The sequence below is a fragment of the Phocoena sinus genome, chromosome 19 (genome assembly GCF_008692025.1).
Source record: "Phocoena sinus isolate mPhoSin1 chromosome 19, mPhoSin1.pri, whole genome shotgun sequence".
Lineage (NCBI taxonomy): Eukaryota > Metazoa > Chordata > Mammalia > Artiodactyla > Phocoenidae > Phocoena > Phocoena sinus.
The window spans coordinates 22,251,344-22,359,902 of record NC_045781.1 but is presented as its reverse complement, the minus strand read 5'-3'; the positions used below and the strand labels follow the sequence as shown (position 1 = coordinate 22,359,902).

Sequence of the window (108,559 nt, the reverse complement as noted above, 5' to 3'; positions counted from 1 at the left end):
GCTTACTCTGATTAAAGAACCCAGTGGACTATCACGCAGGGCATGTTAGTATTACCTCCTCCAGTGCAAAGAATTCCTAGCATTTTGACTTGCTCAGGTGTGAGCTGACATTTTGTACTACATTTGTTGCTCTAGTGTGAAGCAATGTGGATTTAGGGCAGAGATCCTCAAACTTGTTTTAACGTGTGCTCCCTTTTGAGAATCAAAACATGCATCCTTTAATATTCTTTGAAATTTCAAAATGTACTGACTGTCATGGCGGTATCAGAGCAATGATAGCTTTGAATATGCTTTTAAAATCTGTACATACTTCTACCCTCTCCTAATTCTGCCCTGTCCTGACATTGGCAGTCTCCCTCCTGATCTCTCTTCCACAGTTATGAATCTATGGTCTAGTAAGTCTGGGAACTGATATGTAATATGTGAAAGAGAGATAAGAATGTAATGATGTTCAGCTTTCTGAGAGAAACACAGAAATGATGCATCAAGAGAAAACAAATGAAAACTGCTCTCCTACTGTTTTATCAGGTATATACCCATCACTTAACTAACTTCAAGAAATTATTAACAAGGAGTACTTTATTATTCAAAAGGAAACAATCCTTTTAATTTCCTTAGTTGTAAGGAAGTTTTTGTGCTATTCTCATGACCTTCCTGGGCCAGAAGTTTTTAGTTACTTTTAATTTTTAATTAGCCATGCAACAGTTTCACAGCCTTTCAGGACTTTTGTCCCATAATAAAGACTTTTTTTATTGTGGGGAGAGAGGCAGAAGATGGAGATATTAATCCTCCTGCTGCATTTCTTCGGTTATAACTTTCCTCTGGAACACTAACCCCTGTTGGGAAGCTAAGATTTTCAGTATCAGCACATCTAGGCCTGCTCCAAGCTTGTCAGCTTGTGGATGAATATCAGAAGAGATGGCTGCTGGAAACCTCCCTTTCATGGGCCAGTAACAGTGATTTGGTAAAATGCTTTATTTTTAAGGTGTTCTGAAGGCAGCCTCCAGAAGGAGCTATAGAGGATATCTATAGTTCTATCTATAGTATGGTGATTCTTCCCTTCCATGGGACTTCACATTCTTGGGGGAATGCTATAAATCTTCTCCCCAGAAAAATGTAGTTAGTTATCCTGATCTAGAGCACCACTCCCTCATAGAAATATAATATGAGCCATATACATAATTTAAAATTTTCTGATAGCTTCTCTAAAAATACCCTGGTAAAATTAATTTTAATAATTTATTTAACATATCAAAACCTATTTTAATATGTAATCAATATAAAAATTATTGATTTTTTTTCATACTAAGTCTCCAAAATCTGGTGTGTATTTTACACTTAAAATACATGCCAGTTCAGATTCTAGATTTTTATCAGACATACAATTTGTATTTATATTTCATAAAATTTACTGTGGAAAAATATAGTCACATATTCAAGTTGTTCAAGCATCTTAAATATTTTCTAGTATTTTTATGATTAATTAAAATGAAATAAAATTAGAAATACAGTTGCATTAGCCACATTTTAAGTGCTTAATAGCCACATATGGTTAGTGGCTTCTATATAAGACAGGGCAGATCCAGAGAAAATCCGATAGCTATCAAATTTTAATTTTTCCCCCTATATGCTGTTATTCTCTACCTAGAGAAACTTTTCAACAAAGTTCCTTTGAGGGATTTGTTTAGGCCAGGCCCACACAAGTGAGAGGTACTGCAGAAGTTAGCTTCCCTTATTTGAAAGGCGAGGGAGCTTTTACGAAACTTTAATTTTCTGGATATTTTTAGTTCTCTGCTGGTGTGTACTTGAAAATTTTTTAGATTGCAACTTTGCTAGCATTAACTATTTCAAATGGGACTTTTTAATTTGAATGAACAGTCATTGAAAACTTCTGGGAAATCAATGATACTCCAATATAAAATAAAAATTAAATTTAAAAAAATGAAAGAAAACTGCTGGGCAGAGGACCTCTGAAAGGTAGTCAGGACCCACTTTTTTCACCTAGCAGATTTGGTGAGGGTGTGGGGAAAATGGAATTTTTCACTTTTGATGAATATGTATCCAAATAAAAGTCATGCCCATACTTTCACCCGGCAATTACATTTCTAGAAATTTATCCCTCAGCAATACTTGAACAAGCGGGCAGAGATGTATGCAAAGTGACCTTTACTGTAGCAAAATGGCCCATATAGGTTGAAAACAACCTATATGTGCCTATCAGCAAGGGTTTAAATTTTGCCACATACATATGGGAGGTTACCTTGTAGCCAGTAAAGATAGATCTTGATGTACTGAGTTTTATTATGAAAAAAATTATAGAACATATATATGGTATTATCCCATTTATAGAGAGACATGCTTATATGTGCATTAAACTTTTCTAGGTTATGCAAGAAAGTTAACAGTGTGGTGTAGAAAGTGGGTGATGGGGAGAGAGGGAATTCTACTTTTCACTTTATTACTTTCTAAATCATTTGAATTTTTTTTTAACAATGAGCATGTATTGCTTTTAAAATTAAAAATTAGCAACCACTGTCAAGTGCGGACCTTGTCTTGACCCTGATTTGAGCAAATAAACGATAAAAAGATATTTCAGAGACATCCAGGGAAATTTAATTCTAAATTGCATATTTGGGCTTCCTTGGTGGTGCAGTGGTTAAGAATCTGCCTGCCAATGCAGGGGACACGGGTTCGAGCCCTGGTCTGGGAAGATCCCACATGCCGCGGAGCAACTAAGCCCGTGCGCCACAACTACTGAAGCCCATATGCCTAGAGCCTGTGCTCCGCAACAAGAGAAGCCACCGCGATCAGAAGCCCATGCACTGCAATGACAAGTAGCCCCCACTCACCTCAACTAAAGAAAGCCCGCGCGCAGCAACGAAGACCCGATGCAGCCAAAACTAACTAAATAAATTTTTTTAAAATTGCATATCTGATGATAGAATTTCTATTAATATTGTGACGTATGATAATGGTAATGTGGCCATAATGTGGGTTAAATGACTTCAGGAAAAAGGGAGATACAGTTAAGCAAGTGTGGCAAAATCTTAACTGTTGGGTTTGGGTAGTCAGTATGGGGTAGCATAATATTGTCTTCTAGTAAAGAGGTATATATTTGTTGTATACATTTGAAAACTTTCATGATAAAACATTTTTTAATCAGTTAAATAAGCCAAGAGGAGCTGTTAAAGAAATCAGCTTCCAGAAAGTCTTTACAACAGTACTGAAGTATGGACCCACTAAGTAGTAAGCTTCCATAGCTGGAGTATGAATGTGTTGGAAAATCATGAAGGATTCCTGCCCTAGGAGGGCATTTGGACAAGATTGCTTTAAGGCAATTCCCCTACCCCACAACTAGTTTAAAAAATAACGAAGTACCTACTACATTCCAGATAATCAAGATTATTACCATCACCTGCTTTCAGGGCATAGAAGAAAAAGTCACAAACAGTACTTATTTATTCTCATGAAATCACCAGTGAAAAGGCAATCTTAAGAATGCGAGAAAATATTTGCAATAATTTTTTAATAGGGGGTTAATATTTACACTATATAAAGAACAACTCAACAACAAAAAACCCATTAAAAAAATGGGTGAAGGACTTGAACTGACATTTTCCCAAATGGCAAACAAGCACATGAAAAAGTGCTCACTAATCATTAGAGGAATGCAAATCAAAACCACAATGAGATACCACCTCACACCCATTTAGGATGGCTACTAACAAAAAAACCCAGAAAATACGTGTTGGCCAGGATGTGGAGAAATTGGAACCCTTGTGCACTGTTGGTGGGAATGTAATATGATGCAGTTATTATGGAAAACAGTATGGTGGTTCCTCAAAATTTAAAAACAGAATTATCAAATGTCACTTCCAGGTAAATGCCCAAAATAATAGAAAGCAGGATCTCCAAGAGACACATAACTATACACGTCTATAGCAGCACTATTCACAATAGCCAAGAGGTAAAAGCAACCTAAATGTTCATTGACAGATATGGATAAAGTGTGGTATATCCACACAATGGAAAATTATTCAGACTTAAAAAGGAAAGAAATTCTGACACATTCCACAATATAGATGAACCTCAAGGACATTATGCCAAGTGAAAAAAAGTAAAAACAAATACCATATGATTCCACTTAGATGAAGTATCTAGCTAGAATAGTTAAAATTCAGACGGAGGTAGAATGGTGGCTGCCAGAGGCTGGGGGAGGGAGGAATGGGAGTTGTTTAATGGGTTTCATGGGTAGAGTCAGCTTTGCAAGATGAAGGGTTCTGGAGATCACATAACAATGTGAATGTACTTAACACTAGTGAACCGTACTCTTAAAAATTGTTAAGATAGTGAATTTTATATTTACCACACTTTTTAAAAAAAGTGAATGTGCTTTAATTTTACCTGGTGATGAATAGATTGCTTTGACCCAAAAGTAGAATCTGAATCTTGGTACCCAAATCAAATAATATACCTTCTTAAAATAAATGAGGAAAAGACTCACATCCATTTTAGATCAAAGTAATAATAGAAGCACTATTTAGTGAATGTCTTCTAAGTGTCACACACTTTACAAATATTACCTTTAATTCTCACAAGGTAGATAATATTTCCATTTTATAAACAAGGAAACTGAAGCTCATTAAGGTTGTAATATTTCCTCAGGGTATAAGTGGCAGAGTCAGAGTTTAAATGCAAGTGCATGTGGTTCCAAAGCTCACGTTCATTCCCCTCTACCACATGGCTGTGGGACATTATGCATGTGTGGGATCATTTGATTACAGCATTTCTCTAACCTTAGCTTGCTAAATGTCTAGAATTAAAAGGGGCAGGGAAAGAAAATCACTCCCTTAGTTACTCCTGTTCTATGCAGCAGGTATTATACCTTATTTACCGCAGATAGAAGGCAACCACTATTATTGATTCCATTTTGATTAGGCTTTAAAAATTTGTATGCAATCACTTTATTGCATTCTTCATGGAAATATTTAATTAGATCATGTATTCTTTATTTTTGAAAGTTAATAAACTTTATTTTTTAGAGTTTTTAGGTTCATAGCAAAATTGAGCAGGAAGGACAGAGATTTCCGCTATGCCCTCTGTACCTGCCCATACCGCCTCATCCACAACCTCCTCCACTATTGACATCACCCGCTACAGTGGGTGTATTTACTACGGCTGATGAAACTACAATGACACATTGTTATCACCCAAAGTCCATTGCTAACATTAGGGTTCACTCTTGGTATTGCACATTCTGTGGGTTTTGATGAATGTATAATGATATATATCCACCATTGTAATATCATACAGAATAGTTTCACTGCCCTAAAAATCCTTTATGCTCTGCCTATTCAGCTCTGCCCCCACCCCAACCCCTGGAGATCACTGATCTTTTTACTGTCTCCATAGTTTTTTCCTTTTTCATAGTGTCATATACTTGGAGCCATAAGGCCTTTTCATATTGGCTTCTTTCACTTAGAAGTACGCATTTAAATGTCCTCCATGTCTTTTCATGATGTGATAGCTCATTTCCTTTTAGTGCTGAATAATATTCCATGGTCTGGATGTACTACAGTTTATCCATTCACCTACTGAAAGACATCTTGGTTGCTTCTAAATTTTGGCAATTATGAATAAAGGTGCAATAAGTATCAATGTGTAGGTTTTTGCAGACATAAGTTTTCAACTCATTTAAGCAAGTACCAAGGAGCGTGATTACTGGATTACATGGTAAGAGTATGTTTAGTTTCGTAAGAAGCTCCCAAACTGTCTTCCAAGTCGCTGTAACATTATGCCTTCCCACAAGCAACGAATGAGAGTTCCTGTTGTTCCACATCCTCGCCAACATTGTTCTTCTCCTTCAATATCGACTTGTTGTTCTGGGTCTTTTAATTTTCATATAAACTTTAGTCTGTTGATGTCCACAAAATGCTGGGACTTTGATTGGAATTGTGTTGAATCTATACATCAAGTTGGGAAGAACTAACATCTCAACAATATTGAGACTTTCTATCCATGAACATGCAATCTCTCCATGCATTTTATTCTCCTTAGATATGTTGATATCTTATTGGAGTTCTGAAGTTAGCTTTGTAGTAGATCATGTATTCTTAATTTTGGTTAAAATCATGTCTGACATGATGCCTCAGAGCCCCTAGCAACTTATCTTTCCAGGCCCTTTTCCATAGTTTTAAAGTAAGTATTTAGTAAGGTTACATTTTTCAGTATGTGGATATCAAAGAAAATAAACCTTGGGCTCTTTTTTAAAGTATAATTGACTTACAATATTATATAAATTTCAGGTGTACAATATAGTGATTTGATATTTCTACACATTATGATCACCAGTCTAGCTATCATATCACAGTGACTACATATTATTGACCATATTCCCTATGCTGTACATTACATCCCCATGATATTTATTTTATAACTGGTAGTTTGTACTCCTTAATCTCCCTCACCTATTTCACTCATCCCCCCTACCCACCTCCCCTCTGGCAACCACCAATTTGTTGTTTGTTTTGTCCATTCGTGTTTTGTTTTTAGATTCCACATGAGATCATACGGTATTTGTATTTCTGTCTGACTTATTTCACTTAGCTTAATACCCTCTAGGTCTATCCATGTTGTCACACTTTAGTCTGTTTCTTAATTTTTTAATATGATGCTAATATATAATTATATTAGCATGAGACCTCTATGTGTTTCTTTCTGTATTTTAATACTTACTAAATACTTATACCAGGAGCTGTACTAAATGCTTTACATGTAATAGCTCAGATACTCCTCCAAATTATTCTATGAGGTAGACATTATTTTTATTCCTACCAATTGATTTGGCATAAAGAAGCTAATTAATTTGCTCAAGGTTTCACAGGTGGTAAATGGCTGAGCAGTGTTTTAAACCCAGAAAGTCTGATTCAAGAGTTTGTGCTCTGGGGAGCAGTATGGTTCAGTGTTCAGCAACCTGGGCTTTTTTCCTGCTAGAGTAGATGGCTTTTGGCATACCACAGATTCTCCCAAACTGATAACAACTGCACCTTGAATGCATATAAAAATAATATTTATTAACTTAGGTTGTACTATATATTTAGTCAAACCAAGAGATCAACACAAAAACTTAAAATCTTTAGACTCCATTCAGCTTGAATTTCATATTCTGGATAGGACAGGAGACTGTCTTTGCTTAAAACAAAACAAGAAGGCAAAATGGTTTCAATGACATTTTGTAGGAGAGAGCAGACCTGTGGAGAGCCAAGGCTGAGCCAACCAGGCACTGTGGCTTATCTAATGAATTTGCTGCCCATGTGAGAGCCACCCTGCTCAGCCCCAATGCTGGTTTCTTTGCTATTAAGGATAGGATTCTTGTTATAAAAGTTCAAACAAATTTCCAAAGCCCTCACATCTTCCTTGAGGTGGCAGATGCACTGCTGGTTTGCAGTACAGGTGGTCCGGAAGCTGAAATCACTCTGTTGTAGCCTTTTGTGCTTTGGCAGCATTTTCCAAAATTTTCCTTTTCCACTGTTCATAATCCTCTGTCAGATCTTCATCTTTTTGCGGTTTATGTGGGATCTCTACTACATTCTCTATTTCTATGAGAGAAAAAAAAATTTTGTTTCAAAATCCTTATGTTTACAAATCAGTAAGAAAGAAGCTTGTTTACTTTAAAACGTCTATCTTAATTAAGGTAATAGGGAATAAGATACCAAAATGAGAAGTGGAAACAGAAGTTAACACATCAGTTTTTCGCTCTCCCTTACACTCCAAGCATTCCAAGACATCTTGATGATAGCTAACATTTATCAAGCCCTGAATCCAGCACTTTTTAGTTGTATTATCTCATTCAACCCTCACCACAATTATGTGAAATGGGTGCTAATATTAATCACATTTTATAGATTAGGAAGTTGAGGCTCACAGAAATTGTCACTTTCCTAAAAATCACAGAACCACTCGGTGGTAAAGCAGGATTTGAACCTCAGCAGTTTGCCTTCAGATGTATTCTTAATTACATGATACTTCTGTAAACTACTGCTTGGAAAACTGGTCTTATCAAATGATTAACTTCCAGGATTTAGTTAAAATCTGATTTTTTTTTAAATTGAAGTATAGTTGATTTACAATGTTGTGTTAGTTTCTGGTGTACAGCAAAGTGATTCAGTTATACATATATGTATATTCTTTTTCATACTCTTTTCCATTATGGTTTATCACAGGATACTGAATATAGTTCCCTGTGCTACAGTAGGACCTTGCTGTTTATCCTTCGTATATATAATAGTTTGTATCTGATAGTCCCAAACTCCCAATCGAACCCTCCTCCTTGGCAACAAGTCTGTTCTCTATGTCTGTGAGTCTGTTTCTGTTTCGTAGATAAGTTCATTTGTGTCATATTTTAGATTCCACATACAAGTGATATCATATGGTATTTGTCTTTCTATTTCTGACTTATTTCACTTAGTATGATAATCTCTAGATCCATCCATGTTGCTGCAAATATAAAATCTGACTCTTGTCAAGGCAAGCTGCTAAAGCAGCAAAGGGCTGTTCACTGCATTAAACCCACTGTACACTAATCCCATTGTACTAATTTCAATGTTCATCCGGTGTTAATAATGCTTCACCCGTTGCTGAAGGTTCAACCACTGTCTTCTTTTTCTTCCATGGTGGAGTAGCTGAATCTCCAGGCTCTCCTTTAGGGGAAAAAAAAAGTATTATCAGAGTTAATTTTTCTCCTATTTTCAATTTTAGTTTTGGGGCTTATTTTGGATCACAAATAAAAACCAGATACCTTGATTGACCAAATACTAAGATAAGGAGAAGGCAAATGATCTTGCCTTTCTCTTTTCTTTGGCTTTTCCTGTCAGATTTCAGAACAGAGAATCTATTTTCTAGGTATGAATTTACAGAATCACAGGGTTGGTTTTTTTTGTTTTTGTTTTTTAGTTATTAAGCTATTTTATTTGAAAAATAGAAAAGAACAGTAATTTTCTCAGTAAAAACCGATCTTGTCTACAGATAGACATGAATATGTATTTCAGAGACGTTCTTTCAAATGACACGTTCTTGCAACATGGAATGAATACTCACTGTCGATCTGCTGCCCAATCTTCTCTAACTGTTTACAGAGTCGATCAAACATGGCTTTTTTTACACCGGATGTGGCTGCCATTTTATTTCTGTCCACCTTTAGCTTTAGAATCCTACAAAAGAATTTGATAACTTACTGTTCTTAAGATCAGTATTGTTATCTTCTTTGGCCAACCAGTTATCAACTTATTTCCTTTCCACTAAGGCTTTATGAAGAGCCCCCAACTGTTTAATTTTCCCTTTATTTCAAACATATATCATTAGCTAAAACCATGCAAACTTACCTTTTAAAGCTATTTATTTAGTTATTTATTGTGCTGCGAGAGTTAAAATGCACACGGGGTCTGTTACATAACAAATAGGGCACATAAAAACATTTGCTATAGTACTTCATGCTTTATAGAACTCTTTCTTATACATCTCAGATGTTAACTTGTTAAATGGCAATTACAGCATTTTAAAGTGTTTAACTCACTTTAAACGCTTATGATGCTTATATTTATATGACTACAAGAATATAAACCACCCTCCCCTCCAAAAACCCCCTCCCTAATAACACTTCACAACAACCACTAATGAAAAATACAAAACAAACTTATTTAAAATAACAGACCCATTCAAACCTTTCTTTGTTCAGTGAAATGTGCTTTCAAAAGTGAGGTTGTCAATACTGCTTTCTACCATAACAGCCATACTCCCTCCACACATACATATACCTTTGTTGAAATAAAGGGACTATTTCTATTCACTAATAGTAGCTAAGGGAGCCAAACACACCAAAATTAGTGGTTCAATAGTAAGAAACCTATTCTTTAAGCACCAGCTACAATTTGTTTTCTAATGAGTTTTCCAGTAAGATAAAACAAGACAACTTTAGACACAGATAACAATTACTAATATTTCCAGGGTAAAATTTCAGTATACACACAGATAACCCCAAAGATTCAAATTAAGAATTTATCATTGAAAAGTTTTATAAATTACTTGAAAAAGAGTTGCAATCAGTACTTAAAAAAATGTGACTGTAAAATCACAACTAAGCACTGTTTTAATGATAGGTTTCATGTCTTAGCGTACATATACATATATGTGGCTGTCACTTGGCAAGTGGGCTTTGGGCAACACTAGTTCCTAGTTGTCAGGTCCATCGTGGGATAAATTGAGAATCGGGTCACTTGGCCACTATTAAGGTTATTTAGGAAAATATGCTCTGAGTTGAAATCAACTAAATTAGAAGTATTCTTTGGCAACGAGAAATTTATTTATAAATTATAGACTTTTCTGAATGTTCAAAGGACACTTACTTGCATGCTGAAAGTAGTGCAGCAGTGGTGAAAAGTGGCCTGGATAAGTCAAGATCCACTTGCTGTGTTTGTGGAAGACTGGACTCATAGCTAAGTGAAAGCAGTGTTTGCAGAGTTATTTGTTAGAAAATATTATTTCAAAGAAACTGAAAATGCAAATCAGAACTTACAAACTATTTAAATGTATAAGATACGTATTCTGTCACTTCAGCATATTAGTTATTTTTTAAGATGGAAATTTACCATGACATTGGATATTTCTGCTTTATGTACCAGTATCGATTTTCAGTTATATGCCTCATACCTTTGCAGCATCTTTGAAGCCATGTTCACCGCTTCTGTACAGCTAAACTGTACAGCTAGGTCTCTTATTCCAATATTCGAGTTCAGGCCCAGTAAACACTCAAAAGATTTAAGACAACTCTGATACATCTTCTTGTTCAAACCAGAAAGTTTAATTAAATATTCCTTTGAAAGGAAAAACAGATGAATCATAAAAATCGTAAGTGCTGTATATTAGTGCCTTTAACACTTGTTTAATAAGTCAACTTTTCAATATTAATTAATTCTGTGGCAAGTCACTCTACCTAAAGGTTTAGCTTCACTTAGTCAAAAATCAGTAATCATATCAGGCAAGTTAAGTACCGCTGGCAAGAAGCTCATACTATAGAAAGGCAGTCATGCATGTGTGCAGATAATTTAAAATACAACATAGTGTTACCACAGCCAAGCTGTGAATTAAAAAACACAGGAGATGCATATATGGTTATTTACTTTAACAAAGGTGCCAATGTGCAATTCACTGGAAAAACAAAGGAGGGAAGTAGTGGGAGTGAGGTGGGGAGGGAGAGTGTGTGTGAAAGGGAGATAAGAGGGAAACTGGGAGAGAAACAGGAGGATCAACCACTGAGGGACACCAACTCTGCTTGGGAAAGGAAAGCTTAATAAAGGATGTAACAGCAAGGCAGGGTCATTTTAAGACAAACAGGAGCTTGCTAGAAAAGCATTCCAGGTTAAAAAAAAAAAGGCATTGCATTTACAAAGTCAGTCATTAAGATGCATGGTCTGTTAAGTGAATAGTGTAGCTTGAGGTTAGTAGGGTTCAAGAAGGGCTGGAGAGTTTGATGGTAATGGGGAGCCAACCCATGGGGAGCCAATGGTGTTTTTAATGCCACCATTTTTATCAGTGTACCATTATGTGACAGGCACTGTGTTAACAGTGTTACATATAGTACATTGTTTCCTCCTTACAATTATCCAGTGAAATGGATACCTTTATCCCCATTTGATGGATGAGGAAACTAGAGACTCACAGAGTTAGTAACCGGAGGTGTTGAGATTTGGTCTCAACATGTGAGTCTTGCCATAGCTTGGCTCTCAACCACTGTGACACTGGAAGAAAAATAATACATGGGTTTTAAAGTATGTGATTTAGGAGAATGATGCTAGTGGCAGTGTGGAAGACAGCCTTGTGTAAAGAAAGAGGTGCTCAGGAAAACTAGGTAGTAAAGAATAGAGAGAATGTTGCAAAAAATTTTTTTTCTCAAACTCTACAAAATGATTCTAAAGTTCATCTAGAATAACATACGAGAATAGCCAGTAAAATTCTAAAACACGGAGTTTTGATGGGGGCTAGTCCAACCAGAGATGAAAACATGGTTAAACTTCAGTGTTGCACCAGATTATTCAGACATTCAGTGGGACCTACTTACCCTGTCCAAGGGGCACTTCATGCAGGAAGCTGCAAGGTCCAGGCACATGACTGCATTGCTGGTTTCTGTGGTTCGTGCCGCCAGGCCAATACACTTCACGTGGGACAGTCGCAAGTACTCCTCTGCTTTCCTGAGCAACACATTCACTAAAACTCTTTCCCAGAAGTTTGCCCAATACTTTGGTAAACAATGAATTCAGCCTGGCGGACTTCACTCCAACCCTAATTCCTATGCAAGTTTATTTGGGGCTGGGAATGAAACTCACATCTTTTGGGGGAGGACAGGGTTCTACAAAACAGAACAAACCCTCTGACTCCAGACATCACTGTGCTCAAGTACTTTCAAGCAAAAGTAAGTTCCTGAAATCCTCCCAAAAAGGCCAACCCTTCTTTCAGCCTTCCATTACTGGAACAAGCATGAACTGTGACACAGGCAGGCAAGTGAGACCAGGGTTCCTGCTTCCTCTAAATCTGTGGTTCTTGGGACTTCCCTGGTGGTGCAGTGATTAAGAATCCACCTGCCAATGCAGGGTACACGGGTCCGATATCTGGTCCAGGAATATCCCACATGCCGCGGAGCAACTAAGGCCCTGCGTCACAGCTACTGAGCCTGCGCTCTAGAGCCCACGCGCCGAGAGGCCATGCTCTTCAACAAGAGAAGCCACTGCAATGAGAAGCCCGCGCACCGCAACTATGAGTAGCCCCCACTCGCCGAAACTAGAGGAAGCCGGCGCACAGCAACGAAGACCCAACGCAGCCATACGTACATACATACATAAATAAATAAAAATAAATCTGTGGTTCTCAAACTTTAGTGTACATGACAGTCACCTTGGGGCTTGTGAAAAGATTGCTGGTCCCAGCCCGAGTTTCTGATCAGTAGGCCTACAGTGGGGCCTAAAAATGTGCACTTCTACCAAGTTCCAAGGAGATACTGATACTGCTGGTCCAGGAACCACACTTTGAGAACCACTGTTCTAAATGATTACGAGTCCAGGAGGTGTTCCTTTCCTTCCCTTCCATCACCTGACAGTCCAAGCACCCAGGCTAGCCCTGCCCTCCCAGTTTAACTACAATACTTTCTTTCTTTCTTTCTTTTTTTTAACATTTATTTACTTATCGGCTGTGTTGGGTCGTCGTTGCTAAACGCGGGCTTTCTCTTGCGGCGAGCGGGGGCTACTCTTCGTTGCAGTGCGCAGGCTTCTCATTGCGGTGGTTTCTCTTGTTGCGGAGCACAGGCTCTAGGCACACGGGCTTCAGTAGTTGTGGCACGCGGGCTCTGTAGTTGTGGCTCACGGGCTCTAGAGTGCAGGCTCAGTAATTGCGGTGTACAGGCTTAGCTGCTCCGCGGCATGTGGGATCTTCCCGGACCAGGGCTCGACCTGTGTCCCCTGCATTGGCAGACGGATTCTTCACCACTGCACCACCAGGGAAGCCCCAATACTTTATTTCTAACCCTGGATCATGCAAAAGTCCTTCCCATCTCCGGGGTTTTGCACAGGCTGCTGTCCCTGCTTGGGCCCTCTTCGCACATCTTCCCGTGGCTGGCACCTCCTATAAATCGGGTCTCAGCGCCAGTGGCACCCCCCATCCGAGGCTTTCTCGCAAGTTTCTTTTAAACTAAAGGCTGCAGAGAAGCTGCGCTCCGCTCCATCCCCAGCGGCTCCGCACACCACCCCATTCCACTTCCTGCGTAGTCGTTGCCACCATAGACATTGCCCTCCATGAGGTCTCCACCTCGTCTGTCTGCCTCTGCCGTAAACGCACTCTCAATAAGTTTCAGGGAAACGACCCAAGCTCTCCGCTTCTCTCCCTTTCCCACCACCGTGCATCCCACAGTGCTAGCTGTTCCCAGGGGCGTCTACACTCGCCCCTCCGGCCTGCTCACAAAGCCCACTGTCGGGAGGTTTTTCTTAAGGTAGGGCCTAAATCCCTTCTGAGGGCGCAGGGCCGCTGGGATGCGCCCGACCGAACTCACCTCAGCACCTCCGGCTCGGCGATGCCCAGGCGCGGGGCTAAACGCCGGATCAGACCAGGTTCCATGGCGCGGACAAAGACTACACCCGCAAACAGAGGCAACGCGACGAAACCCGCGCGCGGACGTCTCGCCAGCCAGTGAGGGCCGGGACCCACCCCCCCGCTGCATCTAGATTGGTTGGGACAAGAAGTTGCGACTACCCCGTAAACCAATCCTGGTCTTCCTCTTGAGCGTGCGCTCTGCGAGTACACGCGCCAAGGCATAAAGTGAATGTGCTCCGGCAGCTCCCACTCCTTTTATTCCTCCCTTTTAGGCAGACTTAAACGCTGCCTTAGGCTCTTGCTGTCTCCTTCCTGCAGCCGAGGGATTTCCCCCTACTCCGCACTGTCCCGCCACACACTATGGCGAGATTGGCTGGCGCCTAGGTTCCTCAGTCCAGCGTGAAGTGACAAGGACCAATAAATACGCGAGACTTGGAGGGCCAATCTAGGAGCTGCCTGCAGCGTCCGAAGGCGGAGCTAGAGGGGGCGGGGCTTGGAGGGGCTGCAGAGTCACCTGACCGCGGGAGGCTCCGCGCGGGGTGGGTGCTGTTAGCTGCAGGCTTAGGGGAATCGCCATGGTGAGTGCTGAGGGGCCGCGGGCCCCGGGCCAACCCTTCTCCCAGCACCTGCTCACTCCCACCGCCTTGGAGCCTTGCAGGAGGAGTCGGGGCCCCGCAGCCGGGTCGGGGCTAATACCAGCCCGGCTTGGCCTGCGGGGTGGGCGACAGGCCGGGGAAGGCCGCAGGCGGGGCGATCCGGGCTCGGGTGGGCGGGGGTGTTTGGCCGCGGCCGTTACTCTTTGAGGAGGTGTCTCCGCCCATTAGCTCTGGGGGTCCGTGAGGGCCTGCGGCCCCTCTGAGTGGAGTCGGCCACCGCCCGCCTTGATGGGATCCAGAGTGCCGGGTCTGGGCGTCTGGCTGGAACGGGAGCGTGCGGAGGGCCTGAGGCTCAGAGGTGGCGTTGGGATCCGCCCAGAGGCTGCTCCCTTGCTGGCGGTTCCACCTTTGTGCCTGGTAGTGCTTTCTTATCCCTTCCTTGTGCAAGAAATACCTTCCGGAGGGGCCTTAATGGTGCCCGGGCCTTCTTCGGCCTCATAGCCCCCTTCGATTGCAGTGTGTGTCAGAATTCTAGGGACTCGCTTACGTGAATTTCCTGGAAGGACTCATGCTCTCTGATATCTACTAATTCTGAGAGACGGAAAGGAGACTGCTTGTTTCCTTTAACACTTGTTCGTTGGGCGTCCTGGCTCTCTTACTGACCTCCCCATTGATGAAATCCAAGTGTTTTACTTCCTGGAAGTAGGCATACTCCTTAGCGCCTCTCCGTGCTGGCAGCAAATCGTGGTGTGGCTGTTGGCTGGTGAACTTGAACTTCCTCAAAATGTGAATCCTTGTGTCTAGTTTCCACAAAGGCAAGTTGTCACTTGCATTTTATTAGCGTTTGACATAGTCTGCACAGTATGAATAATGTTTTTGGATGTTGGTGTACAGTATGTCAGTTTTATCTCACTATTTACTTTACGTAGACAGGCTTCTGAAAACCTGTAAGCCTGGTAACAGGGGTCGCTTTAAATGTGTTAATGCCAGAAAGCAGAATGTTTGACATATATTACTTTCATATAATATGATGCCATACAAGGTGATTTTGCTTATTTCTCAGAATTTTTAGTTGGGAATTGATATGAGAACGGTACAAAAATTAAACTAGGATATCTCTGTTTCTCAACATTTATGGATTGACATTTATAGTGTTTTGTAATCAAAGCAGTTACTTGAGGATCTACTATACATCCAGATTCTGTGCTTGATGAACCAGTTTGGAGCAGTGAGTCAGACACACAGTCCTGTTCTCATGAATTTTATTGGGAAAGAAAACTTGAGTAGCAGTCTTGTCACAGCCACTGTCTCTGTGACTTGGGCAAGTCACTCATTCTTCTTTGAGTCTCCTTTTTGCATCTGAAAACAAATGTTGCCTCTTTGGCCCTTCCCAATCCTAAAATTCTAGGATCCAGTTCAATTCATCATGCATCTTGTGTGCCTTCTATGTCATGGACTGTGCTGGGCACTGGGAACATAGTCCTTGCTTTCAAAGAACTTAAGGGTCTAGCAGGGAAGACTTGCTTGTGGCACTTAATGGAATACAGTCTGAGGATCGCTTTGCTAGCACTGTCAACTCAGTGTTGTGGGGCCCTGGAGGGAGAGACAGTTCTGCCTGAGGAGCTTGGGAAAGACTACAGGAAGTAAATGTTAATTTTGATTCTGAGGAAGGTGAACAGAAATTCCCCAGGTGGAGAAGAAAGTGTATTGCTAGTAGATAAAGCTGGGAGAAGTGAATGCTCATGGTGTGTGCCATCATAGGATTCCTGGGGAAATTTATTGGTAAATTAAGGTGGAGACACTTTGGTATTAAAATACATGTTTGGACGTTCCCATCCCTTCATCATCCTTAGTTCTCCCTACTTCAATTGCTATTTTGTGTCTTATCATCATTTTTAAAATAGTACTTTCATTAACATAATGAAATTCTGTATCTTTGTGAGACTGGTTATTTTCACTTTACAGTTGCTTTGCATCGCGTTGTTAGATTACATCTGTAGCATGAGTGGAGAGATTGACAAATAAGTTTCTAGGATCGTTGGAGATAATTGCTGATATCTAAGGGGGATATAATAATAATGGTAACACTTATGTGAAGTGCTTATTACTAAGTGCTAAGCACTTTTCAAGCTTTATCTGTGTCACTTCACTTATTACTCATAACGGTGATGTAAGTACTCTTATTAACCTTGTTTGCTACAAGACGAAGTGAAAGCACATTGTTTGAATGGAGAATAGTTTTATAAGTGATATGTTCATAGTGACCTTTGTTTTCTCTGCACCTTTTAAAAAAATAAATTTATTTATTTAATTTTGGCTGCGTTGGGTCTTCATTGCTGCCCACGGGCTTTTTCTAGTTACGGTGAGCGGGGGCTACTCTTTGTTGTGGTGCATGGGCTTCTCATTACGTGGCTTCTCTTGTTGCAGAGCATGGGCTCTAGGCGCGCGGGCTTCAGTAGTTTGTGGCCCATGGGCTTAGTTGCTCCGCGGCATGTGGGATCTTCCTGGACCAGGGCTCGAACCGTCCCCTGCATTGGCAGGCAGCTTCTTAACCACTGCACCACCTCTCTGCACCTTTTAACTGTGTAGACTTGGGAGGGCTGTTTGGCTTGAGTCTCAAGCTAAAATGGGCCTGATCACAAATGTTAATTTGATCTTGACTCTGTAGTGTTTCCATTTTTCTCTGATGCATGTAGCTGCTATGTACAGAGTCATCTGTAAACAGAGAACCACTTTCATGAGTGAGGAATCATTGGTTACCTGGCTTGTGTTCAATGAGAGCGTGTTCACGTTATACCTGACACTACTCGCAATGTGACACTTCCCAGGAAGGGCATCTAGATGCTCCTTTAGAATAGCCATTTGGGGACTTCCCTGGTGGTGCAGTGGTGAAGAATCCGCCTGCCAATGCAGGGGACACGGGTTCAAGCCCTGGTACGGGAAGATCCCACATGCCGCAGAGCAACTAAACCCGTGTGGCACAACTACTGAGCCCATGTGCCACAACTAGTGAAACCCGCGCACGTAGAGCCCGTGCTCCGCAACAAGAGAAGCCACCGCAATGAGAAGCCCGTGCACTGCAACGAAGAGTAGCCCCTGCTCGTCACAACTAGAGAAAGCCCACACACAGCAATGAAGACCCAATGAAGCCAAATAAATAAATAAGTACAATAGAATAGCCGTTTGTATAATAACTACATTGTCTTACAAGTAATATGTAAAAATACATTAATATAGCTTTATCTCTTCATTTGTAGCCTACTAATAAGTCTGTAATTTTCTACATTGTGTATATATATGTTTCTATTAATTTTAAACCCCATTGATACAAAATAGAAAAATTTTGCCAATTTGTTTACAGATTACTGAATCTGGTCATTTCTATACAAGTATTTTTGAATTGCTTGTAATCTCTTTTTTTTTTTTAAGTGAAATCACCCTTTATTCTTATATTCTGCACTTGATGCACTTGGTGCTCAGTAGGTTGAATCAAAAATGATTTTTTTTTTTAACATCTTTATTGGGGTATAATTGCTTTACAATGGTGTGTTAGTTAATGTTTTATAACAAAGTGAATCAGTTATACATATACATATGTTCCCATATCTCTTCCCTCTTGCGTCTCCCTCCCTCCCACCCTCCCTATCCCAACCCTCCAGGCGGTCAGAAAGCACCTAGCTGATATCCCTGTGCCATGCAGCTACTTCCCACTAGCTATCTACCTTACGTTTGTTAGTGTATATATGTCCACGCCTCTCAATCGCCCTGTCACAGCTCACCCTTCCCCCTCCCCATATCCTCAAGTCCGTTCTCCAGTAGGTCTGTGTCTTTATTCCTGTCTTACCCCTAGGTTCTTCGTGACATTTTTTTTTTTCTTAAATTCCATATATATGTGTTAGCATACGGTATTTGTCTTTGTCTTTCTGACTTACTTCACTCTGTATGACAGACTCTAGGTCTATCCACCTCATTACAAGTAGCTCAATTTCGTTTCTTTTTATGGCTGAGTAATATTCCATTGTATATATCTGCTATATCTTCTTTATCCATTCATCCGATGATGGGCATTTAGGTTGTTTCCATGTCCTGGCTATTGTAAATAGAGCTGCAATGAACATTTTGGTACATGACTCTTTTTGAATTTTAGTTTTCTCAGGGTATATGCCCAGTAGTGGGATTGCTGGGTCATATGGCAGTTCTATTTGTAGTTTTTTAAGGAACCTCCATACTGTTCTCCATAGTGGCTGAACCAATTCACATTCCCACCAGCAGTGCAAGAGTGTTCCCTTTTCTCCACACCCTCTCCAGCATTTATTGTTTCTAGACTTTTTGATGATGGCCATTCTGACTGGTGTGAGATGATATCTCATTGTAGTTTTGATTTGCATTTCTCTAATGATTAATGATGTTGAGCATTCTTTCATGTGTTTGTTGGCAGTCTGTATATCTTCTTTGGAGAAATGTCTATTTAGGTCTTCTGCCCATTTTTGGATTGGGTTGTTTGTTTTTTTGTTATTGACCTGCATGAGCTCCTTGTAAATTTTGGAAATTAATCCTTTGTCAGTTGCTTCATTTGCAAATATTTTCTCCCATTCTGAGGGTTGTCTTTTGGTTTTGTTTATGGTTTCCTTTGTTGTGCAAAAGCTTTGAAGTTTCATTAGGACCCAATTGTTTATTTTTGTTTTTATTTCCATTTCTCTAGGAGGTGGGTCAAAAAGGATCTTGCTGTGATTTATGTCATAGAGTGTTCTGCCTATGTTTTTCTCTAAGAGCTTGATAGTTTCTGGCCTTACATTTAGGTCTTTAATCCATTTTGAGCTTATTTTTGTGTATGGTGTTAGGGAGTGATCTAATCTCATACTTTTACATGTACCTGTCCAGTTCTCCCAGCACACTTATTGAAGAGGCTGTCCGTTCTCCACTGTACATTCCTGCTATCTTTATCAAAGATAAGGTGTCCATATGTGCATGGGTTCATCTCTGGGCTTTCTATCCTGTTCCATTGATCTATCTTTCTGTTTTTATGCCAGTACCATACTGTCTTGATTACTGTAGCTTTGTAGTATAGTCTGAAGTCAGGGAGCCTGATTCCTCCAGCTCCGTATTTCATTCTCAAGATTGCTTTGGCTATTGGGGTCTTTTGTGTTTCCATACAAATTGTGAAATTTTTTGTTCTTGTTCTGTGAAAAAATGCCAGTGGTAGTTTGATAGGGATTGCATTGAATCTGTAGATTGCTTTGGGTAGTAGAGTCATTTTCACAATGTTCATTCTTCCAATCCAAGAACATGGTATATCTCTCCATCTAGTTGTATCATCTTTAATTTCTTTCATCAGTGTCTTATAATTTTCTGCATACAGGTCTTTTGTCTCCTTAGGTAGGTTTATTCCTAGATATTTTATTCTTTTTGTTGCAGTGGTAAATGGGAGTGTTTTCTGGATTTCACTTTCAGATTTTTCATCATTAGTATATAGGAATGCCAGAGATTTCTGTGCATTAATTTTGTATCCTGCTACTTTACCAAATTCACTGATTAGCTCTAGTAGTTTTCTGGTAGCATCTTTAGGATTCTCTATGTATAGTATTATGTCATCTGCAAACAGTGACAGCTTTACTTCTTTTCTGATTTAGATTCCTTTTATTTCCTTTTCTTCTCTGATTGCTGTGTCTAAAATTTCCAAAACTATGTTGAATAAGAGTGGTGAGAGTGGGCAACCTTCCTGATCTTAGTGGAAATGCTTTCAGTTTTTCACCACTGAGGATGATGTTGGCTGTGGGCTTGTCATATATGTCCTTTATTATGTTGAGGAAAGTTCCCTCTATGCCTACTTTCTGCAGGGTTTTTATCATAAATGGGTGTTGAATTTTGTCAAAAGCTTTCTCTGCATCTATTGAGATGATATATGGTTTTTCTCCTTCAATTTGTTAATATGGTTTATCACATTGATAGATTTGCGTATATTGAAGAATCCTTGCATTCCTGGAATAAACCCCACCTGATCATGGTGTATGATCCTTTTAATATGCTGTTGGATTCTGTTTGCTACTATTTTGTTGAGGATTTTTGCATCTATGTTCATCAGTGATATTGGCCTGTAGTTTTCTTTCTTTGTGACATCCTTGTCTGGTTTTGGTATCAAGGTGATGGTGGCCCCGTAGAAGGAATTTGGGAGTGTTCCTCCCTCTGCTATATTTAGGAAGAGTTTGAGAAGGATAGGTGTTAGCTCTTCTCTAAATGTTTGATAGAATTCGGCTGTGAAGCCATCTGGTCCTGGGCTTTTGTTTGTTGGAAGATTTTTAATCACAGTTTCAATTTCAGTGCTTGTGATTGGTCTGTTCATATTTTCTATTTCTTCCTGATTCAGTCTCGGCAGGTTGTGCATTTCTAAGAATTTGTCTATTTCTTCCAGGTTTTCCATTTTATTGGCATAGAGTTGCTTGTAGTAATCTCTCATGATCTTTTGTATTTCTGCAGTGTCAGTTATTACTTCTCTTTTTCATTTCTAATTCTATTGATTTGAGTCTTCTCCCTTTTTTTCTTGATGAGTCTGGCTAATGGTTTATCTATTTTGTTAATCTTCTCAATGAACCAGCTTTTAGTTTTATTGATCTTTGCTATTGTTTCGTTCATTTCTTTTTCATTTATTTCTGATATGATTTTTATGATTTCTTTCCTTCTGCTAACTTTGGGGTTTTTTGTTTTTCTTTCTCTAATTGCTTAGGTGCAAGGTTTGGTTGTTTATTTTAGATGTTTCCTGCTTCTTAAGGTGGGTTGTATTGCTATAAACTTCCCTCTTAGAACTGCTTTTGCTGCATCCCATAGGTTTTGGGTCGTTGTGTCTCCATTGTCATTTGTTTCTAGGTATTCTTTTATTTCCTCTTTGATTTCTTCAGTGATCACTTCGTTATTAAGTAGTGTATTGTTTAGCCTCCATGTTTTTGTATTTTTTACAGATCTTTTCCTGTAATTGATATCTAGTCTCATGGCGTTGTGGTCGGAAAAGATACTTGATACAATTTCAATTTTCTTAAATTTACCAGTGCTTGATTTGTGACCCAAGATATGATGTATCCTGGAGAATGTTCCATGAGCACTTGAGAAAAATGTGTATTCTGTTGTTTTTGGATGGAGTGTCCTATAAATATCAATTAAGTCCATCTTGTTTAATGTGTCATTTAAAGCTTGTGTTTCCTTACTTATTTTCATTTTGGATGATCTGTCCATTGGTGAAAGTGGGATGTTGAAGTCCTGTACTATGAATGTGTTACTGTCGATTTCCCCATTTATGGCAGTTATTTTTTGCCTTATGTATTGAGGTGCTCCTATGTTGGGTGCATAAATATTTACAATTGTTATATCTTCTTCTTGGATCGATCCCTTGATCATTATGTAATATCCTTCTTTGTCTCTTCTAATAGTCTTTATTTTAAAGTCTATTTTGTCTGATATGAGAATTGCTACTCCAGCTTTCTTTTGGTTTCCATTTGCATGAAATATCTTTTTCCATCCCCTTACTTTCAGTCTGTATGTGTCTCTAGGTCTGAAGTGGGTCTCTTGTAGACAGCATATATATGGGTCTTGTTTTTGTATCCATTCAGCCAATCTGTGTCTTTTGGTGGGAGCATTTAGTCCATTTACATTTAAGGTAATTATCGATATTTATGTTCCTATTCCCATTTTCTAAATTGTTTTGGGTGCGTTATTATAGGTCTTTTCCTTCTCTTGTGTTTCTTGTCTAGAGAAGTTCCTTTAGCATTTGTTGTAAAGCTGGTTTGGTGGTGCTGAACTCTCTCAGCTTTTTGCTTGTCTGTAAAGGTTTTAATTTCTCCATCGAATCTGAATGAGATCCTTGCTGGGTAGAGTAATCTTGGTTGCAGGTTTTTCTTCTTCATCACTTTCAGTATGTCCTGCCGCTCCCTTCTGGCTTGCAGAATTTCTGCTGAAAGATCAGCTGTTAACCTTATGGGGATTCCCTTGTGTGTTATTTGTTGTTTTTCCCTTGCTGCTTTTAATATGCTTTCTTTGTATTTAATTTTTGACAGTTTGATTAATATGTGTCTTGGCATATTTCTCCTTAGATTTATCCTGTATGGGACTGTCTGTGCTTCCTGGACTGAACTATTTCCTTTCCCATATTAGGGAAGTTTTCAACTATAATCTCTTCAAATATTTTCTCAGTCCCTTTCTTTTTCTCTTCTTCTTCTGGAACCCCTATAATTCGAATGTTGGTGCGTTTAATGTTGTCCCAGAGGTCTCTGAGACTGTCCTCAGTTCTTTTCATTCTTTTTTCTTTATTCTGCTCTGCAGTAGTTATTTCCACTATTTTATCTTCCAGGTCACTTATCCGTTCTTCTGCCTCAATTATTCTGCTATTGATCCCATCTAGAGTATTTTTCATTTCACCTATTGTGTTGTTCATCGTTGCTTGTTTCATCTTTATTTCTTCTAGGTCCTTGTTAAATGTTTCTTGCATTTTGTCCATCCTATTTCCAAGATTTTGGATCATCTCTACTATCATTATTCTGAATTCTTTTTCAGGTAGACTGCCTATTTCCTCTTCATTTGTTAGGTCTGCTGCATTTTTATCTTGCTCCTTCATCTGCTGTGTGTTTTTCTGTCTTCTCTTTTTGCTTATCTTACTGTGTTTGGGTTCTTTTTTCAGGCTGCAGTTTCGTAGTTCCTGTTGTTTTTTTTTTTTTTTTTTTGCGGTACGCGGGCGTCTCACTGCTGTGGCCTCTCCCGGTGTGGAGCACAGGCTCTGGACGCGCAGGCTCAGCAGCCATGGCTCACGGGCCCAGCCGCTCCACGGCATGTGGGATCCTCCCGGACTGGGGCACGAACGCGTGTCCCCTGCATCGGCAGGCAGACTCTCAACCACTGCGCCACCAGGGAAGCCTGTTCCTGTTGTTTTTGATGTCTGTCTCCAGTGGCTAAGGTTGGTTCAGTGGGTTGTGTAGGCTTCCTGGTGGAGGGGATTAGTGCCTGTGTTGTGGTGGATAAGGTTGGATCTTGTCTCTCTAGTGGGCAGGTCCACATCTGGTGGTGTGTTTTGGGGTGTCTGTGGACTTATTATGATTTTAGGCAGCCTCTCTGGTAATGGGTGGGGTTGTGTTCCTGTTTTGCTAGTTGTTTGGCATAGGTTGTCCAGCACTGTAGCTTGCTGGTCGTTGAGTGAAGCTGGGTGCTGGTGTTAAGATGGAGGTCTCTTGGAGATTTTCGCTGTTTGATATTATGTGGTGCTGGGAGGTCTCTTGTTGACCAGTGTCCTGAAGTTGGCTCTCCCACTTCAGAGGCAGAGCCCTGACTCCTGGCAGGAGCAGCAAGAGCCTTTCATCCACACGGCTCAGAATAAAAGGGAGAAAAAGTAGAGAGAATTAGTAGAAGTAGGAAGAAAGAAAGAAAGAAAGGAGGGAAGGAAGGAAGGAAGAAAGAAGAAAAGAAGGAAAGAAATGGAGGGAGGGAGGGAGGGAGGAGGGAAGGAAGGAAGGAAGGAAGGAAAAAAGACAGAAAGAAGATACAGTAAAGTAAAATAAAGTATAATAAAGTTATTGAGTTAAAAAATAATTATTTAGAAAAAAAAGGGGGGACGGATAGAATCTTAGGACAAATGGTGGAACCAAAGCTATACAGACAAAATCTTACACAGAAGCATACACATACACCCTCACAAAAAGAGGTAAAGGGGAAAAAGTCATGAATCTTGCTCTCAAAGTCCACCTCCTCAATTTGGGATGATTCGTTGTCTAAAGGAGGGAAGGAAGGAAGGAAGGAAGGAAGGAAAGAAAGAAGGTAAAGTATAATAGAGTTATTAAAATTAATTATTAAGAAAAAAATAAAAAAAAACCAAAACAATGGATGGATAGAACCCTAGGACAAATGGTGGAAGCAAAGCTATACAGACAAGATTTCACAAAGAAGCATACACATACACATTCACAAAAAGAGGAAAAGGGGAAAAAATCATAGATCTTGCTTCGAAGTCCACCTCCTCAATTTGGGATGATTTGTTGTCTATTCATGTATTCCACAGATGCAGGGTACATCACGTTTATTGTGGAGCTTTAATCCGCTGTTTCTGAGGCTGCTGGGAGAGATTTCCCTTTCTCTTTGTTCTCACAGCTCACAGGGGCTCAGCTTTGGATTTGGCCCCGCCTCTGCGTGTAGGTCGCTGGAGGGCGTCTGTTTTTTGCTGAGACAGGACGGGGTTAAAGGAGCCGCTGATTCGTGGGCTCTGGCGCACTCAGGCTGGAGGGAGGGAGGGGCACAGCGTGCGGGGCGGGCCTGCGGTGGCAGAGGCCGGTGTGACGTTGCACCAGCCTGAGGCCCGCTGTGCGTTCTCCCTGGGAAGTTGTCCCTGGATCCCGGGAACCTGGCAGTGACGGGCTGCACAGGCTCCCCGGAAGAGTGGTGTGGACAGTGACCTGTGCTCACACACAGGCCCCTTGGTGGCGGCAGCAGCAGCCTTAGCGTCTCCCGCCCGTCTCTGGGGTCCGTGCTTTTAGCTGCAGCTTGCGCCCGTCTCTGGGGTCCGCGCTTTTAGCCGTGGCTCGCGCCCGTCTCTGGGGTCTGCGCTTTTAGCCGCGGCTCACGCCCATCTCTGGGGTCCACGCTTTTAGCTGCGGCTCGCCGTCTCTGGGGTTCGTGCTTTTAGCCGCGGCTCGCGCCTGTCTCTGGAGTTCCTTTAAGCAGCGCTCTTAAACCCTTCTCCTCGCGCACCAGGAAACAAAGAGGGAAGAAAAAGTCTCTTGCCTCTTCGGCAGGTGCAGACTTTTCCCCGGACTCCCTCCCGGCTAGCCGTGGTGCACTAACCCCTTCAGGCTGTGTTCAAGCCGCCAACCCCAGTCCTCTCCCTGCGCTCCGACCGAAGCCCGAGCCTCAGCTTGCAGGCCTGCTTTCCCCGGCGGGTGAGCAGACAAGCCTCTCGGGCTGGTGAGTGCTGGTTGGCACCGATCCTCTGTGCGGGAATCTCTCTGCTTTGCCCTCCGCACCCCTGTTGCTATGCTCTCCTCCGCGGCCCCGAAGCTTTCCCCCTCCACCACCCGCAGTCTCTGCCCATGAAGGGGCTTCCTAGTGTGTGGAAACCTTTCCTCCTTCACAGCTCCCTCCCACTGGTGCAGGTGCCATTCCTATTCTTTTGTCTCTGCTTTTTCTTATTTTTCTTTCGCCCTACCCAGGTACTTGGGGAGTTTCTTGCCTTTTGGGAGGTCTGAGGTCTTCTGCCAGCATTCAGTAGGTGTTCTGTAGGAGTTGTTCCACTTGTAGATGTATTTCTGGTGTATCTGTGGGGAGGAAGGTAATCTCCGCGTCTTACTCTTCTGCCATCTTCCCAGCACCCCACTGCTTGTAATCTGTTTATAACCACAGTTTTATTTGCTATATAATTATACACAATAGCCAAAAGGTAGAAGCAACCCAAATATCTATCAACAGACGAACAGATAAACAGAATGGTATATACACATGATGAAGTATTTAGCCTTAAAAAGAAGGAAATTTTGACATATGCTACAGCATGGATGAGCCTTGAAGATATTATGCCAAGTGAAATAAGCTGGACGCAAAAGGGCAATATTGTATTATTCCACTTATATGAGATTAAACTCCTAGAGAGAAGTCAAACTCCTAGAGAAAAAAAGTTAAGTGGTGGTTGCCTGGAGTGCAAGTCGGCGGATGGGGAGTTACTATTTAATGGGCACAGAATTTCCTTTTGGAAAGGTGAAAAAGTTCTGGAAATAGATGGTGGCAGTTGCTGTAAAACGATGTAAATGTGCTTAATGCTACCGAACCGCACACTTAAAAATGGTTAAAATGGCAAATTTTATGTTATATATGTTTTAACCACACTAAAAATTATAAAAATTTCCTGATTTATCTCTAAGTTGGCCATCTGAATCTAGTGAAATCCATTGATTCTAATAATTGTTAAATCTATTGCATCCAGAGTTTAGAGCCAGAAAACCCAAACCATAGCTTGGTCTTCCTGAAGTTTTCAGATGGCTAGACCGTGATGAACAGTGAATTTCATGAAGTCAGAATCCTTAAATGCTGATGTTCTCCTTGCCAGCATTTTACACTAATAGTTCTGTTGTATAAATTAGTGTTCAGTTTAAAAGATACATAACTTTTTCTCTGAAATTTATATATGTTTATGAAGAAGTATGGTCACAGGGAAACTCAGTTTACTAGAGTTTGCCACAGGAAAAGATAGAGAGATGCTTGGCATTGCTTATTATTTAATTAATTTCTTTCCTCTTTCCAAAATTAGACCAAGAAAGTATTCTATTTTTATGAATGATTCTAGTTCAGAAGTGGGTTTTATGTGCTTTTTGTTAATCTCGAAATTAAGTGTTGTTTTGATTGTCTTTGATAATGGAGCAGACCAGATTTAACTTTCATGTTTATAAGTAAGTGCTTGCCTTCCATCTTCCTAGTTCATTGTGTAAGAGGCATTCTATCTCTAGTCATTTTTCTTTTTTATTAAGGTAGAATTTACATAAAATTGACCATTTTAAAGCAAACAATTCAGTGACATTTCGTACATTAACAGTGTTGTATGACTACCATCTCTGTCTAGTTTCAAAGCATTTTTATCACCCGAAAAGGAAACCCTGTACTCATTAAGCAGTTACTCATCCACTCTCCCTCCTGGTAACCACCAGTCTGCTTTTTGTTTCTGTGGATGATTTACCTATTCTGGATGCAAGCTTACTTCGTTTTATTGTGCTTTTGCTTTACTGCATTTTTTTTTTTTTTTTTAACAAATTGAAGGTTTGTGGCAACCCTGCAGCTAGAAGGTCTTTTGGCGCCATTTCTCCAACAGCATTTGCTTACTTTGTGTCACATTTTGGTAATTCTTGGAATATTTCAAACTTTTTCATTATTATATTTGTTCTGGTGATTAGTGATCTTTGATATTACAATTGTAATTGTTGTGGGGTGACACAAACTGTGCCTATATGAATGGGCAAACTTAATTGATAAATGTGTGTATTCTGACTGCCCCCCGACTGGCTGTTCCCCGTTACTCTCCCTCTCCTTGAGCCTCCCTATTCCCTGAGATATAACAATATTGAAATTAGGCCAATTAATAGCCCTACAGTGGCCTCTAAGTGTTCAAGTGAAAGGAAGGGTTGCACGTTCTCACTGTAAATCAAAAGCTAGAAATGATTAAGCTCTGTGAGGAAGGCATGTCAAAAGCTCAGCCTCTTGCACCAGTTAGCCAAGCTGGGAATGGAAAGGAAAAGTTCTTGAAGGAAATTAAAAGTCCTACTCCAGTGAACACATGAATGATAAGAAGGCACAACAGCCTTATGGTTGATACGCAGAAAGTTTTAGTGGTCTGGATAGATGATCAGACCAGCCACCACATTTCCTTAAGCCAAAGCCTAATCCATAGCAAGGCCCTCTCTTCAGTTCTTTGAAGGCTTAGAGAGGTTAAGGAAGCTGCAGAAGAAAAGTTTGAAGCTCGCAGAGGTTGGTTCATGGAAAGAAGCCATTTCTGTACCATAAAAATGCAAGGTGAAGCTGCAAATGGTGATGTAGAAGCTGTAATAAGTTATCCAGAAGGTCTAGATAAGACAATGAATGATGGTGGCTACACTAAACAACAGATTTTCAATGTAGACAAAACTCTCACAGCTAGAGAGGAGAAGTCAACGTCTGGCTTCAAGAACAGGCTGACCCTCTTGTTAGGGGCTAATGCAGCTGATGGCTTTAAGTTGAAGCTGATGCTCATTTACCGTTCCTAAAATCCTAGGGTCCTTGTGAATTATGGGCCTGTGCCCATAAATGGAAAAACAAAGCTTGGATGACAGCACATCAGTTTACAACATAATTTACTTAATGTTTTAAGCTCACTGTTGAGACCTAGTGCTCAGGAAAAAAGGATTCCTTCCAAAATATTAATGCTCATTGACAATGCACCTGGTCACCCAAGAGCTCTGATGGAGATGTACAGTGAGATTAATACTGTTTTCATGCCAGCTAACACAACATCCATTCTGTAGCCGACAGATCAAGGAGTTATTTTGAATTTCAAGTCTTGTTATTTAAGAAATATATTTCATAAGGCTATAGCTGCCATAGTTAGTGATTCCTTTGATGGATCTGGATAAAGTAAAGCCATTAAGAATATTTGTGATTCATGGGAAGAGGTCAAAATATCAACATACACAGGAGTTTGGAGGAAGTTGATTCTAATCCTCATGGATGACCTTGACTGGTTTAAGACTTCAGTGGAGGAAGTAACTGAAGATGTGGTAGAAATAGCAAGAAAACTAGAATTAGAAGTAGAGCCTGAAGATGTGCCTGAATTGCTGTAATATCATGATCAAACTAACAGATGAGGAGATGAATAAAGAAAGTGGTTTCTGGAGATGGAATCTACTCCTGGCGAAGATACTGTGAAGATTGTTGAAATGACAATAAAGGAATTAGAATATTACATAAACTTAGTTGATAAAGCAGGGCAGGGTTTGAAAGAACTAACTCCAATTTTGAAAGAAGTTCTACTATGGGTAAAATGGTATCAAACAGCATTACATGCTACCGAGAAATCATTCATGAAAGGAAGAGCCAGTCGCTGAGGCAGACTTCATTGTTGTCTTATTTTAAGCAGTTGCCACGGCCACCCCAGCCTTCACCCTGATCAGTCAGTAGCATCAACATCAATGTAAGACCCTCCACCAGCATAAAGAAAATGACTGAAGGCTCAGATGATGGGTAGCAGTTTTTAGCAATAAGTTTTTGTTTTTCGGTGTGTGGGCCTCTCACTGTTGTGGCCTCTCCTGTTGCGGAGCACAGGCTCCAGGTGTGCAGGCTCAGCGGCCATGGCTCACAGGCCTAGCCGCTCCGTGGCATGTGGGATCTTCCCGGACCGGGGCATGAACCCGTGTCCCCTGCATCGGCAGGCAGACTCTCAACCACTGCGCCACCAGGGAAGCCCCAATAAGTTATTTTTAAATTAAGGTATATACATTGTTTACTTAGACATAATGCTATTGCACACTTAATAGACTACAGTACAGTGTAAACATAACTTTTGTACACGCTATGAAACCAAAAAGTTTGTGTGACTCACTTTATTGCAATATTTGCTTTATTGCTGTGGTCTGGAACTGAACATGCAGTATCTCTGAGGTATGCCTGTATTTCGTATCAGTGGAGTCATATAATATGTGGTCTTCCGTGTCTGGTTTCTTTCACTTAGCATAATGTTTTCTAGGTTAGTTCACGTAGCATGTATCAATACTTCACTCCTTATGATTGAGTAATATTCCTTATATGTATATAACACAATTTGTTTATCCACTCATCTGTTGGTCTTTTAGTCATTTTTTATTAAAAACATAATCTAAAACCAGCTTATTCATTCATACAGTGAACATTTATGAAGCATCCATTATGTGTCAGGCAATGTGTTGGGTCCCAAGGATGTAAAAATGGCCATCATTTATAATTATAATGTGATACCTGCTGTAGTAGAGGTGTAACACAGTGTTTATACAACATAAGGGGTGGAGTGGTTAACACTGCTTGACAGGTGGATCTAATTCATCTTGCAAGCAGATTTTTCTGATGGCAAAGAGAAGACTATATAGATGTATTTCGTTCATTATAACTGTAGATCTCCATATTTGAAATGATAAGGTAGGTTCTTGAGGAGAGTACTCTTTATGGTGTTCTACTGCAGCTCACTGACAATAATTTTAGCTATTTTATTTCTAAGCTGTTTAGTCCCTCGTTATATATTACCTAAGGGGATAAGTGTTCTCATGAACTAGTTCCTTGGTCTGCCTAAGAATAGACTAAGATGCAGATGAGAGGCTTTTAGAGATTTGGGTTAGACTATACTTACCACCACAGATTGGTTATGTTCCAGTTGAATTCAGAGTGTATTAGCAGAACATAGGCAGATAAACATAGATAAACTACCACCTTATATTTCTTTGAAGCCAACCTGCTACAGGAATGTTGAGTCAGTTTCTGAGAAGAAGAAATTCTCTGTACATATTACTTTTCTCCTTCAGCAGTCTTACGCTGTTAACTTCAGTGATGGCACAGCTCTCTGTTCAGTTGTCAAAAATTGATAAATTAGTTTGACATGTAGAACTGGAATGAGTCTTATATGAAAGCCTTGGAAATATAAAGTATGGTGGGAAATATAGAAAGAACAGATTTACTAGAAGAGAGTGCTAATGAGACATTAATGGGAGGTTTCTAAAAAAATTTTTCAGCCTACAACACAGCAGTCACCTCAGGATGAGCAGGAAAAGCTCTTGGATGAAGCCATACAGGCTGTGAAGGTCCAGTCATTCCAGATGAAGAGATGCCTGGTAAGAAGGACAATTGCAGTCTGTGTATTCCTAAGAACACATATGCAGTGTTCTCTAAAGTTGTATAGCACTACTGCTTCTGGTAAATCTAATCTTCAGTCCCACTTCCCTCAAGCACTGCTTGGAGCAGTTTCAACAGATAGCCCTATTGAAATATTTACTTACCATTATATTTATGTTTTGAGATTGTCTGTCTTCCCTACCAGAATGTAAGCTCCATGAGGACAAGAGATCCTGACTCCTATTTACATGTCACTATATTATCACCATACCCTATCTCACCTGAATTACTAGCCTCATTAGTTCTGTACCTCAGAACTGAGGAGTACTTGACAGTACTTGACAGTACTTGCTTGATAAATATTGGTTGAACAAGTGGATTTAAATGCTTTCAACTTGAATTATTCAGCTTTCCCCCCCTATCTTGAAGGATTTTATTTCTGTCCTGAATAGATACATTTTTTTCAGGAACTACCTTAAAAATCAGACCTATTTATATATTTTCATATTCTGAAAGGGTAGGAGATTATCTGTGTAGAAACTATAAATTCTCTGGATTAAAATTTAAGAAATGGAACCAAAAAGGCTGGTACTTCAAGTTGTAAGTTGCTGTGTTGATGATGATAATAATATCTTGCCTTTGTAAAGTGTCTTAGAGTTTCTAAAGCTTAGTAATATGCTCTTTTAACCAATTGTATCTACTGTATTGCTTTTCTCTCAAACCAATTTGTAAAAACAAAACTCTTGGAATGGAGAAAATGGGTGAGCATGGAGCTTGCTATTGCTTGCTTCTGTCTCTTTCTGTGTATGAATAGTGTTTCCTGTATCTAAAGGAATTGTCTGCATTTATGTGTTAAGTGGGCCACATGGACATTGTGAGGAGGAAAGCATAATTAAAGGAGTAGTCATTCCAGACATCTCTGAAGAGTATTTAACCTATGACCAAACCATTGTCAGAATAGTATCTTGCTTCAAAAGGATCAGTATGCCAGTTTTCTTTATTGCAGGTAAAATATGAATTGGTGGAGTTACAGTTTCAGTGTTGCTAGGGGTTGTAAAGACGAGTTATTGCCAGGAAGCTTGCAGCCCTAGATAAATTAGATTTGCTAAGCTTTGCAGCCCTGGTGAGGAGCTATGTTTCTTATTCTTTTCAGTAAACAGAAGGCAGGGTGAAACTAAACTTGATTTTTATGCGATTAAAATACTTTAGGTGCTGTATACTTATAAAACCGTGTAACAGATCCTTGGTGAAAGAGTTTATATAACCAAGTTAAATGTTTATTTAAATTAAGCATTCTCACCAATTCTCTTGGTATTTCTGTAGGACAAAAACAAGCTTATGGATGCTCTGAAACATGCTTCTAATATGCTTGGTGAACTTCGGACTTCTATGTTATCACCAAAGAGCTACTATGAACTTTGTATCTTTTGAATGTTGAAGAATGAACATTTTGATCATACTTTTTTCTCGATAAGGCCATATTTTGTTTGTTCCTTAAGTTTTTCTGAAGTTGTGTTATTGTCTTAACCAAATAGTACTCCTCCATGCAAATGTGCTCAGTGAGAAAAAGAAAAACTTAGTATCAGAAACCCTTTTTCTATGCGTAAATTTCAAGTGGGTTGTTGTTACATCTCAATTTTCAGACTCTCATGAAGGTTATTGAAAGTATTAGACAATTAGTTCTTTTTGCTTGTTTGTTTTTTAATTTGTTTTGGGCCGTGCTGGGTCTTCGTTGCTGTGCGCGGACTTTATTTGCGGTGAGCGGGGGCTACTCTTCGTTGCGGTGCGCAGGCTTCTCATTGCAGTGGCTTCTCTTGTTGCATAGCACAGGCTCTAGGCTTGCGGGCTTCAGTAGTTGTAGCACACTGGCTCAGTAGTTGTGGCTCGCAGGCTCTAGAGCACAGGCTCAGTAGTTGTGGCACACAGGCTTAGTTCCTCCGCGGCATGTGGGATCTTCCCGGACCAGGGCTCAAACCTGTGTCCCCTGTTTTGGCAGGTGGATTCTTAACTACTGCGCCACCAGAGAAGTCCCTAGGCAGTTGGTTCTTTAATGCTAAGATTTTGTAATGCAGGACTCTGATATGGAAAGGAAATCAATGCTTTGCCATTTCAAAACCCTTTAGTAGTCTGACAGGCAATCTTGTTTTTGTTGCCTTGCTTTACCAGACATCTTTTAAAACCCTCATTTTAAAGTAGGGAAAGCCCAGAAGAATTCTCTCTTTACTTAATTTAAAAATGCTCTCATACATGACTAACATTTAAGAAATTTGCCCAATACAGTAGTTCCCTGGTGGCCTAGTGATTACGATTCTAGTTTTTCACTGCCATGGCCCAGTTTCAGTCCCTTGTTGGGGAACTAAGATCCCACAAGCTGCATGGTGTGGCCAAAAAATAAAAAAATAAATTAAATAAAGAAATGGCAATATCAAAAAAAAGAAAAACAGAAATTTGCCCAATAATTTAATGACTCCAACAAGTTGCAGAGTATTGCTTAGGTTGACTTAGCTTTGAATCCTTAATGATAATTAAAAGATATGGCTATTTCTGATGAACTGCACTACTTGGAAGTTTACCTGACAGATGAGTTTGCTAAAGGAAGAAAAGTGGCAGATCTCTATGAACTTGTACAGTATGCTGGAAACATTATCCCAAGGCTGTAAGTTATTAAGACTGTGAGGGCTTTTATATCTGCATTTCCCACTTTATGTTATATCCTTTAAAATCAGCAGCTTTTTTAAACCAAGTTTAAGGTTATTTAATTTCTTAACGAATAGAGGTTAACATTCCGACAGTGATTAAGGTTTTAGAGTATAATTAGTTTTACTTTTTATAGATTATTGAGGAACTTTGGAAATAGGAAAAATGGACATATTTTGTTTAATTTCTTGACTACTAGAAAAATTAATATAATGACAATTATAAGAGACCTAATATGTTTAAAGGTGATGATATATATATAAAAATGGAGGGGTGTCAGTAAACAGTTATATTTTAAATCAAACGATATTTTCTTCATTGTGCAGGAGAAAACCTGCTCCCTGTCTTGTTTTTTTAATGTTTGTATATGCTATGTTTGAATATAATCAAATTCTTGACTTGAGTATTTTATATTTCTAATCTAATGTTGCCTCATAATTCTTCTAGTTATCTGTTGATCACAGTTGGAGTTGTATATGTCAAGTCATTTCCTCAATCCAGGAAAGATATTCTGAAAGATTTGGTAGAAATGTGCCGAGGTGTGCAGCACCCCTTGAGAGGTCTATTTCTTCGAAATTATCTACTTCAGTGTACCAGAAACATCTTACCTGATGAAGGAGAGCCAACAGAGTAAGTGCTTTTCTTTCGTGATTTAATTGTAGTATTTTTTTGTTGTAAAACATACAAAAAGTATAGAAGAGTATATAGAAGAAAATAAATATCAATAATTTTCCTGCCCAGAGTCAGCCACTGGTAGCATTTTTTTTCTTCTTTTTTTTTTTGTGGTACGCGGGCTTCTCACTGTTGTGGCCTCTCCCGTTGCGGAGCACAGGCTCTGGACGCACAGGCTCAGCAGCCATGGCTCACGGGCCCAGCCGCTCCGCGGCATGTGGGACCGGGCCACGAACCCATGTCCCCTGCATCGGCAGGCGGACTCTCAACCACTGTGCCACCAGGGAATCCCCACTGGTAGCATTTTGTGTATAGATTTCCTTTGAGACACAGAACTCCTCAGTATATGTGATGTGATACAAAATGTACTGTTATGAAAATTATGTGTGGATTATTAGTACCTGCTTTTTTCATGTAACATAATTGAGAGCATTTTTTTCATTCCATCAGATATTCTTTGAAAATGTGACTTTTTAAATGAGTTACATTTTGAAAATGGTATTTGTGATAAAATAATGAAATATGCTTAACTTTTTCTATGAGCTAGCCAGTTTTCATATTGTTTCTTGAATGTCTGTCAGTTTTTATAATTTGTCAACTTCTAGTTACCCCAGAGTATTAGTGATTTCAATTATCTGTGCACACAAATTAGATACTAACTCCAAAACAGAAAGCAAAAAGCCATTCAGAGAGAGCCCTATCTCTTATGTGAGCAGTATTCCAGCATCCGAGTCCATTGTGCTTTTATCCCACAAAAAGGGTAGATGGTCAGCCTGCTGTGGTCTCATCCAACTGGGTGAACTATTCATGAGACACGTTCCCTTGATTGAGGAACTTAATTCCCTTTTTCTAAAGTTTATTCATTTATTTCTAATGTGTATATTTTAGTGGTTTTTAGTATATCTGCATCATTTCCTTTTCAAAAGAAAAACTTTAATAAAAATTTAACCAATGCACAAGACAAAAAGTTTAAATGGTTTAGAAAAGACAAAAATTTAATGGTGTAGAGAAGATGGTGAGGTTATTTGCTTTATTATGATTTGACTCAGTTTTGAGCATTTAATTAGGCAATAAGCAAAAAATTTTGAAAACTCCTAAGTTCACCTTCTTAGGAGATGTAAAAATAAGGAGGAAATACTTGGTATCTTCCCTTGCAGAGCTTACAAAGCTTATACTCCAATTGAAAACATAAAATATTCAACAATAAAATGATGAGATAACAGTGACACTTGTAAGTGTCAACTTTTTTAGGCCTTTTGAATTAATGGAATACAATTCCAAGAACAAGTTTAGTTGGCCCAGGAAAGGGAGTGGTGGGGGAAGCGTTTTGTCCCTTTACACTTGAACTGTGTCCTCTCCCTGATGTTTTTTTCTCTTGAGTCTGTTCCCTTTGAAATTGAGCACTGAGCCAGTGAGGTTTAAAGTGTCTTTCATAAAGCATTTGGTGTATTAAAGAGGTAAGAAGGAAATGCACAAAGAAGAGGAATAGTAGTAATTTTTCCTATAATTTAAATACTGTATATAAAGATTTTTCCATTTCTTTGCAGTGAAGAAACAACTGGTGATATCAGTGATTCCATGGATTTTGTACTACTCAACTTTGCAGAAATGAACAAGCTCTGGGTTCGAATGCAGCATCAGGGACATAGCCGAGATAGAGAAAAAAGAGAACGAGAAAGACAAGAACTAAGGATTTTAGTGGGAACAAATTTGGTGCGCCTCAGTCAGTTGGAAGGTGTAAACGTGGAACGTTATAAACAGGTTTATATCTTTTTACTTCTCATCTTTTCTTATGTCGTGAGATGTAAATTGAAGTCTGATTTTTTAAATTGAAATATTTTTAAAAATAATATTACACTGAAAACCATTGACAATCAAAGAAGACTTAAATAAACTAAAAGATATATATTTTGAGTCTGTGCTTGTGGATTAGAAGACTCAATGTTATCAAAATACCAATTTTCTTTAAATTGAGATTTAGTATATTTTAACTATTGGTTTTGTAAGTCATATAGTTTGCAGCTACTAAATTCTGCCAATGTAGTGCAAAAGCAGGGAAATACAATGTGGAAACAATTTACAAAAATGGGCATTAAACTAGGTTTGCTGACCCCTAGAAGAGATGATCCAGAACAGACCTACATGTATATAATCAACTATTGTTGATAAGGGTGCAAAGGCAACCTTTCAACAAGTGATTCTGCAACAATTGGACATCTGTATGCAAACAAAGCCTCTAAACTGCAACCCATTTTCATGTAGAGAAACTAAAAAAAAAATGATCAAAGTCATAAGTGTGAAATTTGCAACTATGAAACTTTTAGAAGAAAACACGAAGGAAATCTTTGTAACCTTGAATTACATAAAGCTTTCCTAGGACACAAAAAGGACAAACCATAAAAGAAAAAAAACTGATGACATGGACTTTGGCTTTTATGAAATAGAAACCCAGAATTTTTTATTTAAAAATTCTGTAAAATTTCAAAGTTTAGTCTAGAAATGATATATATGTCAGAAAAATCTAAAATATGACTTTTAAACTAATAGCTCAAATGTGTTATTAGAGGAATTACTTAGGATTTTGAAAATAATTTTTTAACTCCTAAAAATTTTTTTTTCTCTTTTCAGATTGTTTTGACTGGCATATTGGAGCAAGTTGTGAATTGCAGGGATGCTTTGGCTCAAGAATATCTCATGGAGTGTATTATTCAGGTAAGTGAGAACATTTCAGGGTATTAAAGAACTCATTTTATATTTCATTAATTTTCATTGTTTTGGAAAAAAATCTTGATTGAAGAGAAATTAAGGTTTCCTGAATAAATCCCTTTCTCCTATTAATGTAACAACTTGGTCTTTATATTGACGTCTTTTTCTCCCAAAAATGTAGAAAAGATTAACATCCAAGTTTTCTAGGTATCGTTAGTTTTAGTTTAATTGTAGCTGTACTTTTGAATTGGTTCAAGATGGCAGAGTAGAAGGGCTTGCGCTCACTCCCTTTTGCGATAGCACCAGAATCACAACTCACTGCTGAACGATCATTGACAGGAAGCCACTGGAACTCACCAAAAAATATACCCCACATCCAAAGACTCCTGCTGCAATGAGACAGTAGGAGGGGCACAATCATGATAAAATCAATCCCGTAACCACTGGGTGGGCGACTCACAAACTGGAGAACAATTATACCTCAAAAGTCCACCCACTGGAGTGAAGGTTCTGAGCCCCGCCTCAGGCTTCCCAACCTGGGGGTCTGCCAAAGTGAGGAGAAATCCCCAGAGAATCAGACTTTGAAGGCCAGTGGGGTTTGATTGCAGGACTGACAGGAATGGGGGGAACAGAGACTGTACTCTCGGAGGGCACACACAAAGTAGTGTGTGCACCAGGACCAAGGGGGAAGGAGCAGACACCACAGGAGACTGAACCAGACCTACCTGATAGTGTTGGAAGGTCTCCTACAGAGGGAGGGGGCGGCTGTGGCTCACTGCGGGGACAAGGACACTGGCAGCAGAAGTTCTGGGAGTTACTTCTTGGTGTGAGTCCTCCCAGAGTCCGCCATTAGCCCCACCAAAGAGCCTTGTAGGCTCCAGTGTTGGATTGCCTCAGGCAAAACAACCAACAGGGAGGGAACTCAGCCTCACCCATCAGCAGACAAGCATATTAAACTTTTCCTGAGTTCTGCCTACCAGAGCAACACCCAGCTTTACCCACCATTAGTCCCTCCCAACAGGAAGCTTGCACAAGCCTCTTAGCCTCATCCACCAGCAGAAGCAAGAAGAACTACAGGCTTGCAGCCTGCTGAATGAAAACCACAATCACAGAAAGATAGACAAAATGAAAAGGCAGAGGACTATGTCCCAGATGAAGGAACAGGATAAAACCCTGGAAAAACAACTAAATGAAGTGGAGATAGGCAACCTTCCAGAAAAAGAATTCCGAATAATGATACTGAAGATGATCCAGGACCTCGGAAAAAGAGTGGAGGAAAAGATTGAGAAGATGCAAGAAATGTTTAACAAATACATAGAAGAATTAATGAACAAACAAACAGATGAACAATACAATAACTGAAATGAAAAATACACTAGAAGAAATCAATAGCAGAATAACTGAGGCAAAGAAGAATGGGTAAGTGACCTGGAAGAAGGAATGGTAGAAATCATTGCGGTGACAGAGAATAAAGAAAAAAGAATGAAAAGAAATGAAGACAGCCTAAGAGACCTCTGGGACAACATTCAACGCACCAACATTGGCATTATAGGAGTCCCAGAAGGAGAAGAGAGAAAGAAAGGACCCAAGAAAATATTTGAAGAGATTGTAGTCGAAAGCTTCCCTAACATGGGAAAGAAAATAGCCACCCAAGTCCAGGAAGCACAGAGAGTCCCAGGCAAGATAAACCCAAGGAGAAACACGTTGAGACGCATAGTAATCAAATTGACAAAGATAAAGACAAAGAAAAATTATTAAAAGCAACAAGGGAAAAATGACAAATAACATACAAGGGAACTCCCATAAAGTTAACAGCTGATTTCTCAGCAGAAACTCTGCAAGCCAGAAGGGAATGGCATGATATATTTAAAGTGATGAAAGGGAAGAACCTACAACACAGAATACTCTACCCAGCAAGGATGTCATTCAGATTTGATGGAGAAATCAAAAGCTTTACAAACAAGCAAAAGCTAAGAGAACTCAGCACCACCAAACCAGCTCTACAATAAATGCTAAAGAAACTTCTCTAAGTGGGAAACACAAGAGTAGAAAAGGACCTACAAAAACAAACCCAAAACAATTAAGAAAATGGTAATAGGAACATACATATCGATAGTTACCTTAAATGTAAATGGGTTAAATGCTGCAACCATAAGACACAGACTGGCTGACTGGATACAAAAACAAGACCCTTATATATGCTGTCTACAAGAGACCCACTTCAGACCTAGGGACATATACAGACAGAAAGGAGGGGATCGAAAAAGATATTCCATGCAAATGGAAATCAAAAGAAACTGGAGTAGCAATACTCATATCAGATAAGATAGATTTAAAAATAAAGACTGTTACAAGAGATAAGGAAGGATACTACGTTAATGATCAAAGGATCAATCCAAGAAGAAAACATAACAATTATAAATATTTATGCACCTAACATAGGAGTACCTCAATACATAAGGCAAATGCTAACAGTGATAAAAGCGGAAATCAACAGTAACACAGTAATACTGGTGGACTTTAACACCTCACTTACACCAATAGAGAGATCATCCAGACAGAAAATAAATAATAAACACAAGCTTTAAATGACACAATAGACCAGATAGACTTAATTGATTTTTATAGGACATTCTACCCAAAAGTGGAAGAATAGACTTTTGTCTCAAGTACACAAGGAACGTTCTCCAGAATAGATCACATCTTGGGTCAAAAATCAAGCCTTGGGAAATTTAAGAAAACTGAAATTGTATCAAGTATCTTTACTGACCACAACGCTATGAGATTAGAAATCAATTACAGGAAAAAAAAACCTATAAAGCACACAAACACATGGAGGCTAAATAGTGCACTGCTAAATAACCAAGAGATCACTGAAGAAATCAAAGAAGAAATTTAAAAATACTTAGAAACAACTGACAATGAAAACACAGTGATCCAAAACCTATGGGACACAGCAAAAGGAGTTCTAAGAGGGAAGTTTACAGCAATTCAAGCCCACCTCAAGAAACAAGAAAATTCTCAAATAATCTAACCTTACACCTAAAGCAACTAGAAAAAGAAGAACAAACAAAACCCAAAGTTAGTAGAAGGAAAGAAATCATAAAGATCAGAGCAGAAATAAATGAAATAGAAACAACGAAAACAATAACAAAGATCTATAAAACTAGAAGCTGGTTCTTTGAGAAGATAAACAAAATTGATAAACCTTTAGCCAGGCTCATCATGAAAAAGAGTGAGAGGACTCAAATCAATAGAATTAGAAGTGAAAAGGAGAAGTTAACAATGGAAACCACAGAAATATAAAGCATTGTAAGAGACTACTACAAGCAACTCTATGCCAATAAAATAGACAACCTGGAAGAAATGGACAAATTCTTAGAAAAATATAACCTTCCAAGACTGAACCAGGAAGAAATAGAAATTATAAACAGACCAATCACAAGTAATGAAATTGAAACTGTGATTAAAATCTTCCAACAAACAGAAGTTCAGGACCATATGGCTTCACAGGTGAATTCTGTCAAACATTTAGAGAAGAACTAACACCCAGTCTTCTCAAACTCTTAATATTGCAGAGGAAGGAACACTCCCAAACTCATTCTACAAGACCACCCTCACCCTGATATCAAAACCAGACAAAAATACTACAGAAAAAGAAAATTACAGACCAATGTCACTGATGAATATAGATGCAAAAATCCTCAACAAAATACTAGCAAACAGAATCCAGTAACACATTAAAAGGCTCATACACCATGATCAACTAGGATTTATCCCAGGGATGCAAGGATTCTACAATATATGCAAATCAATCAATGTGACACACCATATTAACAAATTGAAGGATAAAAACGATACGGTTATCTCAATAGATGCCACAAAAGCTTTTGACACAAGTCAACACCCATTTATGATAAAAACTCTTCAGAAGGTGGGCATAGAGGGAACCTACCTCAACATAATAAAGGCCATATATGACAAACCCACAACAAACATCATTCTCAATGGTGAAAAACTGAAAGCATTTCCTCTAAGATCAGGAACAATATAAGGATGTCCACTCTAGCCACTGTTATTCAACATAGTTTTGGAAGTCCTAGACACGGCAATCCAAGAAGAAAAAGAAAAGGAATACAAATTGGAAAGGAAAAGGTTAAACTGTCTCTGCAGGTGACATGATACTGTACGTAGAAAATCCTAAAGATGCCACCAGGAAACTACTAGAGGTAATCAATGAATTTGGTAAAGTTGCCAGATACAAAATTAATACACAGAAATCTCTTGCATTCCTATACACTAACAACAAAAGATCAGAAAAAGAAATTAAGGAAATAATCCCATTCACCATTGCAACAAAAAGAATAAAATACCTAGGAATAAACTTACCTAAGGAGGTAAAAGACTATAAGACACTGATGAAAGAAACCAAAGGTGACACAAACAGATGGAGAGATATACATGTTCTTGAATTGGAAGAATCAATATTGTGAAAATGACTACTACGTAAAGCAATCTACAGATTCAATGCAACCCCTATCAAATTACCAATGGCATTTTTTACAGAACTAGAACAAAAAGACTTAAAATTTGTATGGATATACAAAAGACCCCAAATAGCCAAAACAATCTTGAGAAAAAAAAAATGGAATTGAAGGAATGAGACTCCCTGACTTTCAACTATACTACAAAGCTACAGTAGTCAAGACAATTTGGTACTGGCACAAAAACAAAAAAATCAATGGAACAGGACAGAAAGCCCAGAGATAAACCCATGCACATATGGTCACCTTATATTTGATAAAGGAGGCAAAAATATACAATGGAGAAAAGACAGTCTCTTCAATAAGTGGTGCTGGGAATACTGGACAGCTACATGTAAAAGAATAAAATTAGAACACTTCCTAACACCATACACAAAAATAAACTCAAAATGGATTAAAGATCTAAATGTAGGACTGGACACTATAAAACTCTTAGAGGAAAACACAAGAACACTCTTTGACATAAATCACAGCAAGATCCTTTTTGACCCACCTCCTAGAGTAATGGAAATGAAAACAAATAAACAAATGGGACCTAATGAAACTTAGCAGCTTTTGCACAGCAAAGGAAACTATACACAAGACAAAAAGACAACCCTTGGAATGGGAGAATATATTTGCAAAGAAATCAGCAAACAAGGATTAATCTCCCAAATACATAAACAGCTCGTGCAGCTCAATATCAAAAACACAACCCAATCAAAAAATGGATGGAAGACCTAAATAGACATTTCTCCAAAGAAGACATACAGATGGCCAAGAGGCACATGAAAAGCTGCTCAACATTACTAATTATTAGAGAAATGCAAATCAAAACCACAATGAGGTATCACCTTACACTGGTTAGAATGACCATCATCAGAAAATCTACAAACAATAAGTGCTGGAGAAGGTGTGGAGAAAAGGGAACCCTCTTGCACTGTTGGTGGGAATGTAAATTGATACAGCCACTATGGAGAACAGTATGGAAGTTCCTTAAAAAGCTAAAAATAGAATTACCATATGACCCAGCAATACCACTACTGGCATATACCCAGAGAAAACCATAATTCAAAAAGACACATGCACCCCAATGTTCATTGCACACTATTTACAATAGCCAGGTCATGGAAGCAACCTAAATTCCCATTGACAGACGAATGAATAAAGATGTGGTACATATATACAATGGAATATTACTCAGCCGTACAAAGGAATGAAATTGGGTCATTCGTAGAGACGTGGATGGACCTAGAGACTGTCATACAGAATGAAGTAAGTCAGAAAGAGAAAAACAAATATTGTCTATTCATGCATATATGTGTAATCTAGAAAAATGGTACAGATGAACTGGTTTGCAAGGCAGAAACGGAGACACAGATGCAGAGAACAAACGTATGGACACTAAATGGGGGAAGCAGGGGTGTGGGGTTGTGGTGGTGGGATGAATTGGGAGATTGGGACTGACATACATACACTAATGTGTATAAAATAGATAACTAATAAGAACCTGCTATATAGCAAAGGAAGCTTTAGTTCGCTGTACAGTGGAAACTAACACAACAGTGTAAAACAACTATACCACAATTAAAAAAAGAAAAAAGGGAAATAAAATAAAGACAGAGTTGTTAACACTACCAGATGGGCCATATTGGAAGCTGATGCAAAGGAAAAATACTGATCTCTTCCTTAACTTAAAATTTTGATAGTTTGGTTTGTCATTTTTTGGCATTACTGAGTCTCATTTTTCTTACCTTGAAATGGGACTAACAGAGATCCTTATAAAATTGTCAGGAGCATTAAATAAATAAATATAAACCTGGAAAAAAAATTGTAGGTGTACTTTGGTTAATAGAATATTTCTTTCTGGGGTTATGTTTAGAGAGGCTTAAAAGTGATGTATTTGAATTTGGTTTTATAAGATTAAAATGATTTTTTCCCCCCACAAATATGAACTTTAAATACTAAGTCCAGAATATTGTGTGAAATGCTTTTTCTAATTGATCTTTACTATTTGGTTTGAATAATAATTGAGTATTATTTGATTTTCAGGTTTTCCCTGACGAATTCCACCTTCAAACTTTGAATCCTTTTCTTCGGGCCTGTGCTGAGTTACACCAAAATGTAAATGTGAAAAACATAATCATTGCTTTAATTGATAGGTAAGAATTTCCAACACTGGAGGGCAGATGTTCCGACTTGGGAATAATGAATTTAAAACATTTTTGTGAATTCTTTTTTTCTGTTCCATCTTTATTAATATTTTTGATGTAGTTACACTAGTTCTGTAAGTCTGAGTACTTACTAAGTGCTTGTCTAGCTTACGCATGAAATAAGTTTAGCTCTTAATTGTACAGGGGTCATGAAGGTAATATATTTTAATCTATGCATTTAATTGGCATTTAAAGACATTATACAGACCTAAGATGTTAGTCATAAATCCAAATTTTATAATTCCAAAGATCACTGAAGAGCAAAACTTGTTTTTTACCATGATGAAAGTATCTTGGGCTTCCCTGGTGGCACAGTGGTTAAGAATCCACCTGCCAATGCAGGGGACACAGGTTTGGTCACTAGTCCAGGAAGATCCCACGTGCCATGGAGCAACTAAGCCTGTGCACCACAACTACTGAGCCTGTGCTCTAGAGCCTGTGAGACACAACTACTGGGCCCACGTGCCACAACTACTGAATCCCACGTGCCTGGAGCCCGTGCTCCGCAACAAGAGAAGCCACCACAATGAGAAGCCCGCACACCACAACGAAGAATAGCCCCCACTCGCCGCAACTAAAGAAAGCCCGCGTGCAGCAATGAAGACCCAACACAGCCAAAAATAAATTAATTATAAAAAAAAGAAAGTTATCTTTCAGTGGGAACCAGTTTGATCTGGAGTCTTCTTTATCAAGTAGCCATAAATATAGATGATTAAGAATCTTCAGGTAGGGCTTCCCTGGTGGCGCACTGGTTGAGAGTCTGCCTGCCGATGCAGGGGACACGGGTTCGTGCCCCGGTCCGGGAGGATCCCACATGCCGCGCAGCGGCTGGGCCCGTGAGCCATGGCCGCTGAGCCTGTGCGTCCGGAGCCTGTGCTCCGCAACGGGAGAGGCCACAACAGTGGAAGGCCCTCGTACCGCAAAAAACCAAAAAAAAGGACGTTCAGGTAATCACTGCATCATCACATGTTTTTAAAGAAGAATTTTCAAGTATTAAAAATGTTAGTAAATCCTCTTTAAGTTTGACTTCTTTAGCCTTTGGTCTTCGTTAAAAGTATAAAACTTGGCCTTCAATAATAGCTTTAATGAGTGCATGCTGGGTGCTAGTACATAGTATGTGTCCTGCTTGTGAGCATACACTCATTGACATTATGAAACCAGAAACCCAAGGGTAGATTTATTTCTGCAAATACTTTTTATTATATTTTAAATATCTAAGTTATTAGTTTTAAAGTCTGAGAATTTATATAGCAGAATTCTTCAAATTATCTTGTCAGTCCTGGACATTAAGAATTATAAGTTACTGGGCTTCCCTGGTGGCGCAGTGGTTGAGAGTCCGCCTGCCGATGCAGCGGACACGGGTTCGTGCCCCGGTCCGGGAAGATCCCACATGCCGCAGAGCGGCTGGGCCCGTGAGCCATGGCCGCTGAGCCTGTGCGTCCGGAGCCTGTGCTCCGCAACGGGAGAGGCCACAACAGTGAGAGGCCCGCATACCGGAAAAAAAAAAAAAAAAAAAAAAAAAAGAATTATAAGTTACTTGGCCATGCTCTTTTTTTTTTTTTTTTTAAACATTTCTCTTTTTTTATTAATTTATTTTATTTTTTGCCTGCACTATGTGTTAGTTGTGGCATGTGGGATTTTCATTGAGGCATGCGGGATCTTTTGTTGTGGCACTCAGGCTTCTTTCTAGTTGTGGTATGCGGGTTTTCTCTCTGTAGTTGTGGCATGCAGGCTTCTTTCTAGTTGTGGTACACGGGTTTTCTCTCGTTGTGGCATGTGGGCTCCAAGGCGCATGTGCTCTGTAGTTTGCGGCACACAGGCTCTCTGGTTGAGGTGTGTGAGTTCAGTAGTTGTGGCCTGGAGGCTTAATTCCCCCGCAGCATTTGGGATCTTAGTTCCCCAACCAGGGATCCCACCCGCATTCCCTGCACTGTTAAGTGGATTCTTTACCACTGCACCACCAGTAAAGTCCTCTATTTGGGCATACTCTTAATGGAAGCTAATAACTGGATTTTCCTATGTTGGGTGTATTGTCACTTAACCGTTTCTGTCAGTAGTGGTTCTTCTGTGCATAACAAAATGTGCGTCTAGTTGTAACCATGATAAACACTTAGTGATAATGGAACAGACGTTATTTTGTATAGTTTAAGATGTGGTAAAAAGTTAACTTTACTACTTTTAGAATTAGTTGTGTTTTAAACTTTTCAGTAGTAAAAATGCAGTGTCTTAAAAGAGTCTAGGCGCTTTTTATGTTTAAAAGGTTATTTTTTATAATCATGGCTGTTGAATACGTTTATCACCTTTAATACATTTCTATCCATATCTACTTAATTAATTTGGCAGAATTGGCCTGTCGAAAATTTGTTGTGTATGGTATAAAGTAAGAATACAGTGAAATAAGGCATCATTGGTAAAACTGTTTCATTAAAAATGAATTGAGGGAATGGTCAGCTACGTTCCCTGTCCTTCTTAAAAATCTCTTTAGGAGAAAGGTTCTAGGAGAAATACACTTGGAGAAAATACAGAACAGCATAAAGAATAAAATGTCATCCATGATCCCACTACCCAGATCCCTATATCCTTTTAAATAAAGATTATTTTCTTTTTTAGATTAGCTTTATTTGCTCACCGTGAAGATGGACCTGGAATTCCAACAGATATTAAACTTTTTGACATATTTTCACAGCAGGTGGCTACAGTAATACAGGTTTGTATGGCTTTGTTCCTAAGTTCTCAAAACTTTCAAACTTCTCAGGTGGTAGTTCCTCTTCTAATTGTTTAAAATAAATTCCATGGTTTTTCTGAACATTCCAGTCGAGACAAGACATGCCTTCGGAGGACGTTGTATCTTTACAAGTCTCTCTCATTAATCTCGCTATGAAGTGTTATCCTGATCGTGTGGACTATGTTGATAAAGTTCTAGAAACAACAGTGGAGATATTTAATAAGCTCAACCTTGAACAGTAAGTCAAAGTTAAACATTTTTGTAAAAACCTTTGTAAAGCACTTTTTTGTCCCAGATTTATTTTTCTTTTGCAATTCCTTTTTGAAATGTTAGCATTCATCTTGTTTTAAGTATTTGTTAGATCGACATGCTTGGTACTAATCAGGGCAGAAAGTGGCAACCAACTGCTTGGCTGTGTACATTGATCAAGTAGTGGCACTCATAGATCATAGCAGTCTTCAGGGACCAGTGTCTCCAGTTCAGACCCCTTTGTATATATGGGTGAGTTAGTTTTTAAACTGGTAAGGAAACTATTTATATCAAGCAGTATTTCCATGAGAAGTGGTTTCCTACAGATAAGTAAGATGTGAAAGAATTAGGGAGGCATGTATGTATTTAAGGTGTGGAAATTAATTGGTTTAAATTTTTCTCTATTTTGAGCTTTGATTTTGATACCATCAAGGATAGTATAATATTCTGTTGTCTACTTGCATCTTCTTCAACTATGCTGTCCTAGACCTGTTGCATCCTCTAGTGGCCACTGTGGGCAGTTCTGATCCCTTTATGTTTTCCCAGCAGTCCTCTTACTGTCCCATCCTTCACTGCTTCTGAACATGTGGTCAATTTAGGACCCTCCTTGCCCTATACCCTTCCTTGTCCAATCTAGGCCCCTCCTTGCCCCTCCTTGCCGTATATATATAGGCCCCTATATATACACTCGCGTAATCTTTCCGCTTTCCATCTCTCCTCCAGTGGTTTAGTTAACATCTGGAAGATTTGTTTTTCTTTTACCTCTTTTTATTCCTCCTTTTTCTTTTTGTCACTCCCATTTTTTATGAACTCAAAAACATTCCAGATCTTGAATAAGTGATGTATCTATATCTTCCCCCACTAAGTGAGTTTTAAAGTAAAATCAGACAAAATAAAAAATTAGAAATCCCAACCTCTAAAGGTCTTATAAATGCCTGGATATTCTTCAGCCCCCACGGAATGTTCCTAATTTCATCCTGCTTTTCCTTAGTCATCAACATCTGATGCAGAAGAAATAATTTATGTATTTTTCTATTTTGTTGAATTGCTATTTTTGCATGGCTTTGTCACCCTGAATGTACCGTACTTACTGGCTGCCCTAGAAACCTAACTACCACTTAAAATACTTCCCTTAGAAATACCACATTCTAGACAGGCATTTTAACTCCAGGTATACAACCTGTTTATGAATTGGAGACTAGCATAACTTATTGTATCAATAGGACATTAATAGATGAATAAATGTGCTTAGAAAGACATCTGATAAACCTCTCTTGGAAGTCATTGGGGTGTTTTGGGGTGGTGTGATTCACTTGACCCATTTCCTTTAATATTATAAATGAAAAATTTCAAATTTTTGTGAATCAAGTGCTGTTTGTGTATATAAGAAGTTAATTTCATTCACTAAAGGGCTGCTGTTTTTCTTTTTGCAGTATTGCTACCAGTAGTGCAGTTTCAAAGGAGCTCACCAGACTTTTGAAGATACCTGTTGACACTTACAACAATATTTTAACAGTCTTGAAATTAAAACATTTTCACCCACTCTTTGAGTACTTTGACTATGAGTCCAGAAAAAGCATGAGTTGTTATGTGCTTAGTAATGTTCTGGATTATAACACAGAAATTGTCTCTCAAGACCAGGTAAGAGAATACCCACATGCTTTATTAGAAAAACAGAGACAATGTAGTTATGGTTTTAGACCTTGAGACAAACACATGAGATGGGCGGGGAGGGTAATTTACTACGAAAAAAAAGTTACAAGTAGCTTATTCATTATATAAATGAGATAATTGGGGATGTATAAAGAAGAAATTATAAAATAACTATAATCCCACCAGGAAGAGAGGTCCATTGATTAACTATTGATTAACATTTGGTGCGTCTCTTTCTAAATGTTTATATGTGTACCAACATGCATATACTTTCATACAGAAGAAGGAATTATGTTGTTGATACTATTTCATAACTACACAACTAGAAATGCTTTTGTCAGTGGCATTATATGCTGATTGTTTCACCCCAGTGGGTTTCTGTCTCTCATGATACAGGTGGATTCCATAATGAATTTGGTATCCACGTTGATTCAGGATCAGCCAGATCAACCTGTAGAAGACCCTGACCCAGAGGACTTTGCTGATGAGCAGAGCCTTGTGGGCAGATTCATTCATCTTCTACGGTCTGAGGACCCTGATCAGCAGTACTTGGTATGAGTTAACTCTTACTATACCCCTTCAACAACTTCTAATGAAGTCATGTGTAGATGTGTCTCAAATGGTCTAATCCAGCTTGTGGTATTAAAAGGTTTTGAAAGAATTGAAACTGAATAAGAGATTAACTGAACTTTATGATTAAATGCATAATTGTTTGTAAACTTCTGGAGCTTATGAAGAACAAGTTGGTTGCTGTCATTTCTTTTGAAGACTTCTTAAGAATTTTAGAAAAGCCTATCTTCCTTTAGTTGGGTGTCCTATAATCAGTCTCTGTCCATTTTCTTTTTGAACTGTGTGTTACTTGTAGAATTGTTCATTTGTTTTTCATAATAAACTTTTAAAGTATGAGTAAAATCCTTATATTCAACTGTGTATATGTTTCCAAGGTTTGCAAATAGAAGTTGTTTGTGTTTGCCACATGGAAAATGTGTGAAGACTTTAAAATTAAAATTGCCTTTTTCTTAACCCCCTTTTCCTGGAAAAAAACAATCAGATGAGATTCTCCCTTTCTTTGTCCTTAGTCCTCAATAAACCTTTGTGAAATGAATAAAACATGTTGCCTGAATAGGAGTATTGGTGACTGATACTGGACAATTTATGTTTATGAAAGGTAGCACATATGGCTGCCTAATTATCGTTTGGGCAAAGTAGTTTAACCATTGTTGGATGCATGAGGCTAAGTGTTAGTAATGAAGAACACCTTTATTTGAGGATGAGTCCTGACTTTCTTCCTGTGTTGACTTTGTCATAGTTGACACTCTCGTACTTCTTCATAGCCATTGTGAAAAAGAAGCTGATTTCTTTTGGTAGTGCGATAGTCTTCAACTTGGCTTAGTGTCAGATAATCTGTGCACTGTGTGTGATCTATACCTAGTGGCTGGCTCCATTGTTCAGATGTTTTAACTGATTCCCTTATGTTTCTGTGTCACATGGCCTATGTGTGTTTTCATTTTTTGTTGTATACCAAATGTAGTAGTTAGGAAGTATGCTTTCCACCTGTGGCCAGTTGGTTATGCCATGTACAGAAACACCTTTAAGGTGAGGATCATTAGCTGTGACTTCCCCAAGGGGGAATGCATTCTCTTCCTATCCATCTATGACTGTCAGAGAAATTTACAAAACCTGAATATGTCACACACTGTGACACACATATTAAGTTATTTCATGAATTCTTGTGTTTTTTTTTCTGAAACAACCAGACATTTGTTTACTAATGGCTCTTTTTTAAAGTGTGTTACCATTTCCCTTGACTTAAATGGTCTTAATGTTTTTCTGAAGTAGGAGGTGTGATATACCAGCAATATGCATATTTTTTGTATCATAATAATAGCCAATATTTTGAGTACATGCCTTGTGTTAGTACTGGTAACACTTTACATCTGTTACTTGATCTTCCCAGCAACCTTAAGAGAAATATACTGCCCCATTTTTCAAATGAAACTTACAGCTAAGAGAAGGTAAATATTAATGTGCCCAGGGTCACACAGATAGTAAGTGTTAGAATCTACTTCTAACTGTATCTGTCTTCAGAGCCTGTGCTCTTTATCATCACAGTATACTTCTCAAATGTGTATATGAACATGTATTTATATCTGCCCCTGACTAGCTATGTAACTTTGGGCAAGTTATACAACCTCTCTGAACCTCAGTCTTCCCCATTTGTGAAATGGGTTTAGTATTTGTCTCTAGGGTGATTGTGATGACTCGGCAAGATAAGAAATGTAAAAGTATACCATGAAGTCTGGTATATCATATATATTCAAAAAATGGTAGCAATCATGATGATTAGAGCTCCCATTTAATTTTATAAGTGATTAATTATAGTTTCTATAATTACAGAAAAGATTAATGGGTTTTGTTTGTTTTGGTCAGATTTTAAACACAGCACGAAAACATTTTGGAGCTGGTGGAAATCAGCGGATTCGCTTCACACTGCCACCTTTGGTATTTGCAGCTTACCAGCTGGCTTTTCGCTACAAAGAGAATTCTAAAGTGGTGGGTTTACTTTTAAGTATGTCACTAATTTTTTCCCTTTTTCCTCTGTGTATGTGTTTTAGTTTATCATTATAGAAAATTTCAAACATATACAAATAGATAATGGTGTAATAAAATCCCAGTTTCAATAACTCTCAATTCATTACTCATCCTGTGTTATACTTAAGTATCACTGTTGACAATAGTGATGTTGGTAGATAAGATTACATACTAGTTGAGGAATCACATAAAAAACACTTAGAAATGAAAGATTAAAACAGTTTAAATTTATGTTAGAAGTTTTTCCTGTGTCTAAAGATCACTTGTGAGACATCTATAAGTTTATTACAAAATGGCTCAGAATGCTTTAGTTTCTCAAGAACGATTTTATTTTCTTGGGAGTCTTTATGATGTACTAATTCTGAAGTGATATAATAATCTTATTCAGAGGTTGCAGTACATAACAAGTAAGATCTAATTCATGTTAGCTTTGCCTAATGAAAGGGCCCAGCATTGCATAATTGCTGCTCTCTAAAAGCCTGTAATTGAATAATTTTATGAGTTGTGTACATTTTTTAATGAGCTTAGTCCTTTTATAAACAGGATTATGGCTAAGTCTTCAGTGGTGTACTTTTGTAGAAAATATCCTAATCTGGGAGTTCCCTGGCCATCCAGTGGTTAGGACTCTGCTTTCACTGCCGAGGGCCCAGGTTGCATCCCTAATTGGGGAACTAAAATCCCACAAGCCTCACGGCGCAGCGAAAAAAAAAGACCCTAACCTAACGTACCTGAAAGTTGGACAGTCAGGTTTATATTAAGGAACAAACACCATAAACTTTATTTTCTAATAATGGAGAAACAAGGTATATTCAGTAGACTTACCAGTATGACATAGCATGCCTTTGACCAGTTTTTATGAGGCCAGCCTCTCATAGTTCCTTTTTCCCAGTATTTTATGGATAGGTGTTTGTGAATGTAACAATAAAAAAGCAACGAGCATTTACTTACTATGTGCCGTACACTGTGCCAAGGAGTATAAACTTGGATTATTGCATTTAGTCCTTGTAAAAGTCTGTGACTATTATCCTCTCTTAAAAGTGAAAAGAATCAATTGCATTAATAAGAAATTTGGATGGTCAAACATGGATAAAATATTTAACCTCACTACTAATTGTAACAGTGAACCTTTTTAGAAATCAAACTGGTAAAGAAAAAAGAAAAATAAGGTTCAGCAATGGCCGTGGTGTGATGAGAATTCATTCTCATCTAGTAATGGTGGGAATGTGAATTACTACAGTCTTTCTAGAAAACTCTGGCAGTGTGTAACTAGAGCCTTAAAAAACCCAGTATTTCCACTTCTGAATTTATACTAAAGAAAAAATTAGGGATTCAATAAAGCTTTGTGTTTACAGACCATTTGTTATATTACATTTATTTCCAAAAGGAAGTAGTTAAGTAAATTATGCTATATCCAGTTTGTGGAATATTTTCTAATGATTAAAATGATTTTAAATAACTTTAGTATCATGAGGAAAATTATGACAAAATAAGTGAAAGAAAAGAAGTTGAATACATGCAGCATGAGCCCAATTTAATTCTTCAGTAGGTACTTTAAAGTAGAAAACCATACACAGAGGATCCCAGTTACATTATATTTGCATAGAAAAAAGAAAGGAAGACATTAACATTAGAATGTTATCAGTGATTATTGCTGGGTGGTAGATTTAGGGATGGTTTCAATTTTTAAAAAATTCTTTTGTGTATTTTCCTAATTTTGTCCAATTTGGGAATATGTTGCTTTTTCTGATGGAAAAAAACAAATACCAAGTATATAAAAATTACAAAGCCAGTGACTTCAAATGGATGTTTTGAGAAGACATCCTGCTTGATTTCCTTGTGTACTCCACAGATGAGACAGAAGATAGCAGGAAAACTGTGAACTCAATTTTAACACTTTTCCTGTTTGTTCTATAGACATTTTATATAAAAAGAATATTCTTAAGAAAGTTAATCTTGAACTTAAAGTAATTTAAACTATTTTTTTTTGTTTTAGGATGACAAATGGGAAAAGAAATGCCAGAAGATTTTTTCATTTGCTCACCAGACTATCAGTGCTTTGATCAAAGCAGAGCTGGCAGAATTACCCTTAAGACTTTTTCTTCAGGGCGCTCTAGCTGCTGGAGAAATTGGTTTTGAAAATCATGAAACAGTAGCATATGAATTTATGTCCCAGGTGTGATCTGCTCTCTTTCTGGGATGTTTAATACGTTTGCTCTGTTCAGTCACCTGTCTGTAGTTAGTGGTGGTGGTGCACATGGATTTACTCTTCACTGAATTTATAACTACCCCTTTCTCACCATCTTGATGGGAAATACTATGCTTCTTAACACTATAGTTTTATTGACTGGTTTGGAGCAGGAAAATTGATCAGTTATTGGGTGCTAATGAGATTGAAGATTTTCCAGTGGGTCATGGTAAAAACTGTTTCATGGGGGAAAAAAATTCCTTTGTTATTCATTTTGGGAACCCTGGATTAAACAAAAGTTAAAACAAGTTTCTTTGTTGCAACTTGTCAGCAACTTTGTCTTGTGCCTCTCCAAGCGAGGGCACTGCGTATTCTGATCTGAATGACTCACAGGATGGGGCTTTGATGGGAAATACTTTGGAAAATGCTCTAGTAGATGGTTGGTCCCTAAAGGTCACTTCTGCTTTGTGTGTACCAGGCATTTTCTCTGTATGAAGATGAAATCAGTGATTCCAAAGCACAGCTGGCTGCCATCACCTTGATCATTGGTACTTTTGAGAGGATGAAGTGCTTCAGTGAAGAAAATCATGAACCCTTGAGGACTCAGTGTGCTCTTGCTGCATCCAAACTTCTGAAGAAACCTGATCAGGGCCGAGCTGTGAGCACCTGTGCACATCTCTTCTGGTCTGGCAGAAACACAGACAAAAATGGGGAGGAGGTAAGGTGGGAGGTCATTCCTAACCAACAGTGTTAGAGGAGAGGGGATCATTGATAGGGAACGGCTGCTGGGGCCTTTTGCCTTGGAGGTGAAACGTGCAGTGCTTGGAAACCTGACAAAGAATATTGCTTTGTTTTGTTAAAAGAAACGAAATGGACAGTAACATATAGAGTTACATCCTGTGGTGAAGCCTCCACTTTGAGGATTTTGTAACGTAGCAAGTTTGTACCACTATCTTTAAAAAATATACAAAATACATAAATATAAAACATTTAACATATAAATATATAAAACAAATAATATATTTGTTTTAAAATATAGCTTTGTGGGCTTCCCTGGTGGTGCAGTGGTTGAGAGTCCGCTTGCCGATGCAGGGGACATGCGTTCGTGCCCCGGTCCGGGAAGATCCCACATGCCGTGGAGCAGCTGGGCCCGTGAGCCATGGCCGCTGAGCCTGTGCGTCCGGAACCTGTGCTCCGCAACGGGAGAGGCCACAACAGTGGGAGGCCTGCGTACCGCAAAAATAAATAAATAATATAAATAATAAAATATAGCTGTGTACTTTAAAAAATGAAGAGAATTTAAATTGGTTTTGTCCTTTTAAAATATGAAAGAGCCACTGTAGTGTGTTTATTTCTTTGTGTGAAATGGGACATTTGTGATTCATTAATCTCTTTAATACTCCCCTCACTCCCTTTATTCTAGCTTCACGGAGGCAAGAGGGTAATGGAATGCCTAAAGAAAGCTCTAAAAATAGCAAATCAGTGCATGGACCCCTCTTTACAAGTGCAACTTTTTATAGAAATTCTGAACAGATATATCTATTTTTATGAAAAGGAAAATGATGCGGTAAGTGAATAATAAATTGCTGTTAGTGAACTATTTTCCTTTCCTACTCTTAGATTTGATACATACAAAAGTTTATCATCCTGATACTTTTCTTTTTTGTTTACAAGGGTCAGAGTTTGGAGAATCTACCTAGTGGTCTCTTTCATTCTCCAAAATTCTTCTCTGTCTATATAGATGCATCTTACAGAAGAGCTTATTATGTGCAAGAAAATTCTTATCTCTTTTGTTTATGAATATTTTATAAAATAGTCACTCTCCGTTTAAAAAATAAAAAATAATTTACAAATGCTGAATAGTAGGCTGATTTGTCATCCCATAAAAGTGTAGAATAATTCCCAAATAAAGGATGGATCAATATTTGTAGGTTAAGTAAAATTTTGCTTTGGTTCTTTTACTGGTTTATGATTTTCTGTATTTCCATTAAGTTTTTTTTTTTTCAGTTGTTGTTTTGGATGAATGTCCAATAGTTGTTGCTCAAACCAGAAATCATGTTCTCATCTCTTTTTTCTTTTTTTTTTCTTTGTTTTCATAATCTGGAAACTGCTGAGAGTAACACAAGCTCCTCAAAACATTTTTATTAATTTACATTATTTTTTGTGTGTGTGTGGTACATGCTTGATGGTAACATTGTTCTTTTGTAGGTCACGATTCAGGTTTTGAATCAGCTTATCCAAAAGATTCGAGAAGACCTCCCAAATCTTGAGTCCAGTGAAGAAACGGAGCAGATTAACAAACATTTTCATAACACACTGGAGCATTTGCGCTTGAGGCGGGAATCACCGGAATCTGAGGGGCCAATTTACGAGGGTCTCATCCTTTAGAAAGGAGCCAGGCTCACCATCCTCCTTTCCATGTACATCCAGTAAGGGTTTTATTATACTAGGCTTCCCTTCCATAGATTGTGCCTTTCAGAAATGCTGAGGTAGGTTTCCCATTTCTTACCTGTGGTGTGTTTTACCCAGTACCTCCAGACAACTCACCTTCAAGACCTTAATAAAATTATTCACTTCATAAGTGTTCAGGTCTGTCTGATCACCCTAAGTAGCATGATTGATCTGCTATTTTAAATTCCTGTGATCTGTTTAAAAAAAAAACGAACAAAAAAAGCCAAAAAAACCCCACTTATCTCTGTGACTAATGAAGCTCTCCTTCCTTTTTTTCTGTTTTGTTTCATTGTTGAGTGTGTAATTTCCTTCATTACTTGGGAGTACTAACCAGAAAGTGTCTGTCTCTCTGTTCTGAGATTAATTTAGAGGAAAGGAATACTGTTTGTGAAATTCAGCTTGGGCTTCTCCTGAAATGCAAGATAAGGCCATGTGTAATATTTTCCCTAAAATTAGAGTATATTAATGCATGTTTGAGAATTTTAAAGCACCATGGTCTAAACCAGAAGCTATATTTTGCATATTTGGACTCAGCCATCCATTAAGAACTTAGGTTGTCCACTGGACATATTTATCAAAATAATTTTGTTCTAAATAGTATAAAATAGAAAATTTGTGATCTATATAATTTATGTATAACCTTCATTGTTGTAAATTTAGGGGGAAATGCATCATACAATTATGATTTTTTTTTTCACCAGTGAAACAATAAAAGTTGCTATTAACAATTTTGGACCGTCTTCCTTTCATACTACCTTAATTCATAAAAGGAACTAGTAGAATATATGGAGTTTATTGTATATTCTCAACGTTCACAACACTCACTTGTTCAACTGTTCACTTGTTTTAAACACTTATTGAGCAGGACACCATCTACTCTTTTAGTCATATTTACTCATTTGCTTTCTTCAGCCTTACTCTTCTTTCCTAGGAATGATACCTCCACATAAACTCCCAAAAGCCTCCCACCTATATCAGTTATCTATTGTGTGACAAATTATCCCAAAACTCAGTGTCTTAAAACAGACATTTATCTCACAGTTCTCTGGATCAGCAATTTGGGAGTTTAGCTGGGAATAAAATGGATTGATAGGATAGTGTGTGCAAATTTGGTAAAATTACATAAGCTTGAGCCACAATGATTTTAAACCTTAAATAGGATACATCCACAGGAGATGGGTGTTACAAAACGCTTTTTGTCAACTATTTTTACCTTCCTACACATCCCCTGGACCAATGATTTTCAAGCTTTATCAAACATACAAATCACATGAGGGTCTTGGTAAAGTGCAGATTCTGGAATTCACCAGGTCCGGGGTGGGGCCCAAGAGTGTATATTTCGAATAAACCCCCAGGTACACCCCCCCCACACACAACATATTGCCAGTCCAGGGACCACACTTTGAATAACAATGCCCTAGATGGAAATTCCATAGACGTTGTTTTCGTAAATAAATTTTATTTATTTATTTATTTATGGCTGTGTTGGATCTTCGCTGCTGCTCACGGGCCCTCCCTAGTTGCTGCGAGCGGGGGCCATTCCTTGCTGCGGTGCGCGGGCTTATTGCAGTGGCCTCTCTTGGTTGCGGAGCACAGGCTCCAGGCGCACAGGCCTAGTATTTGCGGCACTTGGGCTCAGTTGTGGCACACGGGCTTAGTTACTCCGCAGCATGTGGGAATCTTCCCGGACCAGGGATTGAACCTATGTGCCCTGCATTGGCAGGCGGACTCCCAAGCACTATGCTACCAGGGAAGTCCCCATAGGCAACATTTTAACAGTACTTGGAATAACTTATTTCACTTGTTTCTTAGATGGTTCTCACGCTTCCTTGTGGCAAACACTAAGAAGGGGGTGACAGTGGCCTAGAGAAGTGTTTGTGACTGTCTATCCTTGAGTATAGGGGCTTAGGCAATCCAGTACAGGAGGCATTTCTGTCATGTGTACTATATGACAGTGGATCTTGGCTTTCCCAGGGCACAGCAATTTAATGAATGCTTTTTGGAAACTCAAGTGTTAGAGCAAGTCGGTACAGAATAGTTAGCTGAAATCAGCTACAGGAGCCAGACGGACATCTCATAGAGTAGTGGACATCAATCCCATGACAGGCAGCTCAGAGGATCATGAGCAAAATGTAGGGGGCGCACGTGGGATCTTCCCGGACCAGGGATCAAACCCGTTTCCCCTGCATTGGCAGGCAGATTCTTAACCACTGTGCCACCAGGCAAGTCCTGGAATGTTATCTTTTAAGGAGTTGTCTTGTTAATTCTAGGAGAATGTTGCTCTTTATGGTTGAGCAGGTATTTCTGCCAAGGGGGGAGGTTTGGTCAATGCATAATGCAGATACACAATGCGCAGTAGGAGGCAGTGAGGAGGCCAAAGGACAGGAAAATATATGTAAATTTTTTCTTGTCTCGCTATAAGATATGAATTTTATTTCACAATACTCATGTCCTGATTTGCTTATTGATGAATGCTACAAACGTTTATTGTGCACTGATTATGTGCCAGATACTGAGCAATGCACTAGGAGTTAGTGATAAGAAAGCAAACATGTTTCTTGCTCTCATGGAGCTACTGTTTAAAAGGGAGAAAGGAATAACAGAGAAGTGTAAATTGTGATAAATCTTATATAGGAAAAATGCAGGAGACTATAAAGTCAGTATTACTTTGATATCAAAACCAGACAAAGGCATCACAAGAAAAGAAACCTACAGAAAATGTCTTATAAATATGGATGCAAAGATCCTCAACAAAATACTAGCAAATTGAATCCAGCAGTACATAACATGGATAACACCATGGCCAAGTGAGGTTTATCCCAGGGATGCAAGATTGGTTTAATATTTTAAAATCATTAATGTAATACACCACTTCAATAGAATAAAGGACAAAAGCCACATGATTATCTCAAGACATAGGAAAAGCATTTGAGAAAGTTCAACACCCCTTCTTGATAAACACTCAGTAAAATACGAATAGAAGGCAACTTCCTCAGCCTGATAAAGTCAGGAAAAATCCACAGGTAAGATTATACTTAGTGGTAGAAGAATGGATGCTTTCTCCCTAAGATCAGGAACAAGACATAGATGTTAGCTCTTGCAATTTCTTCTCCTTTTTCATTTCTAATTCTATTGATTTGAGTCTTCTCCCTTTTTTTCTTGATGAGTCTGGCTAATGGTTTATCAATTTTGTTTATCTTCTCAAAGAACCAGCTTTTAGTTTTATTGATCTTTGCTATTGTTTCCTTCATTTCTTTTTCATTTATTTCTGATCTGATTTTTATGAGTTTTTTCCTTCTGCTAACTTTGGGGTTTTTTTGTTCTTCTTCCTCTAATTGCTTTAGGTGCAAGGTTAGGTTGTTTATTCGAGATGTTTCCTGTTTCTTAAGGTAGGATTGTATTGCTATAAACTTCCCTCTTAGAACTGCTTTTGCTGCATCCCATAGATTTTGGGTCATCGTGTCTCCATTGTCATTTGTTTCTAGGTATTTTTTAATTTCCTCTTTGATTTCTTCAGTGATCACTTCGTTATTAAAGTAGTGTATTGTTTAGCCTCCATGTTTTTGTATTTTTTACAGATCTTTTCCTGTAATTGATATCTAGTCTCATGGCGTTGTGGTCGGAAAAGATACTTGATACAATTTCAATTTTCTTAAATTTACCAAGGCTTGATCTGTGACCCAAGATATGATCTATCCTGGAGAATGTTCCATGAGCACTAGAGAAAAATGTGTATTCTGTTGTTTGTGGATGGAATGTCCTATAAATATCAATTAAGTCCATCTTGTTTAATGTATCACTTAAAGCTTGTGTTTCCTTATTTATTTTCATTTTGGATGATCTGTCCATTGGTGAAAGTGGGGTGTTAAAGTCCCCTACTATGAATGTGTTACTGTCGATTTCCCCTTTTATGGCTGTTAGTATTTGCCTTATGTATTGAGGTGCTCCTATGTTGGGTGCATAAATATTTACAATTGTTATATCATCTTCTTGGATCGATCCCTTGATCATTATGTAGTGTCCTTCTTTGTCTCTTCTAATAGTCTTTATTTTAAAGTCTATTTTGTCTGATATGAGAATTGCTACTCCAGCTTTCTTTTGGTTTCCATTTGCATGAAATATCTTTTTCCATCCCCTTACTTTCCGTATGTATGTGTCTCTAGGTTTGAAGTGGATCTCTTGTACACAGCAAATATATGGGTCTTGTTTTTGTATCCATTCAGCCAATCTGTGTCTTTTGGTGGGAGCATTTAATCCATTTACATTTAAGGTAATTATCGATATGTATGTTCCTATTCCCATTTTCCATATTGTTTTGGGTTCATTATTGTAGGTCTTTTCCTTCTCTTGTGTTCCTTGCCTAGAGAAGTTCCTTTAGCAGTTGATGTACAGCTGGTTTGGTGGTGCTGAACTCTCTCAGCGTTTGCTTGTCTGTAAAGGTTTTAATTTCTCCATCAAATCTGAATGAGATCCTTGCTGGGTAGAGTAATCTTGGTTGTAGGTTTTTCTCCTTCATCACTTTAAATATGTCCTGCCAGTCCCTTCTGGCTTGCAGAGTTTCTGCTGAAAGATCAGCTGTTAACCTTATGGGGATTCCCTTGTGTGTTATTTGTTGTTTTTCCCTTGCTGCTTTTAATATGTTTCCTTTGTATTTAATTTTTGACAGTTTGATTAATATGTGTCTTGGCGTATTTCTCCTTGTATTTATCCTGTATGGGACTCTCTGTGCTTCCTGGACTTGATTAACTATTTCCTTTCCCATATTAGGGAAGTTTTCAACTATAATCTCTTCAAATATTTTCTCAGTCCCTTTCTTTTTTTCTTCTTCTTCTGGAATCCCTATAATTCAAATGTTGGTGCGTTTAATGTTGTCCCAGAGGTCTCTGAGACTGTCCTCAGTTCTTTTCATTCTTTTTTCTTTATTCTGGTCTGCAGTAGTTATTTCCACTATTTTATCTTCCAGGTCACTTATCCATTCTTCTGCCTCAGTTATTCTGCTATTGATCCCATCTAGAGTATTTTTCATTTCATTTATTGTGTTGTTTATCATTGTTTGTTTCATCTTTAGTTCTTCTAGGTCCTTGTTAAATGTTTCTTGCATTTTGTCTATTCTATTTCCAAGATTTTGGATCATCTTTACTCTCATTATTCTGAATTCTTTTTCAGGTAGACTGCCTATTTCCTCTTCATTTGTTAGGTCTGGTGGGTTTTTATCTTGTTCCTTCATCTGCTGTGTGTTTTTCTGTCTTCTCATTTTGCTTATATTACTGTGTTTGGGGTCTCCTTTTTTCAGGCTGCAGGTTCGTAGTTCCTGTTGTTTCTGGTGTCTGTCCCCAGTGGCTAAGGTTGGTTCAGTGGGTTGTGTAGGCTTCCTGGTGGAGGGGACTAGTGCCTGTGTTCTAGTGGATGAGGCTGGATCTTGTATTTCTGGTGGGCAGGTCCACGTCTGATTGTGTGTTTTGAGGTGTCTGTGGACTTATGATTTTAGGCAGCCTCTCTGCTAATGGGTGGGGTTGTGTTCCCTGTCTTGCTAGTTGTTTGGCATAGGATGTTCAGCACTGTAGCTTGCTGGTCGTTGAGTGAAGCTGGGTGCTAGTGTTGAGATGGAGATCTCTGGGAGATTTTCGCTGTTTGATATTATGTGGAGCTGGGAGGTCTCATGTGGACCAGTGACCTGAAGTTGGCTCTCCCACCTCAGAGGCACAGCACTGACTCCTGGCTGCAGCACCAAGAGCCTTTCATCCACACGGCTCAGAATAAAAGGGAGAAAAAGTAGAAAGAAAGAATTAGTAGAAGTAGAAAGAAAGAACGAAAGAAAGGAGGGAGAGAAGGAGGGGGGAGGGAGGGAGGAAGGAAGGAGGGAAGGAAGGAAAAAAAAGAAAAGATGAAGTAAAATAAAGTAAGATAGAATATAATAAAGTTATTAAAATTAAAAAATATTTATTAAGAGAAAAAAACAGACGGATAGAACCCTAGGACAAATGGTGGAAGCAAAGCTATACAGACAAAATCTCACACAGAAGCATACACATACACAGTCACAAAAAAAGGAAAAGGGGAAAAAATCATAAATCTTGCTCTCGAAGTCCACCTCCTTAATTAGGGATGATTTGTTATCTATTCATGTATTCCACAGATGCAGGGTACCTCAAATTGATTGTGGAGTTTTAAACCGCTGCTTCTGAGGCTGCTGGGAGAGATTTCCCTTTCTCTTTGTTCTCACAGCTCCTAGAGGCTTAGCTTTGGATTTGGCCCCGTCTCTGCGTGTAGGTCGCCGGAGGGCGTCTGTTCTTCGCTCAGACAGGACGTGGTTAAAGGAGCAGCTGATTCGGGGGCTCTGGCTCACTCAGGCCGGGGGGAGGGAGGGGTATGGAGTGCGGGGCGAGCCTGCGGCGGCAGAGGCCAGCTTGACGTTGCACCAGCCTGAGGCGCGCCATGCGTTCTCCCGGGGGAGTTGTCCCTGGATCCCGGGACCCTGGCAGTGGCGGGCTGCACAGGCTCCCTGGAAGGGGGGTGTGGATAGTGACCTGTGCTCACACACAGGCTTCTTGGTGGCAGCAGCAGCAGCCTTAGCGTCTCATGCCTGTCTCTGGGGTCCGCGCTGTTAGCCGCGGCTCGTGCCTGTCTCTGGAGCTCCTTTAAGCGGCGCTCTTAATCCCCTCTCCTCGCGCACCAGAAAACAAAGAGGGAAGAAAAAGTCTCTTGCCTCTTTGGCAGGTCCAGACTTTTCCCCAGACTCCCTTCCGGCCAGCCGTGGCGCACTAACCCACTGAAGGCTGTGTTCACGCCGCCAACCCCAGTCCACTTCCGGCGCTCCGACCGAAGCTCGAGCCTCAGCTCCCAGCCTCGCCCGCCCCGGTGGGAGAGCAGACAAGCTTCTCGGGCTGGTGAGTGCCGGTTGGCACCCATCCTTTGTGCGGGAATCTCTCCACTTTGCCCCCCGCACCCTGTTACTGTGCTCTCCTCCGCGGCCCTGAAGCTTTCCCCTTCCGCCACCCGCAGTCACCGCCGGCGAAGGAGCTTCTAGTGTGTGGAAACATTTCCTCCTTCACAGCTCCCTCCCACTGGTGCAAGTCCTGTCCCTATCCTTTTGTCTTTGTTTATTCTTTTTTCTTTTGCCCTACCCAGGTACATGGGGGGTTTCTTGCCTTTTGGGAGGTATGAGGTCTTCTGCCAGCGTTCAGTAGGTGTTCTGTAGAAGTTTTTCCACGTGTAGATGTAATTCTGGTGTATCTGTGGGGAGGAAGGTGATCTCCGCGTCTTACTCTGCCGCCATCTTCCCGGAAGCCCCAGCTCTTGCCATTTCTATTCAACATTGTACTGGAGGTTCTTCTAGCCAGAGCAGTTAGGCAAGAAAAAGAAATAAAAGGCATTCAGAATGAAAAAGAAGAAGTAAAACAATTTCTATTTGCAGATGACATGATCTTATCAAGGAAATGCAAATTTAAGGCATAATGAGATAGCACTATATACCTACTAAAGTGGCCAAATTAAAAACAAAAAACACATGTTGGTGAGGATGTGGAACAACTGGAACCCTCATTTATTGCTGGTAGTAATGGAAAATGGTATAGCCACTTGTAATAGAGTTCTCTATTAACTGAAATATATATACATATATACACATACATATGTATGTATATATACATACATATGTATGTGTATATATGTATATATACATACATATATATGTATGATGTATATATGTATATGTATGTATGTGTGTATATATATATATATATATATATATACACACACACACACACACACACACACACACACACACACAGGTCCTAAGATCTGCAGGGTGAGTCAGTAAGCTGGAGACCTAGGAGAGCTCATGGTAGTTCCACAGTCCAATTCCAGAGGCCTGAGAACCAGGAGAGCTGATGGTATAGTTTCAGCCCAAAGACCAGCAGGCTTGAGATCAAGGAAGAGCAAATGTTTCAGTTCTGTCTTATCCTGAAGGTTTTAGCCCAGTACCCCTGCCAAGAGGGCCCTGCCTAGGATTCCCTCTAATTGGTGGCATTTATCCCAAGTCTGACTACACTCACTGGGTATTCTCTTGTTTAATATGCCTCTCCCCTGCTGGACCATGAGCTCCGTGAGGTAAGAGTTAGGTTTATTTGTTCTCTTCTAATCCCTGGAGCCTCGCACAAGGCCCAGAGGCTCTAGAGGAAACTGGCTGAAAGGACTTCTCAATGCTTTACCAAGTGCTAAAGATTTATTTTGAAAGTTTAAGCTTCCCTCTAGTGGAAAATACAAGCCAAAATTCGAGCCTAGCTTTTATTCTTTGTTTTTGTCAATGAGAGCCCCAGACTCTCAGACCAGAGAAGCAGAGACCTAGCATCTCTTCTCTCCCTGCCGTGGAGTAGACATCGTGGGCTACCTGCCCACCCTGGGCCCTCGTGGAGCTCCCCACAACTGCTGATGGAGGTACAGGCCTCCCCCAGTGGGACCCCTCCCAGGATCTGGGGGCTCTCCCCACCCTTCTCTGATGTTCAGAATTTGCACTGTCTGTCTTTGTCCTTGTCTGTGCTCAGAAACCCATTCGTATGGATGTGGGAACACATTCTAAAGCAGGACAATGGGGGCCATGCTGGGCTTCTCTCCCCCACGGGTCAAAGTCCTGAGCTGCACACTTTAGAGAGTGCTTCTGTCCTGGGGAAACTGGTGGGCTGGTTTGGGGGCAGAGGGCCCCCAATACAGGCCGCATTCCCTGACCCTGACTTTGGTTATGGTAATAATGTTGAATCTGTGGTTCTGGGTAGGGGGTCTCTGGGCAGCAGCAGCAGCAGAAATGGCCCAGATCTGGCCATTTGACTCTAAACCTGAGCCTTTGGCTAGTGGCATCATAAAATTGCACTATATATAAAAGGAGCAGTATCAATTTAGTTTGTTCCTTTACTAAGTGAAGTTTAGTAGTAGTTACCAGCAGTACAAAGATGAATATGACATGGTACTTGTCTTCAAAGAACCACAGCCTCTGACGCAATGTCACAAGTAGACTAGGCCTCAGAAGTTGCAAACTGGTGGTCTACAGATATGTTTTATTTGGCTGGCACAGTGTTTAACTTGTTAAAAATTGGTTGCCAATCTTTTTTTTTCTTAATTAACATTTTAAAAAAAATTAATTAATTAATTTATTTTCGGCTGCACTAGGTCTTCGTTGCTGCATGTGGGCTTCTCACTGAACGTGGCTTCTCTTGTTACGGAGCACGAGCTCTAGGCATGTGGGCTTCAGTAGTTGTGGCTCGGGCTTTAGAGCACAGACTCACTAGTTGTGGCGCATGGGCTTAGTTGCTCTGCGGCATGTGGGATCCCCCTGGACCAGGGCTCGAACCTGTGTCCCCTACATTGGCAGACAGATTCTTAACCACTGCACCACCAGAGAAGACCCGGTTGCCAATCTTTTAATATGGGAAATTTCTTATAAAAATCTAGACTTCTGGCTTCAGTTGGAAAACCAACATGGCAACATGGGATCCATACCCATCACTTCTCACGGGACTCGCACCAGTGCCCACTTCTCTCCTTCTGTCACCCGCCTGGCCATTCCGGGCACTGCATTGAGACCCCTGTGCTAGGAATAGCAAGAGGGGAGCAATTAATTCTGGAAGCAGGTGAGAGAGTGGGTGAGTCCTCTCAGGTGTGGTGACTTCCCAGGTGCCATCTCGACAGCCTGCATGGGAGATGGTGGTGGCCACAGGGGCTGTGGCAGGGAGGGTGGGATGAGATGAGAGCCTTATGAGCTGGAGGATGGGCAGCACTTGGCTTTGCAGCATTCAGGAACGTGAATCATGAATGAGAGCTCCAGGTCAAGTTTTCCAGCAGGAGATGAAACTGAAATAGCTGCAGGAGAGAACTCAGGTCTGAAGATCTCTGTATCAAACATGAATTATGTTACTTGAGGACTGGGGATCTTGTTGAAACGCAGATTCTAGTCCAGCAGATCTGGGGGTAGGGGAGGGACTCTGCATTTCTAACAAGCTCCTGGTCCCTGGACTGTACTTTGAGCAGCTGGGGCTTAGAACAGAGGTTGTGATCCTAGTGGGCTGTGGGCCAAATTTGGCCTGGGAAATAAGGTTTTTCTGGGTTGTATAGTATTTACATTAAAAAAAAAGTTGCTAACAGCTTAAAATCAGGCATTTTCACATAAAAGTCTGAATCTGTCTTCACCACTCATCATTCTCTATTACATCACTGAATTTTATTTTATTTTATTATTTTTCATAATTGAATCTTGCTTGTTAATTGATTTTTTACTTGTTCATTGTGCATCTCCACTAGGCTGTGAATTCCATGTGGGCAGGACCTTGTCTGCTTGTTTGCCCCTGCTTCCCTTGAGCCTAGAACAAAGTCTGGCACACAGTCTATACTCTCTGTATTTATTATTTGTCAAGTGAACTAGCACATCTGCTTTCCTGTGTGCTCACAGTGAGTGCCACTGTCCACACTTGGCCTTCTTCACTCACTTCTGTTACCTCCTGATGAAGGTGGACTCAGGAAAATGCCCTTGGGAGTCCCCTAGGTTTAGGGGATCTGAGAAGGAGGAAGAAGAATGAAGGCAGGAAGGAGAACCAGAAGAGTGAAGGACCAGAAGAGAGAAGGCCTGGAGGCCAGGGGAGGAAGGACTATGGAAGGGGATGCTGGGCTGTCAGTGCTGCAGTGGGTGGAGGGCGATGGGAGCGAGGGAGGGCAGGCTTCTGGAGGAAGCTACTGGCCGTTGAGAAAGCAGGAGAGGAAAGGCACTACCCCAGAGCAATTTGGTGCTATCCAGAAAGTGTGGAGGCAGTATCTCAAGATTGCAGTTGGGCTTTGGGAAGTTTTTAGGGGAGGGCAGTAAGTTTCGAGCCCCTGTGTAGACAGAGTATAAGGACCTAGTGGTGAGAAAGAGAGTGAAGATATAAAAAGGACTGGGAATAATGGGTGCCACCCCACCTAAGGCAGGTGGAAGGCTGTGATGGGCTGCAGATGGAGGGATTGGAAAGGAAGAATTAAAAAACCCTTTCCTTAGGATAAGGGGGAGGGGGCAGGAAAAGCAAACTCCCAAGAAATGTGTGCTCCTAAAAGGTCTCCACTTAGGGGAAAACTCTAAAAACTTTCCATATAATCCATGCAAGCATAGTTTGGAAATGTATCCAGTTTAATAAGTGATTTGCCCTTAATATCATTTCAGCTGTGAGGGATCTGAGAGACTTTAGCCCAAGGTTTTCCTTTAAGGCAGTAAGTGGAAATGTCTTCCGTGTGATAACTGTCATGACCAGGCTCTTGTCTTTCTGTGGGACTCATCTTCCTGGTGTTCTGGTAACCTCTGCTGTTGCCAGCCATCTCAGGTCTGACTAGTCATGGCCTGGCAGAGCCATTAAAATGTGGATTCAGGAATTTGGCTGGTTTTTAATACTGGCACTGCTGGGTTAAATTGGGCATTTCTTAATTTCTTGGTGACTCCATGTCGTCACCTGTAAAATGGGAATAACAATAATATTTCCTGTCTCATAGGATGGTTTTTGAAGATTGAATAAGTTACTGCAGATAAAATATGCAGGGGTGTCTTGCACACAGTACTTAACAAATGTTAGCTATTATCATTGGAGGTTATAGTTGTTGATTAATAAATGTAGGTAAAACATACTTTTACATTCTAAATATTATTTGACATTCTTTGAAAATATCCTCTGTGTGTAGGTAGTGAATGAAAGAGGGGGAGAGAGAGAAAAAGCGAGAGAGCAACTGATTTTTGGTGGTGAAAAGTTTGGAGCCATCTAGGCCAATATACTATTAGAACTGAACATGCTCTTCTGAGAGGTGAAGTGACTTGCCCAAGGTAATACCAGTAGTAATGGAAGAAACAAGTCTAAATACTATGTTTTTTGAATCTCAAGCCAGTGCCTTTTCCGCTCTACCTCACTTCCAGGTATGGCTTGTTAGTTTTTCGGAACTCATCCCAAATTATGTCCTAATTCAACTTTGTCCAAGTTCGTCCCAGTAAACAAAAAGAGCAAGAGCTTGGACGAGAAGAGCAGTCCTTCCGGCCAGTAGATGGCGCTCAGGCACTGCAACCGGGGTGGGTGGAGGCTGAAGGGGCCGCAAACTTTCCTTTAATTGGTCAAACAGCCTCGGCCCACTATCCAATCAGAAGCGGCTGCTTCATCGCATTACTGGGCCGGGCGGCCGCCCGCGGAAATTTGAAATGGCTGACGGGCTGCTGGCTGGTGGTGGGTTGGGGTCGGAGGCGATGGCGCGGGACCATGAGCGCACCGGCTGGGCTGCGGAAGAGGAGCCGGCGCCCCTCGGGAAAGGTGAGCACCCGTCGTGACGGGCCGGCGGAGCCGCCGCCTGCGACAGACCGTGTCGGCAGCGCGGGGGGCGTCGGGACTCTCCGAGGGCGCTTGGGGCGCAGGCCTTCCGGACCTTGCTGGCCAGGGTGGCGGCGGTGGCTGGGCGACGCCCCGACGTCGAAGTCAGGAGGTACCTAGGGCAACTCCCCCCGCCCAATCTGGCCTCAGTTTCCTCGAGCCAGGAGGGAACTGGGCCGGGCTGGGAATTCCTACTCTTGCTGTCTGGGTGGGCCCCCCGGGCTTTGTGCACGCGTTTGTGAGTCCAGAGTGGGCGCATTTTTAAAATTTGCATCTCAAAGGAGATCACGTACCATACTTCCCTTTACCGAAAGAGAAGAAACTTGAACGCTTGGCCTAGTTGGCTGCATCTAAGCCTGCACTGAGCATTGAGGGCCGGTGACTTGCCCAAGGATAGGGGAGCCAATTTGGGACAGAGTCTAAAAGTAGAACCCAGGTCTAATTCTCAGTCCTTTCTACCTCTTCATGGAGACTCCGTTTTTTCCCCCTGATATTTTAAGGTGGTTTTACTTTAACATTTTCAGTTGTATTGTGTAGTGGAAAGAGTCCTGGAGAAGTGAGAGAACATAGGTGTGACTTAACTCCTCTACCAACCACTCTTGTGAACTGGCAACAGTCACTTGGCTTCAGTTTGCCCATCTGGAAAACAGGTAGTGGTGCTACGGAGTGGTGAAGATGAAGTGAAATGATGTGTGAAAAGAAATACTTTCAAATTGGATCTAAAGAATTGTGCTGAAGTAAGGTGTTCTTTTTAATTGTAAGACACACATAACAAAATTTACCATCTTAACCATTTTTAAGTGTACAGTTCAGTGGTATTAAACACATTCACATTGTTGTGTAGCCATCACCACCCTCTGTTACCATGGTTCTTTTCATCTTGTGAACTGAAACTCTATACCTATTGAATAATAAACCCCCAATCACCCCTCCCCCCAGCTCCTGGCAACCACCTTTATACTTTGTCTTTATGATATGATTTTGACTAAGTACCTCATATCAGTGGAATTGCACAGTATTTGTCTTTCTGTGACTGGCTTATTTCACGCAGTATAATGTTCATCCAACACTTGTAATTTCCTTCCTTTTTTTTTTTTTTTTTTTTTTTTTTTTGCCGTACGCTGGCCTCTCACTATTGTGGCCTCTCCCGTTGTGGAGCACAGGCTCTGGACGCGCAGGCTCAGCGGCCATGGCTCACGGGCCCAGCCACTCCGTGGCATGTGGGATCCTCCCGGACCGGGGTACGAACCCGTGTCCCCTGCATCGGCAGGCAGACTCTCAACCACTGCGCCACCAGGGAATCCCTCCTTCCTTTTTAAAGCTAAATAATTTTAGCTATTGTGAATAATGCTGCTATGAACATCGGTGTACAAATATCTCTTGGAGACCCTGCTTTCAGTTCTTTTGGAAATTGCTGGGTTGTCATATGGTAATTCTATTTAAAAACTTTTGAGGAATCACCATACTGTTTTCTGCGGTGGCTGAACCGTTTTACATGCCTACCCACAGTGCACAAGGGTTCCTGTTTCCCCATATCCTCGCCAACACTTGTTTTCTTTCTTTCTTTTTTTTTTTTGCGGTACATGGGCCTCTCACTGTTGTGGCCTCTCCCGTTGCGGAGCACAGGCTCCGGACGCGCAGGCTCAGCGGCCATGGCTCATGGGGCCCAGCCGCTCTGCGGCATGTGGGATCTTCCTGGACCAGGGCACGAACCTGTGTCCCCTGCATTGGCAGGCGGACTCTCAACCACTGCGCCACCAGGGAAGCCCAACACTTGTTTTCTTGATAGTTTTTCTTGTTGTTTTTTGGATAATAGTCACCTAATGTGTGTGAGATGATGGTATTATTTCCTTAACAAACATTTATGTTATGTGGTGGGTACTGTTGTAAGTGATTAACATATAGTTTATTCTCTTAATTTTATTGAAGTTGGCATATGTTTTCATCTTCCTTTAGGTACAGAGAGATTGTTACACAGCAGGTGAGGTATTGATGTCCTTCTGAGGCTCAGGTGCATTGATAATCTGTAAGCAGGAAGCCCTTCACTACACCTTGGTCACTTTGTTGCCATGTCCAAACTTGTACTGCTTGCTGCACGACAGGCCAATGAATTGAGAGACGAGTTGTTGGGGCAAGGAATAGAGACTTTATTTGGAAATCCAGCTGACTGAGAAGATGGTGGAATAGAGTCCCAAAGAACCATCTTGCCAAAGTTAGAATTCAGGCTTCTTTTATACTAAAAGGGGAGAGGTTGTGGCTGGTTGTTGCAAATTTCTTGGTGTCAGAATCCTTTGTTCTTGCATCTATCCAGGTAGGTCAGGTCAGGATGTTCCTGTAAACCTACAACAAGACAAATGTTATTCTCTGTTTAGCAACTTTTTATCTCTATATGAGTGGAAAAGTGTTATACCTTTAAAGGTCAGAGCTTTGAGAAGGGGCTAGCCTGTGTATTTCAGGCTACAGGCAACATTCTTGTATCAAAAGCAATAGGATACAAAGGGTAAAGTACAAGAAACAGATCCAATATGGAGTCAGATTTGTTCTTCCCTATTACAGTCTGTGGGGTCACATAATTCTGGTGGCCTGAACAGGGGCAGAGAAGTGGAAGGAGGGAGAAAAGGAAGGAGAAATATAAGAGGTAAGGGAAGAGAAAGACTGCTGCTAGTAATTGTCTCAGATACCCTTCCTGAGACCACAGGAAAGAACTTTGCCAGTCTAAATGCTACCCTCAGCATTTATTTAGTAGTCGTTTTGTCTATTAAAAACATCGTATTGCACAGAATTAGATATGTCACTGGCCCAATCACGCCTTGTGAAACATAATTACATACAGCCCAAACCTAATGCAATTAGCATTTTCTAATCCTTTCCTTAGACACAGGCATTGAAATTAGTCAGATGGAACCTAGAAGCTTTGGTGAAGTAAACCTTATGCATTATTAACAATCTCTCATCCCTGTTTATTGAGGGGCATTGACAAGCTGATATTGTAGAAATTAGAGGGAGGTTTCAGTTTGTTTGAGATGGAGTATAGGAAATCAGCTCCGTATTTAATGCAGCTTTATGGAATTGTTTTGGAAAAAAATGACTGTAAGCTATGTGACCATTATAACTTGCTAGCTCTAGTAATAATCATAGCCGTGTCCTCTGAAGGAGAGCTTGGGTGATTCCCACTTAATTAAAAACAACTCTCTTCCTCACAGAAGAGCAACAAAAACCTAACCCATGAAGGATTTTAAGTCCTTATTGTTTTGAAGTAGAACTTGGATCTTGAGATATTTTTAACTTTAGAAAACTGTTTTTTTCTGACAATGATAGAGGTAAGTAAAGCATTATACCCAAATCCTTTTTCTGACAATGATAGAGGTAAGTAAAGCATTATACCCAAATCCTTATTTGTTTGGAATTTCTAAGCAAGTATATGAAAATAGAAGCAGTTTATAAGCACTGGAAGTGTCTGGGATAGTTGAGCCTGCCTATTTTTGTTCTCTTAGGTTTGTTTGAAGATGAAGATTCATGCAGTGATTGTAGCAATCATGATAAACCAGGTACTAGTTTACAAAGTTTTGTGCCAGAAGGAAAAACTCATTTCCCAGAAATGTTCCAGACAAGTCATCTTTTGTTCTATGAGCGATTCAGAGCTTATCAAGATTACATTTTAGGTGAGTAGGTCCTCTTTTTTGCTTCTTTTGTCTTTTAATTTATATGTATTCAGTAGATGGTCTCAGTTCCTCAGACTGCTTGCTGTTTGTTGGTTCTGAGAAAGTAGATTTGAGTGGTTTTATTAACTTCTCTCTCCTTTATGCAGCCCCAATTCTTATTGTGTTTAATTTTTTTGTAGCTGACTGTAAGGCCTCTGAGGTAAAAGAATTCACAGCTGAGTTCTTAGAGAAGGTCCTTGAACCATCTGGATGGCGGGCAGTCTGGCACACTAATGTGTTCAAGGTGCTGGTTGAGGTAAATTTAATTCTGTTATTAAGACATTTATCTCTAGCTAAAAACACTTTCCCTCAGACTGTTGTAGCCACAGTGCTTATTTTTAATTAAGGTTTATGAGCTGATTGAAAATAGCATGTTTTTTACATCTAACTGCCACGGTGTATGAAGTGTTCCACAAATTTTAAAGGAAACTGAGGAGGAGCTACCTGGGAATTGAGGTGGTTTAAGCTTCAGTGTCCTTTAAAAAGGGGAAATGGATTAGAAACCTATGAAGTGAGGGAGGTATTTGAGACCGTTTAAAAAACAAAGAGGCCTAATTATAAAGTCAGTGGGGTTTGAATTGATTTTTTACCTTCTTAGTTGTAGCCCATTAAAGTAGCTCAAACCAAGCGGGCATTTTAAAACTAGCCTATTTTTTGCCTGAAAAAGTTGTAGGTATGTGGTTAACCTCTTGATGTTCCATTGCAGAAAGTAAAAACAATCTTATATTTCAACTGACTGGGCCTTTTACATTAAATTTGCACTCTAATTACAGCTGTGAATTTTTCTCAGTGTGTGTTAACAGGACCACAACACCCGCCCCCCCCCCCCCCCCCCCCCCCCGCTCCGTTAAAGTAAAATGGTAAACCAGGGAGTGTGAATGAATACAAGTTGTGGCTGCAGCCCCTTTAGAAAATGACATCATATGCTGCAGTGACTATATATGAGGCAATGGTTTGCAAGCAGCTGTTCCTCGTGGATTTTTAAATTTTGGGTTATGCTAATGTCTTTGGTTGCAGTTCAGGCCTATTAATTTGATTATGATAGTAGCTCCCTTCCCCCAACACATCTCAATTCTCTAAAAGCAGTCCAAGTCATTGTTTTAAAAGAGAAATGCGCCAGCCATTCCTCTGCTTAAAAACCTCTAATGCATTGCATTTACCAAAGGCCTGTGCTGGCTTTATGGCTTCTCATTGTGCTGGATAACATGTAAAAGCCAAGCTCCTTCCAATGCCCTTCCTGTCCTGATCTTGCCTCTCTCTCACTTAACCTCCTGCTGCCCATACCTCATTTCCTTCCTGTGGTTCCAGCAAGAAACACTGCTTCTCTGCCAGCTGCCAAGCTTGTCTCTGCCCCAGGGCCTTTTGCATCTTTCCTGCTCTTCACACGGCTGCTTCCTTTTCATCCTTTTTATCGCAGTTCAGAAGTGACTTCCCCTACCCTCCCAGTAAAACCAGACCACCACCCCTGCTACTTATTCTCTGTCACATACTTGTTGCCATCTTGTTTGTTTATTTGTCCTCTCAATTACGATGTCAGCTCCATGCGGGTACAAGCCAAGCCTGTCTTGTTTATCCTTTATGTTACGGAAGAAGGCTCCCCACTCCCATTTCATGCTTTAAAAAAATCAGGCTGTAAGTAGTGTTTTAGATGTATCTTAATTTTGATTTGCATATGTTAAGTCACATTATTTTAAATTTCAGATCACAGATGTGGACTTTGCAGCCTTGAAGGCAGTGGTGAGGCTTGCTGACCCATACCTCTGTGAATCTCAAGTCAACACTTTTACTTTGGAGTGTATGAAAGAGCTCCTTGATTTGAAGGAACACCAGTTGCCCCTGCAGGAGCTGTGGGTGGTATTTGATGATTCTGGAGCGTTTGACCAGACAGCACTTGCAATTGAGCATATCAGGTAGGAAAAAAGGTTGATAAAAGTAACCTTGTGGCCAAAAACTTTGGATGAAATGCAGTAATTCTGGTCTGTATTATACCTAGATTTAAAACTCAAACTGTAAACTTGGTCACTGCAATATTTAAAAATATCCAAAGACAGTGGAAACTTTTTAAAATTAAAAAAATGTTTTCAATGTTCAAAATTTTCAATTTGAGGTAATTTCAGACTTACAGAAAATTTGAGAAAAGTAGTACTAGGGATTCCTGTATAGCCTTCTCTCAGTGTCCCCAAATGTTAACAAAAGATAGGGGACTTTAAAATTTGGTTTGTATATATTTAGAAACTGTCTTAAAAGTTCTGGATGCTAAGGCTATAGTTGATGTACTTGAACATAAGAGGAAAGGAAAGAAGGTAAAGAAGGTGGTATACCATCACTTGTGCACTGATAAGCCTGACATACAGTGTTTTCAAGGATATGTCTGGCCAAAGAATGTGTTTTGTCAGGCCACTTCCAGGATCCTTAGGGGGTATGTGCATGCCTTTCAACCTTTTTTGGCTTAGTCGGTTTCCACTTCCATTAATAGGTATGCTTCTTTTAGTTTTTCAGGTAACTTTTTTGTCAGATAGTTCCGAATACAGATAGTTCTTTTGAATCTTCTTTTTATAAGTATATTTACTAAGGAAGGCTTATTTTTGGCTAATTAAATATGGACTTAGGGGCTTCCCTGGTGGCGCAGTGGTTGAGAGTCCGCATGCCGATGCAGGGGACACGGGTTCGTGCCCCGGTCCGGGAGGATCCCACATGCTGCGGAGCGGCTAGGCCCGTGAGCCGTGGCCGCTGAGCCTGCGCATCCGGAGCCTGTGCTCCGCAATGGGAGAGGCCACAGCAGTGAGAGGCCCGCGTACCGCCAAAAAAAAAAAAAGGACTTATATTCCTCCATGAACTGGAAGATTGGATAATATAAAGGTCATGTTAATAATGTTGCTTGGTGTTTTGTAGTTCAAAAAGTACTTTCCAGTTTCTATACCGTTAGTGAGTGAACCTGGTTTTGCTGATACTCTACAAAGAAACAGAGTGTCTTGGGCCCTGCTTCTGACATTTCATAGAAAATTTCAAATTGTATGCAAGGACACTGGACTTGCATACAATGCAAGGACTGTAGGTATTCCATATTAGGCCAAACAATATAAATCTAAAGAACTGGCTTATGTCTAGAACCAAAATAACTCTCTTATGTTTCTCTAACTTAAAAAATCTGTCAGTTGAGGCATATGAAGGTAAAGGGATAATTGATGAGTTTAGGAAATTAGGAATCAGGGAGCTAATCTCTTATGGGTATAGAAGTTGATAGAAAGACGAGTATCTGGAATTAGTAATAGTATTATTTGAAGGCGAGCCTGGCTAAATTATTCTTTATTTTGAGGTGAGGGTTCAGATTCTGGTCAGTGTCCAGAAAAGGTCAAATTATGAGGGTTTTCATTTGTTCATTTTATTCAGTAAGTATTTCAGTGCCAGGTCCTGAGCTGAGGGTGAGATTTGACTGGTGCACAAAACAGACACAATCACCATCACCAGGGAGACATCAGTCTAAAGGTGGGAGATGAACCTTGATGAAATAATCACATAAAGATATGTGTACAATTGGAAACTGCAGTGAGTGCTGTGAGGGATTACAGAGTGTTCTAAGACTAGGTCAGGTTGCTGTAATACGGTTATTTCCTGAGGAAATGGTATTTGAACTTGGGTCTGAAGGGTTGGCTAGGTGAAAGTGGTTGTGGCAGTTTAGGGGAGGGAACAGGTTCAGGAACTCAGTGAGTTTAAGGAGCCGGAGGGCCAACATGGTTAGAACATAGACAGTAATGGAAGAGACTTGGAAACCAGCTTAGAGGTTGTCAAGGGTCCGAAGATGCAGGGATTTGTCAGCCAATGGACAATTTTTGTCTTTAAGAGCAGTGGGAAACCGCTGAAGGGTTTTCAATCAAGGATGAATATGATCAGCTTTGTGTTTTAAAAGGTTTGTTCTGGCTGCTGTGTAGAAAGTAAATGGAGGGGGAAGGGGTAGAGAGATCAGTTAAGAGGCAGAGTGGACTAGGGTGGAGATATGGAGAGTACAGATTAGGCTTATTGAGAAAGTAGGATGGCTAACTAAGACTTGGTGGTAGAGTGGATATGGAAGAAGTCAAGGCTGACTCCCAAGTTTCTGTATTGAGAGAATAAACACCGGAGGAGGTGCAGATGTGAATGAAATGTGAATGCCTGGTACTGAACTGGTGAGGATATTTGAGCTGGGTCATGAAGTGTAAATATAAGCTTACCAGGTGGAAAAGGTGGAAGGCAGTCTGACCAGCATGTCACAGCGGCTTTGAAAGAGCTTGTGAAATTGGTAGTTTGCACACAGGGTCTCTGAGGCAAGAGAGGTGCTCTAGAGGTGGACTGTGGGTCCATGTAATATCACCAAGCTCAGGAATTTGGACTTTGTTCTGAGGACAGCAAGGAGCCAGCAGAGTTTTTTGGTTGAGTAAAGGCATGCTCAGGTTTGGTTTTTTTTTGGTTTGTTTTTGAGAGATGGACTCTAGAGGGTGAAGAGAATGACAGTCTAGTCTATAAGAATTAAGAGATGGCTTCATTTTCACTGCTCCTTCCTTTTCAACTTTTTGACAGTTATATCGTCTGTACTTCCTGGCGTTCCTAATGCTTCTACTCCTACAGTACCATTGAAATTGTGCTTAAGGTCACTCATATTCTCATATCCAGTCGTCACTCCTCTGATCTCATCTTACCTTCACCTTTTGGTCACATTCTAATTATTTGATCATTCCCACCTTCTTAACATACTCTACTCTCTTCCAGTTTCTGGGACACCACTTTATGATAGTGTGTCATGGGCTTGCTTTCTTAATAATCTTGGCCAGCTCTTTCCTCTCGTGCTCAAACTTTAGAATGTTGAAGTTACCCAGGGCTCAGGCCTAGGCTATCTACACTTCTCTCTCTCTAGTCAGCTTTGAAAGCACATTAGAATCTCCTGGAAATTTTCTTTATAGGAGTATTCCAACTACTACATGAAGAAAGAATGATAAGATGAGAATATCAGTGTTTTGCAACCCATAATAAAGTAGAGGTTTCAGGCAGTGATCATCAATGGCTGCTACAGCCATTGGTGAAAACCTGATAGGGAACTTTGTGGCAGATAAATCAGGCTGACAATATCTGAATCCACTGATCATTCTTAAGCTCAACATCAAAAGAGATGACCAGGTATCATGTGCTTGGTGATGAAGCTACATTATACCTCCCTTGAAGTATTCTTGCCAAAAAGTCTTTCCTGAAGACGATCAAGTCCCTAGTCCTTACTATCAGTTTACTAGAAATAAAGGAAACAGAAGGACATGTTAACTGACCCCATGGGGAAGCAATCAGTAAAATTCAGAGTGTGGGAAACTATTAAATAAATTGCAAGGTGAAAAAGAGGGATGGATAATCTATAGAGTAAAAGTGATTTAATTAAATTCAATGGCTGACCCTTGTTTGGACCCTGATGAGCAAGCCAACTGTAAAACAACAACAGCAACAACAAAAGAGATAATTAGGGAAAACTGAACACTGACTGGATACTTGGTTATTAAGGAATTAAAACTTTTTTTGTATAAAGATTTATTTTAGAGGCACGTACTGAAAATTTATGAGTGATATGATATGTCAGAAATTTGCTTTAAAATGATCCAGTGTCAGGATGGTGGGGGTAGGAGAGCAGAGAAGTAAGTGGGTGGAGTAGAGGTGAAATAAGATTGCCTGTGAGTTGATAATTGTTGAAGCTGGTGATGGATACATGGTATTCATGTTTTCATGTTTGCTCTTGTATATGTTTGAAATTTTCCATGATGAAAAATTTGTTAAATCACTTTGGGGAGCTTTAAAAAAATATGGATCCTGCACCCTCCCTCCCCCATCCTCCACCCAAGAGATTCTGGTTTATTGGTCTGGAATAGGGTTGAAAATCAATTTTTAAAAGCTTCCCAGGGGACTCTAATGGGCAGCTAGGGTTGAGAACTACTGCTTTATTTTATGTCCCTGGATGATCTCACCTATTGCTCTAATGCCATCAATATGCTGACAACTTCCAGATTTATGTCTCTAGCCCTGACCTTTTCCTTGAGCTCTGGTCTTGTATATTTATCTGCATTCTTGACATCATCCATTTGGAGTTCAAATAGGCATCTCAACCTGAACATGGTGAAAACAGAACTCTTTATTTTCAACCCTAAACTTGTTTCTCTCCCAGTCTTTTCTATCTTAACAAATGGCACTACTTTCCACCAAGTTACAGATTGTCAATAAATAGTTCATCTGATAAAAAGAAGGTCCTAATAGAATCAGTGGTGTAGAAAACTTCTTTAGCCAATCCAAAGAAGTTCATGTGTGACCCATGACTATCAAATCTAGCAAATATTCAATCTTCTCTACCATACTTGATAGACTTGTTTTGATTTACTCTTATTCCTCCAAAACCCTAACATTTTAAGCCAGTGATTGAATTTGAGTGATACTAATTTCCTTTCCAGGTTTTTCTATCAGAACATTTGGAGGAGTTGGGATGAAGAAGAAGAGGATGAGTATGATTATTTTGTTAGATGTGTTGAACCTCGATTGAGATTGTAAGTATTTATTAGTGGCCTTGTACATGTTGGAAAAAATAGCTATTTGTGGTTTAATTTCACCTGTGTTTTGTATATACTGTATATATACTCCTACAGATAGAAACAGACTGATATACAAATAGTATAACCCACTGACAAGTTATTAAATAAAAATTGTACAGGTGCAGAGAAACCTACTTTTAGTGTTTATAAACCTACTTGTAGTGTTTTTAGAATCTAAAAGCAGAGAATTCAAGAACATGTAAATTAACAGCTCACTCTTGTAAATTTGAATAAAACTTAATTGAGCTAATATGTTAAAAAGAAACAACCCGTTACTAAACTCAATAAAAACAATTGAAGAACAGTGAAATTAATTGAATTATAGAAGACTTTTTTTTTCTTGAGTACTTTTAAAGACATGGCTTTACTCTTAAGTTCTTACAGGAAAACATAGGCTAAACAGACTTACCTCAGGATGTTTTGTCAAGTTCTTTTCCTTAAATCTTATTTGATAAATAGATGAAAATACTAAATAGTTAATATTGATGGTGAATAAAAATTTCCAAAATACCTAAATACATTCTACTGACTTATCATATTTTGGTAGGGAAAAACCCTTCCATTTAAAAAATACCCCAAATTAACCATGCAACCCAAATAGTTGTCCTGCACTGACTTTGTTAAATGTGGCTTCCACTAGATGGTGCTATAAGACCAGGTAACTTTTTGGTACTTGTGCATAGTAATTTAATACGCAGTGCTGCAATAAGAATAAAATTAGACCTTGCAGGCCAAAAAAAGAAAAAAAAATTGTAGAAGGTAATTTTTTTCCCTGTGTGAAAGATGATTTGGTTACATAAGATAAGGCAGTAACCCTTTACATTTCTGTATAACCAATTTGATTTAGTAAGTTTCTCTTCATTTAAACAGTAAATCATAAGTAAAAAATACGTGAGAAGTCTGGTTAAGGTTGGTTCTACCTGGTTTAGAATTATGTATGTCTGATTTCAGCTTTTCATAAATTGGCTGTGATTTCTATTTAGCCTTTCCAATTTTTCCATTATGCATTTCCTGTTTTCTCATAGTGTATTCAGTAAAATGCCAGAATTTCAATAAGCTTGCATATTTTCTAGTTTTGATATACTTGCTTTTAAAGAGCAATGATTGGTTTTGATTGAAGGGAAATGTAATGGTGGATGAATATCATGTATCTGGCAAATTTGATCTTTACTTGGAAAATAACTGTATTCCGATTTGACAGTCTTACATGTTCAAACAACAAGAAATGATTTACATACATATCTTATACATCACTGGCAGATGGGAAAGCATAAGGGAGGAATTGTTTTCAGTTATGGAGAAGAAACTATGGTACTTGATGGGGAAACTGGAATGTTATCAAATATAGGCAGACTCTTTAAAAGGTCCCTAGGCTAAGACAGGAGTAGAGCTATTCACAGGCAAGAGTTAAAGGGAATCAAACCATATTGTCTTGATTTTGCACTGTGAAGTAAATATTTTTCCTTTCTAATTCAAAACACTCTGCTTCAGAGCTTATGGGTCTGAGACGCAGATGTTGGTTCATTACTTTCAGACTATGAAGTATCACTATAATGAGAAGAAATAAGCTGATTGGCATGGATATTGGAAATGCTAAGAAACTAATTTTAAAATTTGAGTCTTAATCTTTGTAACTTAGTAGATCTGATCAAGCAGTCAGTGGTTGGGCCCCCAATTTCCTGTTTGCAAAGTGGATTTCTAGAATATCTTTAAATGAGTATGGATTAACCAAAGCAGACAAAATCCTTGCTTTTCAAGCTTCACCTAATTCATTTACTTGAAAAGTGGAAAAAATATTTTCTATTCATCTTAAATACTATTTAAATGTTCACTGTAACTTGATGTAAATTTGTTTAGGTCTTATTTAGAGCGTGACGAAGTTAAGAAGACATTATCTAAGGCAATCGTACTCAACCTTGGCTGCACATTAGAATTCCCAGGGAACTTTAAAAAATACCCCTCTACTTTTAGAGACTAATTTAATTGGTCTGGATGGGGACCTGATCATCTGTATTTTTAAAAGTTCCCCAGTGATTCTAATAAGCAGCCAAGGTTAAGAAGCTCTGGCCTAAGTCAGTATGCTTTTAACTGAGAAATAAAGCAATTATTTTAAAATGACAGGTAATGACAATAATATTGCAGTTTACTTTCAGATCCATTAATTTCATATCCATTAACTTGATTGTACCTTCATAAATTATTGTATCTGGAAGTACTTTTTGTTCTGTCTATATATTTGAGAAGGTTTATAAATTAATAATAAACTTTAAGTGCCAACACAGTTGTCCAATACAAGGTTATTTTGTTTTAATCACTCTCTGGTTAGTAATAACAGCTTTATTTTTTTCTCAGAATCTCAAAGGCTTATGTTTTTGAAATACTCTAATAATCTTCCTGAGGGAATATTCAGCAAATTCTGCTCCATAGTGCTTTATTTATTTATTTAATATTTTATTTATTTATTTGGCTGCACTGGGTCTTAGTTGCGGCATGTTAGAACTTTAGTTGCAGCATGCGAACTCTTAGTTGCGGCATGTGGGGTCTAGTTCCCTGACCAGGGATCAAACCCGGGCCCCCTGCATTGGGAGTGTGGAGTCTTAACCACTGAACCATCAGGGAAGTCCCCTCCATAGTGCTTTAAATGCAGGGAAGGGGGACTTCCCTGGTAGTCCAGTGGTTAAGAATCTGCCTTTTAATGCAGGGGATGTGATTTCAATCCCTGGTCGGGGAACTAAGATCCCACATACCGTGGGGCAACTAAGCCAGTGTGCCACAACTACCATGCCCATGTGCCACAGCTAGAGAGCCCGCGTGCCACAACTACTGAGCCCGCGCGCTCTGGAGCCCGTGTTCCACAACTAGAGAGCCCATGTGCTGCAACTACTGAGCTCGCGCACTCTAGAGCCCCTGCGCCACAAATAGAGAGAAGCCTGCGCACTGCAACGAAAGGCCCATGCACTGCAACAAAAGATCCCACATACCGCAACGAAGATCCCGTGTGCCTCAACTAAGACCTGATGCAGCCAAATAAATTAAAAAAAAAAACACTAAACTAAATTAAAAATAAATAAGTATAGGGAAGGACTAGATGATTTGAATCATTTAAAATTTTTGATCCTATAAATGTGGTAATCTTAAACATTGTTATGAAACTACTTGGGATACTATCCTCACCACTCCTACCTCCAGGTTGCCCTCTGCCACCCACTTATTAAGATTTTGAATCTAATATATGAGAAAATAATTTCTTGTTAAGTAATGATTACAAATTGTGCAACATGAACTCTCAGTGTTTCAAAAACACAAATGCTTGGATCTAAGGAAAAAAAAAATAGCAACTCCTCAAAAGAGAAAAGTTAGTGACCTTAATGAAGTGGTCCTTAAAGCTTTCAATAGCTTTCACCTACTCAGTAAGACTTAACATGTTCCTGAGTTACATACTATGAAACACTTTTCTTATGGGGTCTTTGAGGACTAAATGGGTGTCTTAATGATGGGAAAATGTGTCTGAAAGGCAGTGGGTTTCAATTTGCTTTTAAACTTTCAGGCATTATGACATTCTTGAAGACCGAGTTCCTTCAGGACTTATTGTTGACTATCAAAATCTGTTGACTCAATGTGAGGAGAGTTACAGGAAATTTTTAAATCTGAGAAGCAGTTTGTCAAATTGTAACTCTGATTCTGAGCAGGAAAACATCTCCATGGTGGAAGGGTTAAAATTGTATTCAGAGATTGAACAGTTGAAACAAAAGCTAAAACTCATTGAGAATCCTTTGTTGAGGTATGTGTATCTTTGTTCTTCCCAACTAGTTGGCATCTTTTCTAACCAGCTATGTTACTGAGAACTGACAGGTCTGTTTGGTTTCTTTAAGATATGTGTTTGGTTATCAGAAGAATTCTAATATACAAGCAAAAGGCATCCGTCCCAGTGGCCAGAAGGTCACCCATGTGGTCTCCTCCACCATGACGACTGGTCTGCTGCAGTCCCTGGTCAGGGATAAGCTTTGTCCAGAGCCTTGTAAGGAAGAAATAGAAATTCAGGTAAAAGGAGAGTTTCTTGCTCCAGGTGGCTTTTTTTTCTTCAGATTCACCCCAGGCTTTCCTGAATTCTACAAACAGTCTTTAGGAGTTTCCCAGAGCTGGTTTTCTGTGAAATGGAAAGCAGTGAGAGCACCGCCTTTCTGCAGTATTAGTCAGTTATCAACCATGCACTGAGCTCAGTGCAGTAGCAAAGGAGGCACTGAGCACAGTGCAGTAGCAAGGGAGATACCTACATACGCAGTTTTGGCTCCCTTTTGAAAATGAAACATGAAGGCACCTGGAGTAATACTCAGGTTGCATTTGAGGGGTATATATTTGCAATATGTTGTTGTTTTCTAGTTCCATAGTGATCCGTTGTCTGCTATAAATGCCTGCTATGAGGGCGACACTGTTATTGTTTGTCCTGGCCGTTACGTGGTACATGGTACGTTCTCCATCGCTGACTCCATTGAGTTAGAAGGTGAGTATGGAAGATCATACAACCAAACTCTCGTGCATGATACGCTTAAGATAACAGTAAATCACTGGTCTTGTTGAAGCTCCAAGAATTTGATTTCGACCTATTTGATTTCAAATGAGTTGCCTTGAAACATTAAGGGTTTTTGGAGTGTACAGGTTATTGACTCAGTGTTTGAGCAACATGAGGTGTGATTCTTTGTGGCATTATAAATGTTGGGAAGACAAAAACATAGAGAAAAAAAGACCATTAGGAAGAAGTATAATTCCAGATTATAGGTGGTTGGTAAAAAGGAAATTCATTATTAGAATTAAAAAAAATATTCCAAGCAATATTTTTTAATTTGTTGCTTCCTCTTATTTCATATACGTTGTGGACATATTGGTGCTTTTTTTTTTTTAAATTTAGCTTACTTTTGTGAAAGGTATAGGTACAACTTGAAATTAGATGCAAAATCTTTATCTTAATTCTTTAAAAGCTTGTTGAATGTCACAAATTCTAAAGTGTACTTTTGAGAACATTAATGTTGAAAGAGTCTTTTAAAAATAACTTTATTTATTTATTTAATTTTTGGCTGCGTGTTGGGTCTTCGTTGCTGGGCGCGGGCTTTCTCTAGTTGTGGTGAGCGGGGGCTACTCTTCGTTGCCGTGCGAGGGCTTCTCATTGCAGTGGCTTCTCTTGTGCAGCACGGACTCTAGGCGCATGGGCTTCAACAGTTGTGGTAGGTGTGCTCAGTAGTTGTGGCTCGTGAACTCCAGAGCTCAGCCTCAGTAGTTGTGGCGCTCGGGCTTAATTGCTCCGTGGCATGTGGGATCTTCCCAGACCAGGGATCAAACCCATGTCCCCTGCATTGGCAGGCGGATTCTTAACCACTGCACCACCAGGGAAGTCCTAAAAATAACTTTTTAGGAGTTGAAATCTTATTGTACATTTAGAGTGATTCCTAAATTTAGGTTACTTTACAGTAGTTCACCTTGGTCCTTTGTATTTGCATAGCGTGTCAAATTTAGATGCACCTGTTCAACTATTTACCAGAAGAGCTTCAAGTTAGCAATAAAGCTTGTCATGCAAAAAATCATATATCATTTTGGGACTGGAGCAGCTGTTCACAAACTGCTTAAGCTATGTTCTTTAATTTTTTCTTTTCGAGAGTTCTTAATGGAAGCAAGGCTGGGAATTTAATTTCCTGCTGTTCACTAGTACACCACCTCATCCCCTTTTTTGTTTTATGTGTGTAATTTTTGTTCTTTTTCCTCTCCAGTATTTGATATATAATAGATGTGTGTTTATAAACATCTGCAGGATAAAGCACTGCAATAAAAACACTTCATTTTTTTGGCATAGTGCAAACAGCATTGCTATTACAGATTATATGGTGGATAAGCATTCTTCCTAGATTGTTGAGGAAATTATAATGTGATTGCCAACATGTCATAAATAAACATAGAATTCTGATAGTTAAGTGTAAGAATGACTGTAAATTTATGAACAGAGGGCATTTCTGAGAATTTGGGGAATCAGATGATATCTCTAGTCTGAATATATGGAGTACTTGTTCACGAGTAAGATTAAAGCTTATCTGATAGCTTTTCTGATCTATAGCTGACACTTACAACAAGAGATATATATCGAGTATCTGCTATTTGCAGGTTATTAACAGTACTTATAATAGGATTTTTCTTTCTTGTTTAGAAAATCCATTCAGTTAGGCGAGGGCTTTGTGTTTTAAACTGCTAAGATTATGTAACTTGTTTATGTAATAACTTGTTTATATAATGTAATATGGCCATCCTTTTTATATTTTTAATTTTTCACATGATAGAAAGCCATAGCTATTATAAAAATGTGCAAAGTACAGGTAGACACATAAAAAGAATCAGGGAAGGACTTTCCTGGTGGTGCAGTGGTTAAGAATCCGCCTGCCAATGCAGGGGACATGGGTTCAATCCCTGGTCCGGGAAGATCCCACATACCATGGTGCAACTAAGACCATGCACCACAACTACTGAGCCTGCGCTCTAGGGCCTGCAAGCCACAGCTACTGAGCCCGTGTGCCGCAACTACTGAAGCCCACGCACCTACAGCCCGTGCTCTTCAACAAGAGAGGCCACCGCAGTGAGAAGCCCGTGCACCACAACGAAGAGTAGACCCCGCTCGCCTCAACTAGAGAAAGCCCATGCGCAGCAATGAAGACCCAATGCAGCCAAAAATAAATATATAAATTAAAAAAAAAAAAAAAGAATCGGGAAAGAAATTTACTCACAATCTAATCATCCAGAATCCACCACTGGTAGCATTCCTGTGTGTGGAGTCCTCTTGCATTCTCTAGTGTCCCCAAAGGCTTGTCTGTACTCTTCAAGTGTAGAAAACTTTAGTGACTTTGCCTGTTTAATGTTGTCACTGCTTTCATTTACTCAAGCAAAGACTCAACTTTAGACAGTGAGAGTTATTTCTTAAAGCTTTGTCTATGTGATTCTGTTTTATGATAAAAGTCAGGCAGGGTTTTCTAGTTTTCTGATACTCCAGTTTTTCATAAACCCATTCAGAGGTCTGACCTGTATTATTCGTTTGATTAAGATTTGTAGATCCCACTACTGGGCATATACCCTGAGAAAACCATAATTCAAGAAGAGTCATGTACCAAAATGTTCATTGCAGCTCTATTTACAATAGCCAGGACATGGAAACAACCTAAGTGCCCATCATCGGATGAATGGATAAAGAAGATGTGGCACATATATACAACGGAATATTACTCAGCCATAAAAAGAAACGAAATTGAGCTATTTGTAATGAGGTGGATAGACCTAGAGTCTGTCATACAGAGTGAAGTAAGTCAGAAAGACAAAGACAAATACCGTATGCTAACACATATATATGGAATTTAAGAAAAAAAAATGTCACGAAGAACCTAGGGGTAAGACAGGAATAAAGACACAGACCTACTGGAGAACGGACTTGAGGATATGGGGAGGGGGAAGGGTGAGCTGTGACAGGGCGATTGAGAGGCGTGGACATATATACACTAACAAACGTAAGGTAGATAGCTAGTGGGAAGCAGCCGCATGGCACACGGATATCGGCTCCGTGCTTTGTGACCGCCTGGAGGGGTGGGATAGGGAGGGTGGGATAGGGAGGGTGGGAGGGAGGGAGACGCAAGAGGGAAGAGATATGGGAACATATGTATATGTATAATTGATTCACTTTGTTATAAAGCAGAAACTAACACACCATTGTAAAGCAATTATACCCCAATAAAGATGTTAAAAAAAAAAAAAGATTTGTAGAGAACAAAGTTTTTTATTGGTTAACAAGGTAGACCTATCTTTCCAATAGCTAAAACTGTTCTAAGTCAGTTTGTCAGATTTTGTCAATCTGTTTAAGAGAATATAAAATTTAGAAAATCTTGAGAAATGCCTAGGCTTTTTCAAACCTAATTACAATAGAATAATAGAATCTTAGAGTTGGGAAATAAAAAACTTGTAGGGCTAAACGCTTCAAAGCCCTCTGACCCAGCTGTGAGTACTTAGATTATTACTATTTTTTTAAACTTATTTATTTATTATTATTTTTTAACATCTTTATTGGAGTATAATTGCTCTACAATGGTGTGTTAGTTTCTGCTTTATAACAAAGTGAATCAGCTATATGTGTACATATATCCCCATATCTCCTCCCTCTTGCATCTCCCTCCCACCCTCCCTGTCCCACCCCTCTAGGTGGTCACAAAGCACCGAGCTGATGTCTCTGTGCTATGCAGCTGCTTCCCACTAACTATCGATTTTACATTTGGTAGTGTATATATGTCCATGCCACTCTCTCACTTGGTCCCAGCTTACCCTTCCCCCTCCTCCCCATGTCCTCAAGTCCATCCTCTATGTCTGCATCTTTATTTCTGTCCTGCCCCTGGGTTCTTCAGAAGCTTTGTTTTTTTTTTTTAGATTTCATATATATGTGTTAGCATCCATATTTGTTTTTCTCTTTCTGACTTACTTCACTCTGTATGACAGACTCTAGGTCCATACACCTCACTACAAATGACTCAATTTCGTTTCTTTTTATGGCTGAGTAATAGTCCATTATATATATGTGCCACATCTTTATCCATTCATCTGTCAGTGGACACTTAGGTTGCTTCCATGTCCTGGCTATTGTAAATAGTGCTGCAATGAACGTTGCGGTACATGACTCTTTTTGAATTATGGTTTTCTCAGGGTATATGCCCAGTAATGGGATTGCTAGGTCATATGGTAGTTCTATTTTTAGTTTTTTAAGGAACTTCCATACTGTTCTCCATAGTGGCTGTATCAATTTACATTCCCACCAGCAGTGCAAGAGTGTTCATTTTTCTCCACACCCTCTCCAGCATTTATTGTTTATAGATTTTTTGATGATGGCCATTCTGTTAGTTTTTTTTAATAGCAGTTTTGTAAGTGACTTTAGTGCTGAAACTGGTATGAGATGGTTGATAGGGGGTAGTCTTCCTCATATGCAAGCAAATTGAGGAGTTATTATTAAAAATTGTACACCTTTGTAAAAATTAAGCAAGATATGTGGAGAGATAATTAGATTTTATTTAAATGTAACTGGATTAACTGGTCTCAGATATCATTTGGAGTCATTTGAAATAGAGGAATCTATCATAGAAATTTTGTGTTTAGACATTTCCCCTCACCTATCTTAAATGTTCTTGCTCTTTTCCTTAGGATATGGTCTACCAGATGATATTGTGATAGAAAAGAGAGGCAAAGGAGACACTTTTGTGGATTGTACGGGTGCGGATATTAAAATCTCAAGCATAAAATTTGTTCAGCATGATGCTGTGGAAGGAATCTTAAGTAAATATCTGAATATTTCATTTATTATTTGTTCCAGACTTTGAAGGAAAACTGTACTTTCCCTGGAAGATAGAATTTAATAAAATACCACTCTTGAGTAGTATGCAAGGCGGATTAATTATTTATGTACATAGCTTGACAACTGAGGAAGCTTACTCTAAAGTGAAAAATAGTTCAATGTATTCTTGAAAATTTGTTAGTTTAATATTTGTTTCTGTGTGATCATTTTTTTTCTTTTAAAACATTCCAGTATTGTGGTCTGTGTTCTTTGTATTTGATTTAGCCCTGGACTCAAACCAGCTATCTTCACATTGTGATAGTATTTATTTCCTGGGATTTGTATCCCTTATTTTGAATTGGGCCTCCTTTTCTTCTCTCTTCTAAGATAGTCATGAAAGTTACTTTCTGATATTTTTTTTGTAATGAGAAGTGTTTTTTAACTTGATTTTGCATTTCTGAGGGCAAGTCATTCTTTTTTAAGAATGCTGCTTTTAGATTTTATCAATAGAAAATAACTCAAAATAGTCATTGTTTTATAAATTATGAATTCATAATTCCAGTAACAGAGTTTAAATGAGAAATATTTAGACTGTATCTAATATCAGCTCTAGGCCATTTCTATTATTGGAAAAGACACATTACTTAAAGTATTTGATTGCATGTTTTCATCATAGTTATTCACCGTGGCAAGACTACATTGGAAAACTGTGTTTTGCAGTGTGAAACTACAGGAGTCACAGTACGAACATCAGCAGAATTTTTAATGAAGAACTCAGATTTATATGGTGCCAAGGTATGATAATCTCTTATGGGAAGTAGTTTAAGTTCTAAATAAGTAAATAAAATGTCCTGGGACAAGATGTAAATGCATACTCCTGTTCTCTTTCTTCAAAGAAGTTCAGATACTTCCGTGTGCTAAGTCAGCGAGACTCAACTGTATAAAATTCTTCTTATTTAGCATTTTCAAAACAGAGATTAGGAAAAAAATAATAAATCTCACAGTTTCTCTGTCATACCTTTAAAAGAGGTTAGACCCTTTAAGTTGTAACTATGTAAACGATGTTGTAGCAACTGAGGCTGGGTTGATTTTTTTAAATTAAATTTTTACTTTGAGATTGTAGATTCACATTCTGTTGTAAGAAGTAATACAGAGGTAGTCTGTATGTGTATCCTTTACCAGTTTCCTCTAATTGTAACATCTTCCAAAACTATAGTACAGTATCACAACCAGGATAAGATTGATTCAGTCAAGTTGAATATTTCCATCACTACAAGGATCCTCCATGTTGCCCTTTAAAGCCATATCTAGGTGCCTCTCCTTCTGACCTCATTAATCACAGGCAAACGCTAATCTGTTCTCCATTTCTGTTATTTCATCATTTCAAGAATGTTATATAAATAGAATCATACAATATACAACCTTTTGGAATTGGCTTTTTTCACTCAGCACAGTTCTCTGGAGCTTCACCCAGGTTGTTGCACGTATCAATAGGTTGTTCTTTTTTACTGCTAAGTAGTATTCCATGTATGGTTGTTCCACAGTTTAACTGTTCACTTGTTGAAGGACATCTGGATTGTTTCCAGTTTTTGGCTTTTGTAAATAAAACTGCTATAAACATTGGTGTACAGGTTTTTGTGCAAACATCGTTTTCATTTCTCTGGGGTAAATGCCTAGGAATGCAGTTGCAGGGCACGTGGTTAGTTGCATGCTTACTTTCTTTAAGAAACTGCCAAACTTTTCCAGAGTAGTTGCACCAGTTTACATTCCCACTAGCAATGTTTGAGTGATCCAGTTTCTCCATATCCTAAGCAGCACTTGGTATTTTCACTACTTTTTAATTTTAGCCATTCTGATAGGTGTGTGGTTTTAATTTGCATTTCCCTAGTGGTTAATGATGTTGAACATTTTTCATATGCTTATTTGCCATCCTTATCTTCAGTGAAATGTGTATTCATGACTTTTGTCCATTTTCTAATTGGATTGTTTGTTCTTTTTTACTATAGAGTTTTAAGAGTTCTTTATAAATTCTAGATATGAATCCCTAATTGGGTATGTCATTTACAGATATCTTATGCTAGTTTGTAGCTTGTTTTTTCATCATTTTCACATGGGCTTTTGCAGAGCAAAGTTTTAAAATTTGATGAAGCCCAATTTATCAATTTTTCCTTTTATGTGTAAGAATTCTTTGTCTAACCCTAGGGTGCAAAGATTTTCTCCTTTTTTTTTTTTTTTTTTTTCCAGTTATATCGTTTACATTTTACATTTAAGGTCATGAACCATTTTTGAGTTAATTTTGGTATAAGGTGAGTTTTAGGTCAAAGTTCATTTATTTGCTTATGGATGTCCAGTGGTAACTGCACCATTTCTTGAAAAGTCTATCCTTAAATAAATTGGTTTTGTATTTTTATAGTTTTTTTTTTTTTTTTGCGGTACGTGGGCCTCTCACTGCTGTGGCCTCTCCTGCTGCAGAGCACAGGCCCCGGACGCACAGGCCCAGCGGCCATGACCGACGGGCCCAGCCGCTCCGCGGCATGTGGGATCCTCCTGGACAGGGGCACGAACCCGTGTCCCCTGCATCGGCAGGCAGACTCCCAACCACTGCGCCACCAGGGAAGCCCTGTTTTTGTATTTTTATCAGAAATAATTTGGGTATGTTTTTGTGGGCCAATTTCTGGGTTCTCTGGTAGAATAATTCCTCCCACTCTCACTTGTCTTTTTTTTTAATTGTTTCAGCTATTCTAGTTCCTTTGCCTTTCAATATAAATTCTAGAAATATCTTGTTCGTATCTACAAAAAGTCTTGCTAAGATTTTAATAGGACTTTCAATAAACCTATATATCAATTTGGGGAGAATGGACATCTTTTTTTACGTTGAGTCTTCCAATCTGTGAACATGGTATGTCTCTCCATTTATTTAGATCTTTGATTTTTTTCATCAGCATTGTGTAGTTTCAACGTACAAGTCTTATATATGTTTTTGTGGATTTGTACCTAAACATTTCATTGTAAGTGATATTATATTTTTAATTTATTGTGCTTATTGCTAGTATATTGAGATACAGTTGATTTTTGTATGTTTGTTTATATTCTGTGACCTTGCTGAACCTTCTTATTAGTTCTAGGAGTGTTTTTATAGATTTCATGGGATTTTTCTATGTAGACAGTCATGTCATCTACAAATAGAGACAGTCTGTTTACCTTTGGTTTCCTTTTCTTGCCTTATGGCACTGACTAGAACTTCCAGCGTTTGTGTTGAATAAGAGTGGTGAGAGTAGATATCCTTACCTTGGTCTTGATATTGGGGGACTGTATTCAGTATTGTACTGTTAAGTATAAGGTGTTTTTTGCTTTTTTAAGAATTAAAAAAAAATCCTTTTTCAGCTTTATTGAGGTGTAATTGACAGAAACTTTATATATTTAAGGTGTCCAATGTGATGATTTCATATAAATATACATTATGAAATGATCATCACAGTCAAGCATTCATTACCTCACATCATTACCTTTTTTTTAATTCCCCATCCGCTCTTCCCTCTGGCAACCACCTGTTTGTTCTCTGCATATATGACTTTGTTTCTGTTTTGTTTGTTCGTTTGTTTTGTTTTTTAGATTCTACATATAAGTGAAATCATACACTATTTGTCTTTCTCTGTCTAACTTATTTCACTTCGCATAATACTGTCTAGGTCTATCTTAGTCGTCGCAAATGGCAAGATTTCATTCTTTTTTATGGCCAAGTAATATTCCATTTGTGTGTGTGTGTGACACTACATCTTCTTTATCCATTCATCTGTTGTTAGGCACTTAGGTTGCTTCCATATCTTGGCTATTGTAAATAATGCTGAAACGAACATACATTTTTTTGAGGTACGTATATTTTTTTGAATTAGTGTTTTCGTATTCTCATATAAATACCCAGGTATGGAATTGCTGGATTGTATGGTAGTTCTGTTTTTAATTTATAGAGGACTCTCCTTACTGTTTTCCATAGTGGCTGCACCAACTTACATTCCTACCAACGGTGTACTACAATTTCCTTTTCTCCACATCCTTGCAACACTTACTGCTTATTGTCTTTTTGTTAATAGCCATTCTAACAGGTGTGAGGTGATATCTGATTGTGATTTTGATTTGCATTTCCCTGTTGATTAGTTATGCTGAGCACCTTTTCATGTGCATGTTGACCATCTCTATGTCTTCTTTGGTAAAATGTCTTATTAGGATCCATTTTTTAATCCGGTTGTTTTGTTTTGTTTTTATGTTGAGCTGTATGAGTTCTTTGTATATTTTGGATATTAACCCCTTATCTGATATATTGTTAGCAAATATCTTCTCCCATTCAGTAGGCAGCCTTTTTGTTTTCTTGATAATTTCCTTTGCTATGCAAAAGCTTTTCAGTTTGATGTAGTCCCATTTCTTTATTTTTGCTTTTTCCCTTGCCTTAGGAGACATATCTAAAAAATATTGCTCAGACCAATGTAAAAAGAGGGCACTGGCATTGTTTTCTTCCAGAAGTAGTCTAGTTTGATTCTTTTGTGTGTAGATGTCCAGTTCTCCCAACACCATCTGTTAAAGAGGCTATCTTTTCTCCATTGTATATTCTTGCCTCTTTTTATTGTAGATTAATTGTTCAGATGGTGGGGTTCATTTATGGTCTCTCTATTTGTACCATTGATCTATGTGTCTGTTGTGCCAGTACCATACTGTTTTGATCACTGTAGCTTTGTAGTATAGTTTGAGGTCAGGGAGCTTGTTTTGTTGTTCTTTCTCAAGATTGTTTTGGCTATTTGGGGTCCTTTGTTTTTCCATACAAATTTTAGAATTATTCTAGTTCTGTGGAAAACGCCATTGGTATTTTGATAGGAATTGCTTTGAATCTGTAGAGTGCCTTGAGTAGTATGATCATTTTAAAAGTATTCTTCCAATCCATGAGCACAGTATATCTTTCCATCTGTTTGTGTCATCTTCAATTTCTTTTATCAGTTTTTTAAGTTTTCTAAGTATAGGTCTTTTTTTTTTTTTTTTTTTTTGTTGGCTGCGCTATGCATCATGCAGGATCTTAGTTCCCTGACCAGGGATTGAATCCATGCCCCTTGCAGTGGACGCGTAGAGTCTTGACCACTGGACCACCAGGGAAGTTCCATAAATATAGGTCTTTCACCTCCTTAGTTAGATTTATTCCTAGGTATTCTTTTTGATGTGATTGTAAATGGGATAGTTTTCTTAATTTCTCTTTCTGATAGTTGTTACTGTATGGAAATGTAACAGATTTCTGTATGTTAATTTTGTATCCTGCAATTTTACCAAATTCATTGATGAGTTCTAGTAGTTTTTCGGTGGCATCTATAGGATTTTCTATGGATAGTATCATGTCATCTGAAAACAGTGATGGTTTTACTTCTTCTTTTCCAATTTGGATTTCTTTTATTTCTTGTCTGATTGCTGGGGCTAAGACTTTCAATACTATGATGAATAAAAATGGCAAGAGTGGGCATCCTAGTCATGTTTTCCTGATCTTAGAGAAAATGCTTTCAGCTTTTCACCACTGAGTATGGTGTTAGCTGTGGGCTTGCCATATATGTCATTCATTATATTAAGGTATATTCCACCAATGGACACTTTGTTGAGAGTTTTTATCATAAATGGATATTGAATTTTGTCCAAAGTTTTCTCTGCATCAACTGAGATGATCAAATGATTTTTTATTCTTTCATTTGTTAATGTGTTGTATCATGTTGATTAATTTGTGGATATTGAGCTATCCTTGTATCCCTGAGATTAATCCCACTTAATCATGGTGTATGATCCTTTTAATGTATCATTGGATTCTGTTTGCTAATATTTTTTTGAGGATTTTTGCATCTATGACTGTCAAGAATATTGGCCTGTAATTTTTTTTGTTTTTTTGTGGTATCTTATTCTGATTCTGATATCAAGGTGATGCTGGCCTCATAGAATAAGTTTCTGAGTGTGCCTCTTCAATTTTTTGGGATAGTTTAGGAAGGATAGGTGTTAACTCTTCTTTAAATGTTTGGTAGAATTCACCTGTGAAGCTGTCTGGTCCTGGACTTTCGTTTGTTGGGAGCTCTTTTATTACTGATTTAATTTCATTACTGGTAATTGATCTATTCGTATTTTCTATTTATTCCTGTTTTGGTCTTGGGAGACTACACTTCTAGGGTTTTATCCATTTTTTCTAGGTTGTCTATCTTATTGCCATATAATTGTTCCTTGTAGTCTTATGTGGTCCTTTGTATTTCTGTGGTGTCAGTTGTAACTTGTCCTCTTTCATTTCTGATTTTATTTGGGCTTTCTTTTTTCTTTGTGAGTCTGGCTAAAGGTTCATCAATTTTGTTTATCTTTTCAACGAACGAGCTCTTAATTACATTGATCTTTTCTATTGCATTTTAGTCTCTATTTCATTTATTTGTGCTCTGATCTTTATTATTTATTTCCTTGTCCTAACTTTGAATTTTGTTTTTTTCTAGTTCCTTTAGGTTTAAGGTTATTGTTTATTTCAGATTTTTTCTTGTTTTCTGAGGTAGGTTTGTATCACTATAAACTTCCCTCTTGGAATTGTTTTTGCTGCATCCCATAGATTTTGGATCATTGTGTTTCTATTTTCATCTGTCTCTAGGTATTTTTTTATTTCTTTGATTTCTTCAGTGACTCATTGTTTGTTTAGTAGCATATTGTTTAGCCTCTACATGTTTGTGTTTTTTGCATTTTTTTTCTTGTAGTTGATTTCTAGTCTCATACCATTGTGATCAGAGAAGATGCTTGATAGGATTTCAGTCTTCTAAATTTTTGAGATTTGTTTTGTGGCCTGTAGAATTGTCCATGTGCAGTTGAAAAGAATGTGTTTTCTGCTGCTTTTGGATGGAATGTTCTCTATGTATCTATTAAGTCCATCTGACCAGTGTTTCCTTATTGATTTTCTGTCTGGATGATGTATCCATTGATGGGGTGTTAAGTACCCTACTATTATTGTGTTACTGTCAATTTCTTACTTTAAATTCTCCAAATGTGTCAGTGCTTACATATTTACAATTGAATTATCTCCTTGTTGGATCTATCCCTTTATCTTTATATAATGTCCTTTGTTGTCTCTTATTACAGTTTTTGTTTTAAAGTCTATTTCGTCTGATATAAGTATTGCTATCCCAGCTTTCTTTTCATTTACATTTGCATGGAGTACCTTTTTTCATTCCCTCACTTTCAGTCTGTGTGTCTTTAGATCTGAAGTGAGTTTCCTATAGGCAGTATATATACGGGTCTTGTTTTTGTATCTATTCAACCACTCTATGTCTTTTAATTGGAATGTTTAGTCCATTTACATTTAAAGTAGTTATTGATAGATATGTACTTATTGTGATTTTGTTAGTTGTTTGGGGGTTGTTTTTGCAGTTCTTTATTGTTCCTTTCTTTTCTTTTGTTCTCTTCCCTTGTGATTTGGTGACTATCTTTAGTGTTATGTTTGGATTCCTTTCTCTTTTTTGTGTGTGTATCTATTATAGATTTTTGATTTGTGGTTATCATGAGAGTTACATATAGCAATCTTTATGTATGTGTGATTATTTTAAGTTGCTGGTCTCCGAATTTCAAACACATTTTAACTCCCCTCCCCCTACAGTTACTGTTTTTTTGACATCATATTTTACATCTTTTTGTTTTGTATATCCCTTAACTACTTATTGCAGATATAGATGATTTTACTATTTTTTTCTTTTAATCTTCCTACTAGCTTTGTACATGGTTGATTTACTACCTTTACTATATAATTGTCTTTATCAATGAGCTTCTTCTTTTCATAATTTTCATGTTTCTAGTTGTGGCCTTTTCTTTTTTGCTTAGAGAATTTCCTTTGACATTTCTTGCAAAACTGGCTTGGTGGTGCTGAATGCTTTTAGCTTTTGCTGTCTATAAAACTTTTGATCTCTCCATCAAATCTGAATGAAAGCCTTGCCAGTTAAAGTATTCTTTTTTTTTTCCAACATATTGTATAATTCATTTTATGTGAAATGTCCAGGACAGCCACATCTATATGGATAGAAAGTAGAGTAGTGATTGCCTAGGGCTGGGAGTAAGGTGGGGAAGAGGGGATTGGGGTAATAACTGAAGGATACAGGGTCTCTTTCTAAGTTGATGAAAATGTTTTAACATTGACTGTGGTAATGGTTACACAACTCTGAATATACTAAAAACCATTGAATGGTACATTAAACTTAAGTGGGTGAATTGCATGGTATGTGAGTTGTATCTCAGTAAGAAGGGAATGATGTAGCCAGGATGGTGGGAAGCATCCTTTGGGCTCCAGCTTTCTCCTTGACCCTCTCTATCCTCACTGTCCCTACAGGGTGTCTTCCTTCCCACCACGTTCCAGTCCAGGAGTGTCTTGATCTGTCCCTGGCCATCCCTGTTGCCTTTCTCTTCTTTTGGGTGGACCATGAAGTATTCTGGCCTTTCATTAGCTGCTGTCTGATATCAGGATTTCTTCTTTTTTGATTATTGAAGTATAGTTGATATATGATACCTTGTTAGTTTCAGCTATACAGCAAAATGATTCATTTTTATATCTGTATATTTTTTCAGATTATTTTACACAGGTGGAGTATTCTTGATTTTAGGTTTTTCCCTTTTATCACTTTAAATATATTGTACCCTTTGGCTTTCAGAGTTTCTGCTGAAAAGTCAGCTGATAGCCTTATGGGAGTTCCCTTGTACATAAGTTGATGCTCTTCCCTTGCTGTTTTTAATATTCTATTTATATTTAATTTTTGCCATTTTAATTATAATGTGTCTTGATATGGTCCCTCTTTGGTTTGATCCTATTTGGGACTCTCTCTGCTTCCTGGACCTGGATTTCTGTTTCCCAGGTTAGGGAAATTTTCAGCTTTTATGTCTTCAAGCATGTTCTCTATGCCTTTCTCTCTTTGTTCTCCTTCTGGGATTCTTATAATGTGAATGTTGTCCTACAGGCCACTTAAACTGTCCTCATTTCTTTTTATTCTTTTTCTGTGTTCAGCTTCAGTGATTTCTACCTCTCTGTCTTTCAGCTAGCTGATTTGTTCCTCTGTATCATTTAATCTACTATTGATTTCTTCTAGTGTATTTTTCAGTTCAGTTATTGTATTTCATCTCTGTTTGGTTCTTCTTTATATTTTCTAAGTCTTTGTTAAACTTCTCTTTATGCTCATCCAGGTTTCTCCAGAGTTCTTTGATCATCTTTTGAGCATTACCTTGAACTCTTTATCAGGTGGATTGTCTATCACCACTTCACTTAGTTCTTGTGGGGTTTTTATCTTGTTCCTTCTATTGGAACATGATCCTCTGTCACCTCATTTTGCCTAATTCCTGTTTGTGGGTTGCCTACCCTGGGGGTATAGGTCTTGACTGTACTGGGTGTCTGCCCCTCCTATATCTGTCTCATTGCAGTTCCTTCTTTATAACTTTAATTGTGGGAAATATTTTCTGCTAGTCATCAGGTTGTTCTCATTGATAGTCACTCTGGTAAATAGTTTAATTTTGGTGTGCCTGTTGGGGGAGGTTCTCAGGGTCTTCCTACTTTGCCATATTTGCCACCGGTAAAAGGTTAACTGTAGGTTTTTTGTAAATATTCTTTATCAAACTAAGGAAGTTCTCCTTTATTTCTGTTTTCTGAGAATTTTTATAATAAATTTGTTTCGGCTTTTGTCAGATGCTTTTTTCCTGCATCAATTTTTGGTGGATTACAAGTGATTGATTTTCAAATTTTGAACCATCCTTGCATCCCTGGAATAAGCCTCATTTGGTCATAGTATATAATTCTTTATATATTGCTGAATTGTATTTGCTAATATTTTCTTAGGAATTTATATGTCTATATTCATGAGAGATATTGGTCTGAAGTTTTCCTTATTTGTACTGTCTTTGTCTGGTTTTGTTATCAGAGTAATGCTAGCTTCATGAAATGAATTTGGAAGTATTCCCTCTTCTGTTTTCTGGAAGTGATTGTATAGAATTGGTGTTAATTCTTCTTTAAGCGTTTGGTAGATTTCTCCAGTGAAATCATCTGGGCCTGGAGATTTCTTTTTTGGGAGTTTAAAAATTATGGATTAAATTTCCTTAATAATTATAGGGCTATTCAATGACTTATTTCATGTTGGGTGAATTAATGGATGCACTCATAGGGTATAGAGCCCTTGTGACCAGGACCCAGTCAGTGGTGAAGGGCTTTCCTATTTGACAGTGATGGCAGCAGGCTCCTGGCACACCTGCTACATGCACCATGTTGCATGCAGGGGTGTTGCTTGCACACCCCGCCCCCCATCCTCTTAGGCCTCACACCAGCCTGGGGATTCAGGTGGACCATTTCTTCTTCTAAGTTGTCAAATGTATAGAGCTGTTTGTGGTGTTCCCTGATTCTTTAGATGTTTGCAGGGCCTGTGGTGATATCCCCTGTTTCATTCTTGATATTAGTAGTTTGTGTAGCCTCTCTCTCTCTTTTTTTCCTTTTTTCCTTGCGAATCTTGCTGAAGGTTTGTCAGTTTCATTGAAGTGTTTTCAAAGTGCCAACTCTGTTTCATTGATTTTCACTATTCTGTTTTCAATTTTATTTATTTTTGCTCTTGTCTTTATTATTTCCTTCCTTCTGTTTACACTGGGTTTATTTTGCTCTTTCTCTAGGTTCTTTGGGTGAGAGCTTAGATTGTTGATTTGAGACTTTTCTCTTTTCAGATGTATGCTTTTAATGCTATAAATTTCCCTCTTGGCACTGATTTAGCAAATTTTGATAGGTTGTATTTTCATTTTTGACCCATGCAGTATTTAGAAGTGTGCTATTTTGCTTCCAAGTATTTGGAGTTTTACTATTATCTTTTGTTGTTGATTTCTAGTTTGATTCCATTGTGGTCAAAAAACACACTGTATGACTTCAGTTTTTAAAATTTTGTTGAGGTTTGTTTTGATGGCACAGGATATGGTCTGTCTTGGTATATGTTCCATAGGCCCTTGAAAGGAAATGTGTATTTTGCTGTTATTGAGTATAAATGTCAACTAGATTGGGTTGGTTGATAATGTTTTTGAGTTCTTCTATATTCTTTCTGATTTTCTGTCTAGTTGTTTCAATTTTTGAGAGATGGATTGTTAAAGTCTCTTACTATAATTTAGGATTTGTCTTTCTCCTTTCAGTCCTATTAGTTTTTGCTACACATATTTTGTAGTTCTGTTATTTGGTGCATATCCATTTGGTATTGCTTCTTTTTTTTTTTGGTGAACCAACCTATTTATCATTATATAATGTTACTGTCTATCTTTGGTAATTTCTTTTGCTTTGAATTCTACTTTATCTGATATTGATAGAGCCACACCTGCTTTCCTTTGATTAAAGTTTGCACGGTATATCTATTTTTTTCAAGATTTTTTGGATGTGGATCATTTTTTAAGTCCTTATCGAATTTGTTACAATATTGCTTCTATTTTATGTTTTGGTTTTTTGGCCGCGAGGCATGTGGGATCTTAGCTCCCTGACCAGGGATCGAACCCACACCCCCTGCATTGGAAGGTGAAGTCTTACCCACTGGACCAGCAGGAAAGTCCCTGCATGGTATATCTTTTTCCATACTTTTATTTTCATCCTGTCTTTATTGTTCTGTTTGAAGTGAATTGTAGACAGCACATAGTTGGATCTTGTTTTTTAATCCACTTTGCCAGCCTTTGTCATTTAATTGGTGTATTTAGACCACTTACATTTAGTGTAATTATTGTTGTTAAGTCTTCATTCTGCCATTTTATTTTTTGTTTTCTATTCTGTTTTTCTTTTTAATTTTTTTGCCATCCTGTAGGTTACCTGAACAGTTTTTAGAATTCCATTTGTTTTTGAGTATATCTCTTTGTATAGTTTTTTAAGTGGTTGCTCTAGGTATTGCATTATATGTATAACTTACCACAGTTTACTGATGTTATCTCACCAGTTTGAGTGAACTGCTAACGTCTCCTTCCCATCCCCTGTCTGTAATATAATTATCTTCAATATTTCCTTTTCAAACTTCTAGACACATTAGACCACATTAGACAGTTTTATGTTTAATTATGATGTATCTTGAAATGGATTTCTTTGAGCTTATCCCATTTGGGGTTTTCTCAGCTTCTTAAGTCTGTAGGCTTAATGTCTCTTGCCAAATTTGGGAATCTTTAGCTATTTCTTCTTTGAATTTTTTTTTAGCTTCACACATCCTCTCTTCTTCTAGGACTCTGATGACACAAATTTTGGATCTTTTGTTATTGTCCCATAGGTCCCTGAGGTTCGGTTCACTTTTCTTTTTCAGACTGTTTTCTCTCTGTTGTTCAGACTGGATAATTTCTATTGTTCTGTCTTCTGTTTCACTAATTCTTTCCTCTGTTCTTACCTTTCTGCTGTTGTGCCCATTCACTGAGCTTTTTATTTCAGTTATGGTATTTCTCAGTTCTGAAATTTCCATTTGGTCCTTTTATCTTCTATTTCTTTGATGAGACTTTCTATTTTCTTGTTCAGCCTGCTATTGATATTTTTCATTTAAGTATATTCATAATTGCTCATTAAAGCAATTGGCTGCCTTAAAATCCTTGTTAGCTAATTCCATCATCTCTGACATCTTGGTTTTGATTTTTACTGATTATCTTATTAAGTTTGATATCTTCTTGGCACTTGGTATGAGAAGTGATTTTCCACTGAAACCTGGACGTTTTGTATTATACTATGAGAATCTGCATCTTCTATTTTAGCTGGTTTTCTCTTACCCTTGTTACTGTCAGGTGGAGGTAGAAGTCCAAGTTCCCCATTTGGCCTCCACTGACATCCAAGTTGAGTGGGGAAGCTCCTTACTGCTGGGTTGGGGTGAGAATTCCAGCTTCTTACTGACTCCACTGATGCTCTGGCACATGGCAGTGGTCTTGTTACTACCGGCAATGGTGAAATTCTTACACCCTCCACTGGGCCTGCTCTGACACCACTCCAGTAGAGAAGGGGTGTGGCACCTTGTTATTATCAGTTGGAGATACAAGTGCAGGTCCCATATGTAGTCTCCACAAGTGGGAGGGCCTTGTTACTAGCTGGTGGGGATGAAAATCCTTGGCCTTAACTGAAAATCCCAGTGTGGGTGTGGGGGTGCCTAGTCATAGCCTCAAGAGGGTGGAAGTCTAGGCTCCCCTTGGCACTTGCCAGCATGGGTGGGGGTTGGCCAGTTTTTTTCCTGTGGTGTTTGGATAGAATAGAGTTGTTACTGTTTCAAAGTTTTCTAGGCTTGCCTGGTTCTTTGGCTAAAGAGAGCAGCTTTTAGGGAGGCATTTCTGGTCTGGCACTTATGGATTGCCAGCTTCTTTAGCTTCATGTCTGGGAATATAAGGCAAAAAGAATACCCAGGAAATACACCAGTGTGTTGGTGTCATTCCTCAGGTGTTGAGGTGTCTAGCTGGTCTGCCTTTTCAATCATCTTATGTTTGTTTTATATATGATGTCCATGGTTTTTACTTGTACCATTATCTTAGAAGTGGCAGCCTCTTCACTTTCTCTTTAGTTACTGAATATCTGTTCAGCTTCATAGCATACTTTGAACATGATTGTCCCATTTACTAAGTGGCTGTGGCTTAAATTATTCTTCTCTTTTTTACATGATTCCTGATAATTTGATATTTAATTTTAACTATTTCGTTGTGTATGTATTTTTAATGTTATTGCCCCTAAATCTTTTTTTGTATATAGCTATAAACTGAAAATCTTAGCCAAAGGCCCATTTCCCAGATCTTTTGACCACTCTACAGAGAGTTAGGTTTGTGTGTAGTGACCATCCGACTACATAAACCCATCCCACTACTAAAACGTAATCCCTAAAGGGGAAAGTAATAATAAATTTTTACTTTTTATTTGTTTTCTCATGGCACACTCCTATTCCTAGGAAAACAGCTTAAAATACATGCAATAGATGTGTCATAAATGGTTAATAGCAACTCTTCTTCATCTAGGATATTGTGTATGAAATTATTCCAAAAATGAATTTTTAAATAATCATAGGGGTTTGAGCCGAACCATTTTTACTTACTAAAGTGCCTAGCATGGCATCAGGAAATCATTCCTATTATTGTTAATTTTTTTGTTGGTACCATGTGGTACCAAGGGACAATGTGAGAGCATTGGGCAATGCATGGATTGTTCTGGTTACTCTGTAGGTATAAACAGGACACTTGAATTGGTTACTAATTTAACATGTGTGTAGTAGTGGGGACCATTAATTATTTTAATTCATGGAAGTGATTTTCAAGTTAGGTTGGGATATTTTTAAACTGGTGTGCTTTTAAAAATATAGCGCCTTATTTCTATCTACAGCTTTACAATATTTTACTAGATTTGAACACTGTTCTCCAACTAACTGAGTATTTCTGAGAGAATGGTCATTTTTAATAAGTGTATCTTTCAACATAATTGTTAACTGACTTTTTTTTGGCAGAATCAGAAAACTGATTTGTCCCAGATGAAAGAGAGTGAAATAGTAATCAAGTGTTGAAACTCTTAGCCATTGTTTGTGTGTGTGTGTGTGTGTGTGTGTGTGTGTGTGCGTGTGGTATTTGAAAGTAATAAATGATAGACAACTTGCTGGAAATGAAGCAAATGGAAATGTTGATTAGAAATACCTAATAAAACTTTCTATAAAATACTTTGTATTTGCACTGCATTAAAGTCTAAGAAGTGACAAACCTTCTTTTATAGTCTTGCCTATTTTAAACTGATTGTCATTACCTTAAAATGTAACTTGTAGGGTGCAGGTATAGAAATATATCCCGGGAGTAAGTGCACCCTGAGTGACAATGGGATCCATCACTGCAAGGAAGGGATCCTCATTAAGGTGAGCACCTGCTGAGACACCCTCTTTCCAAAGGTCAGAATGGTTTTACCTAAGAAATAATTATGTTTTATTAAATTCCCATGTTGTTCCTGTTGTTTTCTGGTTTTGAAAAGCATAAACAGTATGTAAATTTTAATAATATAAATAGTTGGTGGTTGAAAGTCTCTTGTGAGAATACTTTGTTATCTGTAGATCTGCAGAAATGACAAAGGAATGCTGTGTCACTCAGAGCTCAGATTGTGCTACCACGTATTAATAAGCATAGCTTTCTATTTTATTTTTAGAATAGCCTGAAAAAAGTGAGATTTTTAAAGCAGGCAGTGTTGAATGTGACAGTTCCTTAAAATATTTGTTTTCAATGTCTCAGGACTTCTTAGATGAACATTATGACATTCCCAAAATAACCATGGTGAATAATGTCATACATAATAATGAAGGTTATGGTGTTGTCTTGGTGAAACCTACAATTTTCTCTGACCTGCAAGAAAATGCCCAAGATGAAACTGAAGGTATGGTATATTTAGTAATTTTCAAAATAAAAACCAGACCTAATTTATTGTATTTCAGCATTAAACTCTGATTAAAGATCTTAATCTTCTTATCCTCTTTAAAAAAGATAACTAGCATATGCTTAGGCATGGAGATAGAGAAACTCGATAAAGCTATAACATTATGGAATATTGGAGTGAAAGAAACTTTCAAGGTCAACTAGTCAGCTGGTCAAAGCCTTTGATGTGTGGTTTCTGTGGTCCTGCAGTTCCCTTCTTACCATGCTTGGCTTTCTGTAAATTTATAGAATAAGGATGGGCATATGATAGCAATGGTGGCTCTTGCTGGCATTTGTTAAGGATGGAGGCAGAAAAATGAATGTGCCAGGTTGAAGGCTGCATTTTACTGGAGGGGATCATGGAGTTCACCTCTAGTTTTTATTTGTAAAAGTAAATACCTCCCTGTCAGCTGTCTTTCTTGGCAGCAAAGCTGATCTAACACAGTGGGAAGTTTATGAATTTCAAGCCATGACCCAGATTACTATGAAATCTCAGTCATGGAGAAGGATTGTGCATTGGCATGGGTGAGGAAAGTTTAAAGGATGATGAGTAGTCCTTGTCATCCTTCAGGATCCACTCCAGCTATCTGGTAGTTCTTTTTCTCCTCACAGTTCTGTAGGTCAGAAGTTATGGTGAGCTTGGCTGGGTTATCTGCTTAGGGTCTCACAGGGTGAAAGAGGTATCAGCTGGGCAGGGCCCTTATCTGAAAGCTCTGGGGCGAGAATCTGCTTCCAAATTCCTTTATGTTGTTGGCAGAATCAATTTCCTTGAGGTCATAAGACAGAGGTCTCTACTTTTTTTGTTGGCTGTTGGCTGAGGATTGCTCTCAGCTCGTAGGGACCACTCTTGGGTCCTTACCCCATAACCCCCTCCATTTCAGTAATAGAAGACCTCCCTCAAAGCAGATCTCTCATGCTTCAAATCTTTTTCATGCTCTGAATCTCTATGCTTTTCTCTTCTTCATCCAGCCAGGGAAAACATTGCTATTAAAGGGTTCATATGATTAGGTTACGTATACCTGAGTTATCAACTGATTAGTAACCTTAATTACATCTGCAAGGTCCTTTTGCCATTTAACAGTTATGAAAGTAACACCAAGTGGCAGATGACCCTGCATCACGGGGCCATCTAGAATTCTGCCATCACAGACAGTCACTTATAAAGCTGCTAGATTGGGAGTTCCTTTAGGGAAAAGAGCAGTTTTATTTATCTTTGCATCTAGCTTCTAATACAGGGCTTAGTAAATATCCAGGAGGGGTCTGTTGCGTAGATGAGATCTAGGATAAAAAGAGAAAATTCAAAATTGGTAATCTTGTATTAGGGTCAGGAGACCTTGAAGACTAAGACACCTGCTTGTTGAGATACTTATGGCAGAGAGTTTGTGAAGTCCAGTCAGATGACAGCTGGAATCCTTAACAGAAAAAACTTGAAAGCTCTGATAGACTGTAGAAATACATGTTTTAGTTGGATTAGTTTGTATATTTAACCCTATTTGTTATAATTTGTTTGTTTCTTCAGAAAATAAAACATTTAAAGTTCAGACAAGTGGAGAGGCAGATGTAGCTGAAAGAGTGGATCTAGAAGAGCTGATTGAATGTGCAACTGGTAAAATGGAGCTTTACGCAAGAGCTGACCTTTCTGAGCAAGTCGAAGGCAATTGTGAAATTGTAAATGAACTAGTTGCTGCCTCCACACAAAAAGGCCAGTTGAAGAAGAAAAGGTTGAGTGAACTGGGGATCACACAAGCTGATGACAACTTAATGTCACAGGAGATGTTTGTTTCAATTGTGGGGAACCAGTTCAAGTGGAATGGGAAGGGGAGTTTTGGCACATTTCTCTTCTGACCACTGTGATGTAAACAGATAGCAAAATATTGGATTTTGCACATGCTGCAAGAATCACTGCTGCTATCATACTTTTCTTCATGTCTATATTTTGTATCTGATATATTCAATTGGGTTTGAGTGAAACAGATTTATTTCTTGTCTGCAGGTGTTGCACATAAAACACTCTTTTTATAAAGAAGCTCATAAAAACATAAAATAGAAAATATTTCGAGATTTCTTATCTAGAAAGTCTTGCTTTTTCAAACACATAGTTCTCATATTAAGTCTATTAATAACTTTCTAGTATAAATACACTTTAGCACTTCAAAGAGGAGGAAGAAAGGCAGGGAATGCAAGATGAGCACACAAAAACGCAATAGGCATCAATGTGCAGTATTCTTATAGTTGTCTTTTTAATCCCAGTTATAGTGAGTCTGATATCTATGCTTTATTTGCATAATACTTGTCTTAAAAGCTTTTATGATTGGGAGGTTATCTCCCTTATCAGGCTTATTATTGAGAATCTGAGTGGGAATGCCTTTTTATGTTGAACTATGTAATCATCAAAACAGTAATAGCATAGCAGGTTTGAAACAGAAATGAAACGTGTTATTCAGAGCCAATGCATACATAGAGCATTTTCACTACTGCTGAATATGAGTGATTAAAAAGAAGGTGCTTTTCTTTCACCAGCAGTATTCTGATCAAATTTCTTACATAGTCAAAATGATTACCTATACAACCTGTATCAGCTCCGTGTTCTTGATATCATATTGTAAAATACAGCTTTTAAAAGTATTTATGTTTTTAAAAAGTATATGTGACATTAAAATTCCTACTGATTAAAATTATAATGATGAAATAATAAATTGAATCTTGGTATATTTTTCCAACTGCATTATGGGCCATAGTGCCTGTGTAGCATGTGTGATCCTTTGAAATACATACAATATTTTGATATCTTTTTAGTGTTTCAGAGTATTAAAATTTTTCCCCAGTCAAGTCATTTCTTAAATTTGAATAAATTATAATTTTATTTTTCAGATGCTACTAAATGTGGAAGGATTTATGTTAGATTTTTTTGTTTGACCATTGAAAGGCATTTTTCTTTTACTCTTGAAATCCTGTTGCAAAAGTAATGCTAATTAATTCTGCATCAACTTGAGCCAAATACTTATTTAAAAACCATTTATTCAACTTTAAAAAATCAAATTGGTTTTCCAATTAAATTTCCTTTTTATCTTAGATTTTAGACTTTGTATATTCTCTTGTAACTTGCTAGAGTATCAAGAGAATGACAAGTAACTAGGTAAGTTACTTATTTTTCCTTATTATAGGATGATGGTTTTTCAGATTTCATTTCTATCTTAGTTTAAATCTAATCTTACATTAATTTTTATTCAAATTATAAACTATTAGTGAATAGGCCTAGTGTATTCTTATTTAAGTCACATAGAGTACTTTTGCTTATTGGGGAGAGTTGAGCATCTCAGATGACTTAGTCCATGGAGTATAGAGAGAGCCCTGGAGGGATGTGGATTTGACAGTTGAGGTGAAAACACTGACATGGAAAAAATATTTACTTGAGTTTTAAGTATTAACGTATAGTAAAATCTGCTCTTCTGGGTCTTGTGACTTGTTTACATAGGGCTTGTCTATTACAAGATTATAAAAATATTTTATATTATCTTCTAGTACAAGTAGGCTTGTTTAAATTCACATTTCTAATCCATCTGTAATTTGGTTTTATGTGTGATATGGTGTAGAACTCTTTTTCTCTAAATCGTTAGCAAGTTCTCTTGATATTGTCTATTGAATAGTTCATTTTTTCCCCACTTAATTGGAATCGTGCTGAATTCCCGTGTTTGCCTACAGTTGACCCTCTGGCTTAAAAACTTCTGTCTGATAATCTCCAGCTAAATGTATATTCTGTTACTAGGATCCAGCTCACTAGCACTCAATCACATTTGACTAGAAAAAATGTTTTCTAGCCATCCTGCATTGTAGTAAGTTGTTTTTCCTCCTAGTGACTTGAGGAAAATGTAGCCTCACTTCCATTCCATTCTTATTTTTCAAAACCTTCTTGGCTATTGAGCTGCTTTTTTCTTTTTTTATTACCATTTATCAGCTTTTTTGATATAATAAAAAATCATCAATTTTAAGTCTACAATTCTGAGTCTTGACAAATATATATAGTTGTGTAACTACTACCACAAACACAATATTGAAAATTTTTATCATCTTTAAAAGTTCTCATTTTTCTTTGCAGTCAATCCCCCCCTCCCCAACCTTGGACCCTGGCAACCTCTGATCTGCTTTCAGTCACCATAGTTTTGCCTTTTCTAGAACTACATATAAAAAGAATGACTCATTATATAGTCTTTTGTGTCCATCTTCTTAAGCTTAGTATAATGCTTTAAAAATACATCTATGTTGTTTCCTGTGTCAGTAGTAGTTTGTTTTTATTGCTGAGTAGTTTTCCATTGTGTGGATATTGAGTATTGTGTATTCATTCACCCATTGATGGGCCACATGGGTTGTTTGTAGTATTTGATTATTATGAATAAAGTTGCTAAGAATATTTGGGTAAAGGTTTTTGTCTGAACATATTGTTTTTATTTCTCTGGTGGTAAATACCTGTGAGTGGGATTGCTGAGCTGTATAGTAAGTGCACATTTTACTTTATTAGAAAGTTCCAAATTGTCTTCCAAAGTGTCTATCCCATTTTGCTTTCCTACCAGCAGTGTATGAGAATTCTAGTTGCTCTACATCCTTGGTAACACTTGATATTGTCATTCTTTTAAATTTTAAGTATTCTAATGGATGTGCAGTGATAGCTCACTGTGTTTTCAATTTTCATTTCTCGTATGATTAATGATGTTTAGCATCTTTTCATGTGTTATTTGCCATTTCTATATCTTTGGTGAAGTGTCTATTCAAATCTTTAGCCTATATTAGTCCCCCCAAATCAGGTTGTTGTATTGAGTTGTAAAGTTTGTGTGTATTTTTTTTTAAAATTCTGGGTGCGAGTTTTTAATCAAATATATGTTTTGCAAATATTTCCTTTCTGCCTGTGGCTTGGGTTTTAATTTCTTAACAGTACCATTTAAGCAGCAGAAGTTTAAATTTTGATCAAGTCCAGTTTATCAATTTTTTTTTATGGCTTGTGCTTTTTATGTCTTATCTGAAAATCTTGTTTTCTCTTTTCCTACCTTCTTTTGGATTGAGGGTTTTAATTTATTTTAAATGGATCCATTTTACCTCTACCCTTGACTTATTATATATACATACATATATATATATAATATATATTATATATATTATATATTTTATAGTTTTGCTTCAGGGCAGTAGTTCTCAACCAGAAGCAAGTTTGGTCCCCTACCCCCATCCCAAAAGGACATTTGCCAAAGTCTAGAGACATTTTTGGTTGTCACAACTGGGAGTGAGGTGCTAATGGTATTAGGTAGAGGCCAGGGATGCCACTAAACATCTTAGAATGCACAGGACTACCCTCACATCTGGAATGACATTTTGGCCAAAAATGTCAATTGTGCCAAGATTGGCTCCTGCTCCACGTCAGGGCTTGGCAACTTTTTCTGTAAAGAATCAGAGT

At 38.7% G+C, this 108,559-nt stretch overlaps 3 protein-coding genes across 5 annotated transcripts; 2 read left to right on the top strand and 1 right to left on the bottom strand.

The window, feature by feature from the left end:
- Positions 1 to 7,052: 7,052 nt before the first annotated feature.
- ORC6 (origin recognition complex subunit 6) lies at positions 7,053 to 14,539 on the bottom strand. The gene is made up of 7 exons (XM_032614897.1): positions 14,090 to 14,539; positions 12,113 to 12,242; positions 10,705 to 10,868; positions 10,401 to 10,490; positions 9,097 to 9,209; positions 8,631 to 8,699; positions 7,053 to 7,598 (listed from the first exon to the last, which is right to left on the bottom strand). Exons 1-7 carry the CDS (start codon positions 14,350 to 14,352, stop codon positions 7,471 to 7,473), a joined length of 957 nt encoding a protein of 318 aa, XP_032470788.1. The 5' UTR covers positions 14,353 to 14,539; the 3' UTR covers positions 7,053 to 7,470.
- A 94-nt stretch (positions 14,540 to 14,633) lies between these two features.
- VPS35 (VPS35 retromer complex component) lies at positions 14,634 to 56,457 on the top strand. 3 transcript variants are annotated; one of them, XM_032613960.1, is made up of 17 exons: positions 14,634 to 14,708; positions 30,962 to 31,060; positions 32,385 to 32,481; positions 33,594 to 33,717; positions 34,206 to 34,388; positions 35,978 to 36,191; positions 37,059 to 37,142; positions 43,712 to 43,821; positions 46,483 to 46,579; positions 46,687 to 46,835; positions 48,280 to 48,487; positions 48,896 to 49,051; positions 50,930 to 51,052; positions 53,085 to 53,264; positions 53,755 to 53,994; positions 54,700 to 54,843; positions 55,485 to 56,457. In XM_032613960.1, the coding sequence occupies exons 1-17, from the start codon at positions 14,706 to 14,708 to the stop codon at positions 55,662 to 55,664; spliced, it is 2,391 nt and encodes a 796-aa protein (XP_032469851.1). In that variant the 5' UTR covers positions 14,634 to 14,705; the 3' UTR covers positions 55,665 to 56,457. The 3 variants fall into 3 exon arrangements, with proteins under 3 accessions (XP_032469851.1, XP_032469853.1, XP_032469852.1); XM_032613962.1 differs by lacking the exons at positions 30,962 to 31,060; positions 32,385 to 32,481; positions 33,594 to 33,717 and having other exon boundaries at positions 14,638 to 14,708; XM_032613961.1 differs by lacking the exons at positions 14,634 to 14,708; positions 32,385 to 32,481; positions 33,594 to 33,717.
- An 11,409-nt stretch (positions 56,458 to 67,866) lies between these two features.
- On the top strand, positions 67,867 to 107,489 carry SHCBP1 (SHC binding and spindle associated 1). The gene is made up of 13 exons (XM_032614769.1): positions 67,867 to 68,029; positions 71,581 to 71,748; positions 71,928 to 72,043; positions 73,489 to 73,697; positions 78,240 to 78,332; positions 81,925 to 82,158; positions 82,250 to 82,418; positions 82,758 to 82,878; positions 87,582 to 87,713; positions 88,388 to 88,506; positions 102,483 to 102,569; positions 102,937 to 103,078; positions 104,636 to 107,489. The coding sequence occupies exons 1-13, from the start codon at positions 67,921 to 67,923 to the stop codon at positions 104,959 to 104,961; spliced, it is 2,025 nt and encodes a 674-aa protein (XP_032470660.1). The 5' UTR covers positions 67,867 to 67,920; the 3' UTR covers positions 104,962 to 107,489.
- The last annotated feature ends 1,070 nt before the right edge of the window (positions 107,490 to 108,559 follow it).

Bases quoted from the DNA above. Each gene is read 5' to 3' on its own strand.
- ORC6 (XM_032614897.1), bottom strand. From the start codon at position 14,352: ATGCCTTGGCGCGTGTACTCGCAGAGCGCACGCTCAAGAGGAAGACCA. The intron at 10,491-10,704 runs GTATGAGGCATA...GCTTTCACTTAG, and splicing joins GCTTCAAAGATGCTGCAAAG to CTATGAGTCCAGTCTTCCAC. The intron at 9,210-10,400 runs GTAAGTGTCCTT...ATTCTTTTGTAG, and splicing joins GCACTACTTTCAGCATGCAA to GATTCTAAAGCTAAAGGTGG.
- VPS35 (XM_032613960.1), top strand. The intron at 32,482-33,593 runs GTATCTTTTGAA...GATAATTAAAAG, and splicing joins AAAGAGCTACTATGAACTTT to ATATGGCTATTTCTGATGAA. The intron at 48,488-48,895 runs GTAAGAGAATAC...CTCATGATACAG, and splicing joins AAATTGTCTCTCAAGACCAG to GTGGATTCCATAATGAATTT.
- SHCBP1 (XM_032614769.1), top strand. From the start codon at position 67,921: ATGGCTGACGGGCTGCTGGCTGGTGGTGGGTTGGGGTCGGAGGCGATG. The intron at 88,507-102,482 runs GTATGATAATCT...TGTAACTTGTAG, and splicing joins CAGATTTATATGGTGCCAAG to GGTGCAGGTATAGAAATATA. The intron at 102,570-102,936 runs GTGAGCACCTGC...TCAATGTCTCAG, and splicing joins AGGAAGGGATCCTCATTAAG to GACTTCTTAGATGAACATTA.